This window comes from Dermochelys coriacea, chromosome 1 (assembly GCF_009764565.3).
Source record: "Dermochelys coriacea isolate rDerCor1 chromosome 1, rDerCor1.pri.v4, whole genome shotgun sequence".
Lineage (NCBI taxonomy): Eukaryota > Metazoa > Chordata > Testudines > Dermochelyidae > Dermochelys > Dermochelys coriacea.
The window spans coordinates 272,372,189-272,516,367 of NC_050068.2; the positions used below are offsets into that span (position 1 = coordinate 272,372,189).

The 144,179-nt window shown below is 40.3% G+C and overlaps 3 protein-coding genes across 4 annotated transcripts in view; all 3 read left to right on the forward strand.

The window, feature by feature from the left end:
* The first annotated feature begins 26,532 nt into the window (after positions 1 to 26,532).
* On the forward strand, positions 26,533 to 78,380 carry DCN (decorin). Its single transcript, XM_038411819.2, has 8 exons — positions 26,533 to 26,929; positions 30,488 to 30,728; positions 56,190 to 56,302; positions 66,482 to 66,695; positions 66,931 to 67,044; positions 68,316 to 68,409; positions 73,662 to 73,800; positions 76,808 to 78,380. Exons 2-8 carry the CDS (start codon positions 30,524 to 30,526, stop codon positions 77,000 to 77,002), a joined length of 1,074 nt encoding a protein of 357 aa, XP_038267747.1. The 5' UTR covers positions 26,533 to 26,929; positions 30,488 to 30,523; the 3' UTR covers positions 77,003 to 78,380.
* A 23,843-nt stretch (positions 78,381 to 102,223) lies between these two features.
* On the forward strand, positions 102,224 to 113,588 carry LUM (lumican). Its single transcript, XM_038388136.2, has 3 exons — positions 102,224 to 102,528; positions 105,369 to 106,281; positions 112,509 to 113,588. Exons 2-3 carry the CDS (start codon positions 105,387 to 105,389, stop codon positions 112,661 to 112,663), a joined length of 1,050 nt encoding a protein of 349 aa, XP_038244064.1. The 5' UTR covers positions 102,224 to 102,528; positions 105,369 to 105,386; the 3' UTR covers positions 112,664 to 113,588.
* Positions 113,589 to 135,773: 22,185 nt separating this feature from the next.
* Positions 135,774 to 144,179, forward strand: part of KERA (keratocan) — a 9,306-nt gene continuing 900 nt past the window's right edge. The window contains exons 1-3 of one of the 2 annotated variants that reach the window (XM_038379894.2): positions 135,774 to 135,840; positions 137,411 to 138,303; positions 143,722 to 144,179. The exon at positions 143,722 to 144,179 is cut by the window's right edge and continues 900 nt beyond it. In XM_038379894.2, coding sequence (XP_038235822.1) covers positions 137,418 to 138,303; positions 143,722 to 143,885 — 1,050 coding nt within the window. In that variant the 5' untranslated portion in view covers positions 135,774 to 135,840; positions 137,411 to 137,417 and the 3' untranslated portion in view covers positions 143,886 to 144,179. Of the gene's footprint in view, positions 135,841 to 135,873; positions 136,049 to 137,410; positions 138,304 to 143,721 lie in introns of those variants that run through there. The other variant, XM_038379885.2, reaches the window with a different exon arrangement.

Consider the following 144,179-nt stretch of genomic DNA (forward strand, 5'->3'; position numbering starts at 1 on the left):
TAAACAAAGCAGAAGTGTATGCTATTTTTCTGTGAGATTTTTTTTCCAAGTGTATGTGTGATTGTGAAAGTTCAGACAGGCAGCCAAAAAGAACCCAAATTCCCTCTCTTTTAAATCACAGTCTAGGTGAACACAGAGAACTGCAGTCATTGCTGCCTGAATTGTCATCCCCTTGTTGACTCTAAAATGCCTTCAACAATACCCACAAGGAAGTACATTGACTGTCAGTGAGTGGTTTAGAAAGGCAAGATGGGTGAGGTAATATATTTTATTAGACCAAGACAGAAGTTGGTCCAATAAAAGATATTATCTCACCTACCTTTTCTTTTTAATATCCTGGGATCAACATAGCTCAACACTGCAGAGGATGTGTGGTTTACTAACTCAGTTTCCACGGCAATGCAATCTTGGGCCTCTTTTGAGCAGCAAATGCAAACTGCCAGATTCTGGGGAGCAGCTCTATTATTTTGTCTTCCTTTCTACCAAGGAAGAAATTGAGCTTGTGACCACTATACTCATTTGGAACATACTTGAACCTAAGTTTGTTTTCCATTAAATTAACCAGTCCTAACTTCCCACAGTTAGTTGTATACCATAAGGACAGAATGTTAACCTTAAGCAGTGGTTCCCAAACTGGGGTTCGTGAACCCCTGGGGGTTGCAGAATGTTACAGGGGGTTCGCCAGAAAAATTTCACTAATGGCAGCCAGAGGACTCCGGGCATTGGAGGCAGCAGGTGGGACCCGGTTGCAGGGCAGACAGCCCGAGCCCCAGGGAGATCAGAGGAGGGCAGTTGGGACTGGAAGCCTGAGCCCTGCCCCCATGAGCGGGGGACTCAGCAGCCCAAGCTGCAGGGAGAGCAGGGCCAAGCAGTTGGGCCTGGCAGCCCGAGCCCTTCCCTGGTCAGCAGGGGAGCTGTCTGCCCAAACCCCAGCACTCGGCACGGGGCTGGCAGCCCAAGCCCCAGGGAGAGCAGGTCTAGGCAGTTGGGGCTGGTAGCCCGAGCCCTGCCCCTATCAGTGAGGGAGCCGGCAGCCCGTACCCCAGCGCTCCGCAGTCAGTGGAACCTGCAGCCCGAGCTCAGTAGAGCTCAATTGACTGGGGCGGTCAACAGGGTCCAGAAGCAGAAGCCCCACAGAGTGCAGAGTGCGGAGGAACTTTAAACTTAAATCCCTGGAAATATTCATTTTTAGGAGGGGGTTCATGAGATTTCACAATTAAGTGAAAGGAGTTAGCAGGCTGTTAAAGTTTGGGAAACACTGCCTGAAAGGGGTACTATTAGCTTAAGGTGTAATCACTTTCAAAAAATTAATTGAAAGTCGTTTCAATCGCAACCATTTTTTTATGGTTTTGTAATCACATTTTCTTATTTTTTAAAATTGTTTCTCTCTCCTCCATTTGTTATGAGGAAAGACTTTGACATCAACACATCAAAGGGAAATGGGCTCACTATACAAGGGAAATAGTGAAACTGACTATACACAAAATGATGTCAAATGCACAGAATAAATACATTGAAAATCATAGAAAAATATTTTGTCTACAATATAATCATAGTAATCTTGGGTGTGACGTGTACCACTAGAATATAAAATATTTACAGGGAGAGGAGTGATATTTAAATTGACACTGTGCATTTGAATATTAAGCAAAGAACTTTAAGGCACCAACAAATTAGCAAAAGTGGTTAGCATGTGCTGTGCAACAATTACCCACAAAGGCTTCAATCCCTTTAGTTACAAAGTGTGGGCAGAACCCTGCATCTGTGTGGACCTAAAGTCAATCAGTGAGGTTAACACATGTGTAGCAATAATTCCCCATCTGTAAAATGGTAGATAATATTACTTCCCTACCTCACAAGGTTGTTGTGAGGATGAATACATTAAAAGATTGTGAAGTGCTCAGATAATGCAGGAATGAGGGCCAAATAAGTACTTACTATAGATAGACACAAATATTAGTATTGGGCCTACATTTTTTCTTAATTACCACTTTACATTGAAGATTTGAGAGTGCAAAAAGGACTTTTCTGGACAGAGCTCTTTAGTATGGGTTTATGCATCAAAGAAAACTTAATACAAAGATGAAAGGACAAGTTCTAACAAGAGCTAAATAATCCTTTTTAGACTCTGCCTGAGTAAAACATTTATTTCATTTAGACTTCTTTTAAGGTTAAAGTTTTTTTTTCCCTGTCCCACTGTGTAGAATTATAAATCCTTGAATGCAGTCACATTTATACAAAGGAAACACACATAATTGTAGCTTTGTGATAAATATTTAAACAGTTGTCATAATGTTACTTGTCAAAATTCCTTACTCAAATATTTTGTTAACAGTTCCTTATTTTTAAGCTTTACCTTTAGATTTCCAGCTGTCTGCGTTCTATAAATATTTTAAACAAAAGCACACAAAAATTCTAATATATTTTATACCTGTCCACTAAACCCAAACACTTTCCTTCTATGGCCATTTACAAATGGTGTCCATATGAGTTCACTGGTCTTCACACCAAAACATTGCCAAAGGCAGCTTTTAGAGGCAACATTAAACAGAATAATGTTATAACGGTCTTTAGTCCAGACGTCTTGTTATCCTTTATGATTTAACTACAGTTTTATATAGAGCATAATATTTTCTATGAAATCCATTTGAATGTATAATAGTCTTACCCTTTGGTTTTTTCACTTTATCCAGTCTTAAATATATTGGGGTTGTCTATAAAATATGTAAAGACACAAACTGATAAAAACTAGCATATCATAAATTAACTATAAAACAGTCTAAATTTGTTTGTTAAGAGTAATGACTGTCTGGAAGTTGGGAATTAAGGCTCCTGTACTGAAGATACTTACCATGCACTTTACTACTCATGCAAGTAGTACCACTGACTTCAAGGAACTCAGGATCATGACTCAAAGAATCGTTGTTTTCAGATTGAAAATTCTAGTAATTTAAAACTTTGTTCTTTAATTTAGTTCTAATCTGGCCTATTCTTTTCAAATTTAGATGTCTAACATTTAGCAACTGGCGCAAAATTTTCAAAAGTATCTAAGTGATTCAGTAGTCTAAGTTGTATTTTCAAAAGTGATGTAGGGTCAGATTTTCAAAGACATCTAAAGATGCACACAGCACTTAGTGGGATTTTAAAAAGTGTCTACAGCAGTTTAGGCACCTAACTACCTTCAAAAATCTGACCCTACATCACTTTTGAAATTGTATATTTTATATATCTACCATTCTCCCATCTCCATTCTGCTACTTTGCCTGTTTGTTTAAACTCTTCCAAGATTTCACAAAAGAAACCAGTAGCATTATACAAGGCAATAAACCTAAACTAGTCCAGATGTTATCGTCAGTTCATTAAGAAAAGACTGAATGAACTGTAATAGCGATTAAAGAGATTTTTATGGCTTGTGTCAGATATAAGAGAGAGAAATCCAGGGAAGGCCTAACAGGTGTTAGAAATCGAATGCATGGAAGTACAAGATAAATGAGCATTGAGAGTTTGTTGCATTCCTATTAGATCTGAGCCCAGATCCAAACTGTAAATTTAAGCATGTCTAAACTTGTAAGAGTTCCAGATCCAAATCTTTATCAGAATTTTACAGGTAGCCCCTCTTTCAGTAACAGGCCAAATCAAAACCCTGATTATGACCTTTGCTACTCAGGGTAACATCTGAGTCTTACGAAGAAAGAGACATGTCTTAAACTAACCAATGCTCAGTTCCTAATGTTTTCAATACAAGAGTTGTAGAAATCCATTGGCAGGGCATTTCCTTTGTTAAGCAGTCTCTGCTTCTGATAAATAGCTAAATACCAGACAGGCCGATTACAATGATGAATTGCAAAATGAAGTCAATATGGACATCCATGGGAAGAATTAGGTTAAAGTGGGATAGAACTGGAGGCTTTCACAATGAACTTCTTATCTCTGGCCCTCATAAATAATTCAATGCACCTAATGCATCCCTGGTAATGGAATTACATCAGGGATGTATTTGGCTATGTGTAGGCAACAGGAAAAATGCAAGTCTACATTGTAATTCCTTTTGTGTGCTGGCCTTTTACATTCATTAGTACTGATAGTTGTAGAACAGGATTCTTGTTTTGTGCTGTATTGGATTTGGCTTGCCTGATATCGAGGATGATCACAATTACTTTTGTAATGACTCTGAATCAGTGCCAGTGCTAGTCCATTGGGGAATATTTTTGCCCACCCTTACAACACATACTAAAAAAGCAAATAGGTGGCCCCCTTGAGCTGCTCGGGGCCCTAAGCAATTGTTTAGTCTGTTTATGCCTAGTGCCGGTACTGATTCTGATAAGCAACGGATGAAGAGCTATTCCCATCGACTCCTGTTCCACTGGCCTATAACTTTCTAGGGTGGAAGAGCAGACTCAGTCCCCTGGCAGGAAGCAGGAACTCTTTGAAAAGGGACAGACCCAGGAATGGGCCTCTTTTTCTCTCTAGGAAGACAGCAGTGAAGCAGGATATGCTGTAGTTGAGCCATGTGGCAAGCAGGAAGCCGAGTAGGGAAGATGGAACTGAAGAGCCACAGGATGGGCCACCTCATCCATGGTAAGCTGGGAGCAGAGAGGGGAAGTTGGCATTGATGTGAGGCATGCAGAGCAGGAAGCCGACCAAGGGAGCAGAAGCTGAAAAGTCATGTGCAGAGCAGGATGTGACTAGCATACACTGCAGCAGGGTTCAGGCCTGTGCAGAACCTGTGGCAAGTAGCAGAGACTGAGCAGGGGCCCTACAGCCAGTGGGCTCCTAGAGAGGGACTGGAAGGGAACTCTCAGGGTATGTCTACACTGCATCTGAGACCTAGTGTACCAGACTGGGTTCACAGACTTGTTTTAGTGAGGTTTGCACTGGCTCTCTAAAAAGAAGTCATGCAGACGTCGTGACTCAGGCTGAACTTGGGCTCTCAAGTCTGGAGGAGGGGGAGGAGAATTGTGAGCCTGAGCCATAGCATCTACACAGCTATTTTTACCTCACTAGTGCACGCACCACTAGCCCACATCTGTGGGCCCAGGTTGGGAGGCTCACTCCCAGATGTAGTATAGGCATATCATCAGGGACACAGAGCCAGCGGCTAGCCCAGTCTTTAGAGGGGCATGAGACTGAAGACGGCTATTGCAAAGAAAGTGATCTACACACTGGGGATTAGCTTGGGAAGTGCTCTGACTGGACATTGGACTCAAGAGGAGGGATTACTCTCCTTGCAGAGATTATACACAGCCAGGGACTGTTGGGGCGGGGGGGCCTTCCAGCCTACCTGTCACTACAACTGAAGCAGACTGCAAGCAGGAACCATTCAAGAAGCGCTGCCCTAACAGCTTTGGAATAACACAGAGATCAGGAAACCTCCAAGTTACCTACTTGTCTTTAATAGAGGGCTGGATTGGAGAGGGTACCCCAGGCACTAATCAGTAGGGTGCTAATTTTGGTTGGACATATTGCTGGAGGTTTCATCATATGACAATCTTTAATTAAAGATTAATCTAATTCCTGGAGACTCCAGGACAATCCTGGAAGGTTGGCAACCTACTAATCAGTGGAGGAACTGCTGTGTTTTATCATGAATTGTAACTGCTTAAGCTACTGTACCTGGGATACTTATAACCTTCCCTTTCTTGGTAGGCCTAGTGACAATGCCCTCCCTCTTTGGCCATGTGTCTGAGTACTTATTGGACACACAAGCACTAGAGCCTCTGTGGCCTAGCAGTTGTGGCACCTTTAGCACTTGCCTGCTAATTGTGATCTGCCTGGCATGCTGCTGAGTCCTTTAAAAGTTTTGATGTATCATAGCACTGAGAAACTGTAATAATTACACCTTAAAGAAAATATATAGATTACTTCAATTCAGTATTATGGTGCACTTCTGTTTGGAAAATAGCAGCTGTGGAAGGTCAAAGTTGCCTAAAGAAGGATTCTGACCTCTTGTGTGAGGGGAACGGAAAAACTGTCCATTAAGCAGTGTATCTACCCCAGGGGAAATCATCAGTACAAGTAACAGGAAAACACCCTACTTAGAGTAAAACCAGGACTTCATGATTATTAAAACTATAGGATACTTTGTCTTTAATTTAGATTCATGATCCGAGAGCCATAGATTATAAATAAATGATTAAGTTTTGCACTGTTAGGGAATAACACCAAAGGGATCGGTACACCATGGTTCTGCAGATGAAATAATAAATTATATTTTAGTTTTATTCCCATTATAAGTGTTGCCAGTAGGAGTTTGCTCATTCTTCACCCTGGGAGTCCCAGGAGGTGCTCTTTTCAGCTTTCCTGAGACAAAATGCTTCCCAGAGCTTCCTGTGTAGCATTGCAATTCCACCCCTGACTACTGGCTGTCCTAAATGGCACAACTGAACTATAGTTAAAGACTTCAGGATCTGGCCCTGAGACATTATTTAGTAATAAGGAAAATTAAGAACTGAAGCCACAGATAGGTCACAGTGTCTGACAAAAAGTATTTCATGGTTCTAGCCATTTTCTTTGTGGAACAAAATGGTTGTTTTTTATTTAAAGACGGTCTTTCCTGGCTAATATTTTTTGGTGTATTTAATCTTCAGCTCTATCCACAAGGTGTATCAAGAATTATGAACATACATGATGACCAGTATGTTGAATAATATTTACGATGTCATAACCAACATGTTGACTAATATTTATGATCCTCTTATAGGGTGTAATTTAATTCAGATAAAAGGAAGCAGTAATTTTTCCCCTAAGATTTTAGAGATTGCTTGTCTTCATGATTCATATCCACAGTCCCTAACAGCTGTAAAAAAAAGTAGAAAATAAAAGGTTCTTTTGAGAATACAACCCACACCTGTCCATGCTTATGTATGTGAGAAAGCAGCATATGAGTGAGGGGGACATTTTACATATACACTCTAAGTAAAAAATATTTAAATTGGAAAGAGTTCCAAGTTACCTCTATGACTGGATGAATACTAGGAAAAAATTATATGCAAGCAAGAATTATAAATCACATTAGTTTTGATTTTGTTCAACCCCCTTGTAACGTTTGTGCATGTGTAGGCTTTTTCCATGTGAATTTTTGGGAAACATATATATTTGCACTGTTATATGTCTCCTCAGTTGGAAGCAATTCAAATAATGAATACATAAATAAACCTCAGTATTTCTTTGGGGACAATTCATGAACAGAAATACAGACTAAACTGACAGATAAATTATTTGCTACTAAGAAGTCACCCAGCCCTATGTATTCCTATTCTTTTCCTGGCAATATTTCCATCAATACCATTTTCCTTTCTTGAGCACAGCCTAAGAGGCCAGTAGAATAATCTTTCAAAAAGATCATTTGGATGGAACATAAAACTAAAGTCTCTTGATCACTTGTGGTCATTAAAACTCCTATGGCATGTTATTTATTATTTGTAGTACTATAGTGCCTAGGGGCCCCAACTGACATAGAGCCCTTATTTTGCTAACTCTGCATAAATATATCATAACAGACAGTCCCAGTTTCAAAGATGTTATGATCCATAACACCATCGATTTCAGCTAATGGAAAATGTTGGCACAAGAACAAAAATAATGGCCATGAATAAACTTAGGCTGGAAATTGGAAGAAGGTTGCTAACCATCAGGAGAGTGAGATTCTGGAACAGCCTCCCAATAAGAGTAGTGGGGGCAAACAAAACTAGTTTTAAGATTGAGCTAGATAGGTTATGAGAAGGTGACATGATAGGGTTGCCTGTGATAGAGAGGCCTGGACTCAATGACCCAAGAGGTCTCTTCCAGTTTTATGTCCTATCTTCCTATGTCCCTGCTGATTCTAGTTTTTTGATTGCCTAAAAGTGTCCTTGAATATATAAACATATTCTAATGATTTTAACAAGAATACCAAATATATAGTGAAAAAGGAATGTTGCCAAGGAATTAGTGGGTGTGCTGTTTGGCTAATGCACTGATATTTTCATACTTGCTATCTTGGGCTCAAAGCAAGAATAAACATGCCCAGTTTTTATGCACTTATCTTATAATAATTTAATCAAGACCATAGGCATTTCCCGAGTTTGCTTATGAGAATGTCATGTGGGACTGTATCAAAAACCTTACTAAAATCAAGATATATCATCTCTATAACTCCCCCCCCCCCCCATCTATCAGGCCAGTAACCATATCAAAGAAGGAAATTGGGTTGGTTTGGAATGATTTGTTCTTGACAAATGTCTGTTGCCTATTACTTATAATCCTATTGCCTTCTTGGTACTTTCAAATTGATTTGTTCCAGTATCTTTCCCAGTATCAAAGTTAGACTGACTGGTCTATAATTCCCTGGCTCCTCTTTGTTCCCCCTTTTAAAGATAAGTACTATATTTGCCCTTCTCCAGTCCTCTGGACCTTACCTGTCCTCCATGAGTTCTTGAAAATAAATCACTAACAGTTCAGAAATTGCTTCAGCTAGTTCCTTAAGTACCGTAGGATGAATTTCATCAGGCTCAGCTAATTTGAATACATCTACCTTATCTAAATTTCTTTAACCTGCTTTTTCTCTATTTTGGCTTGTGTTCCTTCCCCCTTGTTAATATTAATTGTGTTAAACAACTCGTCATGATTAACTTTTTTAGTGAAGATGGAAACAAAATAGACACTAAAAACCCTTGCTTTCTTGATGTCATCTGCTATTGACTCTCTTCCGTGCTAAGAGTAGGACATACACTTTTCTTCTTTTTCTTGCTCCTAATGTGTTTATAGAATCTCTTATTTCTTTTTATGGTGTAACTCAGGTGTAACTCATTTTGTGCCTTAGCCTTTCTGACTTCGTTCCTACATGTTGGTGCTATTCTTTTATACTCATTATTCACAATTTGTCCACGTTTCCACTTTTTGCAAGATTCCTTTTAGGTTTTCAGATAGTTAAAGAGATCGTGATGAAGCCATATTGGTCTATTACTGTTCTTTCTATCTTTCCTTTGTGTTGGGATAGTTTGTTATTGTATCTTTAATGCTTGAGAAACTGCCCGCTTTCCTGAACTCCTTTTCCCCTTAGATTTTCTTCACATTGGACCTTACTTATATTTTGCCTGAGTTAGTCAAAGTATACTTATTTGAAGTCCTGTGTCTTTATTCTGCTGCTCTTAGGCCTTCCTTTCCTTAGGGTATGTCTACACTATGAAATTAGGTTGAATTTATAGAAGTTGGTTTTGTAGAAAGCATTTTTATACAGTCGATTGTGTGTGTCCCCACACAAATGCTCTAAGTGCATGTAGTCAGCGGAGTGTGTCCACAGTACCGAGGCAACCGTTAACTTATGGAGCATTGCACTGTGGGTAGCTATCCAACAGTTCCCGCAGTCTCCGCCGCCCATTTGAATTCTAGGTAGAAATCCCAATGCCTGATGGGACTAAAACATTGTCACGGGTGGTTTTGGGTACATATCGTCAGGCCCCTCTTCCCTCCCTCCTTCCATGAAAGCAAGGGCAGACAATCATTTTGCGCTTTTTTTCTTGAGTTACCTGTGCAGACACCATACCACGGCAAGCATGGAGCCCACTCAGCTAACCGTCACCATATGTCTCCTGGGTGCTGGCAGATGCGGCATTGCTACACAGCAGCAGTTTATTGCCTTTTGGCAGCAGACAGTGCAGTATGACTGGAACGCCGATTCTGGGCTCGGGAAACAAGCACAGATTGGTGGGACCGCATAGTGTTGTGGGTCTGGGACGATTCCCTGTGGTTGCAAAACTTTTGCATGTGTAAAGGCACTTTCATGGAACTCTGTGACTTGCTTTCCCCTGCCCTGAGGCAGAAGAATACCAAGATGAGAGCAGCCCTCACAGTTGAGAAGTGAGTGGCAATAGTCCGGTAGAAGTTTACAATGCCAAACAGCTACGGTCAGTCAGGAATCAATTTGGAGTGGGCAACTCTACTGTGGGGGCTGCTGTGATGCAAGTAGCCAACGCAGTCAAAGATCTGCTGATATCAAGGGTAGTGACCTTGGGAAATGTGCAGGTCATAGTGGATGGCTTTGCTGCAATGGGATTTCCTAACTGTGGTGGGGCCAGAGACAGAACCCGTATCCCTATCTTGGCACTGGAGCACCAAGCCGGCCAGTACATAAACCGCAAGGGGTACTTTTCAATAGTGCTGCAAGCACTGGTGGATCACAAGGGACATTTCACCAACATCAATGTGGGATGGCCGGGAAAGGTACATGACGCTTGCATCTTCAGGAACTCTGGTCTGTTTCAAAAGCTGCAGGAAGGGACTTTATTCCCAGACCAGAAAATAACTGTTGGGGATGTTGAAATGTCTATAGTTATCCTTGGGGACCCAGCCTACCCCTTAATGCCATGGCTCATGAAGCCATACACAGGCAGCCTGGACAGTAGTCAGGAGCTGTTCAACTACAGGCTGAGCAAGTGCAGAATGGTGGTAGAATGTGCATTTGGACGTTTAAAAGCGCGCTGGCACAGTTTACTGACTCGGTTAGACCACAGCAAAACTAATATTCCCACTATTATTACTGATTGCTGTGCACTCCACAATATCTGTGAGAGTAAGGGGAAAGACATTTATGGAGGGGTGGGAGGTTGAGGCAAATCGCCTGGCTGCTGGTTACGCACAGCCAGACACCAGGGTGGTTAGAAGAACACAGGAGAGTGCGATGCGCATCAGAGAAGCTTTGAAAACCAGTTTTATGACTGGCCAGGCTACGGTGTGAAAGTTCTGTTTGTTTCTCCTTGATGAAACCCCCCGCCCCTTGGTTCACTCTACTTCCCTGTAAGCTAACCACCCTCCCCTCCTCCCTTCAATCACCTCTTGCAGAGGCAATAAAGTCATTGTTGCTTCACATTCATGCATTATTTTTAATTCATCACACAAATAGGGGGATAACTATCAAGGTAGCCCAGGAGGGGTGGTGGAGGAGGGAAGGACAAGGCCACACAGCACTTTAAAAGTTTAAAACTTATTGAATGCCAGCCTTCTGTTGCTTGGGCAATCCTCTGGGGTGGAGTGGCTGGGTGGTCGGAGGCCCCCCCACTACATTCTTGGGCGTCTGGGTGAGGAGGCTATGGAACTTGGGGAGGAGGGCGGTTGGTTACACCAGGGCTGTAGCAGTGGTCTGTGCTCCTGCTGCCTTTCCTGCAGCTCAACCATATGGAATATATGCTGGAACATATTAGTTTGATCCTTCAGCAGCCTCAGCATTGAATCCTGCCTCCTCTCATCACGCTGCCACCACCTTTCAGCTTCAGCCCTCTCTTCAGCCCTCCACCTCTCCTCCCGGTCATTTTGTGCTTTCCTGCACTGTGACATTGTCTGCCTCCATGCATTCATCTATGCTCTGTCAGTGTGGGAGGACAGCATGAGCTCAGAGAAGATTTCATTGCGAGTGCGTTTTTTTTGCCTTCTAATCTTTGCTAGCCTCTGGGAAGGAAAAGATCCTGTGATCCTTGAAACACATGCAGCTGGTGGAGAAAAAAAAAGGGACATTGATATTTAAAAAGACACATTTTATAGAACAATGGGTACACTCTTTCATGGTAAACCTTGCTGTTAACATTACATACACAGCACATGTTCTTTTGTTCTAAGGTCGCATTTTGCATCCCCCCAGCATGTGGCTAGCCCCTCCTCCGTCCCCGTGGCTAACAGCGGGGAATATTTCTGTTCAGTCACAGGCAAACAGCCCAGCAGGAATGGGCACCTCTAACTGTCTCCTTAAGAAAAGCACCCTATTTCAACCAGGTGACCATGAATGATATCACTCTCCTGAGGATAACACAGAGAGATAAAGAACGGATGTTGTTTGAATGCCAGTAAACATACACTGCAATGCTTTGTTCTACAATGATTCCCAAGTACGTGCTACTAACCTGGAGTGGTAAAGTGTCCTACCATGGTGGATGGAATAAGGCTGCCCTCCCCAGAAACCTTTTGCAAAGAATTTGGGAGTACATCCAGGAGAGCTGCGAATGCCAGGGCAAATTAATCATTATACATGCTTGCTTTTAAACCATATATAGTATTTTAAAATGTACACTGATCAGAGGTCCCTTCTCCACCTGGCGGGTCCGGGAGGCAGCCTTGGATAGTTTTGGGGGGTATTGGCTCCAGGTCCAGGGTGAGAAACAGTTCCTGGCTGTCGGGAAAACCAGTTTCTCCGCTTGCTTGCTGTGAGCTATCTACAACCTCATCATTATCATCATCATCTTCCTCATCCCTAAAACCTGCTTCTGTGTTGCCTCCATCTCCATTGAAGGAGTCAAACAACATGGCTTGGGTAGTGGTGGCTGAGCCCCTAAAATGACATGCAGCTCAGCATAGAAGAGGCATGTTTTGGGCTCTGACCCAGAGCAGCCATTCGCCTCTCTGGTTTTCTGGTAGGCTTTCCTCAGCTCCTTAAGTTTCACGTGGCACTGTTTCGGGTCCCTGTTAGAGAAGGCCTCTGTCCTTCTTGCCCTGGGAGATTTTCACAAAGGTTTTGGCATTTCGAAAACTGGAATGTAGTTCTGATAGCATGGGTTCCTCTCCCCATACAGCGATCAGATCCTGTACCTCCCGTTCGGTCCATGCTGGAGCTCTTTTACGATTTTGGAACTCCATCGTAGTCACCTCTGCTGATGAGCTCTGCATGGTCTCCTGCAGCTTGCCACACTGGCCAAACAGGAAATTGAAATTCAAAAGTTCACAGGCCTTTTCCTGTCTACCTGGCCAAAGCATCTGAGTTGAGAGTGCTGTCCAGAGGGTCACAATGGAGCACTCTGGGATAGCTCCCAGAAGCCAATACTGTCCAATTGTGTCCACAGTACCCCAAATTTGACCCAGCAAGGCCAATTTCAGTGCCAATCCCCTTGTCAGGGGTGGAGTAAGGAAATTGATTTTAAGAGCCTTTTAAGTCGAAAAAAAGGGCTTCGTCGTGTGGGTTAAATCGATTTAACACTGCTAAATTCGACCTCAACTCCTAGTGTAGACTAGCGCTTAGCATCATTAAATCTATCATTTTATGATTACTTTCACCCAAATGGTGATTCCTCCCACTTAGTCTAAAATGACTGCCCCCCTGGTTACTTCCTCCACTTTCTGAAAAAGAAAGTTGTCCCCAATACATTCCAGGAATTTACTGAACATTTTTTGTTGTGCTGCATTATTCTTCCAACAGATGTCTGGGTAGTTAAAGTTCCTCATTACTACCAGGTCTTGTGTTTTCGATATTTCTCTTATTTGTTCTAGAAATGCCTCATCCACCTTGATTTGGTAGTCTGTAATAGACCCCTATCATACCATCGTCCCTGCTTTTTCCACCTTTTGTCTATACCCAGAGATTTTCATCTGATCTGTCTCTCACCTTTTTCTTGATCTCAGAACAAGTACATTTATTCTTGACATATAATGCAACACCTCCTCCCTTTTCCCCCCTTGCCTGTTTTTCTTGAACAAGCTATACCCCAATATTGCAGTCTTGAGATTTATCCTACCAAGTCTCTGTGATGCCAGTTAGTTTATGTATTAATACTTCCAGTTCTTGCTGTTTATTCCCTATAGTCCTTGCATTTGTGTATAGACATCTAAGATGTTGAGCAGATTCCCCCCACTGTTATCCCTCTTCTTGCTCCTATGATATTACTGTAGCTTTCATTCATCACCAAGCTCACCAGCTATCACCATGTCATGATCTAGCAATGGCATCCTACTGTGAGAAAATGAGAGACAATTGTTTCAGTTAATGGACATGCCATTCAGTTTACATGCCACAAAGTGTTACCAAACGCATCACATCAAATATCATGTCAGATTCAGGGTTGAGTTTGCAACACTTTGTGTCTATAACTTGAACCACAACTTCTCTGAGATCACCCACCTATAAAACGCACATGTGCATTAGCCTATGTTAGCACTAGCTAGTATGTTTCGTTTATCCTGAGTGCATAAAGAGATTATTATACTGAATGTCTGTCAGCCAGTGTTCACTGGGACAACAGCGTATCTATTGTAAATAGCTGACTAGTTAATAGCCCAGATGTGACTAATGTAGACGAGGGTCTCCTGCATATGGCATTCTTATGGAAAAGTTCTATAGAATGTAATAAGAATACAAACTTGCTTGTTTCATAGAAATTACTCTAAAAACCTTGAGAAGATGAAACAATGAATGATACAAAGAAAGCCAATGAGTAACCCAACCAAGAAAGTGTCCAGTGACAACAAAAGACACCACAAATAAAATATTGTTTTGTTCAGAATCTAACTAATGGTAAGAACTTACTATCATGGAATATTAGTGAAGTTAAAAGGTCATTTTTTAATTTGATTGAATAACAGCAGCCACTACACTAGCTAGAACAAAAAACATATAAAAGGTATCAATTCTTGTGCTTCGGGACATAAAGTGATGGCTCCCAATGGTAGAAGAATGAATAATGAGTTGCATTATGGATTGGGTTCAATTTGCCATGGAGTATCTGGCACTGACCATTTTGAAGATAGGTAACCAGACTGAAGGACCAATGGTAGGTTTGATTATAGTAATTCCCAGAATCTAACTTTAGGGAAGATTTTTATGGTCCAGTGACTAATTACAAATCATTTTGGAATACACCAGCGATCTAATTTTCTTGCATAGTAACTCAGATCCCACAGCAATTGAACATGGTACAAAACCCTAAGACAGACAGACTGAATTTTTAATTCTCCGATTCTACCTTGAAAGTAAAGCTAAATCTCAAGAATATTGTTAAGCCTTGCTATTCTTTTCCGGTCTGTCACTTCCAGTTACTCTTCTTTTCACTCTTCCATTCCTGAAGCAGCCTAAATTCCCATAGGAGTCAGTACAATTTTTAATTCAGAGAATGATGCTACGTAAAGTGGAGAACTGCCAAATTGAATAGGTTTTTCATTTTGGAAAATGCTATATGAAATGTGAAAATCTTTATGTTCAAAGCATTTCATTTAGAAGTTTTTGCATATGTTTGCTTGGAATACAGTTTTAATAAAAGCCTTTGAAACTATAAATATATTGAGTCAGATCTTCAATGGGTGTAAAAATCAGCATAGTTTCATTGAAGCAAATACAATTATGCTGAGTCTCATTGATGTAAATCTGACCTATTGGATCTACTGGTTCATCTTTATCTGCTATTTTAATAACTTTTTCAAGGAAATATAAAGTTAGATACAATTACCTCTGGAAGAAATAGGCCAAGATTTTCAAAAGTGATCAATGATTGTGGGTGTCCCAATTTTTGGATTCTCATCTTCAGATACCTTAAACAGGTCTCAACTATTTTCACAGGATGGGTGGTCAACAATTTCAGAAATTCAGATTCCTTCAAGACATCTCAAGTTGGGCACACAAAAACTGAGGCACCCGAAATCACTAACCACTTTTGAAAAATCTCAGTTTAATGTATTCCAATTAATCAAATCTAATTTACATACAGGTTTATATGTGATCACTTATGCGAAAAAAACCCTACCACTTGCAATCTCAAAAGGTTTTTGTTTAGACTGGCAGGAAAAAATGGTAGTGGCTGCTTAAAGAGTCCCTCCTCCCTTGGGGATTGGGAGGGCGTGGTGGCCAGGAAGGCATCACCTGAGTAGGTGAGAGGACTGGTGGGGCTGAGGTAAGCCCTTGGCCCTGTACAAACAGAGGAAGGCATGTAATTCCTGTTCTTCCAACTTGTTTTTCCTCTCATACCCAGATTAGCAGCTTCCACCTTCCCTCTCATGGGCTCAACATAGAGCCAGGTGGTTTGGTTTGCTGTGGACATTTTTCTAGTCGTCTTATTTAGGAATGGGAAGGAATTTTTCCCTCCCCCTCCCCCACCACCATTCACTGCCAGATTGGTCAGAGGGAGGTGGGGGAGTTTTGCTTTCCTTCATTGCAGCCCAAGGATCTGCTGGGATAGGTCAGGAGGTAAGGTTCAAGTTGTCTCAATTTAGCAGGTGCCCAGTGCACATACTTGTTCCATAGGAATCTGGTGCCCTGATAAACCAAAACTGGGAAGAGGACTTGAGGGAAGGCATTCCTAGTGGTGGGGAATCAGATTGGGGCTCCTAAAGTGTGGTATGGTGAGAAGGCAGCCCCCTTTCCTCAGCCCTGTGATGTTTCATTCCATATGTTTTATGGAAATATGCTTATGAGCATGAATACGATGTAACTGGAATATCCTTTATGTAAAAGATCACTTGTAAGGTATCATAACAAAGGTTATAACCTATTGAATATATTCCTCCTATTTGTATGCATGTATCGTTCTTGTATCTGAAGCTAAAAATTTGAAGTATAGCTCTGAGGTCCTATTGTACTTATGCAAAGTGTGGGCCATTGATGGTGGGTTAGAATCTTGATGGCTCCCATTGACTAGGTAAATTGGCTGTAAATTGTTATTTACCTGAAAACCTTCCTGTGTACTGTGTGGGCCAATCCGGGAAGAATGGAGACTGGGAGCTTTACAGTGACATGTGACCATGTCACATGATACTGGAATCCATCTTCATCCTTGTACTTTTCCATTGATGAGGCCGGGGTGTGTGTGTGTGGGGGAGCGGAGACAAGCACAGACAAAAGATTCTGCCTTGTGCCAAAGCTATAAAAAGGGGGTGGCGCAGGACAAAGGGGCTGCCAGTCATGAGATCTAACAGAGACTGTACCAGGGGAAAGAACTGGGCCCAGACTAGGAAGAGTCTAGTCTGTGAAAGAAGCTTATTAGAACACCTTTGAGGGTGAGATATTACCTGTAATAAATTTCTTAATGTATTAGGCTTAGACTTGCTTGTTTTGTTTTATTTTGCTTTGTGACTTACTTTGTTCTGGCTGTTATTACTTGAAACCACTTAAATCCTACTTTTTATACTTAATAAAATCTCTTTTGTTTCTTAATAAACACAGAGTAAGTGATTAATACCTGGGGGAGCAAACATCTGTACATCTCTCTCTATCAGTGATACAGAGGGTGAACAATTTATGAATTTACCCTGTATAAGCTTTATACAGAGTAAAATGGATTTATCTGGGGTTTGGATCCCATTGGGAGCTGGGTGTCTGGGTGCTGGAGACAGGTAACCTGCTGAGCTATTTTTAGTTAAAGTCTTGTGACAAAGCTCTGTCCTTGCCTCCGTAGTTCCCACGTTTCCTGGTGGATTTTGCTAGCCTCAGAGGCTCACTGTGACCCTCCATGTTACCCTTCTTTCTCCGGAGACAAGGGTCACAGGCTACTGAGCCATTTTCATCATAAGTCAGTGAGGGAAGGGAGGAGAAGTCATCCTTCCTTGCACAATCTCTGTTGTCTCCCAGTCTCAGTGATTAAACAGAGGGAAAAAGTGTGTGTGGGGGGGAGCCTGGGCCCACCCTCTACTCCGGGCTCCAGCCCAGGGACCCTAATAGTATCAGCTATGGTAGCTGACCTTTTAGAAACATGACATGTTCAATTCCCTGGGCTACTTCCCCCACAGCAGCCCTCACTTCCTCAAGCTCCACTTCATCCTTACCTCAGGGCCTCCTTCCTTGTGCCTGATATGCTGTGTACTACTCAACCTCTCTAACAGCACAACTTCTTCCCACAGCTCCTGACATGCACTCCCACCTGACCGGCTGGGAGGCTTTTAACTAGTTTCAGCCAGCCCCTGATTGGCTTCAGGTGTCCCAATCAACATAGCCTTCTCCCTGCCGTCTGGAAAGTTCTTAATTGGCCTCAGGTGTCTTAATTGACCTGGAGCAGCTTCCATTTCACTTATCCTGGTACCAAGGATTTGTTTAGCCTGGAGCTAATATATCTATCTCCCACTACTTTTCTATAGCCATCTGGCCTTGCCCCATCACAATCTGCAGTTTTGGGGGTGTGGCCCAGACCCTGGGTCTGTATTGTCGCAGACTAGCATGTCTGGCTCAACAAGGCCGAGTTCTGGAGTCCCAAGCTGACAGGGAAAATGGGCTCAGAGGTAATTTCAGCACATCAGGTGACAGTCCCAAGGGGGTCTCTGTGACTGAACCCATCATAAGCCCTTTAACTCCGAATACCAGGGGAGGGCACTAGGTTGCCAGCAATGATCTGGGGACCAACAGTGGAGGGCTGGGGGATGGGGTGATGGTAGCCCTGCACCAGGTGGCAATGATTAGGATGGACTGATGACTTGCACTGTATGAGTTACTGCTGGACCATTTTCAGCTGAGGTAAGTTAATAAAAGTTGTGACCTAATTAAACCACATCCCTTGCATCCTGTCTCTCTTTCCATTTGCCCAGAATGATGAGTGCAGACTGTCTCAGAACTAGTGTAACAACATTTCTAGCTTTGTCTGTGAGATGGACACCTTTTATCTGAAGAGGTCTGTTACATGTTTGGAAGAAAAAACACTATTCTGTGACTGGCTTCAGAGGGGTAGCCGTGTTAGTCTGTACCAGAAAAAACAACAAGAAGTCCTTGTGCTAATGAGGCCAATTCAATCATATCTAAGGTGCCACAAGGACTCCACGTTGTTTATTCTGTGACTGTTCTTCATTTAAAAAAGAAAAGAAAAGAAAAAAGAAAACCACTGACAATTGCATCTTGAGACTTGGACACAGGGCCACGGCCATTTGTCATCGTGTTAAATGTTCTCTGTTCCTGCTGTCTATCTCTCCTCCATGTTGTTTGAATCATCTCCAATGGGAGATGTTTCTCCCAAGTTCTGCTTTCAGTGGGGCAATTGCACCGGTGTTCATGTCCTGCAGAGTGGTTGTAGCAAGTATTATAACAATTTAAAATGAGAAAAAAGTCTGGGGGAAAAGAGATTGAAGAGGGTCACAGATGTGTACAGCTGCTTTAAAAAAAATTGATGGAGGAGGGAGGGAGAAGGGTTTAAAATATGTAGGACTTGGGAGTTCTGTAGAAATGTTCACAATCACAGACTAGTTTAACGTTTTCTAGGTTGTGGCTTGTATTTTTGTTTATATTGCAGCCTGGAAGTTAGATGCTATTTAATTCGGAGTTTTTCTGTAACGTCTGCATTGAGTGTACCGACAGGATAGATGCTGCTTTGTTTGCAGACAGTCCACTGTGCAGACATTACACTTACTCTGGATCCTAGAGATGTTAAATTGTCCTTTTACCAAGAAATGGAAACCTGTGACCTACTAAACACTGCATTACAGCAGGTAACATAGGGTCTGACTCTCAGTTATATTAAGGATCCTTTTCACACTCTAGCAATGTAAAGGTGCCTTAAAGAGGGTGTAAATTATATTTATCTGCCAGAGCCCCTGTAAAGGTTTGAGTGTATAAGGAAAAAAACCCCAACTCTCTTCTACAGGTATGCAATAAAACACAAGTAGCAGGCCTGTGTCAGCTGACTTGGGTTCACAGGGCTCATGCTGTGAGGCTATAAAATGGTAGTGTTGACATCCAGGCTCAGGTTAGAGCCTCGGCTCTGGAATCATCCTGCCTCACAGGGAGCCAGACCTTGGGTTCCAGCCTGAGCCTAGATGTCTACACTATAATTTTATAGCCTAGCAGCCCAAGCCCTATGAACCTGAGTCAGCTGATACCTGCCAGCCGCAGGTGTTTTATTGCAGTGTAGACCTATCCTAGGAGGCCTTAATCCAGAAAAACAGTTGTGCCCATGCTTAGTTTTAAATAAGTTTGTAATCCCATCAAAGTCATCAGGATTGCTTATATACATAAATTTAGATTCATGTTCCAGAGCATTCTGGGTTCAGGACCCATATGTTGTATACTTTATGGGCCTGATCCAAAGCCCATTGAATCAACGGTAGAGTCCCACTGATCTCAATGGGCTTTGAATCAGGCTTCATATTCATGAACTGATTGTTGTCATGGAGAGTGCTGATTAGAGAGCTTTCTTTGACTAGTTCTAAACTCCTTACTCAGAGCAAGTAGCTTCTTTATATTGTTTCTTTTTTAAATAGAAACTCTTAATGTATGTGTTTCATATTAAGAGGAGAACACAACTGGTAGTGCTATCAAGTACAAAATGTATGAAATGTTTCCATCAAGTTTGTTGGAGACAGTGAGATGTTTTTATATTTGTTAAAAAATACTCTTTAAAACATAGAGGAAGGTTCAGTTAGTCTGGGATGATTTTTTAGGGATTATTTTGTGAAATTATCTCCGAGCATATTTAATAAAAAAATGAAATGACAATATAAACTTAGGTTTGTAATTAATGGTCGGGGGACTGTTAAAAATGAAAATTTACATTCTTGGATTTCAGGTCTAAATCTATTTTTAAAAAAATATTTGCAAATATTTTTCAAAGGAGAAATAGGATCATATTACTGCTTTGTAAAAAAAGGTTTGTACAATATTTGTTGGAATTTGAGGCTAGATTGAATAGCTGTCTTGAAATTGTTTGGCCTACTTTGAAAAAAGTGTGAATTTTCTATCCCCTTTTCTCCATAAGAAATGATCCTGCTTGGTTAAATATTGCTGTACAGACAGAGATCTGCCATCTTATATTTTAAAAATCAGGACTAGGGTTTTGTACATGAGGAGAGACAAGCAGTGCAGTGGGTGCTCATCGAGACAACTGGAAATGCTGTAGAACCCTAAAGATCCCTGTGGTTGTAAACTTTGAGTGATGCCAGCTGGCAATTGCAATGAAGAAACCAGCTTACTATAAAATGCAACTTAGTTTAATATGACCTTTCAAGCTATCTAGATGGTTTTCTTTTTTTAGATTACATTTTGTGAGCATTAAGCTTTTGGAAGGTACAGAACTGACAGCCCTTGAGACTGAAGCTTTTTACTTACTCAGAAAGCTGATACAACATGTGCAGCAGCACAGCAAGTTGCTGACCCACTAGTGTGCCTCTGTCTAGACCGGCAGGCCTAACCTCTAAAGGTAAGGTAAAGTCTCTGTACTTATTTAGTTCTTGGTCTCTCTGTTCAGAGTGTCAGTTTTTCCCAAATCAGAGGTTTGTTTGTTTGGTTTTTTTACAATGCAGACACAGAACCACTGGAAACTGGGCTGAGACTACTCAGCTCATTTTCATGTAGGGCACACAACAGCTATCTGATATCAAAAACTGTTGATCCCCATTTTCCACCACCCTGCACAAATTAGAAGCAAAACGTTGTATGTCTATTCCATTCCCAATGCCCTGAGGCTTCCAGTCCCCCAACTTTTGGAAGTCAGTATGAGTTTACTGATACACAGCCTATGATGCAATTGGCAGGGTTCCTGTGGAGCCCCCAGGCAGAACATAACTTTCCATGGTGGTGATCCTCACCTTACGTGCAATTACTCCTCACGTTTGAGAGATGCAAGTTACAAAATCCTAGGCTCAGAAGCCCTTGGTTTTCATTTGAGCCTCAATGTACAATTTTGTTTCAACAAAAATTGCACTTGTGTCATCAGTGTCCGATTCAGAATTTTTTTAAATGAGTTCTGGTACCATAAAGAAGTCAAATAACCAGAATGAAAGCAGTAAGTTCAGTGATGGTATTGCTTACACCACCAAAGATCCTGCCATTCACAGGACTCAGTATAGTCCTGGATCCACTCCTGCAAATCATTAATTTCCCCACTAGGCTACAACATGCAGAGGTTATCATCCTAATATCTACCCACACAAGAACCCTACTGTAGGGGCACACTAGCTAGTCTGTTGGATTCAAAGGGACAGGGACTTAACTCAAGCATAATTAACTTCTGATGAATCAAGAAGTTTGCTATGACTAAAACTGAGGTCAGGGACTTAACCTATTGGTACAGCAGTTCACAGTTTTCGTAATCTGGTATGAGATTCTTAAACAGTGCATGGCTGCACAGGATGTGTGGCTCATTTTTGGACACTGGTTCATAACCCCTGACTCATAGAGGACACACAAGGCACGTTGCTTCAACAATTGTATGAAATAATGTAACAGTCCTACAGAAGGTATCTACAGAGCAGAGTTGGGATGACCAGGGATGTCTGGTTCAGTATCTTAATGTCACCAAAATTAAAAATAAAAGTTTTACTTTTAATCTGAACCTCCCTCAACCAGCAAGACCGGTTTGCCTCCAAAACCAGACCCTGAAATAAATAGCCAAAATCTCATGAAAACAGCTATTGTCCTGAGATTCTGCTCCTTTTGTCTGACCCTGACCTCTCATTCTCTCTCTAATTCAGGCTCCCCAGACCTCCCTCCCCACCTTTTCTTCTGGCTCCCATTCAAAACTGCTGTTTCCTGATAAGGTGTTTTCAGGTTTCCAGTCAGTCTGCCTGCTTCTCCCCACCCCACAGTGTCTTTTTGGGACAGAATCTACTATCCCTGCTAATAGGGGTTTTCTGAGGTATTGACATTCACAAGTGAGTCAGCTCGGAGAAACAGCATTCCCTCTGTCAGTAGCCCAGCTCATGGGAAACAGGGTACTACTTGAGCCCATATACAAGCAGCTGTTTGCTTTCACATATGGATTCCTAGCTAACTGGAGAGTAAAGTGCTCTTTTGCTTGTCTCACACATACTTCTGCACCCTCTCTCTCTCTCTCTCCTGACTCCATAGCTCGTAATAAGGAGAATCCTTGCAATTTGTGGATCGCTTGCTAGTCAAGATTAGTTATCCCTATCCACCTATGTTTTTGGAGAAGTGGATAGGTAAGAGTGCTCTTAAAATGTGCAGTTGGAAGTTAAGTTATATTCTGGTAGAAGTATAAGGAGTGCATACTTTAGGTTCTCTCTTATGGGGTCAATGCTAAAATCAGGGAATTAGCAATCACAATGAGTGATGAGACTGTGATAGCTCCTCCTCAACCAGTGATGGCTGGAAAAATAATCTGGCTCAGGAAAGAATAATAAGGCCATATTGGAGAGGGACTTAAGTGCCAAATACACTAGGGCCAGATCATGCCCTCCCATGGGAAAGGGCTCTGTCTTCGGTCAGGAGCAACTCCATAAGAGGCTCCTTCATGAGAAGGCCAGAGAAAGGATGATTTTCCTACCCCTCTGGTCCATCCAGTCTCCTCATGCTCCATCCACACAGACCCAAGACTCAGGGAGCACATGCTGCAGGTTATGGGGACATGCCTGGGGTTACAGGGAAATACCACGGAAAAGGCAGAGTCCCTGTTCCTCAGAGGAGGAGAAAATCTTGGTCATAGTTTGAAAGGAGCAAGGCATTAGTTTCATTCAGTTTTATTCAAAGTGCTCTCCATGGCTGCAGACAATACATAACCGTAGGCAAATGACCAAAATGGGAGACCTCAGCCATATGTGACCAGTAGAGCTGTCACAACCTTCAGAAATATAGCCCTGAGATGACAGAACAGATGAAGGAACTCTTTACAACCAGAATATCCAACAATTGCAATTCTGTATCTTCAACTAACTTGTCATGCCATGCCTGGACAAATATAGAACCACATTTATTCCATAGGTACTTCATTGGCCATAGCTAAGAGCTGCTTATTACACTGTTTGTAAGAAAACTTTATAGAAAGTTGCAGAATAGATAAGAGGAAGGGGCACATAGCTAAACTGGGAGGCAGAGGGGAGGGAGAAATCTATTCAGAGGTTCGACCATGGGGCATCCTTTTGGAACTAACTGATAATGGGAGAGGATATGAAATAAGCACCAAAAGACAATGCCCTGTTGTTCCTGCAACAGATACATAAAAATATTCCCTGTCCATTGCCTATTCATTCTGAACCCTTTTGTTTATTGTACTCATAACCATTTCTTTGTCTTTTTAGATGATGTAAAATGATTTTGTTATAAGAAAATAACACTAAGGAATATTTGTCTAGAACCTTTTGGAAGTCAGTAGTTAATATCTGAAAGTCTAGCCTCAGAGCAGAGCAAACTTAGCCATCTAGGTCTTTGGACCACTGACTCTTGTAAAAACCACTTATTCAAATCATGACCAAAAAATACTAAGCATTGATTAACAGATTGGGAGGGGGAGCTCACAAATTCTGGTGGCTGTAGGTCATTATGTGTATTGATATAAGGCAGTGACTTGACATTGCATCAACTTGTGTGATAAGATATGACACGGGGAAGAGAACAGTGATACAGAAAAACAAATATCAGAAAGAAGTCCATGTCCCCAAGTAGGCCCACAGCCAGCCAAGGAAAAGTGTGTGGTTGCACATCAGGGTATGTCTACACAGCACACTAGTGAAGTGTGTGCAGGGCACATGTATCTACATATTGCTGTGAAAATCAGGCTGCGTCCACACTGTGATGTGTAGCTACACATGAGTGAAAGGTTCTGGTTGGAGGAAGGTAGCAAGAAAAGGCTCCGACAGCAGGGAGCTCCTGGACACTTTCCTTACTGCCTCCCCCTGCCAGAGCCTTTCCTCACTGCTACAGCCTTTCCCTATGGTGGCGAAAGGCTCTGTCAGCAGGGAGGGACCAGCCCACTATCCAGGAAAAAATATCACATTGCTTGGGGATGGAGAGCCATGTAGGTTCATACCCTAATGGTTCACATGTGTCTTTCTCTACTTGCTTATGCCATGTCTCACCATCTACACTGCAATTGATATCCCTGCTGGGGGAGATGTATGTAATCTATACAAAGCCGTAAGGAGTGTGCCGAGCAGATGTATTCTCAGTGTGGAATTGTATAAAGGAGTGACTGTTGTCCTCCCCACTCAGGCACCCCACTATGGAGTTCTAGGAGGGGAGAGGAAACTGGCATAGAGTCCAGAGAAAATCGAATAGCTGACGAGGAGAGAGGATGCCAGTATCAGGATTTCCATTTACCCCTGGAAGGAAGGAAAAACTGGAAGTGGTAAGCTCCACCATTTTTTCCTTTGTGCTTTCTGGAGGGAACCAGCTGGGTCAGATCTTCCTGCAGAAGAAAGGAGGCAGATAGGGTACTCCCACCTTGGACAGTTGTTTCTCTAACTGTGGCAGTATTACTCCACCTAAAGGAGGCTTGGAACCCTATAAACTCTCCCGCCAGGTAACAACTGGTCCTGCTACTCCCACTCTAATCTCCATTTCTCCAGCCAGTGAGGAGGACACAGCATGTTGCAGGGATCTCAGTTCCCCCAAAGCCTGGAGAGGAAAGGAAGGATGGGACACTGTGCTCCTTCACATCCCCCATCTTCCGATAACAAGGAGAAAAAGCTATAACTAATTTAGTACCTTTCACCCTTCTAATAGTTATCAGAGCAATTGTATTAGGTTTTAGTGGGGGAGGGTGTAAGTTCACCCTAAGGCAAAATTTCAAGATAACAAGTTCAGTTGCCCCACTGTTGACCTGCTGTCCATCAAAATCCTGCTTTGAAATGGTTGTAACTAGCTGATGCAGGTGGACAGAGATTTGACTAGTTAAAATTACTAAGATGCATCCAAGATTTCGGCAAACCTAATAGTGACACCTCTGAACAGGATAAGGCTGCGTTATAAACGTAAAAAGCTGAGAGCAAAACTAATCTTGCATATCAAAATATTACAACTAAATCATTACCAGTTATTGTGCCCTGTAGTTAATATAAGGAAAGAATTTGACTCCCTAAAGGTCCTTCACTGACTCAGATTTAGAAGGGGATAAATGATCCATACTTTACCAGTGAAATATTTAAAAGTAGAATATTTTAACATACAAATATCTGATTACTGCTACTGACTGCAGCAAAAATCTATAAAGGTGAATTGTTCCCCTGTGTCTTTTTCTACCAAGAGAATGCAATTAGAAGATTTTTTTTAACATCTTCTTTTTCAATCAGGCCAAGAGACCGATTTTCAAGTGTTTATTGTGATTCTACAAATTCAAACTTCTTTTCAACATCTTTTCACATTTCACAGACTTTGATTTTAGATTTGCACCTGGTCACAGCCTAAGGGCAAACAGAGAGGGTACAAGTCAAAACACAGACATAAACCTGCAGTATTTAGACAGGAAAACCAACAGTATAGTAAATTTACACATGTTCATGTTGCTTTTAGGTTACTAAATAAATATCAGTTATTGTATTTGGGCTCCCTTTAGTATACTGGAGTTTTAAAAACAGTACAGAACTGGATTTCAGCAATTGCTGTTATTTACATCAAATAAAGCTGCAGATTACTAAATCAATTTATAAATCTAAATAGTGAGCTGGACACATCATTAGTCACATTTGTGTTCTATTAAAGCCCCACTGTAATACCAAAAATGAGGTTAAAGTAATTTCCTTTCTGGTGAAAATGTACTTTTAAATCTGTTTATATGAAACATTTCTGACCACAAATGTTAAAATCGTTCCACTAATTAAAACAATAAGCAACAGGCTTTTCATATACATTCAGGAATACACTGCAATATTTTTAAAATGTATGGAATTATATTCTTTAGCTAAACTACTTGGTTCATGCAATGGCTGTACCATTTGTAGAGACAGGTTAGTATTTGTATAAAGAGTTTAATTTAAGGCTATTCATAGGGGGGGGGTTTCTGCTGCTAATCTACATTTTGACTAACTCCAAGATTAATTTTATATCATTTCCTTGAGTTATACAGACTATAAACAAGAAAAATAGCCAAACTATTTTTTTCCAGTAAAGTCAATGATTCAGATAAGCAAGGATAAAACAGAAGAAAAAACTCTGGTAAATATATGTTTTAGGGAAGTTAAGAAAATAAGTAAGATGAATTACAATCGAGCTTCTGTGTTGTACTGTACAAGCAGTTTGGGATCCTAAACAGATGAAAAAGAAATAAAGCAAATGAAAAAAAAAAGGGGGCTGATAAAGATTTTGGCTACAATACAGGAGACATATCATTACCATATGATCTAATGTGGGTGTCAGCCTGGATTGTGTTCATTGAGGGAAACCTTATTTTTTAACTGTGCTGTGGAATAGAAGCAGGAGGGTTTTCCACCAAGTGACAGTCACTGAGCAGTAACCTACCCCCTCCTCCTTTCCACACCTGCAAGTCCTTTGCCGGGGCTGAATATTTAGTTTAATTACATCTCAGCTTTGAGAGCTCCTCTTGCAAATCCCTGGATTAAAAAGGTATGGTTTTCAATCATTGTCCTGAACTATGCTTCAGACTAATAAAACTTCAGTCAAGGCTAGAGCAAAAATAGTTGCATTTTACTGGGAGAAGCAAGAAAAAGCCTACTAAATGTTTAGTAATGTTAATGTTGTATCCTGAACTTGTGTTGTTTGAGAACATGAGAAGCAGAATTCTTTCTCAAGGACTGAGTACATTTCCTATTGTTCATTTGATTTTTGCTGTCTTTTGTTTGATGTGTAGAAGTAATGCTATATTGCTTTTTTCTTACTGTGAAATTTGGCAGCAGTATATTCTGTGTTTGTAGTCACATATTTAGAGTATATGATACAGTGTGTGGGAGAAAAATGTCTGAGTAGTTTCAATTCTGGTTGCAAAAGACAGTGAAATTTTGCAGTCTTTCTTTCCATGTATTTTAAACTTTAGTAGGAATATTTTCAGCTTCAAAATAATGTGATGTACAGTTATACAGACTTGATGAATGTCTTTATAAAATTAGAAAGTGGTATGTTAACATATATAAACAATGGACTACACCTCTTAGAGAAGGTGGTTCTGAAAGAAAGAGTTGAAAACAAAATTTCTAAAGAGCTGGAACTCCTGTCAGTGGACGTTCGGGCTCTCTTTAAAATCCCAGCTATTGTGTTTTCACACCTATGGTTTAGTATACAGAATAGGTAAGACACGTGGTCCAGGGATATTTTTTTAATTGTACATTTCATTCAAGTAAAACTTTGTGATATTATAAGAAACTCTTCTGACAGAAAGTGGTCATTTTTTCATTAGTTTTAATGTAGGGTAACAAGAAGACCACCAATACAGTGGTTTCTGGTGACGTGAAATGATGCAGCTTTTGTGGAAAAGTCTTCCTCATTGTGTACATATAATTAATGCAAATGTAAACAGTTTTGTGCTCTAAGCCCAAATACCACATCACAAACCATTACGAATTCAATTCAATCTGTCTTTCCCTCTTCCTTTCTAAATGAGGTGTGAACATTAATAGGACAATTTTATATGATTTTTAAATGGTTGTTGTTTTGTGAGGAATAATATATTCCAATCTTCTGATTATTTTTCATTAATATGATTTTCCCCCATTGAGTCCTTAATGAAATATATATAATCTAAGCCCCATAACATCCATTATGGCCCTAACCCTGCAGTTCTCACTCACGCAAGACTCCCGTTGAACTCATTGGGGTCTTGGCTGTGTAGTGACTACAGGATAAGGCCCTATGACAGTATTTATTTGATATATGTCATCAGTATATATTAGTGTGCATGAGTAAAATATGAAAAGTGCCCCTGCATTGTTTGTCAGACAATTTATTTCCAGTAGAGGATCCTGACTCTGCTTTCTTTGAAACTAATGGACATTTTACCTCTGGGATCAATGGGAACAGAATCAAAATATTAATGGGTCAAAAACAGTTTACTTTATACCCAGGAGAACCTCTTTAAAGCAGCCATAGCATGACTGGTATTTCTCTTGTGTATCAGATTCACATGGCATCTCAAAGTAATGTAAATTCAGAAAATTTGTTTTTGCTCTGCTAATATTTCTGTTGTTTACAATACAACATGCTAAGATAAATGGTAATAAATTAGGACTTTTACCAAGGCACAGAATATTTTTGGAAACTGTATTATCGTTTTACTACCCTCCACTCCAAAATTATAAGAGTGCTGAATTAGATGAAGTAGTACTAAGAAAATAGTCATGGATTAATGGCACTTTGTTATATTTTTCTTACTTTCTCTCATACTTATAACTGTGTAGTCTCACCACACTCAGTACCCCTTGTTACTGGAATACCCGCTATGGGGATAAATTGGATTACTATTGATGGCACACTACAGACTCTACAGGAAAAGAAAATGCTTCTAATTAAAAGCCATATTGCAATACACATAATCACACTGAATAATACCTTTCTCCAGGTGAAGTCCCACTGAAGACAAAGGGATTATTTACAGAGTAAAATATCCTTACTCATATTTGATAGTATCACAATCTGATCCTACAATGGCTAAATTAGAGAGGCTTTAGTTATAGTTTTAAAATATTTTAAAGTATGCCATATTTTGTATGGCAGACTTGTCATCTGCTTAAGAAAAAGGGTAAATGTTTTGTGATGTTGCATTCTGGGAGTTACTTTATGCAAATTATGTAACAGGCATAGAGCTAGATACATTCTAATCCATCTAGCCTTAGTCTGCCACCAGCTCCCTAATAAAAATTTGAAGATCTAATATTCTGAAAACAGGCCTCAATATACAGTGCCTGTATTAATTCATTTCAGAAATGAATTTTTGTATTGCAGAGTTACTGATTTAAACAATTACATGAACATTTATTTTTGTATATAGTTATAACTGTACCTGGGACTACATTTACTAATGTAAGAAAAGGTTCCTAATGTATCAACAACAATTCCCCTCTTCCTTCATGAAAAGGCCACCATTATAAACAGTTGAGTTCTTTAGTCCCATGAGGGATTTTTCAAGATAACTTTTTCTGTATATTGCATGTGGTAAAAAGAGAAAATATTCATGGTTAACTAATTTGTAATCACCTACCACAAAAATATGAAAATTACTCTGAATATTGGGAGTATGAATATTTCCCTCAACACTGAACAATGCTTGCCAGATACTCTAAACTTGCAGAAACTAACTTAGGGCCCAATCCTAAAACACATACGTATGTAGCTTTCCTCTTTGAGTCCAATGGGACTACTCACATGAGCAAAGTTGCTCCTGTGGAAGAAAAATGTTTTCAGGATCAGGCCCCTAAGTCTCATTAGAAAATGTGCTGGCAAAAAATAAGTATGAGCTCAAATGCTTATGAGGTGCAAAGCAAAAGATTTTTTTTAACACGACATAGTTATAAAATAACATACTCTATGCCAAATAAATGGAAAGGAGGCCAAGAAGAAACCAACATGAAATGAAGCTTCATAATGTTCTTTAAACTGGGAAATAAGTATAATTTAATCAGCTAAAAGTTTTTTGCCCAATTTCCCAATCAGCCTCGGTGGGCTATAATTTAACACACACACACACACACACACACACACACACACACACACACACACACACACACACCAGGCTGGCTCTTAAAAAACAAAATTACAAGACATGAAATATGCATTATGATGGATTTGAGAATCTCAGGTTCATCCCTAAAGGAACAAACTCATAGCTAACAACTGGTAGTGAAAGCACACACTCAAACTGCTACGGTGGCTAAGTACTGACAAATGGAAAACGTGGCTTATTGTGTTGACTGTTTTGTTTAATAATGTTGACAACGCTTCTTGTTCCTAATAAATGCAAACAGATGTGTTTACAATTACCCTAAACCTCCTCTGTAAAAAATGTTTTTGACAAGTATTTAACATTCTCATACCCATGTAATATAAGTGGCCTATTTGTAATGAACAGGAACACATTTATGTAATTGGTATATATGCTATGTATCTCCTTAGGAAAGGAGCTTTGCAGGAATGATAGAATGCTACCATTCTTTAAACCTTTGATTTGACTCCTAGGTTCACTGGTTCTGTTCTGAGTAGATGAAGTAAACCATGAAGGTGGCTGTCTTCTTCCTCCTGCTTCTGCCAATATGCTGGGCCAAACCATTCCACCAAAAAGGCTTGTTTGAGTTTATGCTAGAAGACGAAGGATCTGCTGATCTTCCTCCAACAGACAGTCCTGACATATACCTACCTGGAGCAGTATGTCCATTCCGCTGTCAGTGCCATCTTCGGGTTGTTCAGTGTTCAGATTTAGGTAAGCTGTGAAGTAGCTTCACAGAGAATCTGTCTATGCTTGTTTTATAGCTGTTTGCAGGTACTTTAGATGGATGGCACAACTAGTGAGTCCTGCCATACTATAATTTGGTTGTTGTTGAAGACTCGCTTTATACAAAAAACCTTGCTAAGGTTGTTGTTAACTAGAATGAACTGTATGAAGGGGTCTCTAAAGTCTAGGAAGCTGGGGATTTGTGGTGATGACCAGTGAAAGGTTTGTGCTGTATGTATATTTTCTTGCAAAACCACAACCTCTGCAAGCAAACACACTTTTCTAGGCTCTATAATTTATCTATCTCAAATGAATCCAATGGGATTAGATGGTAGGGATGGGAAAATCTTAAAAGGCTCTAAATTCTATAGGCCACTTTTTGTTATCCTTATTCACACAGAGAACCCATCCTATTTATGTTTATATGTAATAGGTGTAGGTATATTGTAATACTTTTGTTTGCTGGCTTTATTGTATAGATGGCTGGGTGGTGTTGGTGGCTTGTGACATACAGGAGGTCAGGCAAGATGATCTGGTTGTACCTTCTGGCCTTATACTCAATGATTCTATGATGATTCAATGATTTCAATGGAACTGTGTGTGTAGTAAAGGCTTTACTCACTATGGATGAAACCGGATTCTTAATTAGACTGGAGCTAGTTACTTGGACAAAAAAGTTCAAACATTTCAAAACATCAAAAAACTTTTAGAGCCATTTATAAAACATTTGGCTACAAAATTATTCAGGTCCAGATCATGATACCTTACTTACAATAAGTAGCACCTTTAATGGCACTATTTATGGATCAACTTTAATGGGACTACACATAACGTATTATTCAACATGAGTAGCGGTATCACAATTTGGCCCTGAAAGGAAATCAAAAGTTGTTTTCTCCAAGGCAGTTGGTTAGTTTATTGAGCTGATAATGATTTGATCAAACTCAATGAAGTAATAGGAAACACTCAAAACAACCAACAGCTCAGCCATTCCAATGTATTGGTATGTTTTTATTGCTTTTCTATACTGCAGCTTTCTTCTTTATAATTATCAATCATTTGTAGTATGGAAGTATACAAAGGCCCCACTCAGGATTGGGGCCCTCATTGTGTTGGGCATTGCACAAAGGTCAAAGAAAAGAGTCCCTTCCCTGGAGAACTTTTTTAATCATTGAGCATGTTATAAAATTATGAAACAGTGACAGTCTGGCAAAGAAACAGGAAAGAGAAAAATTCTCCAACCTAAGTTGCAGATGTGAGCACAGACTAACAACCATCAACATGTGCACCTCTCAGAGTACCGGTTCCAGCAGAAGAGCCCTAGCACCAAGATAACAGGTATCAAAAGTACTTCCTAAACTGGATGTTTCACATGCCATGAAGACCTAAGGTTTCTCTACTGTTGTAAGACTGGTTAATATGAAGCTTGAATTTAGGGAATTTTGGGAACTGTGATCTCCCTCAACTTCTTCCTGCTCCATCTTATAAGGAGCCCAGGGATCTGCAGGAGGTTGGAGTCATTCACTCATAGGACCATGTCTGCACTTGTTCTGATGTCCTCCTGTCCCCTCAGCTTACTCCCTGGTGACATGGTTTCAACAGAGCTGTGCTACCAGGACTCCCCTGAAACACAGCTGCTCCTGGTCCTGTTTTTCTCCCACCCACCCCTAGAAGGTTCCATGGTACGGAAGGGTCTCAGTGGGAAAGGTAATATAGTCCCAGGACACATTACTTTTCCCAGATAATCTCAGCAGGACTGATGGCAGAAGATGTGCATCCCCATCCCAGCTTGCAGCCCACATAGTGTAGATCCTGGGAAGGGTGAGATTGTGCTCTTGAGGTGGTTGACCCAACAACACACAACATCTTAGCTGAGAGGGAGGAGATATGCTCACAGAAGGATTCCTCTATGTGAAGAACATGGAGACAAAATCTGGCCCATTTTAGAGTTTAGTCCACATCCAGGGCTGGACCAGTGTCCAGGAAGTGCTGGTACAGCTGATGGGGAACTGCAAAGGAGCTATATGCAGTTCTCCAATCCTACTACTAGATTTCCTCCATCTCTGTCCCAAGTGTCTTTTACAGCAGTCTCGCAGCCTCATCTTATAACAGCCCTTTAGGGTAGGGGAATCACTGAGCTTCGTGTGCACTGGCCATATCCTCTCCAGCTCCCTGTGCTGCAGGGAAAGGGTAAGGGTGCCATAGTATCTGAGAAGCCCATTGCATGCTAACTGAGGAGTCCCCCATACTGGGAATCTGCCCTCAGCTGCTCATTTATCTGGCCACTAATCTGTTCTCAGTCAACCAAGCCAATCAGCGGCTGCCAGATGAATTGGGTTCATGCAATATTGAATGGAACTGAGGTCAGAGAAATAACGCATTGAAAAATCCACACTGAAACAATAAAACCTAACAATAAAAAATCCACCTCCACCCAAATCACTGTCAAAGAGTGATATTTCTTACATAACTCTAGGCTTTTTCCTTAGTCAAAGAAATTACCCTCACATATTATCACATTTAATCATCTTCTCCAAAGGGAGTTTGTACAGAAAGGCCACAAGCAGTAATAGGATCTTTGGAAGAATATATTTAAGAATTAACCAGTTCCATCCTTGCCCACACGAAAAGTGAATGTCTGGATCACATATACAACTTAATATTTGTCATGAAAGGAGAGCCATTAGAGAGCTCCAGGCTTGATTCATCCAGAGCTGGTGCAGACCAGTGCACTAGCAGCCCTGCTGAGGAAAGTCTGCCCAGTATGGGAGTCACAGAGGCACAAAGCACTCCCAATCCTTGCTCCACCAGGAGATCCAAAATTTGCTGTGGGGAGAGCAGCAGTAGGTGCTTGGGGATGAACTGGTTGAGCTGATTTGCTGGATAGCCTCCATTGGAAGGCTCAGGTGGAACCTTGGGCAGAATTTAACTCCCCCCCCACCCACCTCCAACAGAATTTCTGAAGGTTGGCAAGATAAATACTCCTGCCTGAGGATGAATCTGCACCTGCTGGGACAAGGCTTACAATTTGCAAACCTCTGCCACAACAGGGGTTAAACAATCCCACCATCCGGATTAGAATATTGTTTTACACCTAAGAAGCAAGGAGCATTTATAGGGGAACTGTCAGAACTTGATCTATACCATGTGGGATCCAGAGACAAACTCCGTCCTTTTTCCCAGTACACTTTGTGTCTACAGCTGGGCACATTTAAAACAAAAAATCCTAATTAAATAAATAAATACAACAAAAACAGGCATGGTGTTCCAACAACAATCATGTCAGCTGCACATTTATTTATTTATTTATTTTAAAAACCCAGTCATGCCCTTGTAAGAAGATCCCCAGGAATTGCTTTGCTCTGCCTCTGAGCCAAAAGATGAACTGAGCTGTAAGCAGGTAGCTAACTTTCCAAACTCAAAAATGGAGACGAGGAATGCACATCCATTTGTGATAAACGGCACATCAAGAGTGCTGCACAATTAACGATTACCCAAATGCAACATGCCCCTGGCTTTGAGCAGACAAGGCCATTTTGGTATCTCATTATATAGGCTCTGTGCGCTCCAGAACCTGTCCTCTTGTCAAAAAGCAACCATAGCATTACATGATATAATAATCTTTTTCTCAATGTGTTGCATTCTATAAGACCTACTCAACTTTTCCCCAGAGATTGGAGTCACCTTTGCAATTAGCATTTAATCAGTGAGAGAGGAATACAGTAGGGCCCGCTCTTTAGGTATCAGTGTGTGTTTATGTATATAGGTATAGAGAAGACATGCCTTTATCGATCTCTCCCTCCAGCTGGCCACTGACTAATGCAAGATCTAGCAAGGGGGCCATTTAGAATCTCACTCTCCAGAAGCTGCTGCAAGAGGAGTTCCTCCTAGGGCTCTCTAGTAGGCAAGGTGGCGCACCTGCTTATATTGCCCCCTCGGCAGGTACAGAATGGTCCACTAGCCTTTTAATAGGGGGACAGGGCCATGGTCCTGCATAATCTCTGCCTGTGTCTTGTACCCAGGTGATACATGGAAGGAGCAGTCCTTGCATCCTGAGAAGTACAGAAGATGCACTTGTGCCCATCTGCCACACAGGACAAAGAGTTGCTCCATGAGTCCTCTCTCACACACACCAATGGAGAAAATCTGGCCCTGAAATGAATAAGATGTACAAGGAATGAATGCACAGTCAGTGATTAAAGCACAGGAAAGCCTGAAAATCAGATCTCAGTTCTACTTCCAGCTCAGATTGTAGTGTTTCCTTGTATGCATCATTTAACCTTCCTGTGCCTCAGTTTCTCCATTTGTGAAGTGGAGATAATACCTTCCTCAAAAAGATGTTGTAAGGCTTAATTCCTCAGTGTGTGAAAGACTCTCTGAGATCACTGGATGAAAAGCTCACAGAAAGGACTTTTACTCGTATTTTTTTATTTTTTTTTTTAAAATATTGATACAGTTTCTCTCATAGAAATATATTCTCTTTGACCTTCCAGTCTGTACATAGTACCCTGATACAAATTAATTTGTCTTATTGTTTCAAGTCTTCCAGCAACACCTAAAAGTCCTTTCTATACTCATGGCTCAATGCGGGAATATTTACTCTGCTACAAAGGCTTCCAGCTGCATTGGCATGGATCTTGATTCAGACTTCTGTTTTCACTATACAATCTGTCATGAGGAATGATATCACCTTCCTTGGTGTTGAGCCGGAATCCGCTGTAATGGGAGAAATATTCAAATACTCTTTAGGTGGCTCAAATCAAACAACTGCCACATTTACAGAATATTTCTAACTTGAAAAAGTTGTTTTCAAAGTCCAGATTTAGTGTGATTAGTTTAGGAGAAAATAATTAGGGTCATTTTCTGCCATGTATATTTAGCTTGAAAATCTCTACCTCTGTGCTTGAATTTTGACCTTCATTTCAGTAAAGGACTATTTCAAGACAAATACATAACCTGAATTTTCACTGGGCTTTTAAATGGCATGCACACAAAATGTATATGTATACATATTCAGATAATGAGATTTTTTAAAGAAAAATATGGCTATTTTATTTATCTTCTAGCTTCTGAACCTTTAGGATATGCTTCCTTCCTGTTTTCAAGATTTTCTATTACTCCTATTTTAAAGAGTATTTAAATTTTAAAGATTACTCCTATTTTAAAATAAAGGCTGAAATTCTCATGCAATCCCCTGATTCCAGAAGCCAGGGTTTTAAGAAAAATAACAAATATGGAGAGATTCACAATAAGATCATGAGAGTTGGCAGCACTCCAGGATATGATTTAATTGCTATCTAAATAGCTATTTGGAACAGACCACCAGTGGTAGTGGTGGATTCATCATCTCCTGAGGTCTTCCTATCGAGACTGGATGCCCTTTTGGCAGATATAACTTTTGTTTGACCAAAACATTGGGGCTCAATAATGGGTAAATGGATGAAACTTAATGGCCCGTAACATATTGGAGTTCAGACTATATGAGCTAATAGTCCAATTTCCTTCCTCCTTGCCCCCAGCCTTAAACTCTATGAATACGGTCTTGCAGAGATCTGTTGAACAATTGCATCAATACTAGAGATATGTCTGTGGGAGCTCAGTTTACCGTAAAACTGAAGAGAGATTCAGTGGATGATGAGAATTCACTGGAAAATGTGATCATGTCATGATATTTGTACAGCATGACTGCGGCATCACTAACTGACCAGCACATATCTTGCAGTGAATATACCATGGATTATATTATTTGCAGTGATAGATCATAGAGATCTACAATGGGTAACAGTTTTTATACATATCTTGGAGTTGAATAAACAGAACATAGAACTCAGAACATTCTAAAAGTTTCTGAAGTCTAGAATCCATGAAATTCTAAAACTTCCTTGAAAATTGTCCAAAAAAATGGCTAGTGCTAGGCAAAAGTAAACTACGCCCACATTGCAATAAACATTAGCATCAGCAATGTCAATGTAGCTACAAAGCAGGTTTCGTAGCTCATATATACTTGATTTGCTACTGTTCCGATTCTCCTGTTGATAAGCTTCTGCTTGAGAATTAATCTCTCTTTAAAAGTTAATTTTGTGTTAATTTTCTTGTTCAGACATGAGAGTTGCCATTTCTATGCATTTCCTGTGTCATACATGCAATTCTTGAGGTTTTTGTTTCAAGTTGGAAAATAGTGAACTTTTTCAAATATTAAGTAGAAGTGTGTGAAATCCCCACCCTAGTGAAGTCAATGGCAAAAAATCCCATTGACTTCAATGGGAGTCAGATTTGACTTTTCCCAATTTAGCTGGCAGTTTTCTGGATCACACTATATTAAGAATGTTTATAAAAATGTATATCATGTTAAGAAATGTTTAATAGATATTTTAATTAAAAGTTAATCAATTGTTATAGAATCCAACAGAAGTTTCTTATAGACATGATTTAGCCATCAAAAAAATCTTCTGTTAATAGTCTCATAGCCATCTATAATGCACACTGCTCACATGTGTAATATCTTACTGCATCTATTAATAATTTATTAACCCTTTATAAACTATATGTTCTCAATATGAAGCATGACTATGTCTAGACTGTGCTGCGTAATATCCTCTAAAGACTCCAAACCAATACTTTGAAATAGTCAAAGAAAAGCTACACTCAGAGAATCCATCTCAGTTTGTACACTGAACCCAGTGCAAGCCAGGATGGGATTTTGAAAGTTTAGAGTCTTATTCTGGAGCCACTGAAGTCAATGGTAAAGCACCCATTAATTTCAATGATGCAAGATGAAGTCTTTAGTGATTACTGGGTACTCACACAGCACCTAGGTCAGCAAGGTACTTAAACTGCGTAAGGTTGAGCACCAGATGAATACTGCCTTTTAAGGGAAACTCCCCACTCGCAGTATGTTCAAAAGGTGATTGAACAAAGATGTTCTAACCCAGATATTTAGATGACAATTTGCTGGCTCACTGTATCCATTTAGATGTTTCCCAGAAAATATCTTCAGGAGAGCTTGCTACTCCCACTGCCATTCAGCAGCAGCAGAACTAGAAAAAGACTACTCTAGACTAGGGGTCTCAAACTGTGGGTCGGGACTCCAAAGTGGGTTGCAACCCCATTTTAATGGGGTCACAAGAGCTGATGTTACACTTGCTGGGGTCTGGGACTGAAGTCCGAGCCCCACTGCCTGGGTCTGAAGCCGAAGCCGAAGCCGAAGCCTGAGCTGGCAGTGGTGCTCAGGTTACAGGGCTTGTGCCTTGGGTTGAAGCCCTTGGGCTTTGGTTTTACCCCCTGCCCCCAGGGCGGTGGGGTTCAAGCTTTGGTTGTGGACCCCCAACCCAGGATGGCCAGGCTTGGGCAGGCTTGTGCTTCGGTCCCCCCTGCTGGGGTTGGGTAGCAATGTTTGTTGTCAGAAGGGGTTGGTGTGCAATAAAGTTTGAGAACCGCTGATCTAGACCCACTGTTGCTCTATATGTCAGCTACTTTATTCAGAGGGTCGATATGCTCATGCCCACCAAGTATTCACAGGGAAGGGACTCAAAAGAGGGTAAGCAGGTAGTAAAGAATAGCTGTCTGTGTTTTATTACATCTGGTTTTGCCTTTTTCTGTAATGAAGTTCTCCAATAGTACAACGTTTGATTAGGCAATTTTACCAATAAATACTTTTCTGCACACTCCATTTTTTTTAATTTAGGGTTTTCTGTGCCTGGCCTTAAAAACAGTGTTAAGAAATGACAAAATTGCAGCTCTCTCCAATTGCATCATATTTAAAGGTTTGTCCATTCAGCGCACTGTATGTAAGAGAAAATGAGACCAGATTAGATGGAGTTGTTCTGACTTGATTGTCTAGACAGAGGGGAGAGAAATTAAAACACTGAACCCAGAGTACAAGGAAATCATTGTCTCATTCCAAGACAAATCATGGGGACTACATCACATAGGCCCAATCCTGAGTCTTTTAGCGCCTGAAGCAGAATCCAATATGCGTGCACTGAATGGAGAAGGCACCTGGGAGAAAACTGTGTAACTGACTATTTACTGTTAGATTGGATCAGTTTGGGTTGCTTTGATTTGCTAAAGAACTCTAATGAGTGGGTGCTGTCAGTTTCATTCCAATAAGAAGCAGAGCCCCATGGCCTATAAGTAAAATGGGAAATTTACCAAAAGACAGGGAGTGTGAAAACTGAAAGCTCTTAACAGAAAGAGAATCATTGGCATATACATGCTATATAGCTACAGGCTGCTTCCATATAATCTCTAAATATATGTGTGTGTATATTTAGCACTTACCACCGGCCAATCCGAAAGCCAACCTTTGCAACTCCCTAAATTGTGGGAGTCAAGAATACCCTCATTTTTCACATTAAATGTGCTTCACTGTTGTCATGGTGAAGACAGCCGAGAACATATACATTAAACACTGGGACGGAAAGCTTAGCACAGTAATTTTTCCTAAAAGTTAAAATTTATTCAACCCTACCCAACAGAAAGGAAGAAAGAACAAATGGTCTGGAGATGTATGGAACAGGACAGAGATAAGAAGGGAGAGGGGATAAAGAAATGGAAAACAGGAATAACCAAGAAAAAGAAACAACTTTCTGGTTACTGAGTTTATTTGATTTATGCTCCTTAGATTTCCCAGAACCCCTGTAGCTAGAATCTCAAGAGGATCATACCAAGGATGATCCTCCAGCAGCAGAGACCACCACATCTTGGGGAAATGACCCATCAATGGCTATTTTGAACATGTTTTCTCTGATATATTATATATAGCAGAGAAAACAGCTAATCTGGAGATCTATCATTAAATAGCTTAAAAAAAATAGCCCAACAACATACACAAACCCCTCCAGCAGAAAAAGGGGAGGCTCCCAGTGGCCACTTACAATACTCACTTTATATGGAAAACTGTCTTTTGACATTTAGGAAAGTGTTGGTAAATGTGCCCATATTCCAGCACAGCGATTTGCTTCTATTTTTCTTGCATTATAATGGGCTGGTGATACTCCAGGGATCCTTCTCATTTTATGAACAATGGCCATGTTAAGTTTGGAGCCCCTAAAGAACCCTACCAATGACATGCCCCAACACCGCCCCCCCATAAAAGTGGTCCTGTGCAGAGGAGCATGATCACAGCAGACAAAAGTCAGTTTGGTAGAAAGCAGAGGAGAACTTAAACGTTGTTATTCATGCCTGCCCCAAAATAATAATGCTGACTCTGGCAGAGCCTGTAGTAAAAGTTGCAAAACACTTTACAATATCTGTTTCCAGATGCTTAAAATGAGAGCTAAGCAAAGACTGGGAAATATTGTCCCAGCTATTCATTCCAATTTGAATTTCAGTTTGGCAGTGCTCACATCCCAAACACTGGAGCGCTCAAGCTTTACTAATGTAAATACTTGTGAGAAGGGTACTTTTACCTTTAACAAATGAATATTCTCAAAAAATAACATCAACGGCATAAACAGTTGTCAAACTCAAAATGCACTGTCCTAGTTAGTTACAGGAGTCCTGTGATATCTGTTTCCTGAGTGGATGATTTATATCACTAGCTACCACCAGGCAAAATGAAGTATTGTCAGCTTTGGCACTTTTAACATGAGTCTTGTGATATTTGACTTTTCACTTAAAGCCCCAGCTCCTGGAAACAAATGATTTAATGAAATCCGAGATTCTCATGTAAAGTAAATTTCTAGCTCTCTTGGCTCTGGAGAAAAATTGAAAAATGTGACCCAAGTGAAACTCTACAGGATCAAAAGACAAAGAAAAATACCTCAAACTTTTTTTTTTTTTTGCAGTCTTATGATCTTTAATTTTAAGCAAATGTCATGGTCCTTACACGTCTTTTGAATACTGCAGCTGGCAATACTGGAAGTGTGACTACTGTAATTACAATTAAATATACATTCTGAAATGCATACCATGTTGGTTAGTTAACTCTCAGAGAAAAAGGTCAGGATGTGTCATGCCCTCACACAGGTGCATGAAGGTGGGAAGGAGCACTCAAGGCGAGACCCCCTCATTCAGAGCCTGTGCAAATGCCTGTATCAATTTTTATCACTGCAGTACCTAAGAACTTTGTATTTGACTGTGGCACATGTGCAGTTTCACCTTCCCCGTTCTCTGTGTTGAGAAGTAGCAACGTAAAAGTAAATGCAGTATGAAAAAAAAAAAGGGAATGCTATTTACAGCTGCTTTTGCAGAAGGTGATGTTTAGTTTGTCGCACGTTTTCCCATAGGGTGGCTCAGAGCTTCTATTCTTATTTTAAAAAATAAATCAGGAAACAATGGCTTTATTTTTGCCCAAACCAAATTGGATCTTCATGGACCAAAAGTCTCATAAGCTGAAAAGTGAACACACTTGAAAAAGCTTTGCTGGTGACCTTTACAAAGAAGATTGCTGGTAACACTCAGATATATTCTCAAGGGTACGTCAGCTTTTTGGGTGTAAAACAAAATAAAGCCAATGGATAGTCTTTTTAACAATCACACTGTCCATTAGACTCTTAAGTCACTTCAGCACCTCTGCAGATGTTACCCAATAGCACTAGTGACTTAGTAGCAGACAAGTGACATTTTACTTTTACAGGTTTCAGAGTAGCAGCCGTGTTAGTCTGTATTCGCAAAAAGAAAAGGAGTACTTGTGGCACCTTAGAGACTAACAAATTTATTAGAGCATAAGCTTTCGTGAGCTACAGCTCACTTCATCGGATGCATTTGGTGGAAAAAGCAGAGGAGAGATTTATATACACACACACACACAGAGAACATGAAACAATGGGTTTATCATACACACTGTAAGGAGAGTGATCACTTAAGATAAGCCATCACCAGCAGCGGGGGGGGGGGAGGGGGGAAGGAGGAAAACCTTTCATGGTGACAAGCAAGGTAGGCTAATTCCAGCAGTTAATAAGAATATCAGAGGAACAGTGGGGGGTGGGGTGGGAGGGAGAAATACCATGGGGAAATAGTTTTACTTTGTGTAATGACTCATCCATTCCCAGTCTCTATTCAAGCCTAAGTTAATTGTATCCAGTTTGCAAATTAATTCCAATTCAGCAGTCTCTCATTGGAGTCTGTTTTTGAAGCTTTTTTGTTGAAGTATAGCCACTCTTAGGTCTGTGATCGAGTGACCAGAGAGATTGAAGTGTTCTCCAACTGGTTTTTGAATGTTATAATTCTTGACGTCTGATTTGTGTCCATTCATTCTTTTACGTAGAGACTGTCCAGTTTGGCCAATGTACATGGCAGAGGGGCATTGCTGGCACATGATGGCATATATCACATTGGTAGATGCGCAGGTGAACGAGCCTCTGATAGTGTGGCTGATGTGATTAGGCCCTATGATGGTATCCCCTGAATAGATATGTGGACAGAGTTGGCAACGGGCTTTGTTGCAAGGATAGGTTTCTGGGTTAGTGGTTCTGTTGTGTGGTGTGTGGTTGCTGGTGAGTATTTGCTTCAGATTGGGGGGCTGTCTGTAAGCAAGGACTGGTCTGTCTCCCAAGATCTGTGAGAGTGATGGGTCGTCCTTCAGGATAGGTTGTAGATCCTTGATGATGCGTTGGAGAGGTTTTAGTTGGGGGCTGAAGGTGATGGCTAGTGGCGTTCTGTTGTTTTCTTTGTTGGGCCTGTCCTGTAGTAGGTGACTTCTGGGTACTCTTCTGGCTCTGTCAATCTGTTTCTTCACTTCAGCAGGTGGGTATTGTAGTTGTAGGAATGCATGATAGAGATCTAGATGATGAAGATGTCATTAATGTAGCGCAAGTAGAGTAGGGGCATTAGGGGACGAGAGCTGAGGAAGCGTTGTTCTAAGTCAGCCATAAAAATGTTGGCATACTGTGGGGCCATGCGGGTACCCATCGCAGTGCCGCTGATTTGGAGGTATACATTGTCACCAAATGTGAAATAGTTATGGGTCAGGACAAAGTCACAAAGTTCAGCCACCAGGTTAGCCGTGACAGTATCGGGGATACTGTTCCTGACGGCTTGTAGTCCATCTTTGTGTGGAATGTTGGTGTAGAGGGCTTTTACATCCATAGTGGCTAGGATGGTGTTTTTAGGAAGATCACCAATGGACTGTAGTTTCCTCAGGAAGTCAGTGGTGTCTCGAAGATAGCTGGGAGTGCTGGTAATGAAGGGCCTGAGGAGGGAGTCGACATAGCCAGACAATCCTGCTGTCAGGGTGCCAATGCCTGAGATGATGGGGTGTCCAGGATTTCCAGGTTTATGGATCTTGGGTGGCAGATAGAATACCCCAGGTCGGGGCTCCAGGGGTGTGTCTGTGCGGATTTGTTCTTGTGCTTTTTCACGGAGTTTCTTGGGCAAATGCTGTAGTTTCTTTTGTTAACTCTCAGTGGGATCAGAGGGTAATGGCTTGTAGAAAGTGGTGTTGGAGAGCTGCCTAGTAGCCTCCTGTTCATACTCCGACCTATTCATGATGACAACGAGGCTACTAGGCAGCTCTCCAACACCACTTTCTACAAGCCATTACCCTCTGATCCCACTGAGAGTTACCAAAAGAAACTACAGCATTTGCCCAAGAAACTCCGTGAAAAAGCACAAGAACAAATCCGCACAGACACACCCCTGGAGCCCCGACCTGGGGTATTCTATCTGCTACCCAAGATCCATAAACCTGGAAATCCTGGGCGCCCCATCATCTCAGGCATTGGCACCCTGACAGCAGGATTGTCTGGCTATGTAGACTCCCTCCTCAGGCCCTTCGTTACCAGCAGTCCCAGCTATCTTCGAGACACCACTGACTTCCTGAGGAAACTACAGTCCATTGGTGATCTTCCTAAAAACACCATCCTAGCCACTATGGATGTAGAAGCCCTCTACACCAACATTCCACACAAAGATGGACTACAAGCCGTCAGGAACAGTATCCCCGATACTGTCACGGCTAACCTGGTGGCTGAACTTTGTGACTTTGTCCTGACCCATAACTATTTCACATTTGGTGACAATGTATACCTCCAAATCAGCGGCACTGCGATGGGTACCCGCATGGCCCCACAGTATGCCAACATTTTTATGGCTGACTTAGAACAACGCTTCCTCAGCTCTCGTCCCCTAATGCCCCTACTCTATTTGCGCTACATTGATGACATCTTCATCATCTGGACCCATGGAAAAGAAGCTCTTGAGGAATTCCACCATGATTTCAACAATTTCCATCCCACCATCAACCTCAGCCTGGACCAGTCCACACAAGAGATCCACTTCCTGGACACTACGGTGCTAATAAGCGATGGTCACATAAACACCACCCTATATCGGAAACCTACTGACCGCTATTCCTACCTACATGCCTCTAGCTTTCATCCAGATCATACCACTCGATCCATTGTCTACAGCCAAGCACTACTATACAACCGCATTTGCTCCAACCCCTCAGACAGAGACAAACACCTACAAGATCTCTATCATGCATTCCTACAACTACAATACCCACCTGCTGAAGTGAAGAAACAGATTGACAGAGCCAGAAGAGTACCCAGAAGTCACCTACTACAGGACAGGCCCAACAAAGAAAATAACAGAACGCCACTAGCCATCACCTTCAGCCCCCAACTAAAACCTCTCCAACGCATCATCAAGGATCTACAACCTATCCTGAAGGACGACCCATCACTCTCACAGATCTTGGGAGACAGACCAGTCCTTGCTTACAGGCAGCCCCCCAATCTGAAGCAAATACTCACCAGCAACCACACACTACACAACAGAACCACTAACTCAGGAACCTATCCTTGCAACAAAGCCCGTTGCCAACTCTGTCCACATATCTATTCAGGGGATACCATCATAGGGCCTAATCACATCAGCCACACTATCAGAGGCTCGTTCACCTGCGCATCTACCAATGTGATATATGCCATCATGTGCCAGCAATGCCCCTCTGCCATGTACATTGGCCAAACTGGACAGTCTCTACGTAAAAGAATGAATGGACACAAATCAGACGTCAAGAATTATAACATTCAAAAACCAATTGGAGAACACTTCAATCTCTCTGGTCACTCGATCACAGACCTAAGAGTGGCTATACTTCAACAAAAAAGCTTCAAAAACAGACTCCAATGAGAGACTGCTGAATTGGAATTAATTTGCAAACTGGATACAATTAACTTAGGCTTGAATAGAGACTGGGAATGGATGAGTCATTACACAAAGTAAAACTGTTTCCCCATGGTATTTCTCCCTCCCACCCCACCCCCCACTGTTCCTCTGATATTCTTATTAACTGCTGGAATTAGCCTACCTTGCTTTTCACCATGAAAGGTTTTCCTCCTTTCCCCCCCTGCTGCTGGTGATGGCTTATCTTAAGTGATCACTCTCCTTACAGTGTGTATGATAAACCCATTGTTTCATGTTCTCTGTGTGTGTGTGTATATAAATCTCTCCTCTGCTTTTTCTACCAAATGCATCCGATGAAGTGAGCTGTAGCTCACGAAAGCTTATGCTCTAATACATTTGTTAGTCTCTAAGGTGCCACAAGTACTCCTTTTCTTTTTACTTTTACAGAGGACAAGTATGGGAGGGGAGTTCTGGATATTCCTCAGAATAATTTCTTATTTCATGGATCACAGGAAGCAGTTAGTAAATTATTGCCATTTGCAAATGTCATGCAGTACAGAACATATTTTCAGTACATTTTGAAATGCATCGTTTGTGAATTCAAAAATCATGAAGCAGACTTCCAACCCCAAAAAAGCAATCCCCAAGTCCAACTATTTTCCCCAAGCTAGACATTCCATTCCCCTTGCTCCATTCCCCATCTCAAACTCTCAGTCCTCCAGACTCCACTTACTGCATCATTAAGGGGAAAGGAAGTGTTGGTTAGCTCAGTGGTGCAGTCTTCCACATTCTCTCCCTGTTGTTTTTTTTTTTTTTGCCAGAGCACTTCCTGGCTGTGCATGTTCTCAAAGCACAGAGCTGCGTACACAGGAAATGCAAGCAGCTGCTGCAGAGACCTACTCAATCAGGAGAGCAGCCTCTGATGACTACAGCTGGGAATTACAAGTGGCTCAGCTCAAATTCCTCAGCTGTCTACAAGAGCAACATTTTAAAAGAGCCTTAAATTATGACTTTTGTGATAGTATTGTGAGTGTTGGTAACACTGACATCTGAATCACAACATTCATCTCTGTATTTGGATTTTGGCCTCTGCTAGAGTTCATGGTAGAGAGTTTATTCAGGGATTTAATTCAGGCCCATCTCTGTTTGCTATAGTGCATTTTATATTATTAAATATATACAGTGTAAAATACATCGTGCACCACATTGCTCAGTTACAGTTGTAATAGAACTTTATGATCTGTACTGCCTAGAGTTGCCCATTTTGGTTGGACGTATTCTTGGAGATTTCATCACATGACAATCTTTAATTGAAAATTAATCTTTAATTCCTGGAGATGCCAGGACAATCCTGGAGGGTTAGCACCCTTAGCATTGCCTATATATTATTTTGAATATATGGTCTCAACATTGCAACAACAGAGTTTGCATTAAGACATTAATATACCAGAGAAGGCTCTGAACCCAACCTTCAGATACCAGTAACCCTGAACTTTGGCGTGTTGGAAATCCAGACCTGGATCTGGCTCTAATTGTAGCAAATAATGATGGTCCTTATCTTTATAATGAGCATAACCAACATCTTGGCTCAAAACACCCTGAACATTCAAAAGCCACATGCTAACTTCGTTGCTTGAACCCGTTTCTAGCATATCAGTACATAACACATACGATGTATATGATCTTTTATATACAATATATTTTTTGAAACATGCCATATGTCACATCAATGACTTTTCCTTTCTTCTGTGACTGCTACCTTGACCCACCCCTGAAAAGATGAGATTGAAGACCCTTTATAGAGAGAAGGGAAGGATGATCTTGTGGTCAAGGTGCTGGCCTGAACCTTAGAAGACCTGGGTTCAGTCTCTGGCTTTACCACAAAGATGCTATGTGCCCTTGGGCAAGTCACTTAATGTCTGCGTCTTGGTTTTCTGAGCTGAAAAATAGAGTTAATATTTTTCAAAGCTCACAGGTGTTGTGAGGATAAATTCAGGAACATTTGTGGAGTCCTCAGACTCCATGATGATAAGAAGTGTATATGTAAATAGGGGCCCACACAGACAAGTTGCTTGATCTATACCATCGCCCACAGACAAGAGCTCTGATTCTCTGTCCAGTTGTTAAGCCCTCCCCCCAGAAAATGATCCATATAGATTACTGAAGTGTCCATGGGGACTCACACACCTTTTATTGCCCAGCACCTCACAAAGCCTAAGGTGATCCCTGATGAGTTGTAGGAGAAGAATGCTAGTGATCTCCTAGTCCAGGAAAACATGCCTCAATACATTTGATGACATTTACCATCACCAGAAATCTGTGATATCTTTAGAAAACAGCTGTATATTATTTCCTCTGTTTACATGTGTGTGTAAATGTAATGGTAGGAGAACATGGGTGAAATGTAGTATGCAACGTTTGAGACCAGTTCAAGAAAGAAAATAAGTAGTGGTAGATAATCCTACCTATGAAATCTTCCTAACGGTCACAAATTGGTGACATGAAAATAGAGCAGCTGGGGTAGAATGTTAGAACTTGCATTGCGGGAAAGTGGCTGAGTGATTGCAGTGAAATAGGACTTTGATTTGACAGAGTTGTACTATATGCAGTACAACTGGGTACTATTTATTAGCAGTGCTCAGTGAGAAGGAGATAGGTTTCATAGCATACCACATATGACAGGCTGCATTGTGAAGAATGTACATATGTGCTGTGAGTGAGGCAAGGGGGGCTATGAAGTACTTATCTCATGAAAGGTTTTACCCTGCCAGTTTGACCCCATTTAAGTCAATGAGAGTTAAGGGCACTCTCCCCTCCTCCCCCCCACAAGGAATTGCTCAGCCCCTTGTGGCATCAAGCCCTCAAACCACATTGTGTATGGTGCACACAGAATGCACAAGGGCTCTACAGGATTTAGTCTCATTCACTGTGAATATTTTAAGGTAGGTTGTGATACCCCCACCTCCTATGGATCTCGTAAATTACATATGATAGGGGCAGACTAATGGTGTCTACCAAGTACTATATCGTTCTACAGCACTGAGTCCATTCTCATTGCTGAACAATTTAAAAGGGAAACAAAGTGAAGGTGGCACTCGTTACATGTGCATTACAATTTGGTCTTTAATTACACAATCATATACTCTCCCTCGACATTCTTGTACCTGACCACCAGCCAGTGTCCTGGAGCAGCAGTAATTAAGTAAGTGAAGCAAGGAACTGACCCTGTCCTTTGCTGCTGGGATTGCCTTTGGCTATGGTATTTGCCTTTTACCTCTTTATTACAATTTCCTGTGGTTCAATCATGAGATAGAGATTTCTCCCTGTTTACGGATCTGATCCAAGGCCCACTGAAGACAACAGAAAGACTCCCATTGATTTGAACAGTTCTCCTTCAAACTCCTTAGATCCTCTTCAGCAAGGCCATCCAAAGATACTCTCAGTCTTCAGCAATTTCAATCCTGGAGTCAGTAGTTGGCTGCTTCCTCAGGGTCCAGCAAGACAGGGAGTCTGGTTGTAGGACACAACTCAGTCCTGCATTATTAAACCATTGAGCCCATCATGCTGCCTCCAACTTCCACTATTTATAGCCTTTTCCCCACTGCGCTCCAGCTGATCATGGCCATGAATGTGTGGATCTTGGTATCAGAGTAGCAGCCGTGTTAGTCTGTATTCGCAAAAAGAAAAGGAGTACTTGTGGCACCTTAGAGACTAACAAATTTATTAGAGCATAAGCTTTCGTGAGCTACAGCATCCGATGAAGTGAGCTGTAGCTCACGAAAGCTTATGCTCTAATAAATTTGTTAGTGTCTAAGGTGCCGCAAGTACTCCTTTTCTTTTTGGATCTTGGTAGTTTGCTTGCCCTTAATAAAAACCCTCTGTACAGCCCCAGAGACAACTACTCAGCATGCCTAGTAACTACCACCCCTCTAGGTGTTCTGGGAACTTCTAAATGCTCTATGCTGCTCTCTGCACATGCACACAGACAGAGGATTCAACAAAAATCCCTGCTTCTTTCCCACTGCTTCTCTCCACCCCTTTAGGCTTTTTAAAGAAATAATTTGCTGCAATAGAAGCATGTAGGTAACATACACTATACATTGTGTATACTAAGTTTAGTGTTTTAAGGGTCGAAATTATATATATGTCTATACAGAATATGTATGAAACAGACTTTTGATGTTACTGTAAATTTCTCTGTTTAAAAGAAAAGCATAGGAAACATTTACAAATTCATTTTTATATTGCTAGTGCCAAAATTACGAACAGATGTTTGATGATTGTACCAAGGTTTGCATCACACTGTCACTTATGATTCATTTTAATTAATCCAAAACGATTTCCCATTTTTCATTCATAAATGAAGCTTGAAGATGTAGGTCACAGATATTTGAAACTTGAAGTGTTCAGTCTAAAAATACACCTTTGAGGTCTAGTCTCTAGCGAGTAACCCCTTCAGTGGTAATACAAGCATACATACTGAACATGTTCCCTGGACATCAGATAATATTACAATTGTATTGTTTCTAGTGTGCCATACCTCCCTACCTTAACTGCTTAAATCACACACACTATTTTATTTAAAAATAAATAGAGGTCCTTTATTAGCAACTATAAGGTACCAATATTAATAGGAATACAAATGATTTAACCATTTTAATATTTGTGTAAAAACCCGATAAGCTCTTTGTTTTAGAGTAAACCCCTCTTATGACAAAATTGTTTCAACTGAAAAGTGCTATTTTAGCACATGTTCATAGTCATCAATGTTATCACAACCATGCCTCTGGCTGAAGGCAAATTTGTATATGAACCAAGTAACATGGCTAATGCACTGAGGCCCTGATCTTGCACCACAGAAATCAATAGGAGTTTTGCCATTGACTTTAATGGGAGTAGGATCCAGCTCTAAGATAGGAGTAACGTTTTTTAGCAGCGAAATGTGGAGAAGCTTATGCCATATTTGATAGTTCCATGCCCTGAACACAGATGAAAGAGTATATGATGCCAATTTGATTCTTGCCAGTGTGACAGGGAGTGCTCACTTCCTCAGTGCCTCTTGTTGGCTGGGTGTGATGCTGGAATCTTTTTTCACTTGCTGATGGTGCCCTCTGTAGGTTGCTGACCTCACTAGGCACATCTTCAGTGGTTCAGCCCTCTGGCTAAGTCACACAGTCAAATGGATGAGCCCCTTATAGGTTATTGAAGTCCAGAACAAAAGTCTTTCAAACCCCAGCTCCAGCTGGACTCAGCCCCTCCTTCCTGAAGGTGACTTCTCTCTTCAACGCTTCCTAGACGCCTTTAAATCTAGTTCTCTGATCAGACTTCAAAAGGAGCCACTTAGGCTACTTCACTACTGCCAGTGGGGGAACCCAGGCCCATCCACTACTCCATGTCCCAACCCAGGGACCCTATATACAGCAGCCATATACCACCGCTTCCAGTTCACTGCTGCTATTCCCTGGGCCTTTTCCTCATAGCCCCTTTCCTTTCACCCATTAACTTAAGGTTACAGCTCTTAGGTTCTCTCATTCTTAGGGCCAGTAAATCAGCCCATCAAGCACCTCCGGTTCGGTCCGGTCCGGTCCAGTCCGGTCCGGTCTAGTCCGGTCCAGTCCAGTCCAGTCCAAGCCAAGCCAAGCCAAGCCAAGCCAAGCCAAGCCAAGCCAAGCCCCCTTCCTCATCCCTCTGTTCCCAGTCAGAGACTGACATGCAGAGCACCTACAGCTCCTTTTATCTGAGTCTACTGGGCTCTGATTGGCTGCGTCTATGCAGTCTCTCTAGGCAGGCCTGGAGGACCCAACTTCATTGCTCTTTTCTTGGAGTGGGGTGTGGTAGGGCCCTCAAAGGGCCAGTACACCCTGTCACAGCCAGTCATCTTGTTCTCAGGAGGTAGCACTCATAACTCATCTCAAGCAGGATGGTTCCGTTGTACAAAAGCTTTTGGATGTTAATGTAATTAAGAATCCATTGATTAAATGTATAGAATGCTTAGTTTTGATAAATATCAGAGCCAAAATATTTAAACTTGGTTGCCTAATATTAGACAACTTTCATATGGATTTAAAAGCCTAAAGTTAAAAAGCCAAAATCTGAAAACTTTGTATCAGATGTTTTGTTTCAGGTTGGCAATGATCAAACAAAGTCTTGATATATAATACAGGGTCTTTAAAAATAGTATGCTTAAAAGAAGCCCAGGCTTAACAAAAATAGGTGCCCAAAATTAGGCCCCTAAATCCATATTTAGACACCTAAATAACTAGCCTTATTTCCAAAGTTGCTGAGCACCCAATAGCTGCCATGGAGGTTACTGGAACTTGCTAGGTGCTCAACAGTTTTGAGAATCAGGCCACTGATGTCCCTACATATGGGTTTGGGAGCCCATCTTCAGGCATCTATTTCTGAAAATCTTGGCTAAAGTTTGTAATTAGTCCTGTGTGGAACATTCTTGGCAGTACAAGGAGGATATACAGCTATGTGAGCCCCTCTATGATCTGGTGCATGCTGGATTTGTGAAAATAACTGACATTTTGGTTCATAGGGGCTAAAAGTGAAACATCCCTACCCTGTATGTTTGTTAAGAAGTAGAAGTTAGACAAAGGCACCTTTACCTGGAACATCCACAGGATCAGGGATTCCTAGTTCTTGTTGGCTATGGTGGTCACCATTAACAGTCCATATTTATCCACAATTACCACAGCATTGCATAGGTTTCAGAGTAGCAGCCGTGTTAGTCTGTATTCGCAATTGTATTCGTATTCGTAATGCATCCAATGAAGTGAGCTGTAGCTCACGAAAGCTTATGCTCTAATAAATGTGTTAGTCTCTAAGCATTGCATAATGACAGCTTATTTTCCTAAGCTAAGAATAGGGAAAACTTCTTGTTTTAAGTTGAAGGAAATAACTGTGCTACCTCAGATACCACCATTTGTGGTAACTATTGTCTTTGTAACGGTGGCCAGTCTATATGAATATCCATAGCTCATGTTCCATGCACTTTGGGACTGAGATTTGTGAACACATCAAACCCACAACTGTACTGATGTGGAAACTCTGCACAGCCTTAATTCAAGAGTTAAAAGAGGAACATAGAACACATGAGATCTTCAATTATCTGAAACTCAAAAAAGAGTCCTAAAAAAAGTGACAGGTTTCAGAGTAGCAGCCATGTTAGTCTGTATCCGCAAAAAGAAAAGGAGTACTTGTGGCACCTTAGAGACTAACAAATTTATTTGAGCATAAGCTTTCATGAGCTACAGTTCACTTCATTGGATACATGCAGTGGAAAAAGTGGAAACTAGTCAAATTACAAAGGATGACTATAAACAAAGAACACAAGTACGTAGGGACAAAATTAGAAAGGCCAAGGCACAAATGAGATTAAACTAGCTAGAGACATCAAGGGTAACAAGAAAACATTCTATATATATATTAGAAGCAAGAGGAAGACCAAGGACAGGGTAGGCCCATTAGGCAATTGGGGGGCCAAAGGGGAGGGAATAATACCAGAAAATGTGGAAAAGGCAGAAGTGTTAAATGACTTTTTTGTTTTGGTTTTCACCAAACAGGTTAGTAATGATTGGACATCTAACATAGTGAATGCCAGTGAAAATGAGGTAGGATCAGAAGTTAAAATAGGGGAAGAAAAAGTTAAAAATTATTTAGACAAGTTAGATGTCTTCAAGATGCCAGGACCTGATGAAATACATCCTAGAATACTCAAGGAGCTGACTGAGGAGATAACTGAGCCATTAACTTATTAGCCATTAGCTTATGTTTGAAAAGTCATGGAAGATGGGAGAGATTTCAGAGGACTGGAAAAGGTCAAATATAGTTCCCGTCAACAAAAAAAGAAATAAGGACAACTCAGGAATTACAAACCAGTTAGCTTAACTTCAGTACCCACAAGGATAATAGAGCAAATAACTAAGCAATCAATTTGTGAACACCTAGAATATAATAAGGTGATAAGCAACAGCATGGATTTGTCAAGAACAAATTGTGTCAAACCAACCTAACAGCTTTTTTTGATGGGGTAACAAGCCTTGTGGATAGGGGGAAGCTGTAGATATGGTATATCTTGACTTTAGTAAGGCATCTGATACTGTTTTGCATGACCTCCTCATAAGCAAACTAGGGAAATACAACCTAGATGGAGCTACTATAAGGTGGGTGCATAACTGGTTGGAAAACTGTTCCCAGAGAGTAATTATAAGTGGTTCACAATCAAGCTGGAAGGGCATATTGAGTGGGATCCCACAGGGATCAGTTCTTGTTCTGGTTCTGTTCACTATCTTCATCAATGATTTGGATAATGGCATAGAGAGTACACTTATAATGATTGCAGATGATACAAAGCTTGGAGGGGTTGCAAGTGCTTTGGAGGACAGGATCAAAATTCAAAATGATCTGGAGAAACTGGAGAAAAGGTCTGAAGAAAATAGGATGAAATTCAATAAGGAAAAATGTAAAGTATTCCACTTAGGAAGAAACAATCAGTTGCACACATAAAAAATTGAAAATTACTATGTAGGAAGGAGTACTGCAGAAAGGGATCTGGGGGTCAGACTGGATCACAAGCAAAATATGAATCAACAGTGTGACACTGTTGCAAGAATAGCAAACAATCAGGAGTGTTGTAAGCAAGACATGAGAAGTAATTCTTCCGCTTTACTCCATGCTGATAAGTCCTCAGCTGGAGTACTGTGTCCAGTTCTGGGTGCCACATTTCAGAAAAGATGTGGACAAATTGGAGAAAGTCCAGAGAAGAGCAACAAACATGATTAAAGTTCTAAAACATGATCTGTGAGGGAAGATTTTAAAAAATGGGTTTGTTTAGTCTAGAGAAGAGAAGACTGAGAAGCGATATGATAACAGTTTTCAAGTAGATAAGATTGTTGCAAGGCAGAGGGAGAAAAATTATTTGCCTTAACCTCTGAGAAAGAAGATATGTACTAAATTACAGCAAGGATGGTTGAGGTTGGACATTAGGAAAAACTTTGTAACTGTCAGGGTGGTTAAGCATTCGAATATATTGCCTACGGAGGTTGTGGAATCTCTATCACTGGAGATTTTTAAGAGCAGGTTAGACAAACCCCTGTCAGGGATGGTCTAGATATGAGTGCAGGTCCCTTCCAGTGCTACGATTCCATGAGGCTGTATATTATAGGATTTAGGTGTGTGGGCACTCTAGTCTATTCTATCCACATACGCCTTGCCTCATCATCTCCACTGCTATTTATGCCTGTGCTAGCTGGGCGTGCAGTGTGTGTACTCTACACATCAACGCAAGTGTAGATTTATCCTATATCGGAATAAAGTCTCCACAATGGTTACATAAATTATTTATCTCTCCTTGGTTTCAGGCATGGCCACTCATTATCCAAAGTTTGGCAGGTAGTGCTGGAAATGTATGCAGTTAGCAAACAGAAACATTTTTAAATAACAGGTTTCAGAGTAGCAGCCGTGTTAGTCTGTATTCGCAAAAAGAAAAGGAGTACTTGTGGCACCTTAGAGACTAACAAATTTATTTGAGCATAAGCTTTCATGAGCTACAGCTCACTTCATTGGATGCATTTGGTGGAAATAAATTTGTTAGCCTCTAAGGTGCCACAAGTACTCCTTTTCTTTTTAAATAACAGTGATTGTTATAAAGCTCAATTAAATATATTACCAAAGGAATGCCTCTTTTGATAATTTGCCATAATTCACCAAAGTAAACTTTCTCTCTCTCTCTGTGTGTCTACGGAGGGAGGAGGGGGTTATTTTGGTGAATTGCGGCATACTATTAAAAGAGGCATTCCTCTATATATAAAAAACAAAGACTTTTCACCCCAAAACTAGATTTCAGGATAGAAACACATGCTCCAAACCTGCAAACATTTATGCATATGACTAACTTTAAGTGTGTGCTTACGTGTTTACAGCATCAGGGTTTGATATTGCAGAGTATTTTTTATTTTATTTTAAAAGAAAAAAACATGAAAAGAAAAATTGTTCTTCATCAGTTTGCAAACAACATAATAACCAGAATGTATCACCATATCGGAGACATACCAACAGAGTGACCTTTCAGAGACAACTCAGGACTGGGTCAGACTAAAAACATCCATCTAAGAAGTTCAAATCCTTTCTGAGGAGATTTCAAGTATATTTTACATTAGTTTACACTATTACCGATAGAATGTCTGTCCTAAACAAGTCCAGAGAGTTCTACTTCTGTTAGTTGTGCATACAAAGACATTATTAGTATCTATAAATTATCTCTGCCCTCTCTCATACAATATTTTGCATTTTATTAAAACCAGGCTCATTAGTTAGGAAAGAAAATAGGTAACTTTATATCTGTTGTGAGGTTTTCATCAGACTAAGTCATAGCACAAAAGGAAAATTGGGCAAAGCTTGTAATATTTAACACTAAGTAATTTTATTTCCATTACTTCATCGGAGCTACATATCAGCTATTCAGAAAATGGTCCCAAAGAGAGTCTTTAATTTAAATTGTCTGATGTTCTTTTGGCATTCCTGCATTCTGACATTTCGGCATACTGAAACCCAGAGATCTGTTCTCCATAAAACTTGGATCTAGCTTCAGCTTAAAGAAAAATGTCTTTTTTTGTTTTTTTTTAAGGTGGAGTTGAGATATTGTCAACTTTACTGTAAGTTTGTTCAAGTTTGTTCAATCATTCTCAGCTTCAATATTTTGTGTGTATATAGGAGTGATAGAGGTGAAAAATGAAAACTACTAGCAGCTTCTGAAGTTAAGTTCTGATTTTGTCGCCCATTAAAATCAAGGGGAGTTTTGGCCTTTCACTTGAGTGGGGGCAGGATTGGGCCCATCTAATATTTTTTGGAGAGTTCATTTACTTGCAGTAACTGTAATTAAGCATAGTAACTGTAATTAAGCATACCTCTAAAATCGAGCATAATCTAAGAGGTAGGAATGGTTTCTGTTCATAGAAGCCATGTATACAGTGAAAATAGCAGACAGAAATCTAGGGCCTGATCCAGCTAATCTGATTCTTCGAGCAATTCGCTAAAGCCAGGGCAATTAACTGGATTAAAAAGGGTTTGCAAAATTGAGTCCCTTACACTGTATAGAATTATAGGTTTGAAAAATTCTCAGAAAATGGTGGAGTGGAAATATGAATAAATGTCTTCTGACATGACATGACAAAATGAAAAGCATAGCCCTTTTTGACTGGATGGGGACAGAAAAACTCTAGGAAAAATCTGTTTAAAGCCTCTTGGAAAATTAATCCTTGAGAGGGCTGGTTTACTGAAAAATTAAATGTTGCCAAGAAAAATCTTGGCCTTCTTCAAAGCTGGTTAATGCTTTTGGAGCTGATTGCTTCTCCTCTTCTCCCTCCGCAGGCCTGGAGAAAGTGCCAAGGGATCTTCCCTCAGACACAACTCTGCTCGATTTACAGAACAACAAAATCACTGAAATAAAGGAAGGGGATTTCAAGAACTTAAAGGATCTCCATGTAAGTGAATAATGAATTGACAGTTGTTGAAAATGGGAGGAGGGGATGATGCATTTTAGAGCTGTAATTTAGAGAAAGAAACTTGAGACATATTAATGCTATATCTTCTATACTTCACACTTATACTGTGCAATCAAGCAGCAATACCCCCTTTGCTTCCCATTTAATAAGTTTGGAAATGCTGCTGCTAAGATCATATTCTTTGCCTGATCATGTCGCTGCCCCTCTTTGAATAACTGGACTGGCTCCCCGTTCTTCACCACATCAAGTCTGAGTTTCTTGTCATCAGCTTCAAGGCTCTTCATAACTCTTTCTCCACCTGTTTAGCCAACATAGTTTCATTTCAAGTTGTTCTTCATCCCTTCTACTTTGCTAACAATGCCAGCATTGATGCCCTATTTGTCCACACCACCATCTCTGGGACTGCTTATGTTCCTCACAGAACACGTGTCTATGTGCTTTGTTGGATCAGGGCCTTACTGAAGTGCTCTACAAGACCCACTCCCTCTTGTCATTCAAGTTCTTTCTTACTACTTCTTTCTTATACTTCTGCCATGACGCCTACATAAAATAAATCAATGAAGATATCCATTTAATAAAGAGAAAAAATCACAAGATAAAATCTTGGCTCCATTGACATCAATAGGATCAGGATTTCACCCACCATCTTTGTTGATGGCCCATGTTTTCTTGTAAAACCATCTTTATTTTCTTGTTTCCCCCTTATTCCCACATGTCTAATTTAATTTGTAAACTCTTCAAGGAAAGGTTATGTCTTCCCTTTAATTCTGAGAGCCCCCAGGAACACATTTGGGCATCAATAGAAAAAATACACAAAACTAATACTAACAATTACTTTAAATTGAGTTAGCTATTAATATAAAAGGTGGAGAACTTTGTTATCCTTCCTGAAAAAAACAAACTAGTTATACAATGTGCCTGCTTGAGCAGTCAGCATCATTACGCCCAATAAACATTGCTCCTCACCTTTGTTGGGCCATTTAGATTCTTTAGCTATAGATTTTCACCTGCTGCAATAGCATATTTCTAACGATCTTATTAAAAAGAGTCTTATTAAAAAACACACTTGTCTACCTGTTGAAGTGTATCTCAGAGATTATAGTGATGACATACCTCTGTACAGCTTGTGGATCATCAATAATTTATATAGCTCGATATTTCTCTAACTGTGATGCCTGGGATATACTGGTATTTGACTGGCTCTTGCCTCACACTTTATAGTGTGGTGTTCAAATGATGTTAGCACACTGCATTTACTGTATAGTAAGGACCCATATATACCACAGTCACAAGCTACATTGTTCCAAGGCCGAAGCAAAGCCACAGTCCCATGAAAACTACTGCATGAGCAAACCAGTTCTATTTAGTTTGCAAGCTGTTTGGGGCAGGGCTGTCTCCTATTCTGATTGTACAGTGCCTAGCACAATCGGGCACTGTGCTTTATTGGCTGCTCCAGAGTTTACAACTCTTGCAATTTTATCACAAGTCTAGGAATATTTGTTGCTTTTCTTAAAGCCTCAGCTTCTGGAGAGATGGAATTAGGTGAGGATCTCATCATTCATTCAAAAAAAGGTTGTGAAGAAAAGTTTGAAAATGTGACCTGAGCGTGACCTGAAGACTTAAAACACAGAAGTCAGATAAATAGAACTCCAATATTATTAATTTTAAAAAAACCCTCATGATTTTGAAGCCATATCTCGTGATTTTTTTGGTGCCTGAATCATGAGTTTTGTATGCTTGGAGTTGGCAATATTGCATCTAGGCACCACCAAAATGAAAGAATCTAATAAATTGCTTAGGAAATTAAAGAACTTTCATCAACTTAAAAAACCGCTTTTACTTGTAAGTCCCCTAAGAAGGTGTTAGAGATTTAACATCAGATAAGGATACCATCATCAGCTGGCAAAAACAGTCCTGAATAATATTATATTATCATTTATTATGGCTGATTATAATTTGAAGAACTTTTTACAATCCACTCCTAATTTTAGTGAATAACAAAGAGAGTCTCTGAGGTGGAAATTTCTACATTGTTGTCACATCATATGTGTGCAGTTTGCTAGTCTACATTTTGAAAAAAAAAGGTATTACAAAAAGTGAAAAGTATTCCTAACATCTTAACCACTGCCTTCTTGCTCTGGAGCTGCAAACTCTTAAGATAAAAATCCTGCATCTATCCCATTCAGATAGTAATTTTTGCTTGATGCGCTGACCTAAGATAAGTTTAAAAATGAGAATAATGCTCTTTTTGTACCACACCTAGCATGATGGTAATGCCAATAAATAATTAAATAGTAATAATAAACTCATGTTTCCATAACATTGCTAGTAGATAGGATAACTGAGTCATTTTCTTTGTTCTATTTCTGTGCTTTGTCAGAACAAATTATTGAAGAACTGATTATGATTTACATTTAAGACCCTTTACACCACTTTGCATGGTCCCAAGTATCAGAGGGGTAGCCGTGTTAGTCTGTATCCACAAAACCAATGAGGCGTCTGGCAGCACCTGAAAAACTAACAGATTTATTTGGGCATAAGCTTCTGTGGGTAAAAAAACTCCACTCCTCATTGTTGTTACACCACTGTGACAGTGTCCAGAAACCCTAAAGTGAGCACAAATGTAATTTACACTATCACCCATAAAACAGGAAGTTTAAAATAAAAAACTTTATGGGATTGGTTTCAGAGTAGCAGCTGTGTTAGTCTGTATTCGCAAAAAGAAGAGTACTTGTGGCACGTTAGAAACTAACAAATTTATTTGAGCATAAGCTTTTGAGAGCTACAGCTCACTTCATTGGATGCATTCGATGGAAAATACAGTGGGGAGATTTATATACACACACAGAGAACATGACGAGTTTTTTCATGAAGTTGATAGATTTCCACTCTATACGGCTAAATTCAGTGCCTTGCATAATGACAGATTTCCGAGTAGCAGCCGTGTTAGTCTGCTACTTCGCAAAAAGAAAAGGAGTACTTGTGGCACCTTAGAGACTAACAAATTTATTTGAGCATAAGCTTTCATGAGCTACAGCTCACTTCATCGGATGCATTCGGTGGAAATTATGCATCTGATGAAGTGCATCTGCACTATTGATGGTCTGTGCTTAGGTATCCCAATGTCCATGCCAAGCCACTGCTCAAACTAGGCATTATGGGAAAGTAATGGTATGCGCCAACTTTTTCTCTCACTTGTGTGTGTATGTTTAAGATTTATCTTTCTTTCAGACCAACAACAGAAAGTGACAGTCTCACACAGATCTCACATAACCATCAATACCTCAACCTTGTTCAAGCATTGCACTAATCTGTTACCTTTCTTTTTCCTTCCAAGTGGCTCCATGCTAGGCTAGAGTAGACCAGGGTCAGACATTTTCAGCACCTTGTCATGAAACCTGAAGTGTACCCATCTCCCTTCTAGCATTTTTGGTTTTGCACAAAACAGCAGAGTGCATTTGTGATTGTTTTTGAGCTAGATGGATATAATCCCCCATTGTGAGGTTGATTCTTTTTCAGGCTATTTGGCCCATGTGGTGTGTGTTTGGACACCATCTCCCTCCCCATTAGCGCTGCCTGCAGATGTTTTCCCTTGGCTTTTCTCCTTCATTTCATGTTTTTACTGACCCCTAAACTCTCGCTAAGTTATTTTTTTTTAACTTTTGTTACAAGTAAACCATAGGAGGCACATTCAGAGAAAAGTCAACGTTACCGCTCCAAGGCTAATTACTTCTTTTTCTCTGGTTTCAGAGTAGCAGCCGTGTTAGTCTGTATTCGCAAAAAGAAAAGGAGTACTTGTGGCACCTTAGAGACTAACAAATTTATTAGAGCATAAGCTTTCGTGAGCTACAGCTCACTTCATCGGATGCATTTGGTGGAAAAAACAGAGGAGAGATTTATATACACACACAGAGAACAGGAAACAATGGGTTTATCATACACACTGTAAGGAGAGTGATCACTTAAGATAAGCCATCACCAGCAGCAGGGGGGGGAAAGGAGGAAAACCTTTCATGGTGACAAGCAAGGTAGGCTAATTCCAGCAGTTAACAAGATATCAGAGGAACAGTGGGGCGTGGGGTGGGGGGGAGAAATACCATGGGGAAATAGTTTTACTTTGTGTAATGACTCATCCATTCCCAGTCTCTATTCAAGCCTAAGTTAATTGTATCCAGTTTGCAAATTAATTCCAATTCAGCAGTCTCTCGTTGGAGTCTGTTTTTGAAGCTTTTTTGTTGAAGGATAGCCACTCTTAGGTCTGTGATCGAGTGACCAGAGAGATTGAAGTGTTCTCCAACTGGTTTTTGAATGTTATAATTCTTGACGTCTGATTTGTGTTCATTCATAAGCAGCATCGCTTACCCCATAACCTCAGCCATGCAGAACACAGTGCCATCAACAGCCTCAGAAACAACTCTGACATCATAATCAAAAAGGCTGACAAAGGAGGTGCTGTTGTCATCATGAATAGGTCGGAGTATGAACAAGAGGCTACTAGGCAGCTCTCCAAAATCACTTTCTACAAGCCATTATCCTCTGATCCCACTGAGAGTTACCAAAAGAAACTACAGCATTTGCTCAAGAAACTCCCTGAAAAAGCACAAGAACAAATCCGCACAGACACACCCCTGGAGCCCCGACCTGGGGTATTCTATCTGCTACCCAAGATCCATAAACCTGGAAATCCTGGACGCCCCATCATCTCAGGCATTGGCACCCTGACAGCAGGATTGTCTGGCTATGTAGACTCCCTCCTCAGGCCCTTCATTACCAGCACTCCCAGCTATCTTCGAGACACCACTGACTTCCTGAGGAAACTACAGTCCATTGGTGATCTTCCTAAAAACACCATCCTAGCCACTATGGATGTAGAAGCCCTCTACACCAACATTCCACACAAAGATGGACTACAAGCCGTCAGGAACAGTATCCCCGATACTGTCACGGCTAACCTGGTGGCTGAACTTTGTGACTTTGTCCTGACCCATAACTATTTCACATTTGGTGACAATGTATACCTCCAAATCAGCGGCACTGCGATGGGTACCCGCATGGCCCCACAGTATGCCAACATTTTTATGGCTGACTTAGAACAACGCTTCCTCAGCTCTCGTCCCCTAATGCCCCTACTCTACTTGCGCTACATTGATGACATCTTCATCATCTGGACCATGGAAAAGAAGCTCTTGAGGAATTCCACCATGATTTCAACAATTTCCATCCCACCATCAACCTCAGCCTGGACCAGTCCACACAAGAGATCCACTTCCTGGACACTACGGTGCTAATAAGCGATGGTCACATAAACACCACCCTATATCGGAAACCTACTGACCGCTATTCCTACCTACATGCCTCTAGCTTTCATCCAGATCATACCACTCGATCCATTGTCTACAGCCAAGCTCTACGATATAACCGCATTTGCTCCAACCCCTCAGACAGAGACAAACACCTACAAGATCTCTATCATGCATTCCTACAACTACAATACCCACCTGCTGAAGTGAAGAAACAGATTGACAGAGCCAGAAGAGTACCCAGAAGTCACCTACTACAGGACAGGCCCAACAAAGAAAATAACAGAACGCCACTAGCCATCACCTTCAGCCCCCAACTAAAACCCCTCCAACGCATCATCAAGGATCTACTACCTATCCTGAAGGACGACTCATCACTCTCACAGATCTTGGGAGACAGGCCAGTCCTTGCTTACAGACAGCCCCCCAACCTGAAGCAAATACTCACCAGCAACCACACACCACACAACAGAACCACTAACCCAGGAACCTATCCTTGCAACAAAGCCCGTTGCCAACTCTGTCCACATATCTATTCAGGGGATACCATCATAGGGCCTAATCACATCAGCCACACTATCAGAGGCTCGTTCACCTGCGCATCTACCAATGTGATATATGCCATCATGTGCCAGCAATGCCCCTCTGCCATGTATATTGGCCAAACTGGACAGTCTCTACGTAAAAGAATGAATGGACACAAATCAGACGTCAAGAATTATAACATTCAAAAACCAGTTGGAGAACACTTCAATCTCTCTGGTCACTCGATCACAGACCTAAGAGTGGCTATCCTCAACAAAAAAGCTTCAAAAACAGACTCCAACGAGAGACTGCTGAATTGGAATTAATTTGCAAACTGGATACAATTAACTTAGGCTTGAATAGAGACTGGGAATGGATGAGTCATTACACAAAGTAAAACTATTTCCCCATGGTATTTCTCCCCCCCCCACCCCACCCCCCACTGTTCCTCTGATATTCTTGTTAACTGCTGGAATTAGCCTACCTTGCTTGTCACCATGAAAGGTTTTCCTCCTTTCTCCCCCCCCCCCCCGCTGCTGGTGATGGCTTATCTTAAGTGATCACTCTCCTTACAGTGTGTATGATAAACCCATTGTTTCCTGTTCTCTGTGTGTGTATATAAATCTCTCCTCTGTTTTTTCCACCAAATGCATCCGATGAAGTGAGCTGTAGCTCTCGAAAGCTTATGCTCTAATAAATTTGTTAGTCTCTAAGGTGCCACAAGTACTCCTTTTCTTTTTTCTTTTTCTCTGAATCCCATGTATAATAGAGTTATTGTGACATGGAAAAAAACACATGGTTATGGCATTGCCAGGTGCCATACAGATATCTTAATATCAGAAATTGTTGTTGCTCTGACGCATGCCAAAGCTTCTGTTGCAGATTCTGTGCTATACTGCGTAGTGAAAAATAACGTACGTTAAATGCCTAAGGCGGGGGTCTTCAATTGGGGTGCTGACCCGGCTGTCAGGGGGTGGTGACCACCCTACTTTTCCATTCCTTTATCATTAAATGGGGGGCACTAGCTAGTCTTTAAATCATGATTTGACGACTTCAGTAACTCAGCCAGGGGTTATGGGTCTATTACAGGAGAATGTGAGTGAGGTTCTGTGGCCTGCAATGTGAAGGAGGCCAGTCTACCTGATCTTGATGGTCCCTTCTGGCTTAACGTCTATGAGATAGGAGGCAGAGTCATGGTAGAGGAAAGGTCAAGAACCACTGGCTTATGGAATATACCTTCCACAACACCTATCTTCTTTCCTACAACATACATTTTGTAAAAAGTGTCGTTTTATAACTAGCCTGATTTGTAAACTGAGAAGATTTTCTTAAAGTTTGCAGAAATTTCCCAAATAGAACATTGTCATATTCAGCACATCATTTTTGTAAGCAGAACATAGTTCGGCCGAAGCAATTTTGGCTAGAGCCATTACTAAGAGTTCTGCTCCTTGGGACTCTACAGATTCTGCTAATATCAACTAGATAGATAAGAGAGAGAATTACTGAACATTTTTGTAAAACCCGTGCCTGTCTAATTCTGGCCAAAACTACCTCCAGTACATTAACAGGGAATTTTAAAGAAGCTGATAAGGTTATAATTTAATTAAATGGCAGCAAACTTAAAACAGATTAAAAGAAGTATTTGACTGAATGTTTTAGTTAATACATGTTACTCACTAATGTAAGGTAGGACTTCTGATAAACCTTTCTAAAAGCACCTAGAGGTACATCTACACTGCGCCCATCTTGCAGTGACAGGTAGTGTACATCCACCCATAATCCCCTTTGCATGTCTTTAAACAGCAATGTTGACTGTGAGGCACAGCTTCAATTAGTACAGTAAAGACATGCCTGACGGGTGTGGGTAATATATTCGAGTACATACCCTACGTGGCTCTCTACTCGCCCAAGCTCTGCCTCCTTGTCTACACTATTTTTAGCAGTGTAGTCTCCTGGTGCCTCCCCACTGCTGGAGCTTTTCCCCTCCTCAGGAAAAGATTCCTCCAATAGGGAAAGGCTCTGCCAGAGGGGAGGCAGCTGGGAAGGATTCCAACAGCTCCCCACAGCTGGCGCATTTCCCCGCCGCAGGGAAATGCTCTGGCAGTAGGATGTCAGCTAGGAAAAGATTCATCAGTGCGGAGCTGCTGAAGCCATTCCCCACTGCCTCCCCTCTGCTGGAGTCTTTCACTGCCATGTACTACACACCACAGCTTGTGCTCAGCCTGCTCTTCACTACAGCATGTAGCTACACGTACCAGTGATGTGTAGCATAAACGTAGCCTTAGTGTGCCTTAGGGGACTAACTTCCACTGAATGTCAATGGAACTTAGGTGCTTATACAAATATCACCATTGGTAAAAATCAACAAAAAGTGTACATTACTCGCAATAACCCTTGTAGTTACTCTGGTTATATTAAAAATGATAAAGGACATTAAATCCTCATGATTCAGGGCATAACATTCACCACTAGCTGATGTCAAGAACAAGGTTGTTCCCCTTGTGCAAATATTGTGTGGTTAGCTGCATTATGCTAGGGATGGGATTTACAGCTTACTCCAAAAATTGTGGCATTGGTTATTTTCAGAGAAAGGTCATTGCATTAGACAGAACATTGGCCTGTTCTACTTGCAGTTCTTATGACTTATTGGTGTCAAGAGAATAAGTGAGAATTATGACTATATCTTCTATATGACCATTAAAATTATTTTGGGAAAGGATTATTTTCAGTGAACTAGCCTGTTGAACTATGAGTGACCTCCTCCCAACAATCTGGTTGCTGCTGGCTAGTTTACAAAATTAAAGCAGATATATACAGGTTTGTGTGTACGCTGTGGACTCAATATAAAATATACTACTCATTTTACTTAGGGTGAATTGAAAGGGGAATACATTAGGGAAAAATATACAGTGCACACATACATATACACACTGTTCAAAACTATCATTCCACTTTTCTCCTTTCACCTTTCAATTTTCACTCAGAAGAGGTTGCTGCCACAGACACTTATATCCGCTTGGGCACTTATTTATTGCCTAACTGATTGATGAAAGACTCAAACGTTCAGCTTTTCCCCATTAGATATACTGGTAGCTGACAGAAGTTTAACTATGGGAGGATTAAGAATTGATAAGAAATATATTGGAATGGGACCAAAATATGTGGGCTATCAAAACATGTGGAGTGAAGGCATCTGTTTTTTTTTACATTCCTACAAGTAATATGGTGCAGTAAGTGAACAAGAATGCCCTGGAACTGTGCTCTGCTAATAAATATAAAAATGATACTTTACATGTACATAGCACTTTGTATCCAGTATTCTCAAGGCATTGTACAGCCATTAATTCGCTTAGCTTCATAACACTCTGTGAGGAGCATAAATAAATGGGTGGAAAGATAAAAGGAACCTCATGTGGATTCACTATAATATATAACACCCCTTCTCTTTGATTTATTACAGTCCTCACATTAATGATTGGCATAGGAACTTCTTGTCTATTTATTACATTATTGTTTGTTAAATATCAACAGTGTGATCAGTGCTGTAAGGGTTACAAATTAAGACATGATCCCTGAACTATCAGATTTAAAAACCAAAATGCTGATCCTTGCAATTGTTACTAAAGTGAGCTGTCCTTACTCATGTGAGTAATTCCATTGACTTTAAGAGCCACACTATGTGATTTGTGATTTGAGTCAGACAAAAATCCAACAAGTACAGACTGGAAGATCCAGAGGATAGTTATAATGTCAGACATTATTAGTATGCTAGATTGTGCCCTTTCCTTATGTAGTCAACACTGATTTTCTTCCTTGGAGAGACTGGGTAGAATGTGGGGAGAATTGGCTGGCTGCATGGTGGTAGGGGCAAAATACTGCAACCCAAAATAGGTGTTACAAATTACTCCCCGCTCCTATTCCCATCACATCCAGGCAACCCTAAGTGACACGATTTGGCCTATTGTTATTATTACTATGGAGACTGAGGTGGTGATGCAGTTATGTTTATGTGAGTTGCCTCTTCTCCACTGGTGTCAAATTAAACGATTATATTTTGTCCTTGGAGGTAGACATGATTCTTATGGACTCCAATGGGAGCTGCACATGCACTAGAGAGCAGGATTTGGCCATAAGTAGTTTTGTAGGCATTTTTGTAGTTATTTATCTTTTGATAATATTCATTCTTCTGATTTTTTGAAATTCTGTTTTGCATTTCAACACAGCCAACACACCGAATCAGTGGTTTTTTGAATTCTTCAGTTTTAATGCAACTTCACCCTAAATTTATGCCCACAATGGAGGTAACAAAATCTCCTTCTTTATTATTTCACAGGCATTGATCCTTGTGAACAACAAGATAAGCAAGATCAGCCCTGCAGCCTTTGCTCCACTGAAGAAACTGGAGAGACTTTACCTCTCCAAGAATAACCTGAAGGAACTTCCAGAAAACATGCCTAAAAGCCTTCAGGAGCTACGTGCCCATGAGAATGAGATCACCAAGCTGAGGAAAGTTGTCTTTAATGGACTGAATAGTATGATTGTCGTAGGTATGCATCATAAGAGATTTTTGCTAAAGTAACTTGATGCAGTATATGTTTTATAGATATTACTCTTAACCCACTGTATCGGAAATATCTTTTATATGGGTAAGCCAAGAAGTGTCTTGATAGTCTACAGCAATTGGCCAAATTATCCATGATTCACTGAAGGAAAAAATGCTCTTTTGTTTAATACTTATAAATGTAAACTATCATACATTTCACAAACATGTTTTGTTTGCAGAACTGGGCACCAACCCGCTCAAGAGCTCAGGGGTTGAAAATGGAGCCTTTCAAGGGATGAAGAAGCTCTCCTATATTCGTATTTCAGATACCAACATTACTAGTATCCCTAGAGGTAAGAACAGCTATGAGATTTTAGCAGATTCAGGCATGTAAAATACACTGATCAGTAAGACCTCAAGGCCACCGTCAAATTCCACCAGAAGACAATCAGAACCTTTTGAGTTAAATCCGTGCACTTCCAAATCTTGACTGGGCTAGTACAAGGGTTGTGCAATTTGATATTCCATTAATAGAGCTCAGCATGAGATTCAGTTACAAACCAGTTTATTTGGCATTTCTTCCAGCTGAGAGAAAGTGGGAAAAATGTTTATGGGCCTGATTCTGATTGAAATTACACTGGTGTAAATCAGGAGTAACCCCGTTGAATTCAATGGTGTTAGATTACTGTAAAATCAATGTAAATGAGATGAGAACCAGGCCCTGTGAGTGTGAGTGAGTGTGATCTTCCTGGTCAAAGAAGCATTCATTTGCAAAATGGAAACATTTGCAATTTTTTGAATAAATCATTGTATATTATAATAATAGATCTCTAGTGTAGCCTGTGCAAAAAGGATTCAAAAATATACAAAATGGCTTCAAACTGCAGGAAATGATGGTAGCTATAGTAATATTTTGTCCAGTAAACTGTTGTGAAAATGCACACAATTTCAGAAAGTTAATACCAGAAGTTTTTTATTTAGTATTATTCTCCCACTCTTTTTCTGTTATGGCTGTTCTTTTGTACATACTGCTTAAGATAGTCAAAATATTGGGCCCTGGGTGTTTTTCTATAATAAATGCGATTTGCACACTAAGATTCATATTTAAATATGCTCTACACAAAAGTAAAAAACCCAACAGTATTTTTCATTTTTAAATTAATTCTTTTGTCACTATTGCTAACTATCAAAGACATCTGGGTCCAAATTTAATACCTGCACACGTAAATGTGTGAAAGTTGAAATTCACCTCTCTGTAGAGTCCCATTTAAGCTGTTTTGAAGATTTATGTGGGATTTAGTTGGTGAATATTAGCCCTCAGCACAGGGTTACATTTCACTCAAAATGAACTGATATTTGAAAATCCACGCTTTTCAAGTTCTCCTCATTGTGAAAGTTCTTCTTTAATATTTAAAACAAATACTTTTCAAAGTGCAAGTTGCAAGATTCATGACTCTTCTCTGATGGGTCCATGCTCCACAATTAATTGGCCTGATCTCAGTTATGCTAAGGTCCTTTTATACCACTCTAGCAATATAAAAGACACATAATAGAACTGAGAATCAGGCCCATTTTTTATGTTTGAATTATACTGAAAACTTTTTTGGGACATCTTCTATTTCAGGCCTTCCTCCATCCCTTACAGAGCTTCATCTTGACGGCAACAAGATCACCAAAATTGATTCTGAAAGTCTAACTGGACTCATCAACTTGGCTAAGTAATAACATTTTCACATAACTTACAAGTATTATGTAATAAAACAGTAGCTGCAATACACACAATAGGAAGAAATCATTCTGTAGTTAAGAAGGGTGATAATCTTTTAGCTTGAGATGTGCCAAACCATTTAGCAGGAAAAGTTAGAGCTTGTCTACATGGTGTGGCAATGCCCATGAAGGGAGTGAGATTTCTAAAGCACACTAATGTGTTGTGTGTTAATTGGCCCATATGGACCCTGCCAGTGCTCACTCAAAAGTTCCCTAGTACACTTTAACATAGTGCTGTTTGAAAGGGTACTAAGTTAGAGCACAATAGGGAACCATTAGTACATACCAGCGGGGTCTACATGCGCCAATTCATGTGGAACATGTTAGTGAACTTTAGAAATCACACCGCCATAGTGTATATTACCCACCGTGTAGACAAGGCTTAGTGAGAACACTGGGACTTTGCCACTGAGCAACTCAAACAACTTTTTTGAAATCTAAGGAATTTACCAGGCAAAAACACTGCTACCTGGAATTAATTTTGAACAGACCTAGCAATAACCTGTTTTGGAAAATGCTCTCAAATTTTGAGGATTAAAAATAAGGAAAATTTGGAAATTTAGAAAATCCAATGATTGTGATATGTTGTGCAAAAATGTCCATTAGGGACTATTGCAATGATTCAGCCAAGCACTTAGACCTGGACATCAAGGCTTTGCTGAATTGAGATCTAAAGTAGGATGAGAGAAATAGATAGGAACATAGGAATTATCGTACTGGATCAAACCCATTGTCTATCTAGGCCAGTATCCTGTCTCTGATGGTGGCCAGCAGCAGATGCTTCAGAGGAAGGTGTAAGAAGAACCTGACAGTAGGTAGATGTGGAAAAATACATGCCAGGACAATGACTCAGTGAACTGATTGAAAATATCATATGCAATATTTTGAATAAACATTGTGCATATGGTTCTCACAGCATTGTGTACTCATATACATTGGTACAGACTGTGTGCAAAGTAGGTGTAAAATGCTACACTTACTTATGGTTTGGTAACACTTTACCCAACTCTTCACTCACTTTACACTGGTGTAAATGACTATACAAAGCCATGGGAGTCAGGCCCTGTGACTCTCATACTGATGCTGACTAGGGGGTTGTGACGTAAGTATTTGCATTGTACTGTTCTAGGTCAACAGCACAATGCAAAAGAATCATACTCTGTGCAGGAAGGTGGGTTTTTTCATCTTAATAATGGCATTTTGGGGTTCCTCTAGATGCAGGAAAATATATATGCAGGGTTATGTCTAGTACTTCAGTCGAGGATGTTAATAAACCAGTAGAATTATTCCATGGATTACCTCTCATTAACCATCCCATCAGAGAGTAATATGGGCCCAGTAATGTGTTATTATCAAACTGGGGCTTTTGAAGTTATGAGATTATGATATTTTATAATGCTTTATGAAGACAAATATTTAATTTATCAAGGCCTTTTTTGTCACTGAGATAACTTTAATGTCTATCATTCATCTGACTGACAGAATGCAGGCAGAGAAGAGAGACAGTTGGAAAACATATTAGAAGCTAATAGGAGCTGAATTTGCCTCTCTATTTACATTTGTTTGGCCTGGAATTAAATGCACTGAAGTAAATATAACTGGTTAAAATGAAGTTTCTTGGATATTTTAAATATGGATAGTCCCTTTATTCTTTCTTGGAATCGGTCTCTTGGAAAAGCTTTTGGGGGCTTGTAAAATCCAAACAGAACATTTCAGTAATGAAAATGTTCAGTTCTCTGCTATATGTCTCATTTTGTCACCATGTGTTATCACAGATACACCTTCACCCAGAAAGCCATGCACAATGTTCTGATGCCTTACTTGGAAGGCTCCTGAATTTTTTGTAAGCATATGAGAAAATACAATAACTTATGAATTAAGGACCAGGAAGCAATATTTTAAATGCAACCATTTAGTCAAAAGTTAGTGGCTTGTGTAACAACCTTCATAGAAATGAGGAAAAAGAACCCTTCCAAAACAAAAATCCTGATATTTTACTTTGAAGTGTGGGTCCTGGCATTCCCCTTTCTTCCCCACCACCGTTGAGCTTCCAAATATTTCCAGCCAAATCCAACTACACATTCCAAATTCCTCATTCTGAAGAACTACCGTTTTACCTCCTTTTCACACGTTCGCTTCCGATGGGTGTGATTATGGCTTTGGACAATGAAAGAAGTGGAGAAGAGGCCAACACCACTTCTTTAATCAGACAGCAAGAACTCTTGTAGAGGGCAGATGTCTTTAAAAAAACACTCAATTTTTTTCTGGGGCTCTAGATTAAATCTACTGGCTTGGGAAGAAGGTGGTGCCAAATTCATACTATACAACAGCACACTGCAGGATTATCAAACCATGAAGCTCAATCAACCTGGTTTTAAATTTAGATTAATCGTGAATTAGATTAGTGGGGATGGGGCAGAGAGAGGAAGGCTGAAGAAAGAGGAGGGAAAGGTAGGGCGACTGGGAGAGAAAAGGGGGAGAATCCCCACAGGTGTGTTGAATAAAATACAAGGGTCAAAAAACAACCAGAAAAAAAAAGAGCTATTTTCATTTAAGTGCCTAAATAAAAATGTAGGTACTTTATTGTAGCCACCCAGTTAGGCTAGAATTTGACTTAACTTCTGCTGGAATATGTCATGATTAAACAGTTTAATAGCTTCCTTAAGCTGCAGTTAACATTTCAGACACAGGCCAGTTTAGTGTATGTCTGTGTTAGGACATTTTGGTATGGCAACTGTTCAGCACAGTTGACAGCATTGATGACTCTTCCTAGTTCTACTGTTTACGCTGTGGTGAATCCTTGGCTACTAGCAGAACAGCAATATTTTTTTAAAGTTTACTTTTAAGTCTCCTAAATCACAATTCACACAAAGCTACAGCAAAAAAATCTTCTAACTTGACAAATGATTCTGTGGATTGTATATAGTATGGAGTTCCACAGGAGAGTGCATGCATTAGGTACATGACTGTACTAAGGGCTATCTCCCATTAAAAGTCAATGAGAAGTCTCTCATTGCATACAATGGAAGTTGTATCTGGGCCTAAATGCTAATATTCAGACTTGTGGTATTTGTGTAGTCCATATGACAGCAACATGGGAAAGGGCCAGCAGAGGGGTTAGAGACTAAAGAAGCTGAACACATCCATTTGAATTACAATATAAATGTTCATTTCTATTTTTATATATTTTTTCTTTCTTAGTCTTCACAAGTTATTCAGTGATGAGACTAATACAGCTAAAACATCTGTAAAACATTTACAAATATAAAAAGCTATTATATTAAGAACCATTTCCCAGCTTCCTCTCCTTCTATCCCTACAGAAAAAAAGAAAGAAGATGAAAACCATACTGTGTTCTAACACTCTAAAACTATTGTATGCCACTTTTTCATCTTTGTCAGTATACAAAAATAAAAGCCAATTCTGCTGTTCCCATGGAATGCTATTTATCTTAGACACGTCTGCTTAGATACTTGTATTTGTATCCAAATTATGTTTTAGATATGTGTTCATTTAGATTTTGTACAAGGTTTTGCCAAAATGACCATATTTTTGACACGTCCCCAAACATCCTGTGTGATACACATTGCCAAAGTTTTCTAAATAATTCCAATACGTTATTTGCTCTTCAGGCCAAGCTAATTACATGAAATGAAATCCTGGAGTCGTTACTTAGTTTTTATGCACTGTAGTCATTGGGAACTTTGTTTAAGTAAGAACTTAAGTGAAAAGTTCTTAGGATTTGACATATACCAAGTTTCTAGTAAAGGTAAGGGATCTTTTGAACTACATTAAGGTTGATTCATATAGGAGTAATGTTACTGTCATATCAGTTATTTAGGGCTTAATCCAAAGCCCACTGATCTCAGTGGGAGGCTTCAATGGACCTTGGATCAGGCCTTTAATAGTTTTGTCGCGTTATAGTAGTTTTGTTTGTAGTTTAAATATAGTGAGTTGTACTAGATGTTAGCATTACTCTTTCTTTCCATGTTTATTTTATTAAAGACACTCTGCACAAGGGGTTCTAATCTTGACTGGCATCAGTTCTGGGAACTTCTTTATGGCTGTAAAGTCTAATCAGATGCGTTCAGTTGTATGGTTACATATTAGGTCAAGAATCTGACTTCTGTACCTGGTATAAACTATACAGCATTACCATAGCATATTGTTGTGAAACTGCCAGTTTCTAGTAGTCTTCATCTATAATAAGTTGTACTGTTGTTAGAGGTTCTGATTACATCTATAAAATACTTGGGCTGTTGCTCAGAATTGTATAGTTAAGAAGTCCCACAATGAATATATTTTCCTGAAAATTAAAAAGCAATGCTTTAGGTTAAAGGATAAAGCAGACTCCTTCCCACTAGGTATATTACAACAGATTATTTTTCAGGATAGCATTCCTGCTGAAGAACAGACTATTTTAACTTGGATTACCAGATCCTTTAGAGAAGGAAACTCATTAATTTTAGTGATTTCAGACCTGAAGGGCAACAATATGCAAATATACATAGGATCAGATTTTCCAGGCTGGACAAAATTGTGCTAGTAAATCCAGAATGTGCATACTATTAAAAGAAAGGATGGTTATATGGTTACAGCCCTTGGCTGCAACTCAGGACCTGTGGGTTCATTTCCTAGCTCTGACACAATTCCTGTGTTTTGCTGGGCAGGTCATTAAATCTTTCTGTGCCTTAGTTCCCCATCTGTAAAATGGATATAAATATATCCATATCTCCCAGGGATGCTGTCAGGATAAACTGATACATGTTTGTGAGATGCTCAGATACACTGTAATGGGGTCACATAAATAGAAAGAGAAATTTATAGTCTAGAGCCTCAATATTCCACCGGTCATGCAAGAAGCTCATAAGATGAATTTTAGGAAGTAAGTTTTGATAGCCTGGTGACTACTGTAAATGTGAATATATACAAAAATACATACTGTAGTAATAATAAGCAAGTAACTCAGAAATACAAGGTGAAGTGGAAACAAATTGAATTATGCAATGATAATTCTGGTAGCTCAAGTAATGGAATTTCCTGCTCATCCAAATGTATTGTGGCTTTGTGATTCTGTATCCCATCCTGCCCCATTGTGTGATAAATGTGAAAAACCACATACTTTGTGAAGAACTGCAATAGCAATCACCTGTCAGAATTTGTTGTTTTGCTAATGTTTACCCAGTGTAATTTCCTCTTGCAGATTGGGTCTCAGTTTCAACAGTATCAGTGCTGTTGATAATGGCTCTCTTGCTAGTATACCTCATCTGAAAGAACTTCACTTGGATAACAATGAACTTGTCAAAGTGCCTGGTGGGCTGGCTGAACATAAATACATCCAGGTAAAGTATATCTTATGGACTCAGATGTGCAATAATTGAAAGGGACTGAAAAACAGGTCTTTGAACTATTGATCTTTGAACAATACACAATACTGGCCATCCTATCTTTTTCATTTGTGCCCCCAAACTGTGACTTGAGGCAAGCCTCATATCTACTGTTTGGCAATAATTGATTACACCAGGGGTTCTCAAATTTCATTGTGCCATGACCCCCTTCTTACAACAAAAATTACCACACAACCACAGAAGGGGGCACTGAAGCCTGAATCCCCCGGAGCCCCGCCACCTGGGTGTGGGGGCCAAAGTCCAAGCCTCACTGCCCCAGACCCGGAGGCCAAAACCAAATGCCAAGGGCTTCAGCCCCAGGCAGGGGGCCTGTAACCTGAGACCAACTGCCCAGGGCTGAAGCCCCCGGACTTCGGCCCCAGGCAGTGGGATTCAGGCTTCAGCCCCAGACTGCAGCAAGTTTAAGACAGTCCTGGTGACCCCATTAAAATGGGGTCACGGCCCACTTTGGGGTCCTGACCCACAGTTTCAGAACCACTGGATTACACCATTGAATATATGCTGACATGTAAAAGAAAGTATAACATATTAGAGGGTTGACATTTCAATTCTAATTTTGAGTATATGGACATGGAGGTACCTAGTCCCCTTACTGCGGAGGTCCATAGACTCATAAATGTGTGTGCAATGGAGATAATAAATTTGATAAATTTATCATGCACATTTTGCTGCTCTTTGCACACTGTCTCCCCAAGACTTCTTTTCAGATTCAAAACCTTTCAGCAGCTTTAGACAGTCATTTTTTTATAACTGTCCCAGAAATGTTTGCCTTGGTCTCTCACAAAATTACACCTTCCTGAGGCCAAGAACAGTTCATATGCAGTTCCACACCAGTAACAGATATAAGCTCAGACATCTTCTAAGCCTGAAGGTCTAGAAATATGAAGTGAAATCCTGGCCCTATTGAAGTCAATGACAAAACGCCTATTGATGTCAGTGGGGCCAGGATTTCACCCACAAACGTCAAATAACTGGAAAGGAAAGATTCCCTAAATGGGAACCAGCACTTGCATGTAGCTCTGGAAAATCCTGGAGATAGCAAACTTTAAAATTGTGACATTCCTAGACATAGGTCATTCTCAGAGGGTTTTATAGCTCCCTCTGAGCCCTGTACAGTCGGACTCAGTATAACAAAGGCATTACACTTGAAGAAAAAAAATAGTCCCTTTTTTAAATATAACCCTTCAAGATGTTTCTAAAATAGTTTTTTCATTTAAAATATGACCATTTACTAAATACATGATCATGAGACAGAGTATAGAGGTTTTATCAGCACTTATTTGGGACCTATATAATAGTTGCTTTATCACTCAGAAAATAACTCAATTCTTAAAATAATGCTAATAAAAATACAGATACAAACTATTTTGTCCCTCCATATCCTGTATTTTGTCCTTCCTGTCCCTCCATATCCAAGTGAATTATCATTTTTAACCCCAGCTATGTGTATCTTGTACAAGAGAAAAATATCATCAAGCTTGACTAAAGCATATAACATCTGTCATAAATAATGGAATTATACGTTGCAAATATTGGTGGAAAAATAATGCCCGTGCTGTAGTCAGTCTTAAAATCTTTATAATTGCTCTTGGCAAGGAGTTAAAATTATCACAATATTGATGATATTCCCTATATTGAAGCAAAAGACCAAATAGAAAACAGTCTATGTTCACTTTGAAAAAAAAAACATACACACTCTCTCTCCCTGTCTTGTCTATCCACTTTGTAACAAATATATTGGCCAAAGGAATTATGATTGAAAAATGTTTACAATCAATAATGATTATATCACTGTGCTAGTTTTGCTTTAGTATTTGGGTTGTAGTCTCTTATTCAGCTAGATACTTAAGCACAAGCCTAATTTTAAGCATATGAGCAGTCACAAATACTTGCCTGAAGTGTGGCATGTGCTTAAGTACCTTTCTAATTGGGCCCTTAGATTAGAAGTGACACAGCTTTATTTGACCAATCTTCAAAAGTTATTAGCAGGGATCCTACAAAACTGTTTGCCATGGAAAAACGTGGAAAAAGCACAGACTTTGCATTTTTACAGAGAAACTTTAGTTTTTATATTTGTGAAAAAATAAAAACATATACAGTAGAACCCCATTTATTTGACCCTCCATTATGCAGCTCTCCATATTAACTGAAGAGGGGCTGTCAACTGTGGGCAGCGGGGATCAGGCTGTCAGGCCTGTGCGGCAGGGCTGAAGCTCTCCAGATTATCCAAATTTTTGATTACCTGATCTGGCCCCAGTCCCAATTAGTTCAGATAAACGGGGTTCCACTTTATCAATAAAGCATTGCGTTCAATATATATTGTACCTAGGGAAACTAAAGTTCAGCATTTCATTTTAAGTGTGGAAAAATTTGTCTTTTTATGTTTTTTTAATCAGATAATTTTGTTTTGTTTTTTAAACACAGAAAACTAGGATTCCTGGTTATTAGCCATGGCAAAGTTCAGTTAAATTTGTAGGGCTTGTCTACACTCCCTACTGGATCGATGGGCAGCGATCGATCCAGCGGGGGTCTATTTATCGCATCTAGTCTAGACACAATAAATCGACCGCCGAGCGCTCTCCCATTGACTCTGGTACTCCAGAGCGAGAGGCGCAGGTGGAGTCGACAGGGGAGCATCAGCTATCAACTTACCACAGTGAAGACACCGTGGTAAGTAGATCTAAGAATGTTGACATCAGCCATGTTATTCACATAGCTGAAGTTGAGTAACTTAAATCGATCTCCCCCAGTGTAGACCAGGCCTTAGTAGCTCAAGAAAATTAGCATAAAGTATCAAATGAAAATGTATTTAGAGGAACAGGTGGATTACTGTGCCGTCATGTACTGTACAATGTTTACTGATGTTCTGAAATATCCAGATTAGTTATGTACTTTGCCATATTAGTTTGATTTCTCACTAAAACAATTGTATATATTTCAGGTAGTCTACCTTCATAACAATAAAATTGCTTCTGTTGGCCCCAGCGACTTTTGCCCTCCTGGATACAACACCAAAAAGGCTTCTTATTCAGGTGTGAGTCTTTTCAGCAACCCTGTACAATACTGGGAAATCCAGCCATCTACTTTCCGATGTGTCTATGAACGTTCGGCAATACAGCTTGGAAATTACAAATAGAGCCATAGAGATGGAGCTCGGTTGTATTTCAGCTACAAATACCTGTTGTCATAAGCCTGTTTAAAAATTGTTAACAATTAAAGCCAAATACTGGAAACTTCACTGAGTGGATATCACCCATTGATGTAAAATTACTGATTCTTTATAAGTGTATGAGACAAAACACAACATCAAAAGAATTGCCAGCTGTACTCTATTTAGACTTATTTCAGCCTTCGTTTTGCCAGAATGCTTTCTCTGGTATCTTTCAGTTAGCTGAACGCTACAGGTTTTCACATTCCATTGTATATGAGATTCGGGGTAAATATTTGTCAAATCTTTTGATATTAAAAACAAATGATAATGATTGAGGGTTGTTGGGTTTTTTTGTTTTTTTTTTTGGTTTTTATAGCCACTCATGGAAATTGGTAGAGTAAAAAGGAGATGAGACTCTATTTTTTTTTCTTGGGCACAGTTAGCCCCTTTAAACTTAAATCAAGCCCTGGAGGTTTAAAAATATCTGCTATAACATGTTTAAAGCCTATTTCTGAATGTATCTATTTAGCAAAGGCAATATAAATTGTTGCTAATGTCATTATTTTGGTAAAAAAAATAAAACAAACTCATATTGTATACATATTTCCTTTTCTAAGTGTTTACAAATCTACCTGAGCAATTCTAGTCAAGGTTAGCAAATAAGAGTTTTGTTGGCCTAAAAAAATAAATAATTGCAGTACAAGACATTTGTCATATATTCCTGTTCTTCACTACTTTTGGATCATGATGACTACCATTATCTGGGGCGAATCCAGCACACCTTAATCACATGAGCAGTGTCATTGTCCTCACTGGGCCTACTTGTGAGAGTGAGGTAATTATGATTTAGCCTTCTATATTAATCCACTTATAGATATAAAATCTAAAAACTTCAACATTCTTCACTGATTCTGTATTGTACACTAGTCGACTCTCTTCACTGTTTTCAGTTTTTAACTATTTTTTTAAAAAAGTCAAGTAGAGATATGCAGCCTGCCTATCTGAAGAAATGGAGGTATTTGTGGGTCTTGGAATATCAGCTGACTCATACTTCTGGGAACAAGATTAAATCACTGGCCAGAGCTGGGACATCATTCTTGGAAACCTCTTCTTCTTCTAAGAGTGGTTTAAAAGCAATCCATGTATTTGGGTTCTACAGTTGGTCTGAGAGGGTAATAGGCATGGCAAAGGAAGGCTGCACATTTCTACTTCCATTGTCTACAAAGTTCTTTTTATACTCATTCCAGTTGTCATGGTAAAAGAACCTTCCGAGGCCACTTAATTCTCCAAGTCAATCTTTTCAATTTGTAAAACTTGTATGGCTTTTATATTAAAGAATGCTGTAATACAGGCAAACTCCCAATTCCTCGTCTTTATTATGTAGGTTATGTAATCGAAACAGACAAATTGTCAGAATTATAATCCTGGATGGGTCCACAAAACTAAAAACCTTCTATACTCAATGACAGCTAAAATGAGCACACATTGTCTCTTATTCCCCAAAGAAATTAGAAAACAAAACAAAAAAACCCACTTTCCAACACAGCAGTCTTCTACAAATTTATTTTCATGAGAAAGAAAATGTTCTTTTTGTAGCTGTCACTACTGTAACTAGCAGAAATGATAAAGACCCATAATATTCATAAGAGATGTGGACAGAATTTACTAGCATACTCATTTCATGTCTTTTCCATGCATTCAGTCAAATAATCTCCTTATTTAATTCTGGATATCTGGGAGTTTTAGATCAGAATCTTTACACGGCCTGTCATGTGGCAGGATGTCAGTCACCAAAGTAATTTTTTTCTATAGGAGCTTTTGGGATATTTGACATAATTCACTGGGGAGAAGCAGTGTAGAAAACTACAAAAATAGCATTTCAGCAAAGACTACAAGTATCTTCAACAGCCATAAAGAGTCCACACAACCAATATGTACATTGTTTAAATAAATGGCCACAACTTTTATTAATGTATTACTTAAACATTTAGATCCAAATATAACCAAAACGTTCCATTTCTCCCTACCTGGCAGTAGAACTAGTCCAATGCAGTACCTTTCTTTCATGCTGTGGTCATATGTCTCATTTGGCTGAGATCCTGTTATGTGGTAGATATGTGGTAGATTCAGTCCATACTTTCCCTCTGTGTACAAGGAACTGGGTCCTTACAAGTTGAATGTATGATCAATGTTAAAGCAAATGCTATCCCCAAAGACTACATCCCTCGTACGATCCAATCACTGCTAATATAATGTGGTCTCACTGCCTCTCAGACCTGTTCTTTAAGTTGGAATAAATGAAGGCTATGATAATACACCCTCACTCTATTGGTTCATGCTAAATTAAAGCTGGTCCAAAATGAGACAACACTTGAACACTTAACTGGTGTATCATCAAATATATGCAAAAAGAACAGGAGTACTTGTGGCACCTTAGAGATTAACAAATTTATTAGAGCATAAGCTTTCGTGGGCTACGGCCCACTTCATCGGATGCATAGAATGGAACATATAGTAACATATATATATACAGATAAGTTGGAAGTTACCATACAAACTATGAGAGGCTAATTAATTAAGATGAGCTATTATCAGCAGGAGAAAAAAAAAACTTTTGTTGTGATAATCAAGATGGCCCATTTAGACAGTTGACAAGAAGGTATGGGGACACTTAACTTAAGGAAATAGATTCAATATGTGTAATGACCCAGCCACTCCCAGTCTCTATTCAAACCCAAGTTAATGGTATCTAGTTTGCATATTAATTCAAGCTCAGCAGTTTCTCACTGGAGTCTGTTTCTGAAGCTTTTCTGTTGCAAAATTGCCACCCTTAAATCTTTTACTGAGTGGCCAGAGAAGTTGAAGTGTTCTCCTACTGGTTTTTGAATGTTATGATTCCTCATGTCAGACTTGTGTCCATTTATTCTTTTGTGTAGAGACTGTCCAGTTTGGCCAATGTACATGGCAGAGGGGCATTGCTGGCACATGATGGCATATATCACATTGGTAGATGTGCAGGTGAACGAGCCCCTGATGGTGTGGCTAATGTGATTAGGTCCTATGATGGTGTCACTTGAATAAATATGTGGACAGAATTGGCATTGGGCTTTGTTGCAAGGATAGGTTCCTGGGTTAGTGTTTTTGTTGTGTGGTGTTTTTTCTCCTGCTGATAATAGCTCATCTTAACTAATTAGCATCTCACAGTTTGTATGGTAACTTCCAACTTATCTGTAGATAGATAGATAGATAGATAGATAGAGACAAAGTTCCTCCTCTACCTTGATGGGTCTTGTGCTTATTGGCAGATTTGCTCGCCTTGGAGCTTCATGGCAGCCCTGAGCTTGGCCGTTTTTCTGAACCCACAGTCCAGGTTGACTCCTCCTGTGTTTGACCAGGAGTTGGGAGGTTTGGGGGGAACCTGGGCCCGCCTTCTACTCCGGGTTCCAGCCCAGGGCCCTGTGGAATGCAGCTGTCTAGAGTGCCTCCTGGAACAGCTGTGCGACAGCTACAACTCCCTAGGCTACTTCCCCATGGCCTCCTCCCAACACCTTCTTTATTCTCACCATAGGACCTTCCTCCTTGTGTCTGATAATGCCTATACTCCTCAGTCCTCCAACAGTCTGCATTCTCACTCTCAGCTCCTAATGCCTCTTGCTCCCAGCTCCTCACACGCGCACCACAAACTGAAGTGAGCTACTTTTTAAACCCAGGTGCCCTGATTAACCTGCCTTAATTGATTCTAAGAGCTTCTTGATTGGCTGCAGGTGTTCTAATCAGCCTGTCTGTCTTCATTATCTCCAGAAGATTCCTGATCGTTCTGTAACCTTCCCTGTTACCTTACCCAGGGAAAAGGGACCTACTTAACCTGGGGCTAATATATCTGCCTTCTATTACTCTCCTGTAGCCATCTGACCCAACCCTGTCACATATCCCACCCCTCTGCTCAACACTACGGGGTTGGGCAACTTGGGACATCAAGCAGTGTACTCGTGACAAGCCATCTGCATTGCCATGGTGGCTTCCAGCCCGGTGTTGTATGGTGAATTGGAAAGGTTGTAGGGACAGGAACCATCTGGTCACCTTTGCATTCTTCTCTTTATTTCGCTGCATCCACTGGAGGGGTGCATGGTTGGTCACAAGGGTAAATCGTTGTTCCAGAAGGTAATAACATAGTGTTTCCATGGCCCATTTCACAGCGAGGCACTATCTTTCAACCACAGCATACTTCTGCTCTCTCGGGAGGAGTTTCCTGCTGAGGTAGAGGATTGGGTGTTCTTCATCTCCGACCATCTGCGATAGGACAGCTCCCAATCCTATTTCAGATGCATCTGTCTGTAAAATGAATTCTTTGTTGAAGTCTGGGGCTATAAGCACGGGGTTACTGCAGAGGGCTGTCCATAGATCCATGAATGCTTTCTCTGTGGCATCTGTCCACTTCACCATGTTTGGACCCCGGGCTTTTATCAGGTCTGTCAGGGGACTCGCTCTGGTAGCAAAATGGGGAATAAATTATCAGTAGTGCCCCACCACACCCAGGAATGCCCGGACTTGCTTTTTCCAATTTGGCCAGGGCCAATTTTGGATAGCATCTAGATTGTTTAGTTGGGGCTTGACCATGCCCCTTCCTACAATGTAGCCAAGATATTTCGCTCGGCTAGCCCTATAGCACACTTGGCTGGGTTGGCTGTGAGGCCAGCACATCTTAGCGTGTCCAGAACCTCTTCCACCTTTTCTAAGTGGGTTTCCCAGTCGGGGGTGTGAATAATCACATCATCCAGGTATGCCGCTGCAAAACTGGTATGGGGCTGTGGGAGCTTGTCCTTCCAGACACTGGAAGGTGGCAGGTGCCCCATGCAGTCCAAAAGGAAGAACAGTATATTGAAACAGACCCTCTGGTGTACAGAATGCTGTCTTTTCTTTCGCATCTTTGGCAAGGGGAATCTGCCAGTATCCCTTTGTTAAATCAAGGGTGGTCAAAAATCGGGCATTGCCCAGGCGGTCAACTAACTCATCGATACGGGGTATGGGATATGCATTGAATTTGGATATCTCATTCAGCTGGTGAAAGTCATTACAAAACCTAGTGGTGCCATCAGGTTTGAGCACCAACACAGTCAGGCTTGACCACTGACTGTGGGACTCTTCAATGACTCCCAGCTCCAATATTCTTTTTACCTCTGCCTTGATCTCCTTCCTTTTTGCCGCTGGGACCCGATAAGGCCTTAAAGTTACCTTTGCCCCAGGGTCTGTGATAATGTGGTGATAGGCTTTGGTGGTCCGACCTGGTTTGATTGAAAACACATCCTGGTATTGGTTGATCATCTCAGTTACCTCCTTCTTCTGGTTTGGTGTCAGATCAGTGGATATCCTGATCTGCTCCTGCATGTTATTTCCCTGGATCGGGGTCTCTTGGGCCACTACACACACCTCTCGTTGGTGCCAAGGCTTTAACGGTTAATGTGCTAAATTTGTTTTTGTTTCTGGCGTCCTGGCTGCCGCACCTTGTAGGTTACTTCCCCCACGGGTTCAACCACCTCATAAGGCCCCTGCCATTGGGCCAAAAGCTTGCTTTCTGCCGTGGGTACCAACACCATCAACCGATCCCCTGGTTGGAACTGTCGGATTTTTGCCTGGCGATTGTAATGGGTTTGCTGGGCCTCCTGCGCCTTTTCCAAATGTTCCCGTACAATAGGGGTGACCCGGGCTATCCGTTCTCGCATCTGCAACACATGGTCAATTATATTTCTCCCCTCATTGGGTTCCTCTTCCCAGATTTCTTTTGCGATATCTAGTATGCCACGGGAGTGATGTCCATATAATAATTCAAAGGGAGAAAACCCAGTTGAGGCCTGAGGTATCTCCCAGATTGCAAACATAAGGTAGGGTAATAGGGTGTCCCAATCCTTCCCATCTCGACTTACCACTTTCCTTATCATTGCCTTGAGGGTTCGGTTAAACCTTCCTACCAGCCCATCGGTCTGCGGATGATAGACTGAAATTCTCAGGGTATGTATAAGGAGCAGCGTACAGAGGTCCTTCATTAGCTTTGACATAAATGGGGTACCTTGGTCTGTTAATATCTACTTTGGTAGCCCCAACTCAGGCAAAGATCCCCACCAACTCTTTAGCTATCATTTTAGAGGCCGTGTTCCGCAGGGGGATGGCTTCTGGGTAGCGAGTAGCATAATCCAGAATGACAAGTATATATTGGTAGCACCGGGCTGTCTTCTCCAGGGGTCCCACTAGGTCCATGGCTATTCGCTCGAAGGGGACCTCTATGATGGGAAGGGGTACTAAAGGTGCCCTCAAGTGGGGTCGGGGACTGTGCAGCTGACAATCCAGGCAGGATGCACAGTACCTCCACACTCCTTCATGTACTCCGGGCCAGAAGAATCATTTCAGGACCCATGCCAGGGTCTTCTCCACCCCCAAATGCCCCCCAAAAAGATAACTATGGGCCAGACTTAACACAGCATTCTGGTGTTTTTGAGGTACTAGGATCTGCTGTACCTTCTGCCCCTGTACTGGTGCACCCCGGTAGAAGAGATTCTTCTTCATTATGAAGTATGGTCCTGGTCCCTGGGTTTTCCCTTCCACAGGGACCCCATCTATTTCGATCACCTCTTTCCTAATGTTGTCGTACCTTGGGTCTTCAGCCTGGTCCTGTCCAAAACTTCCTGTCTCGTGGCTAATCTGCCTGAGATCTAGGAGGCCAGTCTCTGCTGCCTCTACTGGTTCAGAGGCGTTAGGGTGTGGGTCAGACTCGGGTGCTTCTCCCTCCTGGGTGGCCTCCTTTTCAGCTGCTTGGGTCCGCCTACCTACGAGAGCAACCCTCTAGCTTTGGGCCAGTATTCGGGTTCCCAAGGCCTTAGCTGCCCTTCTTTCCCTTTTCATCTTTCTAACCTGTCTGGGAGTGGAGAACAAATTTGGGGATATTTCAGAGAAGATTGGGGGTTGACAGTCTACTGTGGATGCCTCACTAACTTCAGGGCTTCCCTCTTTCTCCAATTCCCCTACCGGGAGTAAGTCTCCAAACCTTGGGAAGTCCCTCCCTATGAGCACCAAATATGGGAGTTTAGGGACTACCCCTGCTGCTACCTCAGTAGTGTTCCCCTGAATCTTGATTTTTACTGGGATGGTGGGGTAATAACCAACTGTCCCATGGACGCATGTTATCCCCATATGCTTAGCCCACAGCAGCTGACTACGCTTCACGAGCTTCCCCGAGACAAGCGTGATAGCACTCCCTGAATCAACCAGTGCCGTGGTCTCTACCTCATTTAGCTTCACTGGTCTGATGTACATATGTGGGGTTAGTGAGACAAGGTGGATTAGGGATTATGGGTCTGCCCAGTTCCCCAGGTTACACTGCATAGGCTTCTCAGCATTGGGACACTGTGCAGCTATGTGTCCCCACTCTCCGCAGGCGTAACATCTGTATGGAGCCCTAGGCATTCTCCAGTCTCTTGGTTTGGGCAGTCTAACATCACAATCCTCTTTCCCCTCAGTGCTCCGATTCTTTGTGGCTTCTGGTGGGCCTTCAGCCCCTCTCTTTTTCCACCTGGGCTCTCCTGGTGGCCCAGTCACCCGAGCTCTAGGGCTTGGTGCTGCTAGTTTAACCCGGGGTACTTCTTCCTTAACTGGTTGGGTCAGCTCCCTCGCCGTCCTTTGCCTTTCTACCAGTGTGACAACCTCGTTGTAGGTGGGGGGTTCATTCTGGCTTACCCAGGCACGAAGGTCTGGCGGTAGTCCTCTCATGTACCGGTCGATGACCAGAACCTCTAGTATTTCCTCTGGACTCTGGGACTCAGTTCGTAACCACTTTTGTGTGAGATGAATGAGGTCATATAATTGGGACCATGAGGTTTTGTTTTCCTGGTACCTCCACTCATGATATCGCTGGGCCTGCACTGCAGTCATTACCCCAGATCTGACCAGGATCTTTGCTTTCAGCTGGGGGTAGTCTGCTGCAGCCTCTTCAGGCAAATCATAGTAGGCCTTTTGGGCCTCCCCATATAGGAATGGAGCGAGGATGCCAGACCACTGTTCTCAGGGCCAAGCCTCCCGCAGGGCTGTCCTCTCAAAGGCCAGGAGGTATGCCTCTACATCATCCTCCCGCGTCATTTTCTGCAGCCAGTTGCTGGCCCGCATGATCTGCGTCCCATCATGGCCATGGTTCAGCTCTGTAAGGGCATTTACCCGGTTTACCAGTTCCTGCAATATAGCCCGGTCTTGAGCAGCCTAGTCCATCAGCAGGCGATTAGTCTCTTGCTGCAGCCGCACTGCCTCCTGTTGGGCAGCTTCCTGGACACGAATAGCCTCCTGCTGGGCAGCCGTGGCTTGTATCAGTGCCTGCACTACCTCCTCCATTGTGGTGAAAAAAAAATAGACCCTCTCCCCTTTTTTTTTTCCCCCAAACACCCTCCTTCTTCCGCCACGCTGTGTTCACCAAATCCCACTTCTAAAACCAGTTGTGACAAAGTTCCTCCTCTACCTTGGTGGGTCTTGTGCTTATTGGTGGATTTGCTTGCCTTGGAGCTTCACGGCAGCCCTCAGCTTGGCCGTTTTTCTGAACCCACAGTTCAGGTCAACTCCTCCTGTCTCTGACCAGGAGTTGGGAGGTTTGGGGGGAACCCAGGCCTGCCCTCTACTCCGGGTTCCAGCCTAGGGCCCTGTGGAATGCAGCTGTCTAGAGTGCCTCCTGGAACAGCTGTGTGACAGCTACAACTCCCTGGGTTACTTCCCCATGGCCTCCTCCCAACACCTCCTTTATTCTCACCATAGGACCTTCCTCCTCATGTCTGATAATGCCTATACTCCTCAGTCCTCCAACAGTCTGCGTTCTCACTCTCAGCTCCTAGTGCCTCTTGCTCCCAGCTCCTCACATGCGCACCACAAACTGAAGTGAGGTACTTTTTAAACCGAGGTGCCCTGATTAGCCTGCCTTAATTGATTCTAACAGCTTCTTGATTGGCTGCAGGTGTTCTAATCAGCCTGTCTGTCTTCATTGTCTCCAAAAGGTTACTGATTGTTCTGTAACCTTCCCTGTTACCTAACCCAGGGAAAAGGGACCTATTTAACCTGGGGCTAATATATCTGCCTTCTATGACTCTTCTGTAGCCATCTGGCCCGACCCTGTCACAATATCTATCTATCTATCTATCTACCTATCTTTTATTATATGTTCCATTCTATGCATCCGATGAAGCGGGTGGTTGCCCATGAAAGCTTATGCTCTAATAAATTTGTTAGTCTCTAAGGTGCCACAAGTACTCCTGTTCTTTTTGTGGATACAGACTAATATGGCTGCTACTCTGAAACCTATCAAATATATGAACATTCCCAAACCATTGTACTTCACTGGCCAATGGCCCTACTGAGCCTACAACAAGCTGAAAATAACCCCATGTGGTTGTCAGCCTGCAATGAGGAAAAATTCTTTCCTGACCCCAAACCATTGGGAAGCCCAGCACTATTAAAGCACTGTTTTTCCATACAAATCAAAACCAGGTTGCCTCACATTAGAGGAAATGAAAAGAAAAAAACATAAAGCTATCAGGCAGAAGTAAGGGAGAGAAATGGGCAAGAGCAGAATGCCTTCTGGCAAAGCAGGACAATATAATCTCCTCTAACCCCTCCTCACCCCCAGCATGAGTTGTGAAAAGGTAAGGTAACCCATAGATAACCTTTGGGATTCAAGCCCACCAGTAAAGCAAGAAAATCCATGTCTCCATGGTGCAACCACAAGGCACATCTGCCTTTTCTGGCGACTGTATTCCATGGAGAGGTGGGTTATAAGGAAACACTATGATCCTCTCCTCAGGCAGACCTGCAAAAGCACATGATGTTATAGTGGAGTGCATTCTTAGAGAATCAACAATGAAACTATATGCTTACAATTGCTTTAATTTGCCATTTCAAGCTAGGTGAAACAGCAATACTAAGGGGAAAAAGTTTAGAGCCAGATCTTCAGCTGTTGGAAATCAATGTAGCTCTGTTGAAGTCAAAAGAACTACACCAATTTACACCAGCTGCTTATTTCATTCAAAAGTTTAATTAAATAAAATCTGGCCACAGAAATCTATACTAACCTCATTGTCCTTGCTAGTCTCTCTCTCTCTCTCTCTCTCTCTCTCTCTCTCTCTCTCTCTCTCTCATAGATTAAAGGAATAGCTATATTGAAAAGCTCTCTAGAATCTTGCAGTAAAAAAGTTGTAATAATATGAGTTAGAGATACAGCAGGCCTTTTGTATTATCAGACTCTAACAATGGTCATGAATCAGCAAAGCCCATAGGCACACACCTGAATGTGAGCACATGCTGAAGTGTTCTGCAGAATCAAGGCCAATGTTTCCTGCTAACTTTTCGAAGTGAGCTGTAGCTCACGAAAGCTTACTCTCAAATAAATTTGTTAGTCTCTAAGGTGCCACAAGCACTCCTTTTCTTTTTGCGAATACAGACTAACACAGCTGCTACTCTGAAACCTGCTAACTTTTGCAATCATGGTGCAAATATATATTAATTCATCTCCATTCATAAATTCCTGTATAACAGTTAATAAAAAATCTGTGTAAGAGATTGCTATATTCTCCCTTTGATTCATACTGAATCGGCAGTGAAAGCCTGAAAATAAGAAAATTGCTATCTGTTACTAATGTTCTTGCATCTTCCCAAATACTTATTTCAGTCTCTGTTGACAATACTGTAAATCTATTCCATTGCTTCTGTAATCTCCTTCCAGTAATTTTTAACTATACCTCATAGGTCTAGGATTTTCAGAAAATAGACACACATTCTTTCTTAGCAACAGCAAATATGAGCTGTAGCTCATGAAAGCTTATGCTCAAATAAATTTGTTAGTCTCTAAGGTGCCACAAGTACTCCTTTTCTTTTTGCGAATACAGACTAACACGGCTGCTACTCTGAAACCAGCAAATATCCACAGAGTGTTGCACTATGAATGTCAACCATAGTAAGTGGAGAGTAACTGAAAAGAAAAATAACCAGTTAAAGATACACAGTGTGTAGATTGTAAAGCCAGAAATGGCCATTATGATCAGTTGCAGAGCTGATTATTTTCTCTCAGAGTGCACCAGGTCATCTGCAGATGATGTAAACTTCCAGGCTGATATATAAACAATATCGACAGTTCTAGTCTCGGAGCCTCAGGAAAGGATCAACTCCAAATCCCTGAAGTCAAATCAAGATACTATACAGACCATGCTGTTCCAATTTCCAGCTTCTGAAGACTTTCTTTACTTCCCCTTTGATTCTTAGTCTGTGTCCAGAATCTTCCAATCTCAGAGTCTGGCAGCTGATCCTAGTCCCAAGACCTGCATGTTCTGACCTGCCAGTGAACCTTCTTTCTCATAATCTTTCTCTGTTTATGCTTTGTTTCTTTGCACAGATAATTTTAACTAGTTCAGACATGTTATTAGACACAAATTAACAGAGCAATAAAGAGCTAACTTTCTATTTTCGATTAATGTTAACTCTATCACTGTAATATCATTAAAGCAACCATGAAAGATTCCCAAAGGGTTCACGGTTGCACAACTATTCTGAGGTGCCATCTACCGACAGCGAGTGTTGCACAGTCTTTTCCTTACTCTACTTCACCTCCTGTTAAACCAGAAAAAAATTAAAGAAAAAAGGGCTGAGTAAAAGAAAAAAAGGCAGCAGTGACACAAATTAACATAAAAAGAACAGGAGGACTTGTGGCACCTTAAAGACTAATAAATTTATTAGAGCCTAAGCTTTCGTGGGCTACAGCTCACTTCATCAGATGCATAGAATGGAACATATGGTAAGAAGATATATATATACATACAGAGAACAGAGAAAAGGTGAAGTAAGAGGCTAATTAATGAATTAAGATTAATTATTATAGCTCATCTTAATTAATTAGCCTCTTACTCCACCTTTTCATGTTCTCTGTATGAATATATATATCTTCTTACTATATGTTCCATTCTGCGCATCTGATGAAGTGAGCTGTAGCTCATGAAAGCTTACTCTCAAATAAATTTGTTAGTCTCTAAAGTGCCACAAGTACTACTGTTCTTTTTGAGAATACAGACTAACACTGCTGCTACTCTGAAACAAATTAACATACTTATTCTGCTCACTGTGTGTTGACGTAATCAGAAAGCACAGCTAGGAAAAACTCAACGCCTTCTCAACACCTATGTTCAGATATTAAAAATCTGACCCTTGATCTCTATGTTCTTTTTTTGTCACCCAGGATTTTTCTCATTGTTAACATGATTTGCACATAGAAATTTGCACTGCAATCTCTGCTCTGACAGCAGGGATGAATTACACTCTCCGTCATTTCATTAAACATTAGCAGCCATATTTACCCAATGGTCCATGAGAAATGATTTCAGTCTTTCCTTCCCATTTTAAAGGATGAACAAGTGCATTAGCTGGCTCTAACTTGCTCACTCCTAGGTATCCAATAACGAGCAAAGAGAAAATAAAGCAGTCACATCACTGAAAAGCCAGCACAGCATTTGAGTGGGGGAAGTGTGGCATTAGGAAAGTGAACATTAAGTGCACCCTCTTTATGAACAAACATTTTTACACAGAAGGGGAAGTGAAATTAGTTGAGAAGCATGAGCCATAAAGACATCTAATTGTGAATGGAAGACATCCTCATCATCCCACAGGGTCAACTGGAACAGAGGAAGAGGACTGTGTGCTACCCCACTGGCTCTGGAGAATGCCAACCGCAGTTTTAGAAGCTGATTTAAAAAGGAACACAAATAGTTTGCTTCATCCGTACAGTATGTTCATTTTAAAAGCCATGGGACAGATTTTGTCCTCCTTCCCTCTCCCCTCTCCGGTGTACTGCTTGAGTACTTTATAAGGCCGTTAATACACTGCAAGAGGGAGCAATCTTGGGGTAAGTGCAGTGTAGGACTGCTTAATGTAGCTCTACACTGGTTCCCCTTATAAGGCCCACTTTTCTGTGTCTGAGAGGTTTCAAAGGGTGGTTCTGGAGGACTTTTGTGTGAGGTTATTCAAAGCTGCCTTGTCATTTCTCTTGTTCAACATGTTTATAAGGCCACTGGGGGACATACTGAGATGATAGGAATGTGGTGCTAGTAATATGTGGATGCCCCTCAGCTTTATGTCTCAGAATTCAGCAAACCCAGATGCCGCACTATTAGCTATTTCTTGTGGCCTAGCCGAGACTAGGACTTGGATGAATGAACCTGAGCTGTCTTAAGTTTATTCAACAGAAGATAGAAGTGACACAAGTGAGCTGGAAGAGGGATTTGGAGGGTATAGCAAAGGCAATTCCTGCCCCCTGTTTATTGAAAGAGTATTGTCACTCTTTAAAAATAATTTTACTAATATATAATACAACAATAGAAATTATACAGTATCATGAATATTAAAAATATAGTATTACAATAACAAAACCAAGGACTCTATACAGACAAGAAAAAGGGACATTGTGACTCTGAAATCCATATTTAGAGCTGCACAAAGCAAAACAAAATACCATTGCAGGTGATCAGATTAAATATTTTAACAAAACTACGAAAAAACCCCTTACTTAGGTCTCAAACCTGCAAACACTTCAGCATGTGCCTAGTCTCACTGATTTCAATTAGACTATTCAGTGTGTGCAAAGTTACTACTGTGCATTTACAGTTGCAGAAACAAACCCACCCATTGTTTTCCTTGTTGAAAACTAAATGCAACTTTTGAAGGGAAAAAAAAACCCTGTATCTTTACTCGGTCATGACTGAAAGCCTGTTGAAATCAATGGGAGTTCTTTCATTGACTTATTGCCTTTGGATCAGGCCAGGGCCAAGGTAGGAGAAGACAGCAGAGACAAAATGTTACCATTTTTGTCATAAAATGGGTGAGATCTTATTTGGATAAGAAAATTGGTCTATGACACTTTTTTTTGTCATTAGAGGTTCGTGGAAATGGCAGAAAGTGTAAATTTTTCTCCTTTTGTACTAATTTGCATGTTTTCAAAGAGTGTGCTTTCACATGTGACAATAAACCAAACTAAATACTAATGCTTTTGTTCAGCTCTTCCTGCATTATTGATTTCCCATTATTAAAATGTCCATCTTATCTTTATATTTCATATTTAGCCGAAATAGATGCTCATTTTCAAATCAAATAAATATATTTTTAAGAGAATTAAAGAAGAAAATTTAGGATTTTGCTACTATTTTGACAAAATTCAACTTTGGACAAGTTGGATTATTGCTTCCATATGGAAAGTTTTAGTGAAACCAATTAGACAAGTGTCTTTCCATGCTCCGTCCTTTAGAAAAGGTTCAAATTCCAGCAAATCCATATAAGCACTGAAAATAGGGACCATATGTGTCTGCTACTAAATGCTAGCATGTATTCTGAAGGCACTTTTAACAGGAAAACAATCAGGAGAACCAATTAAGCTTATTATATAGTGTTCTGTTGATGATCCCTTTTATCTTCTTTTAATTTTAGAGTAAAGCTTTCTTTCAGAGGAACCAAAAGATTAGCCTGGATAAGCTGAATTCCAGAGCATAAAGGAAAAAGATGGGGTTCAAAAATAAGTCAAGTATGAGTCTACATCAAAAGGAAAAAGGGAATCATGTTGAATATTGTTTATGTGTGTAGGGAACTTCAGAGAACTGTCTTGTTTCGGAAGGCTCACTTCTGAAAATATTTAATCACTCAGTCTGTCAGTGCACATCTTTCTAATGTGTAGGGAGAAGTCAGTATGTTGTAATGAGATCTCAAAACATAGAAGTGCCTTTGATATTTCTGCTATCAGAAAGAGTTTCACAGATTCCAAATCTCAAGGCAATTTAACATCATATCATAGCCTCAAAATTAAGCAAAAGTGTCAACCCATTGAGTGTCCTTTCCCTCCAATCCCTCACTGTTCATACTTAAAAAGAAAAGGAGAACTTGTGGCACCTTAGAGACTAACAAATTTATTAGAGCATAAGCTTTCGTGAGCTACAGCTCACTTCATCGGATGCATCCGATGAAGTGAGCTGTAGCTCACGAAAGCTTATGCTCTAATAAATTTGTTAGTCTCTAAGGTGCCACAAGTTCTCCTTTTCTTTTTGCGAATACAGACTAACACGGCTGCTACTCTGAAACCTGTTCATACTTAGAACTTTTAAAATCATGCCAACCATTTTTAATGACTCACATCATTCATATTCGGATGTAAAGTGTATCCTGTACAGTACGCTAAAGGTCATGTGAATTCTCCTTCAGTGGATGTATATACCAGGGAATAAGTTGTAAGGGATTAAATGGGAAGGGCCCTCATTACTTTCTACACACTGACTTCATCTTTTTCAGTAAAAGGAATGTATTACTGGTAAAGACAATATTTTCCACCTGAATTCGCACTGTAGAACTCTGAAGCACAACACTGAGAGGGTAATTTTGTTCAACTTTTAAATTGACTTGTTTTGTTGACACCAAGGACAAATACAATTGCACAACAGGTTTAGATTATTTTATGTCAGCCAATACTTTTGTGGTAAAAATCAAAACATTCAGAGACTGGATTTATAGTTTAGGTGAGATGCAAATATTTTGGAAGCTTTTCTGAAAGTATTCAAACAAGAAAATTGGTATTTTTGTGTTCAGTCACTATCTAAGGATTTAATATGGCATGTCATAAAGTGCCTGAGCACATGATAGCTGGATAAATTGCAAATTATAATATCTCATTTACAATATTCCCAACTGCAAGCATTCAAAAATCACCTCAGGTCCTCCAAAATGAAAAGATTGACTTAAAAATTATGAAGGTTTTGTTTTTTTAATATATTTTGGGTCTTTTTATATTCCTTCTGAGCCTTTAGGCTTCACTTTCCCTACTTTTTTTCTGCAAACATGAGGAATAGAAACTTACTTTAAAAATACAATAAATAAAAGCTGAGATTCTCACATAATCACAGGAATTCCGAAGCTGGTACTTTAAAAAAACACACACCAGATATCATGAGACTCTTGATAAAATTGAGAGAGTTGGCTACACTGGCATTAGTTACATTTTTTTCACAGTTCAATTTTTACAGCCATAAACTAGCATCCTCTTTAATGAGGAAGACATATTACCCACTATTTACAATCTGCTTGTTTAAGGCTCAAGCACTCATCCCAGTAGGCCACTGACTCTGAGACCCTGGCCCTCTATGTTTGATTATGGGCAAATAGGGAGTAAACAGCCCCCAAACTTTCAGACGGGGGGACAACATTATCTTCCTCCTTGCCCCCACGCTGAGCCTAGGCAGCGGAGAGCCAAGGAGGAAAGGGACGGCCAGTTGCAGCTCCAGCAATGCTGCTGTGTGTGCAGTGAGCAGCGGGAGACTCCCCCCTTCTGTGAAGCGGCCGGAAAGATGCGACAAGATAAGACCTTCACTCACTACCTGAAAGGCAGTGGCAGCACCAGACCCAGCCAGCAGGGGGAATCAGAGGGAAAACCCAAGTTTTCTCCTGCTGGTAGCACTCAAAAGTAATGTGTGTGTGATGGGGGGAGGGGAGGAATGAATCTCTTCACCACAGGCCTGGGGCCTGTGGGAGGAGGCAGAGAACACCTGCCCACTCCTCCACCCAATGGAGGGAAAGAAGATATTGCTAAGTGGGGCCAGAGAACCCAGGCACAACGTGTGGTTAGGGTGGGACACAGAGTGCTCTATAAACATGCACAGACTCACACGAGCATGGAGTAAAATTTTCGAAAGCACACACACTTTGCTGGGTAAATATAGGACATGGTGCAAAGCAGGGGCTTTCAGGAGGTGAGGATTGCACTCATCTCTGAAGCCAGCCCTGTTTGTCTCCCCTCCACCAAACTTGGGGTCAAAATGACTCCACTGCCGTGATGTACCCCACCACTACACACACATACACACACACACTGCCTGGCAACATAGCTCCACTGGTGCAGCATAGTCGTACACTCCCCTGGGGCTACCGAGGACCCACCCCAGGATGCTCTTGCGCAGAGGTGGCTCCTTGCAAAAGAGCATAGTTTCTGGTACTATCAACTTTCCTCTGATGTTTGTGCTGTGTTCATGAGAGGGGGCTTCACAAGTGCACACCCCATTCTCACCCTGCCACTCCTTCCCCCTATGCATGACTTCAATCTCGTGGAGAGACTTCTGCCAGTCCCAGGAAGGGGGAGAAACAAAGCTGCAGAGGAGAGGAAGAGCATCTTCTTCTGCACAGGAAACGAACAGCCAGACCCGGAGGAACCCCTTCACCGAGAGACCAAGGGAATTCCAATCTGACCACTGAAGGCAGAAAACAGTGCTATCAGCTATGCTCAGGAATAATAGATCGCCACCATGCCAAAAACTCCTTAGTAAATGCAAAGTGTTAACTGTTATCTCCCAATAAAAACATAAAACAAAATCAGGTTGACAAGCAAAGCAATCTCAAGAATACAAAGACTAGCTGCAGAGTGAGAAAGAACCAATGTGCTCTTGTAAGATATGCATAAGGGATTTTATTACACCAGCACTGGCTAACCAATGTTAGTTGGGTCATCCTGTTAACATTATCAATTAGGCAGTTAAATGATAGTGTTTCGCATTCGTGCTACTTTAGTTTTATCAGCGTTTCTTTGAAAAAACATCATTTTCATTTGAAAATTAGCCCTATGTTAAAATCTGGAATATGACATCTCAGTTCACAGATATTAGATATTGGCTCAACAAATAAATCCAATTCCTTGGTTATTGCTCTAAAAATATAGTCCAGAGCTGGAGGAAAGTCTATTTTATTCATTTGTTTATTTATATCCCATAACTTAAAAACAACAAAAACAGCGTGACTCAAGTTTTACATTGTACTAGTTTATATAACCATGTATTGCTAATTACCCTCATCCTCCCTCCCTGTTTCTCACCACCAATTCTAGTATCTTAGCTTAGATCCTAAGCTTTTTGTGGCAGGGATGGTGTCCTTCTGTATCTTTGAACCACATCTGGCACAAAGGGGCCACATCCTGAGCATGACTTTTTGGAGCTACTGTAATAAATATAATTAATAAGATCAGTGTCTCAATCATTTAAGCAGAAATCCATTGCTCTTGTATTCATTATTCTTTTACTACTTTCTAAAATAAGTAAAATGTGCTTAGTTCTGTTCAGAGATAAAAAATAAAACAGGACAATGTGACAGAGAATGCAGAACAAGCATGAAAATATACTACTGTATGTAGGAGCTCAGTAAATGGAAATGGGTGCAAGAAAAAGACAAATGAAAGTTGTATCACTAGTGTTGTCGAGCTCTGAGTGTTTTGTGTGGGAACAGTGGGTTTCTGACTCATGCCAATTCAGCATAGGGAGTAAGAACAGGTACAATTCAAGTTGATTTCTTTCTTAAACAATTTGTTTAAATGTAAAGTTCCAATAAATAAGGTAGATTAGAGGGCACGTCTACAAAGAAGTTAAATACCCCAGGTTGGCCTGGGTCCGCTGACTCAGGCATGCGGGGCTCGAGCTGCAGGGTTAAAAAATGCTGTATAGATGGTTGGGCTTGGACTAAAGCCTGGGCTCTGGGACCTTCCCACTTTGCAACCACTGTAAAGTCTTGAAAGAAATGCTGTATTATGAGGGTTGGGTGGCAGTTTTCTTTTTCAGGGAGAAAGTTTAGTGCCTGCCTTAATCTCTATAAAAAAATAATCTCTTGAAGTAGAGTTGCTCCCTGACAGCTAAGGACTGATGTTTTGGTTGAGATTCTTGAAAAAAGGTTTTACCTGCATACTATTTGACCACCTCTGTTCAAAGCCTGGTGGATATAGAGCAAAATATAAGTTACACCAAGAAAGTACCCAAACACAGCATCAGTGATTTCTCCTCCAATGGAAAACCAACCTGCAAGCCTCCAAAATCTGCAGCCAGTTGGTAGAGGGGTGAAAATAATATAATACTGCAACTAGAAGGATTTTTCTTGTGAAAACGCTGCTGGTTGCTGTACTGTATAAGGAGCATTTCATGAACCTGTGACAATGTCATCACAGTACAGTCTTTATTTTAGGATTTTCTATGGTCTCCATTACCACAGAATCTAAGAATTATATAGGTAAATTAGATCTACATGATGAGCTCAAAGGTTGGGTTTTCTCAAAGGTCTCTTCTACCTTTTGTAATCCCCACCCAGGTTTTAGGAAGACCTGCTAGATTCCGATGAAGTGAGCTGTAGCTCACGAAAGCTTATGCTCTAATAAATTTGTTAGTCTCTAAGGTGCCACAAGTACTCCTTTTCTTTTTGCGAATACAGACTAACACGGCTGCTACTCTGAAACCTGTAGATTTTATATATATATACTGTGTTTGTGTAACCATCTGGACCTGATCCAATGTACACTGAAGTCATGGGAGTCTTCTCAATGACTTCAATAACATTGGAATGAGGTCCTTGTTTGGAAAGCCACAAGACACATGGTCTTTTTTGGGGAATCTTTGTGGGACTAAAGGAGGAATGATGCGTACCCATCTGCTTCCACCCCTGACCTACCACACCCATCCCAGCTCACCCAATTCTTCCCACCTCGTGTGGATAGCTGTCCTTCAGAGAGGGTGCTGTGAGGCGCATAGGCCGGTGGAGGACAATGCCACAGAAGTGGTTGATTCCCTTTTTCCATGTGGGCAGAGAGATCTGTGTGCAGCTTGTCCCTCCTTGTACAGATGTGAAGGGTGAGTGCAATCTGGGTCTGAGTGTGTTCTCTGGTATACCAGTGCATCTATGGAGTTATTCCTGTAAATCTTGTTATGCAGATCTCAAAGACCTTCAATTGTCCTCTATTCTTCTTGAAGACAAACTCCTATTGAAGACTATGAAATTTTGCTTGAGTAAGTACAGTGTAAAAACAGAGTTAAGATTTTAGGATTTGATCCAAGGAGAGCAGAAAATTGGCCTCTACATTTTAATCTGATCTTTACAAAATCTATTTATAGTTTGTTTTTTATAAAAAGAGAACAAATGTAACATATTTTACTGAGTAGTAATTTTATTTATATTTGTTTTTTTCATATTTTGTCTGGTGCTGTTTCTATGCTATTTCCTTTCAGACACGGAGCTAGACACTCAGCTGACATATTCTGGCATAGCTCCATTGAAGTAACTGGAGCTAAGACAATCTAAACAAAGTGAGGATATGATCCCATATATTTATTGTTGCAGCTGATGATATCAGGAAACAGTTTAGAAGCTTGCCTCTCCTATTGTGCCCACAAACTGTGAGAGCTCTTGTGCCTACCATTATTTGTGGGTTCAATTAATGTCTCCTGGACAATGAAGCACTTGATTGTACTCACACCTCAGGTATTTATCTGTCTACATTAACTGTACCTACAAATAATTACAGACAAAACCTCCTAATCCCTGGTTAAGGCTGCACTGAAAAGTTGATCTTCAATGTGATGCTTCTTGATTTCTTGAAAATAATTTCTCTCTTAAGTTCAGCAGAACTGCAACTGGTGACATTAACCAAGACTAAAACAATTTTCATACTTCTGTTCTGTCCTTAATCACTCTATCAGTTAGCTTAATCACTTCCTTTTTATACCAGTGTATGAGATGCAAAACCAAAAAGAGACCCTTACTTCCAGTAAAGAGATCTCTTGCTGCAGAGGTAAAATATATTAGAAGGAGCTTTCTCCCTATTCAATCACTGTTACAAATACTCCTCTTAGAGAAACAGCACAGAATATCACTGCTGGGTTCTATTTCTGGCTCTGCCAACCTGCTGTGTAACTTTGGGTAAGTCACTTCACCTCTGTGCCTCTTGTGTCCCTGTAACAGAGCAGCATCCACCTCTCAGGAATGCCCCCTTCTGGTCAGGTGTGTTTTCTGTCTTTTCTCGATTTCCTCCACTCATTGTGCCCCTTGTCAACCACTGGGTTTATCAGGCGGGTCTCTGGTGACTCAGCGCTCTGGCCAAGTCACACTGTCCATATGCGAAACAAACAAACCCCTTCCCAGGTACACAATCCAAAATATCCCCAATGTCCTACAGCCCTTCCTGGGTTCAGTCATTTAACAGTCCAACAAGGCCTATCACAATACCCTGGCTTGGTCCGGCAAGTTTGCAAGGTTCCTACTCTGGAACTGATCAGCACCCTGAGGGCTTCTTGCCTCTACTTGAGTCATCAGTGACCCCAGCCTTCCTGCTAAGCCACCCCTCTTGGACTCAGTTTGCTGACCACAACTCCCTGCTGAGTCAGTGCCAGTGCGGCCCTCTCCCTTAGAGTGCAACAATTTTAATTCCCTTCCTTAGGGCATAACCACTTCTCCCAGTGGCTGGTTGGAGAGACCCGTCCCACCCGCTGCTCTGTGTCCCAACCCACAGACCCTTTAAATATAGCAGCACATGCTGCGTTCCTTTACTAATTGCTGCTTTACATTTCCCTGGACCACTTCTCCATAGCCTGTCTTAGTTGAGTCCCCGCAGTCAATCAGAAGCTATTCTCTTGCTCCCCTGGTCTCTGCCAGCAGACTGAACTCACTCCTGCAGCTTCTTTTATATGAGCCTGCTGGGCCTTGATTAGCTGCTCCCTGCAGCCCCTTTCCTGATTGCATAGGATGCAGCCACTGTAGCAGCTTGAAGGATCCTCTCCACTGCCCTTTTCTGGGGCACGGTATGGCAGGGCCGTGAGACCTCCAGCCGGGGACCTCAGGGCGTAGCCCACCCCTTCACAGTCCACATTCACTCTTTGATTCTTTAGCCTGTAATCTCTTTCAGGCAGGAACTTTCTCTTTTTCTGTGCTTATGACACACTTAGCAGAATGAGCCCTGATTTCAATGGAGGCCTCAAGGTGTTGGTGTAATATACATGGATAGCAAAGATCCCACTGATAGATCATTAGACAAAATGGACAGTAAATTATCTCGGGGAAGTTGAAGACTTTCATGTGGGGCCAGTGGTGAGAAGAAGAGCTGGACTCTATGAAATGGATTGTGGTTGTGCACAAGGTTCTACTACTAAAGAATAAGTGAAAGATTTATATTAAATTCTGCATTCAAGGGCAGTTTCCCTTTACACTTGCTTACTGTTGTCTTTACTCCAATCCCCCCCCCACTTCCTAACTACCATAGCTTGTTGTCTGTATCCATCATTTTATCTGTCTAATTTCTATTATAAGACCTTTAGGGAAGGATTCTGTTGTCCTATGTCTGTAAACAATGTTGCACACCAAAAGTAATATAGAAATGAATAATTTTGTCAGCTTATGTGATATAAACTGAAGTTTATTGGTTCACAATCCCATAATTCTACATCTAGCCATGGATCTTAGTTCCTGTATGAAAATTATTTTCAATTTTTTTCCTTTTGCATAGTTCCAGAGTAATATTATACTTGTATATACTGTACACACATATTTATAAAGCCCTTTGTTAAGAACTAATTATAAATTCCCTAATAAAGGATACCTTTTGAGCCTGCTGCTCAACAAAACAAAAAGAAAAGGAGTACTTGTGGCACCTTAGAGACTAACAAATTTATTAGAGCATAAGCTTTCATGAGTGTACTTATATAAGATTATCACAACACAACACAGGTTGCAGGCTGAGATAAGGGCTATTGAAGTGTGAATTTTCCCACTATAAAACACAAACATCTGTGAGAAATCATTTGTGTTGATCCAATAGGAAAAATCAGAATGACAAACAGCCCTGAAATTTTCCAGTTTTCAGGTAAGAGGGTATTCTATTTGCTGCATCTTAGGAGCATGCCAATGGGTGACTCCATATTAGTATCAGTTCTGGTCAATATCTATATAATAAATACAGATTGTTCAATACCCATGACCAAAGAACTTGGAGCATCTTAGAAAAAAGTAACAAAGAACATTAGTTATGGCAAATTAAGGAATGTACCTATATAAATTTGAACATGGGCACAGTTACACACAGCATCCCGCACCATTATATAACAAAAGACATATTTAGGCATACAAAATAAATAGGAAAAAAAGGAATCTTGAACTTTACCATTAAATTGCCTTATATGTAAAGGCCCTGCTTTCTCAGACTTTCAAAACTGTACATAGAGATGGTCAGAAGTTTCAAGCCTACTACCATCACGGACCATAGAGACACAGAAGTCCTTCAGGTAAATAGGTTGTATATCGTTTAAGGCTTTCAGTACTAAGAATCAGACCTCAAATTGCTCTTGAATTGCTCAGTTATAAAGTATGCCTGTTGCAGAGTCAGTATGTACAGACTCAGACAATGGGGAGATCCTACTTTGTCTCCCTTCCGCTGGAAGAAGTAAATGTTACCAACTTCTAAATACTGTCAAGTATGAAGCAACACAAAGCAGTGATTCATTTTTCTTACCCTCAGAAACAAAGAGTCAGACTCCAATAAAAAACATCTTGTGATCTGTTAATAGGGTGTACCACCAGTACTACCATTTTTGTAAATCTCCAAAATGCTATTTCCTTTTTAGGAGAAAGAAAAAAAAGAATTGGATTACCACAAACCCTGTAATGCTCATAATATGCACCCCAATATTTTCCATTTGAATATAAGTGCAGTGTAAATATTGGACAAGCAAAATGACATGATGAAAGCTTTTAGTTGAAAAATAATGAGTGCCTGCAACACCAAGGATCTGGAGCTGAGTTGTTTTTAGTGGAACTGATTCGATATGAGTCAGCATTAACTAATATTTTTAAAATGTTGCAGGGCTTCAGAAAAAAACACTCAATTATTATTGGAGGCTTGAGTTAATGCCATATTTTTCTTCATTCACCATATATCGGCAGCTAAGAAAACCTCATGCCTTTTCAGTCACTTACAGCATGCACTGCAAAAGCCACTGACATTAAGTTGCCTATGCCTGTGACACAGCCAGTGCATTTTAATGGAGATTTCAATTCTCTCTGCTTCGGCAAAAGTAGCACAGCAATCAAATCAAGCAACATTAATGTTACATGGACTTCAATTAAAGTTGCATCTGCATAGCAAAACACAGAAAATCGGCCCCCATATTTAATTCAAGATGAGTGAAAAATGCATAGTCAATCCACATATTTTATGTAGTAATGCAAAAATTTCCATTGCCCTTGTATGTAGAGCTCCACACTTCCCAGACCCTGTTTTGCGACCTGATACGGGTAGCTTCCCTACTCCCCTGTATGGGCATGTAGACCAGTTTTGGACTTAACACCAAGTACAACACATGAATGGCAGATTAAAATTCTGAACAAAATCATTTATCCTTTACAAGTGATACATTTATTCTTCTGGAATAAAATTCGAGTATATTTATTGCTTCATCTCTGTTCAGCATGAAACCTTCTATCACAGAATCTTTCAAGATGCCTTGTCTATACTATCCATAGACACATTTGGTTTTTTTCCCTCCCTCATACAACTCTTTGAAAAAGGTTTGCATCCCATAAACACATCAAGACACTCACAATTTAGGTGTCTGTGAGTTTTCTTATGGAAATATTAAGACCCAGAATGAACAGTTATGGTTCTGCCAATGATTTTCTTTATTATATTATGTTTTGGGATTGTCCAACTAAAACTAACATTCTCATCCAAGCTTTAGGATGCATTCTTGAATGATATCCATGAAATAAGAAACAGAACGCATAGCTGAGTGGTTCCAGATTCTGAAGAGTAGAAGAGTGTTTTGAAAACTAAAAAGAAACAAATGTCTAAAGTGAGTTTACAACTGCTGAAAAGTCTTTGTGGGACATTTTTATTATGAAACATACATGTATTAGATCAATTGGATCACCAAAGGAAACTCCTAAACCTAGTAAATTACTGTCTGTATAAGGGGGGAAAAACACTGGAGTCAATATTCACTTAAAATGTGTTGGAGAAAGATTTATAGTGTAGCACTCTAGCAAAACTCCTAATGTATTTTCATCTTTGATTCTTCTCCTCGGTTAAAATGTTTATTACATTATTATGGAAATAATGTGATAGAAAGAAAACAAGACATAAATGAGTGAATGACTTGTCTTAAGATATATAAAACTACATTGAGGTTTGAATGTTATTTGTTAGATCATGCCTAGTGCTATAAAATAAACTGGGAAACAGGAAAGGTCTGTGTGTAATTTGTATTTTATTTAAAGCATTTTTTCTTCTAGAATAATAAAATTCCTTGTGTAAGGCTGTGGTTCGTAGTCTGAACTTTCTCAGGTTTGTGAAACACTTATCTTTTCCCTATTCCATAAGGACTGCAGATGGGTTGTCCTTGTACAGTATACAGTATCCACCTGCACTTCATTAGAGAGCAGCATTTGTACATGCCACACCACAAGATCATCATGATGACATAGCAGCTTCAGAGAACAGCGTGACTAGGGTTTTTTTGGTTTGGGGTTTTTTTTCGGGGTTGTTTTTTGTTTTGTTTTTTTTAGCTCTTGTATCACAGAGGATCTGGCAACCAGTTACCTCCTGACACTGTTTACAGCATATATTGGTTGATTCAGTCCTTTATTGCATCTGCTCTGGGAATTAAAGAAAGCAGCTTCAAGGCAGTAAGGTAAGTGCTGTTGCATGTTTTAACTATAATGCTCAGCTATTTAAATGTAGCTCTAATGGGGACAAGAAAAATGTCAGAACAAGTTTGCCAATTTGTGAATTTAACACAAATCAGCAGTTTTGGTGTATTTAATTTCAGAGTTTGCTTACAATAACCTTGTGTTGCATGCATTAGTGGTGAACTTTTTGTACAATATTTGGGAAGGAAAACTTCACACACAGTAAAAGGAAAATTTAAAAATAACATTCATTTCAATTAGCCCTCCAGCGGTCTGTTAGTAACAACGCCTTATCAGTCCTCTTAATGTGTTAAATTATTATTATACTATTTAAACAGGAGGATGCAGAATAGAAACATTTAAATCATTAGTTTGGCTGTTGATGAAAGGTAAAATGCTAGATAGTTTGAAATTTTAATTAAGTTGTCATTTAAATTGTTGAATACCCAATTAAATATTTTAATTTCCTTTTATACACCATCGCTAGGAGAGTGACACTGATATTGCTGAATCATGATATTTTTAATATTGAAGATATTTAATTGTTTTCATGAAAATTAAACAATATAATTAATGTAGTCAATTTTCAAAATATTTTAAAGAGTTTTTGTAACTGTCTCTATTCTACTCTGATGAGGTTTTTTTGAAGTTTTTGGAGATGCAATTTATCATTGCCTGCATTTGCTGTGCAGCTTCCCTGCTGTGGGCTCAGGTATTTTACAGTGAAACTTGTAAAATAAAAAACAATAATTTGTTCAGAAAATGTTTCCAGCACAAGACTAGCATATTTGAACACACTCTGACCTAATAATTCACAATCATATGATCCAGGGTAACATTCTGAGTATATATAATGATCACATTTTTGACAGATACTTTTTTAGATCCACTTATTAAGAATCTGGCAACAAGCAAGATAATTGTTCTACATAATATTTACTTTATTGTGGAAGCCATATGTGTGTGTGTATATACACATGCACGTGCACGCATACACACATGCTCACTATATAATATTTTATACAGATATACACACACATTCATATGAATCATATGCCACCCATTTTTAACATTTAGTTGATGACATTAATCCATATAAATTTAGTTTAAATCTTGACATTATTTCTAGTGTTTTGCATTATATTGAATATTGCATGTTCTTTTTAGCAAATGTTCTATATATGAAATTAAGGAGAAAAAACAACTAAGAACAATTAAAAGTACAAATTAAAACCAGAAAAGCAATGAAATATACAGTTAAAGCAGATTATTCATTCTCCTATATTAATAGGCCTTTACTTTTGCCAAAAACAATGCAAACATGTCAGAAAATATTACTGTAAGGCCAAAGAGTGCCAGTCCAAATTGTTGGCAATAGCTCTGACTTTCCATGCGTGTAGGAAAATAGTAAGACCTCCCATCTTGAATGGGTTTACACAGGGGGGATCAGCCAAATTTTCAGCTGATGTAAATCAGTGAAGTTCCACTGACTTCAGTGAAACTGTGCCTGTTTACACTGGCTGGGGACCTGTGCTATATTTTGCATTTGATTAGTATGTTCTCAGACAATAGTGGCTAACAGACAAATAAAAACATACTTGTAATTCACATTTGAAAATCTCCCCAAATGGCATGTCTACCCTACTGTATCTAATTAGGTAATATTGATTGTATAAGTGCCTAATTAAAGATATTTAATAAATCTCCTCCATCAAAAGCTTAGCATACTAAGGCAGAGCAGAGAAACTTAAATTTGTTGATCGGAGACACCAAAACACCACCTTAAAAACTCTCACATTCTATTGGAGGGTAGATTAACAGGAGCTGCTTGGAGATATCTTAATTCAAGGATTATTTGCCCACAAGAATATAACATTGCTTTTAGGGAGCCAACAAAATCAAGGAAACAAACTTAAGGCATACGTGCTGTTAATTAAATTGAAAGCACCACAGGAGTTCTCAATTGTTTGTGTAGCTCTGAGCACATTGTCACCAGATAAATAATAAAAATAACAATAACAACTCATTTTATTCTGCTGGAGTTTTCCATGGATCTTAGATCCATGTCTGATGCTACTATACATACCAAGTTGCATATGGATATTTTCTGAAATTACTTGGAAACAAGAGGACAATTTAAGGTTTAATTTGAATTTGAATGGTTTTTTATTGCTTTTCATCACATTCTGAACTGTAGTTAAAACACACTGGCCAGGTCTTCAGGTGGTGTTACTGAGCCTAGTTTTGCTCACTTCAGTGGTGCTATACTAATTTACACCAGATATGGGTCTGATCCACTGTGTGAATTGGTAGTGGGATTGTATGTGTAGATACATGCTTATCTAAATATTTTAAAACACTAGCCAGTTAAAAGAGACCACTCTTAGTAAGCAGTTTCCTGTCTCAAGACCCCATCCCAAGTGCACTGGGAACAATTTTGCTTCACCTGGATTAGAAGACCACCTGTGTTAAGCAAGTAGATTACTGGCCCCTTGAATGGTTGCTTAAAACAAGTTTTACTGTGTACAATATTCATTTTTATCTAAGTGTGAAAAATGGGAATCTGCAAGGTCATTTACATTAGTACATGACCAATTTATTCAGTGTATAGATAGATAGATTTTCAGTGCCAGCTGTTCTCTAGGCCTTCCAAATATGGTGTGGATTTGTATATAAATTTCCTATTCACAAACCTAATTGGCACTTTTATAAAATTAACTTTAATTCACTCAATCTTTCTTTTCAGTTTTTGTGCATAATTTTATATTGTAAAATCAAAAGTAATATGAAGGAAAACAAATACAAAATTATAACTGTTTCCCCCCCCTCCCCAACCATATAGGGACAAGACATTTCAAAGATGCATCTAAGCTCTCTACCTTTCTTACTGGTATTGATCAGTGGCATTTTCTGCCAATACAACTATGATGTGGGATATTTTCCAGACCCAGATTATTCTTATGTTCATTCAATGATGGGGCCATCTACAGCGGTCTGTGCCCCAGAATGTAATTGTCCTGAAACCTATCCATCTGCAATGTATTGTGATGACCTCAAATTGAAAAGCATCCCATTTGTACCTTCTGGAATAAAATACCTTTATCTCCGAAACAATATGATTGAGGGCATTGAAGAAAATGCATTTGATAATGTAACAGACCTGGAGTGGCTGATCTTAGATCACAACCATTTGGAAAATTCAAAAATTAAGGGAAAAGTCTTCTCCAAACTAAAGAGTTTAAAGAAATTGCATATCAATTTTAACAATTTGACTGAAGCTGTTGGACCACTTGCCAATACCATGGATGACCTGCAACTTAGTCACAACAAGATCACAAAAGTCAGCGCCAATGCACTGGAAGGGCTGGTGAACCTGACTGTCCTTCACTTACAGAATAACCAGCTGAAAACAGACTCTGTTTCTGGGGCTATGAAAGGCCTGAAGTCACTTTTATATCTTGACTTGAGCTTCAATCAACTTACAAAGCTACCAAAAGGACTGCCACATGCTTTACTCATGCTGTATTTTAACAACAACCAGATCACCAACATTCCTGATGAGTACTTCCAAGGTTTTAAGGACCTGCAATATTTACATCTGTCTCACAATCGGTTGACAGATAGTGGAATACCAGGCAATGTTTTCAACATCTCCTCCCTCGTTGAGTTGGATCTCTCCTTTAACATGCTGAAGAGCATCCCAACAGTCAGTGAGAACCTAGAAAACTTCTACCTCCAAGTCAACCAAATTAACAGTGAGTAACGTTTGCATATTTTAATGTAATGAATAATACAATTAATGCCGCTCCCTGCCTAGGCCACAGGAGGTCCATTGATAGTGACACTTCTATCAAAGCTGGGCATGTTCTCTCCCCATGTTTACCAGCTTTTACTGGTCTAGGTAAAAGAGAGAAAGCCATAACAATAACAAAAAGGTTTCTCCTCTTTGATTATTTCCCCCCCTTCAATCTCCTCCATCTTATTTTATATATAGAGAGAGCCTACAGCAGTCGCTCTGAGCAGTTTATATCTATATAAAATAAGATGGAGGAAATTATAGATATATTCTTTATCAGTTTATATAGATATATTCTTTATCAGTTTTGTATTTTTCCATTTTGAAACCCAAATTATTTTGGGGGGGATCTGGGGAGGGGTAGGTTAACCTTGTTTTGAACTGAGCTGAAATTACATAGAAATACATAGAAATTAATGTATCATGCCAACAGTCATTTTAAGCACTGAAAGAAGGGGTCAGATGGGGAAGGGGGGAAGGTGGTGATACTCTCCTGTGGACAACTTACAAAATAGATTCCGTCCATTTGAGTCACCAAAATGGATACCACTCATATTGGATTGTGCTCCCTGGGCTTCAGTGTGTTCCTAGAGCTTGGATCCCCTCACTGGGGTTCAGTATGTCCTCAGACTCTGCTTAGTTTCTTGGGCTTGGCTCTTTCTTAATTGGGGGGTGGGTGGGGGAAAAATGACTAATGGAACTCATCCAAATACCATCCTCTTGTGACACCAAAATGAAATCTCACTCACAGTAAATTCTGGAGATCTGTGATTTTCTCTCTCCTTTTTATGTGAAATAGTTAACAAATGTTGGCATTTAAATTGTCATTGAGTATCTGAGTTAACACCTCATTGAGTTTACACTGCTCAGAGCGATTGCTGTAGGCTCTCTTCAGTTTCATGTAGACATCTCTGTGTATAATTTTCATAATCAGATCTCCATTGTGCATTGACTATGAATTACTAATTAAAACATTAAGGCCAACATTTTCAGAGATTTGCATTTGTAGTTGAAAATCCAATCCCTAAATCCAAGCAGGATCAGCTTTCAGATGTGTTAAGCACCTGTAGTTCTCAATCCATGAAGCCTGACCTAGAGCTGAAAGTGTTCAGTTCTTCAGAAAGTTGGGCCTACAGTGTTTAAGCATCCAAGTCAAAGGGGCCTGATTTTCAGGAATACTGAGCACTCACAGCTCCCACTGAAGACAATGAGAGTTGTGTATTCACCTTGATAACTTGGGCCTTTCAGAGCCAGCTTCCCTTCCACCCTGCAGCCCATGATACAGGTAGATAGTGTAAGAGAGCCTTGCACTGGCTACTGATGATCCTAAGTATTAGATAGAAAAAACAATATTTGAAAACTGATGGACTACATTTCAAACTACACTTATGTTTTTAAAAAATGTCACTTATATTGAGACCCAACATAAAACTATTTATGTTAAGGCACTCTTTCTTGTGTCCTCCATTTTCTGAGTCATATTTAGCAATAAGACAATGTTTGTATTCAATGTTGCTTTGTCTCAGAGTTTATCTGTTCCATGCAATTGGCCCTAGCCCTTTTGTGAAACCGTAATACTGGATGTGACAGAGTAAAAATAATATTAATGATATGTAACAACTAAACAATGCTTTTTACCTTCTAAACGCTGAATAATAATTTCCACTAAATGATTGTGATTTGATACCAAGATTAGACATGGCAAGAGAGCTGCTAGAGAGAGAGTGTGTGTGTGAGAGAGAATCATTTTGAATGCAAATTCTTGCTACGTTACCAGAAAGAAAACAAAACATTTCTCAACATTAGTGTCTTCAGGCCTTTCTTAGGTCACTTTGCACTGGCAACCACATAAAATTGTCTGAAAGCATATCAGAATTTCCCTGGTATGAGGGAATCCTAAACTGGTATCAAAATAGAGTAGCCTGTTAAGAGCTGATGTGGACATATATAGACACACAGCAATTCTGCAACATAGACAGCTTTACACTAGCTAATCTTGTCCCCACCCCACCGCATGGAACATGCTGTGGCCATCTGTAGGCCAGGAGTGAGGCATTCTGAGATGACGATTGAGTGCAATGAATTCCACTGATCCCAGAACAATGGAAAAAACCCTACGTGGCCATTTTAGCTGGTGTAAATTAATAGCTAGGGCTCCCACCTAACATAGGATCATTGGAGGCTTATAGGCACTTTTGTCCCCTCCGGTTCTTAAACTCAGTGCAATTGAGGATTAAGCCTCCTTAGTATAAATATCCTATATTTAGCAAGGTTGCTCCAGTGTGGATTTTCCTGTTTAACCTGGTCACAGTTTGTACCCAGTCTTTGCTATGCCATCAGGTTTTTGAGTTAGTCACTGGAGCTGCAGTTTGGGTAGAAAAAACCTGGGAGCATTTCACATTTCTTTGTGTTAAAGCTGTGGACCAGGAGCCTGATGGAAGTCAACAGGAGCCTTTCCTTTGACCTCAGTGAGGACTGGTTTGGGCCCCAATTTTCAAAGTGACTTCAGTCTTATCCCAATACTGCGTACACCATTTTGTATGCAGTCATTCACACATGCAAATAATACAGTGTGAATGTACATATGATACAGTTTACAAGCACACTTGGGGTTTGAATATGCAATCAGATAGTTAAATATCTATGCACTAATACATGCAAATCTTATATTACAACCAAGTGGCAGTTTTTGTGTTCACAAATTATAACATTGAAAATTCTATGTTCAAATTTAAATGCCCCATTTTTTAAAATTTGACCCTTAAAATCATTGACTGCCATTAATTTTGCTTCCCTAAACAAGAAAAAATGAAAAGGTTAGCCTTTAAATTCTAGTATGTGTTTAGCTGTTAAGTTTACAAACTACAGCCAAATTGTCTGCAGTTTAGGAGACCTAATCATTAGAATATATTGTAGAAATTTTAGACTAAGTGAAGGAATAAGAACTCTTGGGCAGTTTTGTGTAATCTACTAATAGGTGCAAATTCAGTAACCAGGCAAGGTTCTGGACAGATGCAGGGAGGAATCCTCTCCCACAAGCCATGAAATGACCTTGGATTGCTCCCTGTCTGGAATAGATTGAGGGTCCTTTCCTGGTCCCTGACTCCTTTTGGGTAGGAAGTGGGGCAGACTCCCTGCATAACATAACATATCCAATCCCTTCCGTGCACAGTAAACGGCACTGATTCTACTGCCAAAGATTCCTTCTTAGCTATGGAGGAAGTGGCTGGATTTGCCCCATGGTTTCGATTACCCTGACATGTATTTAACTGCAGTCACAACGGTATGAAAGATCAATGTGATACCTACTGTTTCCATAGTTTATTTAGTGTCAAATTTAGTAACAATCTACATAGACCCAATCCTACAAGCATCACTCATGCAAATGATTGTTACTTATGCAAATAGGCCTATTGACATCAGTCAGTAGCTCATATCTGGAAGAATATCAGAATCAGCCTGTAGAATCATAGAAGTGTAGGACTGGTAGGGACCTCAATAGGGCAGTCCAGTCCCCTGCACTCAAGGCAGGACTAAGTAATAACTGGACCAATCCTGACAGGTGTCTAACTTGTTCTTAAAAACCTCCAATGACAGAGATTCTATAGTATCCCTAGGAAATCTAGTACTTAACTATCCTGACGGTTAAGAAGTTTTATTTTTCCTAATGTCCAGCCTAAACCTTCCTTGCTGCAATTTAAGCCCATTGCTGCTTGTCCTATCCTCAGAGGTTAAGGACAACAATTTTTGACCATCCTCCTTGTAAGAATCTCTTATGTATTTGAAAAATGTTATGTTACCACCTCAGACTTTTTCTCTCCAGACTAAACAAACCCATTTTTTTCCAATCTCTCCTCACAGGTCATGTTTTTTAGACCTTTAATAATTTTTGCTGCTCTCCTCTGGATCTTCTATAATTTTTCCAGATCTTTTCTGAAATGTGGTGCTCAGAACTGGACACAATACTCCAGTTGAGGCCTCATCAACATTTGATCCTATTTACTTCAGATTATTTCTCCAGTTTCTCCATTTTAATCCTACTCTCCAAAGCAATTGCAACCCCTCCAGCTTGGTATCATCCACAAACTTTATAAGTATACTCTCAATGCCATTATCTATATCATTGATGAAGATATTGAACAGAACCAGATCCAGAACCGATCCCTGCTGGACCCATTTAATATGCCCTTCAAGCTTAATCATGAATCATTGATAACTACTCTCCAACCAGTTATACACCCACTTTATACTAGCTCTATCTAGGTTATATTTTCTAGTTTGTTTATGAGAAAGTCATGTGAGACAGTATCAAAAGCCCTACTAAAGTCAAGATCTGCCACATCTACCACTTATCCCCATATCCACAAGGCTTGTTACCCAGTCAAAGAAAGATGAATGGTTGGTTTAATATTATTTGCTCTTGACAAATTCATGTTGACTGTTACTTATCTTCTAGGTGTTGACAAATTGATTGTTTGATTATTTGCTCCATTATCTTTTCAAGTACTGAAGTTAAGCTGACTGATCTGTAATTCCCTGGGTTGTCCTTATTTCCCTTTTTATAGATGGGCACTATATTTGCCCTCTTCCAGGCCTCTGCAATCTGTTCCATCTGCCATGAGTATTCAAAGATAATCGCTAATGTCTCAGATATCTCCTCAGTCAGCTCCTTGTATATTCTAGGATGCATTTCATCAGGCCCTGGTGACTTGAAGACATCTAACTTGTCTAAGTAATTTTTAACTTGTTCTTTCCATATTTTAGCCTAAGATGCTACCTCATTTTCACTGGCATTCACTATGTTAGACGTCCAATTGCTACTAACCTTTTCAGTAAAAACTGGAAGGAAAAAAAAGGCAATTAGCACTTCCACCATTTCCATATTTTCTGTTATTGTTTTTACCTTCTCATTGAATAATGGGCCCACCCTGTCCTTGGTCTTCCTCTTGCTTCTAATGTATTTGTAGAATGCTTTCTTCTTACCTTTTATGTCTCATTTTGTGGTTGGCCTTTCTAATTATGTCCCTACATACTTGAGTTGTTTTCTGATATTCATCCTTCATAATTTGACCTACTTTCCACTTTTTTTCACTATAGTTTATATATTACTTTACACTCCAATATGGGGCACCTTTAGCCACATAAGAATATCCATTATCACTCCCCCTTCAAAGAGAAGGCTGTACAATATATAACAATAGGGAAATTGCCAGTGGCAGATTAAGGCAGAATGAAATAGAACTGCTGGGGTAGGTCCCACTTTCTTTAGTAAACTCTAATTTCCTAAAAAAAACAAACCAACCTTTTTATTCTGTGAATCCTACAATTTTATGTCTCCATTCCTTAGAAATGACCTAAGCTTCCATGTTTTGAAGAGACTCCTAAATCATGTACGTGCAGTACTCAGATGTTAGTTCATACAGGCTATATTTTGCCAATGACAATGGAAGATTTTAATGAGCATCCAAATGGGGATATCACCTACCATATTTTTCAGATCTCTTTCTGTCTTCTTTAATATTGCTTCAGGAAAAAGTTGTTTCTTTTTTATCTACAGGGTGCAGCAATTTTCCTAGGTGACTTAAGGGAGGGCAGCATTAGTCAGCCTGAAATAAGGGTTAGAGTGGAATTTTCAAAAGAAATGAATTTCACTTTGAGATATAATAAACAAAAAATAAGATACTTAAAAGATAATCCCTAACACAAAGGCCCATTGGCCTGCATCAATCTGGCAGCATACCCCTAGTCTGTTTTCACCAGCACATTTCTGTCTCTCTTCATATGTATGCCATGTAGCATTTGCTCTACACCTCTCTCACAATTTATTCAGTACAACCATGCCTTCCTCCCAACACACCTGCCAACTGGGTGCTGAGCTCTTTTGAAAATCTGGCCAAATGGGAGCTGGACTCTTTTTAAAATCTGGTACCAATTGTAGGTGCTGAATACTTGAGAAATCTATCTCTGAGCTCCTTTGAAAATCCAGCAACTAAGTGCAAGCTCCTCATCTAATGTAAATCCATGGAGCTCCACTAAAGTCATGGGAGCTATCACTTTACTCCAGCTAAATATATAGCCCATTATGTACAAGGCCACAGATACTTCCTGGCATTAGTCATAGTTTCAGATTATCGTGTCAAGTAAACTATTATTATGATTAATTATCATCATTATTTTGTGTTTCAGAGTTCCCACTGAGCAGCTTTTGTAAGGTTGTTGGATCACTAGCCTATTCCAAGATCAATCATTTGCGTTTGGATGGAAATAATCTCACTCAAGCTGACCTCCCATCGGAAATGTACAACTGTCTTCGTGTAGCTACTGATATCTCACTGCAGTGAGGTGCCTCTGATTTCCTTATAAGGGCCATAACTATACTGCAGATTTACACCAACATAACTCTTTAAAATTAGGATGTCTTAACCAAAGTCAATTTGCATATTATCTATTCTGTTTGTTAATATTTAGCATGAACCTGGTGATCCTAACAAAACATGTTTGTGCATAGTTTTACAAGTAATTTCAGTTGTTTGTTTTAGGAAACAAAAAGGGACCCTATTCAGCCCCCTTCCCCTCCCCACCACCAAGTCTGGCTTCCAAGTTGGAGGAATATGATCATGATGTAGAAATCTGTGTGCATTCACACACAAGCCCACAAACATTGGTGTATGCATTTTTGCTCAGGTTCTCATGGAAGTCAGGTGTGTTTTTGGTAGAGTGCTGAATGGTAATTTAGGGCTGAACTGTGTATGTACAATATTCACCCTGGTCAACATTAATATTCTAAATTATTCACGCCTTTGATATATTTTTAGAAATTGCAAAAGAATAGCATAACACAATTTAGCAATATAAATATGATCAAATTTGTATGAAAATACATTTTCAGAGCCCATTTCAATATTAATGAGACATGAAAGATTATGAAGAAACAAGAACATTTTTCAGGATTTTAAAAATTGTTTGTTGTTGTTTTTATCATACTTACCTATATACTTTCATGGAGAGGTTGTTGTCTGCTACCAGTAGAATTGTTATTTCACAGTAAATCATATATACAAGTATTTTTATTCAATTACTTGCATGCTACGTTTAACCAGACTGTAGAAAATAAAATATAGCAAATAGCTCTGTTGTGTCCATATCATTGTCAAATATGCTGCAGTCTTTTATAAACTTGAAAAGGAAGTTCAGGTTAAAATGAAAAATTCTAAGGTATTATATTTTGCTGAATTTATTGTAAGGTTAAATAAACTGTTTTCTGTACTTTGTAGTTTCAAAATGTTTTCAAACATATCATCTAATTATATCCACTAGCACTTGTGTTTACCATTTTGTCCAGGCCTTGTGCACTGAGAACTGCAAGGTGAAGCATCTCTGCTATAATGAACTGTTAAGTAATAATTTGAAATTTATTTATGAATTTTGTGAACATGAAAATGAAATGTATCAGATGTCCCAGGCAGTAAGTGTAAGGCAGTGTTTATCCCTTTTGATGCAAAGAAACTAGTGCATGCTACATGGGAATGGGAAGTCAAAGAACTGTGTGTCTTGGAACACACACTAAAATAGACTTGGCATTAAATAAAAGCCATTATGATAGCTTGCTTGTAAACAAGTACTGTCCCATGGATACTATCTGCCTTTTGACTCCTTGATTATAAAAACCTTAAATAAGAACTATCCTAATTTTTATGGTAGAATCATTCACTCCACGACCACCACCACCCAAAGAGATATCCCTTGAGTACTGCCAAACCTAAACTTCAAAACCATGCAACAGGTACTCAAAATCAAGAATTATGAAATAATGTTTTTTTTCTATTTGCCTTCTTTTTTAGAGCCTTTGATGTTTGTGATGTCAAGCTTTTCTCCACAACACTGAGGGCTAGAAACTTACTTAAAAAAAATTAAAGTTGTATTTCTCATGTAATCACAGGACTCCAGCAGCTGGGACTTTACAAAAACACCAAATATTGCAGGACACACAATAAAATTTTGAGAGTTGACAACATAGCCCCTTTGTGTAGGATTTGAATTGGTGTATATTATTGTTTTGATGCCTCCTGTGTTGGCTGATAACTTAAACTATTTCTGCTATACTTTTGTGATGACCACCATCTTGATTGACACAGGGATCTCCATGGCTAAAAGCATGAAGCTTTACAGCTTAAGTTAAATGACAATTTCCTGAAGGTCACAGATGTAAGACTCATAACCTCTGTGGACTGGGTACTGAGAAGGACCTGTAACATACACTGAACAGTGGGTTATCCTGGCTCTTTCTCCCATTATTATTTTCCATATTTCATTAGTTATCTACCACTGTGACTGTCTGGCATCAAACAATATCACCCCTCCGTCAAACAAAAACAATATAGCACTGATGAATCCCCACAACCACTGGGGAATAGCCTCCTTTCCTCCTTTGAAATGAGAAATGGACAACCACCATCATAGCAGAGAAGGTGGCTGTGGACAGCAGGTACTCACCATACTGTTTACTCCCAACGCTTCATAGAGCACAGTCCTGCAGATCTCCAGCACAAAGTTTCCCATGGGGCCCCAAGGGGTGAGGTTGATGATGCAGAACCAGTAATCACCTCTCACTCAGAAGATCTGCCACAATCAGGGTTCCTGCACTAGTGAAAGAAAAAGGAACTATCAGCCTCCTTGTTTTCACATCTGGTCCTGATTTTCATATAGTGAGGAGCCAAGGTCCATGTGCATTTTTGTGCCTCCTTTTGCATATGCAAATAGATCTAAATACCCATTTTGCACATGTAACTGCCCAATTTGCACGCATGATGCAAAAGCAGACAAATAGAAATTTGTTCTGACCCTGGACTTCATTTTACAAAAACTAGGCCTTCCATATAAGTCAATAATTTCCAGATATTGAGCTAAAATGTCTGTGTTTGGGAACATTTAATAGCTGATGAAAACCTTAGAAAACTTGTCACTTGAGCTTGGCCTATCCACTCTGGCTGGATGATGGGTTTGTTGACCTTGAGGATGCAAGACAGACCTTCATGCTATTTCTGAATGCTGACCCACGGTACATACCTCCCTGTCCCCACCTTACCTGCTGTGATGTGTGTATATATGTGACTGAATAAAATATATAATAGATGTATGTGTGGCTGTTTGTATGTTGCTTACTATTTCTGTCCCTGTCTTCTCTTCACCAGTCAAAATTGCCAACGATGTTTGCTATCACATTTTAAGGTGGAATTTCATGTGTGTGAATTTGTACAATCAAGACATTTTGATTTGATGTGGATTTTGAGAGCTGATATGCCAAAAATGTGGGCACTCAATTTCATGAAGAGCAACATTAGAAGGGTTCAGGAAATACACAAAATTAACTGGTGAAAAGTTGCATATGGAATTTCAGGAACTGATTTTCATCAGTTTTATACAGGCTTTCACAGCGGGAAATGTGATTGACCATCAAACTATAGTTTAAAAGAAATGTATTTCTTAATATAAAATATATTTTCATATAGAACTAGATTTACCTTATAGACACTACCCAGTAAGAGGATATGTGGAGCCATGACAAACCCAAGGGCACATTGGGAGCAGAAAGCTTTCATGCTCTCCACCAATTTTATCTTCCCCTATGCAGCTGGCAGCCACAGCACAAAGATAGTCCCTAAATCAATGATCTTACAATCAAATATAAGATGAGAGACAAGAGGTGGATACCTGAAACAGGCAGGAGACCACAAGGTAATGGCAGGTTTGGTAATGTGCAGAGCTTCAGTGATGCACAATGAAGGGGAATATAATTCATTAAAAATTAAACTGTTTCAATTGAAATGTGGTTGTTTAAGGAATACTTCTATTGATATTAGTTGTTAAAACCTGTTTTTACAGAAGCTCAATTTTGGATGTAAATTGGCATGTGTCTATTAGGTTGTGATTTTTGGAGGAAGGGAGGAAGGAGGGGTTCAATTCCCACTGATTTTCAAATGCCAGCATTTACCGCTAAACTTCTTCTAAAAAGAAATATGACTATATGTGGAATCTACCTCTAGCGTGCACAGGTTCTGTTTAAGTTCTCAGTGGAAAGCTTACAGTTCCTAAATAAATTGCTTCCTCCCCATCATAATAAAGTGTTTATAAGGCAAAAGATGTACTGGGCAGTCCATATCTGAATAAAACTCAATTTCTCTCTGGAACTTGTTACATAAAGGCTTGATATTAAGGCCAAGCCACATCATCAGAATTGGCAGTTCTCCTTTCTGTCCTGGTTTTGTTGGAGGTAGGACTGAATAGAACATAAGGCCAGGCTGTCACATAGGCTCTCTCTCTATCCAATAGATTTTCCTATTTAAGGAGCCATAAGTGTAGCAAACTGGCCTGTGATACTTACTGTAAAAGATCAGCAGTTATCACACAACTGGTACACAGTAGCTTTCTCTAGCTTTCCAGATACTTGTCGATTAGGAAGAATTACCCACAGTTGTTTTAAAGATAAAGAATGTTATCAGCATCCACTGCCATTCTTCCCAGTAGTAGCAGTCAAGACTGAAATAACATTTCCATTACCAACTTGTATATTCAGTGCATTGTAATAGCTCCATAGACAAATGTTGGCAAGCCTGGCCTCAGTCCAGAAATTCATTTTCTATATATATAGACCTATATAAATATTTTCAGTCATTGAAAATGGATCACATTTAAAGATACACATATTTTTGATCAATTTGCACTTTTTTGATGCTCCCTTTAAGAGGGCAGCATTAAGAGAATGGAATCATTTCAATGAGGCAAAGCTCCAAATGAACAGCTTGTTTCTACTTCTGTTTAATAAAACCGATTCCCTTTGGCGTTAAGGACAGATACTCTTGTTATTTATATTATATAGGAATAAAGACACAGTACAGGCCAGATTTATCCAGTCCATGCACAGCAGGTGCAAAGTAAGGAAAAAGGTTTAGTGGGACAATAGGAGTACCCAGAGCTAGCACCAACTACAAGGATTAGCCATTCAAAGGGAGCGGAGAGCAGGAGGGGCCATGGCACTAACCAGAGGAACTGGTCAGATGATGATGGGAGATCATGTCTATACTCTCTAAGGGTGGTTCAATGGCAGTGTTCCCTGGAAGTTCCACGAGACATTGTAGATCTCAGATAGTTATCATCATGCCACATATTCTTCCATCAGATATGCACAAAGATCCACACAGATATTTTGATCATTATGGACCAAATCCAAAGACCACCAGAGTCAACACAGGATCTTTCAGCTGACCTCAGTGAACCATGGATTAAGCCATTTTACAAAGATATCAACATTTTCCTTTCACTTCATCATCTCAGTGGGTTTGGAATTGTGCAGGGAGCTGCCGGTTAATTTCTGCTGACTCACTTTAACCAGCAGGTTCTTTGGACTCCACTCTGAATATTAGAGAAGTAAGAATAGTCTTCTGGTGGAGGGAGCAGATGTCTGGAAAGAAGAATTAGGCTGGGGAAAAGAATTGTATCATCAGTCAAACCTATGAAGAAGGCTTAGGTTAGGGCACATATAGTGTTATTTTGGAATTACCTTTCTTGTTAGGGTACCTTTTTGATTCTACAGTGAGAATGTAACTTTTGTTCGTAGTTTTGTGGGATGTTGACCAATTTATAGTCATCTGTTGCAGGTTTCCCATTGGAAAACCATATCCACAGGATATTTATGTCAACACAATACTTTTTGTGGGAAATATATGTCTTAGATATCTCAGTGTTGTCTGTTTACCCTTTACCTCAAAGAGAATGGAAGAAGGAGATGAATCTATCTACTCTGCCTGATTTTTTGGAAACTATATTGCAAAATGTCATAGAGCCCCTCAAATCCAAAGCAGTCTAACATTTCATCTACACTTTTCAGGTCTGGTGCTTACCTGCTAAGTTTACCCAAAGAGAAAGGAATAGTTTACTGCTCAATGTAACCCAAATCCTTTGGGAAAGGAGTGTTTAGAATGTATTCAGCACAGATTTATACCTGAGTATAAAACGCTTAAGCAAAGACACTCCAGCTGGCAACAATTGTTGTTGCGATGATGGAAAATTGAAGAGGTTGATAATATAGCTATAAATATTTTGCCATGTATCCTTCAAGGGTTTATCTACAGCTCTGTCATTAATCTTTGTCGCCACTTAGCATAGTTCTATATGCAGTACAGAAAGCTTGTAGGAGTCCAATACTGAACAAAACTGCTCATTTAAGCAAATTTGTTGTGGGGCCTTTGGTACTAGAGAAAATGGTCTGGTTGAAAAAGTACAGAGCACATTTAACTAGAAGACAAAAATTGATGCTGGTTTAATCACACCATCTGTTATTGAAAGTGTAACAAACTTTTGAGTCTTACAGGAAACCGCTATTTTTTAAAGACAGTTGGCCATTTAACTTGCTACACAGCAGCACTGAAGTAGCCGTGTCAGCATATAGCACACAGAAAAAATCCTTTAGCACATTTAGTTATAACACTGATTAGAGCAGTGTAAACTTTTCAGAGAAAACCTGAAACTATATTAAATTCCATGTTAAATCACATTAAACCCATTCTGAGTTTCGATTTTGGGGTATCCAATTTAGGATACCTTAAAGGGATTTGATATTCAGAAAGTGCTCTCTGACCTCTTTTTTTCTTCTGGTGTAGGTTCTATCACTTCCTCAAGGAAACAAGAGAACAACTAATTTTCCCCCATCCACATTTCCTCTCCAGCCATGCTTAGAGAGATACAAAGTTAAAACATCACATTTGTTTTTCAATGAAAAAGTAATGAATTTTTGATGTGTAATCTCAGAGGTGTTACTGAGATGAAACCTACTCAACCTCCATTTGAACTCTCCTCTTCGTGAATCTCAGCAGATCAGATTAATCCTCCCTCACCCTGCCACCACCACCCCAAAAAAATCCTAGTAGCATCACAAGGAATTTACTCTTTATTTTCCTTTATTTTTCTGAATGCATCGGATGAAGTGAGCTGTAGCTCATGAAACCTTATTCTCAAATAAATTTGTTAGTCTCTAAGGTGCTACAAGTACTCCTTTTCTTTTTATTTTCCTTGATATCCTGAAAAGTGTTGCTTTTTCATTCCCATGAACTAAAGCTGCTTTATTGTAAGATAAAAATGAAAGAAACCTGTCAAAGTATTTTTATAAAAAAGCAAGGAAAAGTCCCAGGATGTTATTTTTTCTTTATAAGCAAAGCTTTGTCACATACAATAGTTTTATAGCTTCAATCTCTGTATTAAGCTTTATAGCATCACTGGATCAAGCTGAGAGAAATGCAGCAGCAAGTATACAGACAGCAGGCAAGATGTGAACTGGTGTAAAACAATGTATCTCAGTTGAAATAAATGGAGTGACACTGATTAAATACAAGCTGAGGATCTGGCCCTTTATAAATAATTAAGAATATTTTACATTTACTTTTTAAATGTCTGATATGGCATAGGGTGTTATTCATAACAGCTTTATTGATTATTTATTTATTTAATGTGTGGGACCAAATCCTCAGGTCCTTACATAATTTTCATTTAAGCAAATTCCTGAAGTGAACAAAAGTTGGCTTCAGGACTGAATAAAATCTGAATAAGGATCTCAAATATGGTCCATGGTTTGTAACCTCAGTACAGTACATGTAGTTTTAGCGAGATAATCAAAACATTTGATTTTCACTCTGTGGGCAATTCTGAGATTTTGAAATTTGATATCGTCCTGAAGCAGGATGAAAAGTGCTGCAATATAAACAATTCAACTGCACACAAAGTAACACGTCAAACCTTGCAGTTCAGCTATCCTCCCTCGTCCAAAACACCCCCATCAAAGCTGTCTCTCTCATGTAAAGATAAAATCCAAACACCAAACACACATTCTATATTAGGATGCTGAGAAATGAGTTGCAAAACCCCCTCAGTCTTAAGTGCACAAATGTTGGTTGCCTTGTAGGTCATATGGCCTGTTGTCTTGCAGAAGGGGCTCCAGTAATGGGGTAAGAGAGAGGCTCCCCCAAAGGATGTAAGATGTTGGAGGTTTCAAGGGAACCACTGAGTCTCTGGCCAAGATTTTCAAAAACAGGCATCTAAAGTTAGCAAAAGCCATATTTAGACAGCTCCATGAGTGGCCTGATGTTCAAAAAGTATGCTGTGTAGTTCCCTCTGACCTCCCAAATTTCATTGTACTCTCTCCCTCCGTTGGGGAAAAATCCCTAGATTTTCTTTCATTCAAAAGACTCGGGTGATTTTTTGCCAACTACCATTAGCCATTTTTTAGAAGAGGGGAGCTCTTTTTGTTACAGCAATTGGAGACAAAACCAATAATCAACTCAGAAGGCTTTGGGGAGAGTTCTTTTTCCTAGAGTCACTATTGTAAGTGGTTTGATGGGAAAGGTGGGGAGAGCTCACAAACAAAGGACCTCTACTGATTAATATTATGTAACATGTTCATTACGCCTTTCATTCCAAAGAGTTTTAGAAGCTATAGGTCAAAGGGTCATCTACGTGGGTTATTCTCACTCATGGGACAGGAAACTCCATCAGTCTGGACATTATTCTTTATGGGAATGTGGGTTTTCCTCTCCACCTTTCCAGAAAGGGAAGGGAATTAGATACCAAGAGCATGAAGCTCTCCTGAGAGCCAGAAGCCAGGGGCATTAGCACCACGTCTCTGTCTCCACATTGACTCCTTGGCCCTTAGCAGAATTCTCCTTTATTTGCTCCATTGCACCCACAGAATCATGTTATCATGCCATAAGAGTGTGCCCTGTGGAGTGGGCATCCCCATTTCCTATATTTGTCCTCTATGGACAGCAGCCAGTCAGTACACATCACACTGCAGGGCAGTGGGGAAAGATGGCTACTGATGATTGTATGATCAATTTGATGAATTCTTTAATACCCATGCATGCTAGATAGGATCTTGCTTTTTAAGCTTTCAGAAGGCCCATATGCAGTAAACTGTAGACAACTTTAGCCCAGAAGGATGAAGGGGTGAGTCTGTGCTGGCAGGATTTAGAAGCTTGTGGTTTGAGGGAGTCTAAATACTTCAAGTATGATGCTGCAAGCATGAAATGATCTCTTCCAGCACACTTAGCCAAAGGGGTTGTTGTTACTGAGTAGCACATGCATTTTCTTCTCTCACTGAAATTGAGTACACGACCTCTCAGAAATCCATCTCCTTGCTACATTGGAGAACAAGACTGTAACGGAAACTTCCCCAGGGCTGCCTGGTTGTTCCCACGAATGATCTCCAGTAGATTCTGAGTTTGCTATAGATTTTTATTTTCAGGTTTTGTTTGAGAGAAAGGATAGAAAAGATTTCAGAATACAGATACTATACCACAAAAACATTGTGTTAGGCAAAAGTACATGCTAATTCAGTTATTCCCTATGGTACATTTTCCAGGCTTGGGTAATGTTTTCAAAAGAGCTCAAAGGTCAAATTTGTAAAGGTATTTAAATGCCTAAGGTGAAAAGAGGCACTTAATGGGATTGTCAAAAAAGCCCCTCTGCATGTTTAGGCACCTAAATACCTTTACAAATCTGGCCTTAAGTACCATTTTCAAAAACATGACCTAACTCCTTAGGCCCAGATTTTTAAAGGTACAGTAAAAGCTTTTTTATCCAGCATGTTGGAGGAATGGGGGGTGCCGGTAAGTGAAAATATTCTGGTTAACTAAGAGGGAGGGAGTTTGGGTGTGGGTGGGGGTTTGGGCCAGGGGCGTAGGAGGGGGTGTGGGGTGCTGGATCCAGGGGGCGCTCACCTCGGGCGGCTCCCCACAAGAGGCGATCTGTCCCTGCTGCTCATAGGCGGAGGCACGGGTAGGCAGCTCTGCACGCTGCCCCCGCCCTGCCCTGAGCATTGGCTCTGCAGCTCTCATTGGCTGGGAATGGCACCTGCAGTGTCACTCCTCAATCAGTTAGCCATTTCAGTGCTGAGCACAGCAATGCCTACATACCTTTTAAAAATCTGGGTTTAAGCAGCTAGCTTCACAAAGGGGACCTAGGCATTTGCAATTCATTTCTCAGCATCCTAACATAGAATGTGTGTTTGATGTTTGGATTTTGTCTTTACATGAGAGAGACAGCTTTGGTGGGGGTGTTTTGGATGAGGGAGGATAGCTGGACTGCAGGGTTTGACATGTTACTTTGTGTGCAGTTGAACTGTTTATCCAGCCCTTTCTTATCTACAGATTTCCACTTTCAGGTTCTTACCCATAATTAGTTTAAATAAAACCATTTAGGGTGATCTGCCCAGATTCTGAGTGTTTACTGTGTGTCCTCTACTGGCTCTTTAGATTGCTATCATTGCACCCATTAAGATTAGTTCATTACTCTGACTTTCCCTGTGAAGTTTTCTGGAGCAATTAATGTCTGCAGTCTGTGAGTGCAGAACGTTTCCTGAGTGAAGTCATTGAACATCCTTCAATCTGGACATATCCTCCTGGATAGTCCCCGGACCCCGAAAGGCTCTCTTGACCCCAATCTCTTAAAGCCTAAGGACCTCTGCCCAGAAGACAACTCCCTTGCCCAGAAGGATATATTATATGGAGAAGTGATACTGATATGCTCCAACAACAGCACCATTCAGTCTTTTTTACTTGAAAAGAAGGTGACTGCAAAGTTAAGACTCAAATGTGAGGAAAACCATGGACTCTAAGATTCACAATATAAATACAAAAACTCTTTTTGGGGGGGAACCATGGCAGGGGGACAATTAAAATAACAATGGATTACAACATTATATTCAGTCAAATACACATCAAGCCGAGTCAGACAAGCCATGTTCTTTTGTAAGACAAGGATTCTGAAAATGGAATTTTCAAATATACAGGTAGATAGTTACACAAGGCAGAAGAACAACTCTGATGTTTCCTTGAATTTGAAGGAGTGCAAGGGTAAGCAAAGATAGAAATGGAGGCAGCATTATACTTATCAGTCTACACATGTCCAGTCTTGGCTACCCCAAAATAACAGTAGCATTTTTCTATTATATTGAATATTGCATGCAGAAACTCTTCTTTACTGAAGATAATGCTTTAGTTGGAAAGCTAATAAGACTACAGATAGAATTTTGGGAAGTTTTATATCTTATAAGCAATGTCTGTATTGAGTTCTCATCAAGATAAGGAAGACCAAATGCAAACTTTTGAAATCATGCCTCCTTCATGAATTTTCCATTATAACATCCTGCACATCTGTCACCCATCTAGCTCTACTGGCTGCTTTCCAGATTTGATAGCAATGTTTACTGGACTTCATATTCATATTATTGGGACCATTTTGTGGGATGATGTAATAAAGCCCCATGAGCTCATAAATATTTTTAACGCCAACAAAATAAATTTAAGGACCAGCATTTTCAAATCAAGATGCCTAAAGTTAGGATCCTAAATCCTAAAAGTAGCAGCAGTGCCCATTAACTTTAATAGGAATTTGTGTTTATTCAGCACATCTGAAAATGAAGCCAGTTTTATTTAGGTACCTAAATATGGATTTTAAAAGTACCTCAGACTGGGATTTTGAAAAGCACCTAAGTGATCTAGGAGCACCACTGACTTTCAATAGGACTTCTGCTCTTAAGTCACATAGGAGCCAATCTTTTGAAAACTGTGGCTAAGTTTTTTAATCCTATATTATGTAGTATGATTTTGCTAAATATTAGTTTCCCGCAAAAGGATTTTTATTATCAGTCCTATGTAAACTGTAACACAAGCAGTAGAGAAGAAGATAGAGGAAGAACTGGATGTACATGATCTATGTCTTGTCTTTTTCTTTTTTTTAACGTCCACATGGACCCTAAGGCATTCATTTATATTTGTGATGAAATTATGTATCACACTATCCACTTGCATGTACCAATACCCAATGTGTATGTGCAGTCATGGGAAATGAAGGTACTAATTTCTCTCTATTGGTCTTCACATCCAGGCTATGTCTAAATCTTGCCAATTCCTTCTGCATAACATCTCTAAGATTAGATCTTTATTATCCATCCACACTAAAATTTACTCAATTTACTTTCATTTACTCAAGATAGTTAAGTCCAAAGAAGACTGCAAAGAGCTACAAAGGGATTTCACAAAACTGGGTGATTGGGCAACAAAATGGCTAATGAAATTCAATGTTGATAAATGCAAAGTAACACATGTTGGAAAAAATAATTCTAACTATACACACAAAATGTTGGGGTATAAATTAGCTGCTATCACTCAAGAAAGAGATCTTGGACTCATGGGGAATAGTTCTCTGAAAACATCCACTCAATGTGCAGTGGCAATCAAAAAAGCTAACAGAATGTTAGGAACCATTAGGAAAGGGGTAGATAATAAGAAAGAACGTATCATAATGCTGTTATATAAATCCATGGTACTCCCACACCTTGAATAGTGTGTGCAATTCTGGTCACCCCATCTCAAAAGAGATATATTAGAATTGGAAAAGATACAGAGAAGGGCAACAAAAATTATTAAGGGTATGGAACTGTTTCTGTATGAGGAGTGATTAAAAAGACTGGGACTGTTCTGCTTGAAAAAGAGATGACTAAGGGGGCATATGATAAAGGTCTATACAATTGTGAACCATGTGTAGAAAGTAAATAAGGAAGTGTTATTTACTCCTTCACATAACACAAGAACCGGGGTCACACAATGAAATTAACAGGCAGCTGGTTTAAAACAAACAAAAGAAAGTACTTCTTCACATAATGCACCGTCAACCTAGGGAACTCATTGTCAGGGGATGTTGTTAAGGCCAAAAGTATTACTAGGTTCAAAAAAGAATTAGATACGTTCATGGAGCATAGGTCCATCAATGGCTATTAGCCAAGATACTCAGGTATCCAAACCCATGTTCTGGGTGTCTCTAGCCTCTGATTGCCAGAAGCTAGGAGTGGACAACATGGGATGGATCACTCAATGATTGCATGTTCTGTTCATTCCCTCTGAGGCACCTGGCATGGAGCCTATTGGAAGACAGGATTCTGGGCTAGATGGATCATTGATCTGACCCAGTATGACCATTCTTATCTATTATGTTCTTATCCAGGCTTTTATTATCCAGTGACTCAATTACTGCAACATTCTCCTCTCTGGCCTTGACAAATGCAATCTTGACCTGCTTATATGCATTCAGCATACTGCCCCAAAGATCAATTTCCTAGCCTATCATTTTATCCACGTCACCACTCTCTTTGCATCCCTCCACTAGCTTCCCCTTTTCTATCACATAAAACATAAGCAGTTACTATTTATAGTCATTCCACATCATAACCATCATCTATCATTCACTTTCAAACAATAGATGCTCATCTCCAATGGGCCCATGATGCCAGCCTCCATTACCCACTAGTTAAATGTGAAGACAAGCACCCATGCTGCCCCTCATGCTTGAGGAGTTCTCCTCATAATTATCTGCAAAACTGCCTGCTCATCCATCTTCCAAGCCTTCCTCAAAGTGTTCCAGGCCATGAGGTCTACAAAAGAACCTGACAACTGTTAGGCTGCTGGTGTGCAGAGACCACTCTTCATCACACTGACCATTAGGGTCTCATAGAACCACAGAAATGTAGGGTGGAAGAGACCTTAAGAAGTCATGTAGTTGATCACCTGTGCTACAGCAGGACCAAGTATACATAGATCATCCCTGATAGGCGTTTGTCTAACCTGTTCTTAAAACCTCCAGTAATGGAGGTTCTTCAACCTCCACTGGTAACATTTTCCAGTACTTAACTATGCTTATAGTTGAAACGTTTTTCCTCATATCTAACCTAAATCTCTCTTCCTGCAGATTAAGTTGATTTCTTCTTATCCTACCTTCAGTGGACATATAGAACAAATGATCACCATCCTTTTCAGAACTGTCCTTAGCTTATCAGGTATCCCATTAAACCTTTTTTCCCCTCAAGTCTAAACATGTCCAGTGGTTTTTAACCTTTCCTCATAGGTAATGTTTTCTAAGCCACTTATTTTTGTTGCTGTCCTCTTGAATCTCTCCAAATTGCCCACATTGTCTTAAAGTGTAACACTCAAAACTGGGCCCAATACTTCAGCTGAGTCTCAGCATTGCTAAGTGGAGTGGAACTATTTCCTCCTGGATCTTCCATATGACACTCCTGTTAATACTCCTCAAATGATATTTTCTTTTTTACAGCTGCATCACATTGTTGGCTCTTGTTCAATTTGCGATTCACTATAACTCCACATCCATTTCAGCAGTATGGGTTATTCCCCATTTTGTATTGGTTTATTTGATTTTTCCTTTCTAAGTATAGGACTTTGCACTTGTCTTTATTGAATTTCATCTGGGTGATTTCAGTCCAATTTCTTGCTTCGTCATGATTGTTTTGAATTCTAATCGTGTCCTCCAAACTACTTGCAACTCCTCCCAGCTTAGTGTTAAAAACAAATTTTATAAGCATATTCTCATTCCATTAGCCTGTTGTTAATGAGAATATTGACTTTTACCAAACCCAGGATAGACCCCCATGGGAACCCACTAGCTATGTCCTCCCAGTTTGAAAGACGGCCATTGTTAACTACTTTTTGAGTATGATATTACAACCATTTGTGCATGCACCTCATAATAAATTCATCTAGACCATCTTTCCCTAGTTTGCTTATGAACAATGTCATGTGGGAGTGACTCAAAAGCCTGCTAAAAATCAAGATATATCACACCTACTGCTTTCTCCATCCACTAAGCCAGTCACCCTGTCACAGAATGAAATTAGATTGGTTTGTTATGATTTGTTCTTGACCAATCCATGTTGGCTATTACTTATTATCCTCCAGAGGCTTACAAATTGATTATTTAATATTTTGTTCCAGTATCAACACCACTCCCTGGTGGACGTCTGGCGTGACCACCACCCGAATGACATTTCCACGTTCGCTTTTGTCCGGGTGGAGGCCCATCGGTCATGCCACTCCTGGTTGGACCGCATTTATTTATCACGCTTCCATCTTTCACGAGCCCATTCCTCCAGCATCCGGCTGACCCCATTTTCTGACCATCATTTAGTCACTGTGACGGCCTCCCTCTGCGCGGAGAGGCCGGGGCTCGCCTATTGGCATTTCAGCTTGTTGGAGGATGTGGGCTTCGTGGTGTCCTTTCGGAAGCTCTGGCTGGCCTGGCGAGGGCAGCGGCGTGCCTTTCCCTTGGCGCGGTGGTGGTGGGACCTGGGGAAGGTGCGTGTGCAGCTCTTCTGCCGTGACTACACCCGGGGTGCCAGCCGACGGAGGGATGCGGCGATAGAGCAGTTGGAACGGGAGGTCTTAGAGCTGGAGAGGCATCTGGCCACCAGCCCCCAGGATCCGTCCCTCTCCGGACCATGCCAGGAGAAGCGGGAGGAGCTCTGGGCCCTCGAAGACCATCGGGCCCGGAGTACCTTTGTTCGATCCCACATTCGCCTCCTTCAGGAGATGGATTGTGGCTCCCGCTTCTTCTACGCCATGGAGAAAAGGAGGGGGGACAAGAAACACATCACCTGCCTTCTCGCAAAAGACGGCACCCGCCTCACGGATCTGGTGGAGATGTGCGGGAGAGTGAGAGCCTTCTACGCAAGCCTTTCCTCCCCGGATCCGACCAATCCTAACGCTTGCAGCATGCTCTGGGAGGAGCTCCGTATGGTCAGAGAGGGCGACTGAGACCGTCTAGAGCTGCCTCTCACTCTGGCCGAGTTCTCAGAAGCCCTCCATCGCATGCCCACCAATAAATCTCCGGGCATGGATGGGCTGACCGTGGAGTTCTACCGCATGTTCCGGGATGCCCTCGGCCCAGATCTAATCACTGTCTGGGCTGAGTCTTTGTGGAGCGGGGTCCTCTCTCTTTCATGCAGGTGAGCCGTGCTTGCCTTATTGCCGAAGAAGGGGGACCTCCGCGATTCACGAAATTGGCGTCCCGTCTCGCTCCTCAGCACAGACTACAAAGTCATGGCAAAAGCAATCTCGCTGTGGCTAGGGTCCGTGTTGGCGGACGTGGTCCACCCAGACCAGACCTACACCGTCCCAGGCCGCAGCATCTTTGACAACTTATATCTGGTCCGGGACCTTTTGGAACTCAGGTGTAGGTATGGTCTGTCGTTCACCCTCCTGTCCTTGGATCAGGAGAAGGCGCTCGACAGGGTGGATCACGGATATCCCCTGAGCACTCTGCAAGCATTTGGCTTTGGACCCCAGTTTGTGGGTTTTCTCTGGGCACTGTATGCCTCCGCAGAGTGTCTGGTGAGACTCAACTGGACCCTGACCGAACCAGTCAGCTTCGGGCAAGGAATATGGCAGGGTGCCCCATCTCGGGCCAGCTGTACGCTCTGGCAATTGAGCCCTTCCTCTGTCTCCTCTGAAGAGGTTGACAGGGTTGGTGCTATGGGACCCGGAGCTGCGGCTGTTTCTTTCGGCGTACGCTGATGACATGCTCCTCGTGGTCCAGGACCTGGGCGACTTGGCATGGGTGGAGGCTTGCCAGGCCATCTATTCGGCAGCCTCCTCCGCCCGGGTCAACTGGGTCAAAGGCTCTGGCTTGGTGGTCGGGGACGGCTGGCAGGCGAGCTCCCTCCCACCGGCGCTTCAGGCCATCTGGTAGAGCCCAGGTCCATGGCTTTATCTCGGCATTTACCTTTCTGCCCCGCATCCCTCTCTGCCAGAGAACTGGCAGAATTTAGAGGGCGGGGTGATAGAGCGGCTCCGGAAATGGACAGGACTGCTCTGGTGCCTCTTCCTTCAAGGGATAGCGCTGGTGCTTAATCAACTCGTCCTGTCCATGCTCTGGTACTGGCTCAACACCCTGGTCCCGGCCCCGGGACCTAGCCAATCTCCGGACATCGCTTCTGGAGTTCTTTTGATCAGGACTGCACTGGGTCCCTGCAGGGGTCCTCCATCTACCCCGGAGGAGGGAGGGCAGGGCCTGAAATGTCTGCACACTCAGATCCATGTCTTCCAGCTCCAGGCCCTGCAGATGCTCCTTTATGGTGCAGGTAGTCCAGCATGGAGCATAGTGGCGCACGCCTTCCTGCGCCGTTTCCGAGGGCTCCAAAATGACCAGCAGCTCCTTCATCTCCATCCGAGAGGTCTTCCACGAGACCTCTCTGGGCTGCCGGTCTTCTACCAGGACCTCCTCCAGACCTGGAAACTGTTTTCAACCACCAGGTCCATGTCAGCCACCAAGGGGGCAGATCTCCTCACGGAGCCCCTGCTACACAACCCCCAGCTCCGCATGCAGGTGGCGGAGTCCCCCTTGGTGTGCCAGAGGTTGATCCTGGCAGAAGTCACAAGAGTTGGAGACCTCCTGGACTACGACCGGGGACACTGGCTGGATCCCCTGAGGCTCGCTCTGCGCATGGGGCTCTCCAGACTTTGTACTCCCCGGTGCGTACTTCAGGAGGTGAAGGCCGCTTTGCCGCCTGCTGCTCAGGTTTACCTCGACCAGGTCCTGCACGAGGGCATGCCCCACTCACACTACCCCAGGCCCACTGGACTTTTTAATTGGGCCCCTGCCCTGTGGACCCAACCGACCCCTTTACCTCTTCACTGTGAGCCGGCTGCACAAGCTGCAGCCAGTCTGCTTCCAAACCGCGCCAAGGAAACATCTATACATGCTCGTGCTCCACACCCTTCACGCCCTCGTGTCCTGCCCCGACACAAAATGGCGGGACCTCCTACCACCACCAGCCTATATTCCACCTTGATCCTGAGGCCCGCCGGGGATATCAATTGGCGGATCCTTCACGGAGCCATGAGCACGGGCATGTTCTTGGTGCGGTTCACCTCTATCCCAGACACCTGCCCCTTTTACTTTGTGAGGGAAACCCTGGCACACATATATCTGGAGTGTGCCAGGCTGCAGGCCCTATTCTGGCTCCTCACCAATATTTTATTACGTTTTTTGGTTGCACTTTTCCCCTCACCTTCTTATTTATGCACTCCCTATCCACAAAAAGAAAAGGAGTACTTGTGGCACCTTAGAGACTAACAAATTTATTAGAGCATAAGCTTTCGTGAGCTACAGCTCGAAGTGAGCTGTAGCTCACGAAAGCTTATGCTCTAATAAATTTGTTAGTCTCTAAGGTGCCACAAGTACTCCTTTTCTTTTTGCGAATACAGACTAACACGGCTGCTACTCTGAAACCTATCCACAAAGTCACACAAAGTCATGGGATCTCCTGGTCATCCTCCTCCTGGCCCTAGCTAAAATGGCCATCTATAAAACCAGAGTGAGGAGGTTGGCCGATGGGGTCTCCTGTGACTGTGGGGCCTATTTCCGATCCTTGGTCCGTTCACGTATCCGGGCAGAGTTCTTCTGGGCGGCATTCACTGACTTCCTTGACGCCTTTGAGGAGCAGTGGGCACTGTCCAGGGTTCTCTGTTCAGTGTCCCCATCCGGTTCCCTTCGTTTGACCCTTTGACCACACTCCTGTCCCTGTTATTTCATTAGTTGTCCCCCGTATTTATTTGGTCTCCAAGTCCTGTGGATCCCCCACTTAGGCTGGGGGGGGATCCTTTGGCCATGGACGGGCTTTGCCTGCCCACTTCCCGGATCCCAATAGGATCACTCTCCTGTAGCCATCTGGCCTGACCCTGTCACACTATGCATATGCTTAACTGTGTTGTGATCCATGAGGATAGCGAGCTAGCTCCTGGTTTTGCTAGTAATGAGCTTTGTAACATGTTTGATGCTGATCAGGCTCCTACTCAAGCAGAAATCTACAAGTAAGTCATTTTTCCCTCTGAGCAGCGGTTCTTAAAGCACTCCCAGTTCTTCAGATCTTCTAGCTGCTCAAATGCATGTGCATTTTGGGTCTTGAGCTTACCCACCTCTGAGCTCAAAGAGATGTTGCTCTTCTCTGTTGACATCACTTCTTAACTCATTTATTTGATTAGGCATGGATTATGATATACTGGATAATGAAATGCTAAAGCTAGGGCCTGGAGTAAAACCCTAACATGAGTATTTAACAGTCACTAACAATATTAATTGTTAAAATACTGTCAACAGCATCTTTTTTAAAATAAAGCCCTTGGGATGGGCTTATTGCTAATAAAAGCATTCATCAGATATTTATCTTCCCTTCACCGCCCCTTGAGCCCCCTTTGTTTTTTACTGCTTCCCATCTTTGTATCTTAATTTAAGTGCTTAGGAGCAGGAATAGTGGCCAAGATTTTCAGAAGTGACTGTGATTTTGAGTTCTTTGTTGTTTGCTTGCCCAATCTCAGACGTGTTAAAGGGTCCCAAGTTTCAGAAAGTGCTGAGCACCCACACTCTGAAAATCAGGCCCCTTTATACAGGGTCTCAAGTTGGCCAGTCAAAATTGAAGGCACCTCAAATCACTTGTCACTTTTGCAACCTTGGCCATTGTCCTTTATTGGTCTGTAATTATCTATGCCCATTTATTATCCTGTTTAAACAAGAAACAGTAACACATGAGGGGGGACAAGAAAAACATGTACATGATGGAGAATTTTAGAGTAAGGAAACTATTCAATATATTGTAGATTTGTATTTGTACAGCTTTCAGTATCTGCTTCATCTAATTTTCACAAGTAACCAATAATTTGTTAACAGCTTATTTGAAACACTAAAACCAAGTCCAGTGCAATAGATGATTGGAAAACTACCAAAGTTAGGATTTTTCTCACAAGGAGAAATTCTGGCAAGTTAGAAACTGTATGCTGAAAACTTGAGGTTTTCACAGCCACATCATAGCCCCTGCATCATCCCCTCATTGAGGCCAAGATATCAAACTAATGGAAAAGGCAAGGAGCAGGGCTGTAATGCCTGGGGATTTACTTCAAGTGATGGCTACTGAGCTGAGCCCCATCACAACACATTCCAGCTTTATCCCTGAACACATGGCCATGTTACATGCCGTGTTGGATCCTCCATTGTGAGTGCATATTACTACCCCTCCCATGGAGAGGTTAATTATACAGAGCAGGAGGTAATGATGATATAATTCAACACTGACCTTCTACCTATCTTAGATGCTTACATAGCCCCCATTACCATTATCTAAGCATGTTGTGATCATTAATATATACATCTTTACAGGACCTCTGCGAGGTAGAGCAGTATTGTTATCTCCATGTTACAGATGCAGAACAGAGGTACAGAGAGACTAAATGACTCAAAGTCACTCAGGAGATCTGTGATTGAGCAGAACATTGAACAAGAGTCTCCCAAATCTCAGGCTAGGGACTGAACTATCCTACCTTTCTAACCTTGAGGGCTTCATGAAAATTGGTCTCTTTTGTAGGGAACTTAGCCTGGCCACCACTCAAATCCTTGTAGTATCCCAAGCACATGGTGGTCACATGGCGGTTTCTGTAATACTGAGTGCCTACATCAACATGGAATATATTCATTACTCAGTCCATTCCTGATTCTGGAGGCTTTTCTGTCAATTTTTATGCTCCTGAGTTATTCAGTAGAGGGGAATGTCTGGCTACAAACCGCTAAGGGCCAGATTGTGCCCTCCTTCTTGCACTGATGGGCAATTATTCACACAACTAGTCATGCTGTCTGTTACAATTTGGCCCTGTGATGGGTGTAAACTCCTTGTTGTCCAGTGTGGAATTAAGGGATTATTTCGGGCCCACTCGGCCCTGCCCCACCACACCTACAGCAAATGCTCCATCTGGTGGAGGAATTAAAAGGCAGGGGGACAGCTCATTTGGGGGCAGACCTGGAAGACAGTAGACCTGCATCCCACTGCTCCAGCACAAAGCAGAGGGGAGGCTGAAGTCTCTGATATAACTGCCCCAAAGGGGAAGGGAGGACCCAGAAACACTCAAAGGAGGAAGTATTCCCCTCTCTCCCACATGTAGACTGTGGAGATTGGTAATCCCCTTTTATGTTAATTGACTGGACTCCCCCAGCACAAGAAAGCCTTGGACCATTCTGAGACAGGTAGGGGGGAGACAGGAAGTGGCCAAGGGAGAGCAGCCTTAGTTGCCAGACCACTGATAGCCCAAAGGGCCCTGAATTGGAGGCTGGTGGGGTGGGAGGGCCCAGGCTCCCCTACCATCAACCCCACCTGCAGGTCACAGAATGCAGCCTGACCACTAAGCCACGCTTCCCAACCAACCCCCAAGTGAGAACCAGTACAGGCCCTAATAGTCTCACTGTTGTTATAAAATTTTGCAACAATACATAATAGAAGCCTGAAAATGATTAGCAAGCTAAAGGTTACTTTCAGACAGACCCCATGGAAAGCATAATACAACAGTCAATCTTTCTTTTCTTCTACAATGTACCACATCTGGCAGGTTAGTGACTATCACAATAGATATTTGCCTTCAGGACTCTCTAGTTTATGTCTCCACAGTAAAGAGATTTTGATGTTCTCAGTTCAGTAGTGAACAGACCTCTAACAACACAATATCCTTCCATACATTATGCAAAAGCTTTCTACAAAGTCAAAACAGATTTACATTGCATTGGCTAGCTTTTACAATGACCATGAACATACCTTTCACAGCAAATAGCCCCCAAACATAAAAAAAACCTGGTAATAAAATACAATACATACAACTATATTTCCAACTCCTCAGTGACTTTCTCCCATTCATTGCAATTGTCAAACAACTCTTATATTTCTTCTCTTTCAGAGGAATCCATGGCAATATTATGGCTGTTCATGGAGGTCCGACTAAACATTGTAAGGCCGAGATATTTCAAGCGCCATTCATGGTGAGGGGAATAACATGGTGTATTCAGTTACTGTAACCTTATACATCCTCCTCCTTGCTAGATATTTAAAAAAATTTTAATGGTAGATCTAAATATACAACATGGTGTACATGAAAGAATACGTATAGGTATGAGACTCAGTTTAGGCTACATCTACATTGCGAGCTAGGGGAGTGATTCCCCTGCTCATGTACACGGTTCATGCACTAGCTCTCATTAAGCTAGTGTGAGTATAAACAACACTATAGCTGAAGAGTAGCACAGGCAGCAGTAGCAAAGGCGGGTCTGAGCTGTGCAGAGTACACACCCACCTGAAACAGGAATGAACTCAGCACAGCTCAGCTGTGTTTCCACTACCGCTACCTTTGCGGCCTCAGCAATACCGCTATTTACGCTGGCATTAGTTCAATGAGCTCAAGCACAAGTGTGTGTACACGAGCAGGGGAAATCATACCCCAGCTCGCAGAAGCCTTCAAAAAATTAATTTTCTGCGAATAACTGAAATACCTTGAAGAAATCTGAGCCCTGATTAAGCAAATCACTGAAGCTTGTGCTTAAAATGCCATGTATGCTTAAGTCCCAGTGAAAAAAATAGGATTTAAGCATTTACTTTAATGTTCAGCTGAATCAAGGCCTTGAGCATGTTCTTAACTTTAGGGATGCACGTAAGTCTCATTGAAGTTAAGCACATATTTAATATTTTGCTAAATCAGGTTGTCCTTCCTGTGTTTGCAAGATGAAGTGAAAAAATAAGGGTTAAAATTTAATTATGAACCTTTTTGTCTATTTTACTACTAGGTTTCTTTCTATTTATGAGAGACAAATATTTAATGTTATAAAAACATTATGTTTTATTGAACCAAATCAGATAAAAGAAAAACTATTGTGGTATTATATCAGTGAGACTTCTATAAAACAAAGCTTTATAAAGATGGCAGAATGTATTTTATGTTGGCAGTATTTCACATTAGCTTTTCTCTTAAAATATTTTTGTCATTACATTATCTTTGAACGTGGCTAATTTTCCTGAAATCAAATTGTTACTTTGAGTTTGCACTTAAAAAGGAAGACAATGTGAGAAGCATGTATCTGTGCTCTGGATAGTATAATGGATGGAAAACACTTGTTTAAAACAAATTAGAAACAAAACACTTTATTGGTCCAATAATTGTTAAAAAAATAGCTCACAGCAGGAGGCACAAAGTCAAGCAGACTACATCATGTCTGTAGAAGAGCATGTAAAATACCTTTGTTAAAGAAGATGTCAAATGCATCATCTAATTCTTATAGAATGAAAAATATATTTGATTAAAAAGTTCTTATCAAGTGGTTTTACTATCTGTTTCTCCTAAACAAGTATTCATATCTTTAAATGGCATTCATTCATCTGGGTTTCATCAGAATCAAATAAAAGACTTCCGTAGGACCAGATGGCACTGGTTTTAATTCTTTTTGCCCTAATTTAGGTATTATGAAAATGAAGTATGATGTAAGCAAACTTTATATATAAAGTATCACTTCACATAATGTTGTGAACAAAGATGCATTTTATATTACCCATTTCATCTAGATTAAACCTGCTCAGTTTTAAAAATCTGAGCACAGACTGAGTGAAAGTGTCCTTAGTACTGTTACTGCTTGATGTTAGAGTCAGGATTTCCTGTCTTTTTGTATCTAGGTGCTGAGGTGCCTTAGTTATTTTAGGGGTTAAAAGTTGTAGGCACTGATGCATATATATTAGGCTGTATTCATAAAACACAGCGTGTAGCCTGAGTCAAACTATTACTGTCTAACCACAGTGACCAATAGAAAGAGAAGAGCCAAGAAAGCTGAGGTAAGCTAGATTCTGAAGCATTGTCAAGTTAGAAAGAATAGATAAGGTGTAAATGGTAATGTATCAGGGGATGTTGGTGTGTATTTTAGGATTTATATGCTAAAAATGTCTGGAGGACAGGATCCAGCAAGTTGCTAGCAGCCAAAGCTTTGCACTGTAGTGTGATTTCTAACAGGCTTCAGATATCTGCAGTAACTTGACTAACAAGGTAAATTATTTTAATTACTTTTTAAAATATTTTAAGGCTATAGATATTTTCATAATAGGGGGATAACATTTCAATGTGTAAATCAACTATGACATTCCCTAGAAATCTTTTGTTTGTCCTCTTTGGAATTCTTCCAAATATCTAGCAATTTCTGAGGCTAGCAGATCTGTGGGAATATTGCACTTGCTGCTTCCAACAATAATAAATAATATAATAAATAATAATAATAATAATAATAATAAAGGAATAGCAATAAATGATCACCTTTTACACACAAATAATAGAACCCTTAAGTTTACTCTTGCATCAATGACAGATATATTCTTTCAATCTAAATTATATTTTTGCCAAAGTAACTTTTTGTATTTCACCACAAATTTGTGCAGCTGATCTTTTGTCCTTATATTCCAAAAATGCAATCCAATCATTGCCAAAAATCAGAAAATACAGCAGATCCTATGAGGCATTGTTACTATGCTACCCAAGCATTATCCGTAGGAACAAATTATCAGTGATTATGTTTCTTTCATTGTCTAATAGTGGAAAGAGTCAAACTCAGAATGGAATTGGATACAAAACAAGTGAATTTGTATATTGCATGGAACAGGATAAATCCTTATAATGGACTTATTCTTTAAGTAATTTACCAGGAGGTGAAGGGCAGAAAGGGGAGTTAAAGAAGAAAAACTGTAACTTGGGGTAGGGGAGAGGGAGGGGAATGGGTTATTCAAAAAGATTTCTTCAGGCTTTTTTGGAACATGCCAAACAGCTGTTAAAATACTTTGATCTTTCTTTTGTGTGTGATGAGAAAATCTGATCCAGATGTCTTTTATAATTTAGGAGTGAAAGAAGTAGGAACATATGACTACTTTCAAGGAAGCTTACAGTAGAATTGAATTAATAACACTATGACATTTGTAGTTGTCTTTACTGTGATGCTGTGTGTAACCTCTAGTTTATATGAAGTGGCTCTACATAGGAAACATGTGATGCTACAAATAACTATTTTCAGATCTATAGGAATCATTGTTTTAATATAAAAAGTAGTATTTCTAGATTCTTGGAATGATCACCCAATGTGAAATCTAACTTGAATCAGGAATATATTGTGCCAAGGTGAAAATCTGTACTATTTGACATCTTTAATATTACTGCCAATTTTTCCCTAGTATACATAGTGATCTCATAAAGGACAGAATTTGGCCCTTTATAAAGAAAAAAATAATATTGTTTCAGAAATAAGTTTAAAATAGCTAGTGTGGTGTTAAAGAGTACAATTATTTATATTTGTCTGAAATATACGATTTTGGTATAGGCTATTCTTTTCATAGAGATAGCTAATTGCTCTTCTTCCTTTGTAAGGCAAACAATGACTGTAAAAGTCTATCCCAGCCTTTTGGTATTATTCCTGACCAATACTGTGTGGACTCGGAATGTGAGACAAGTCTATGATGTGATGGATCCAGAGGATTGGTCTCTCTTCACCTTTGAGTGTCCACAAGAATGCTTCTGTCCTCCCAGCTTCCCCAATGCTTTATACTGTGATAACAAGGGACTTAAAGAAATACCTGCAATCCCAGCAAGAATCTGGTATCTCTATCTGCAGAACAACCTGATTGAAACAATTTCTGAGAAGCCTTTTGTGAATGCCACTCATCTGAAATGGATAAATTTAAACAAGAATAAAATCACCAGCAATGGAATTGAAAAAGGTATGCTTGGCAAACTGAAGCGTCTGCTTTACTTGTTTCTTGAAGATAACGAGTTGGAAGAGGTGCCTGCTCCATTACCAACAAGCTTAGAGCAACTGAGACTGGCTAGAAACAAAATCTCAAGGATCCCTGAAGGGGTCTTTAGCAACTTGGAAAACCTTACGATGCTAGATCTGCATCATAACAAGCTGTTGGATAGTGCTCTCCAGAGTGATACCTTCCAGGGGCTCAACAATCTCATGCAACTCAACATAGCAAAAAACTCCCTCAAGAAAATGCCACTAAGCATTCCAGCTAATACAATGCAGCTGTTTTTAGACAACAACTCTATTGAAGTGATCCCAGAGAACTACTTTAGTGCAATACCCAAAGTGACTTTCCTTAGACTGAACTATAATAAATTATCTGATGATGGCATTCCCCCAAATGTGTTTAATGTTTCATCTATTCTAGACCTACAGCTGTCCCACAACCAACTCACTAAAATTCCACCTTTCAGTGCTCATCTTGAGCATCTTCACCTTGATCACAACAGGATCAAAAGTAAGTGTATATTGTCAGTGTGGGATCACATCAAGGATTACAATCCTATTAAATATCTCTTCACAAAAAAAAAGCACTTCACTGTCTGGTTATGCACAAGAATGGCTATTTTCTTAAATTCAGGAGTCTTTGAACTGGTTAATTCCTTTAATTTCCTGAGAGGTTTAAAATATATATTTATATCATCAGTCTTGATAGCATTATAATCAACATGTAAAGAAAACAAGAAAAATATTTCTTTAAAGTAAAAAGACTCAAGAATATGCTATAAAGAACATTCTTGCAAGAATAATGAGTAAGATGATCCATTGGGCCAATTTCTAAGACTTAGACTCTAAGATATGTCGACAGAATATGTGCACACACATGATATTGCATGTACAAAATCTGCATTTGTACACACAGAGCATTTGACATGCAAATCATATAAATGAACACATTAAAATGTACCTGGGCACTCACTTTCCCAGGTAAGTAGGTAATTAGCCATTTTATACAATCAAATGCAGAAGTTTACATGCAAGGGTTAAGATTTTCAAAATAAATGAGCTGCTGAGCATCCAATAGCTCCCACTAAGATTAATGAAAGCTGCTGGGTGCTCCGCACTTCTGAAAATCTGCCCCCTTATTCAGATACCTGAATATTCAATCAGGAGTCTAGCTTCAGGCAACAATTGTTTAATAACTGTGGCCCTGATCACTGTTTATGTGAATAATGACATATTAGGAGCTGAATTTTGAAAATCTGATTAGGTCTTCTCCAACTTTTGGATTATATGAGCTAAATCCTGAGATCTTGACTCCGTCCTTTTTCATAAAAAACTTCCACTGACTTCACAAAAGTTTTGTCTGAGTCAAGATTTTAGGATTTTGCTCCCTTGATCTATTTAATGTTTTCATATTGTATAAATAATTAACACCATATTTCATTCCCAAGACAATTTAAGTTTATCATCATACTGGTTGCAACAATGTACTTCCAGCATCCATTCAGACATACTTCGGATCTGAGGAACAGTTATGCGATCAAGGTTTCCCAACCAAAAAGTCATGCAAAACTAAAATTACCTCACTTAATATCATGCAATTAACTTTTTTGCACCAGTAAACTATTTCTGCTATCAAAACCAAAAAGTGATCACTTACTAATAGCTCTTCACAAAAGAAGCTAAACTAATAAAAGCCAACACAAGTTGACTCATTCATACTTTGGTCTGACATATTATCCAATTCATTTTCTAACCTTCCGGTCACCACTGAAATCCTCTAACATAGAAAATGAATTAGTCCTTATTACTATGTGATTTCACACCTCACAAGTGTATTAAAATTAACAGCCTGATTTCTGGGAATGAGAGGATTTAGTAACCGGTGCACAGTTAACTTAAAATTAATCTGATTATTAACAATCCGATTAATTAAATACTATTTCACTGCCTGTATATACAAAGTCAAATGTATAAACTTTTATATGAGTGTGTTAGTTTTACATAGTTTGATGCCATTTAAGTGGACTATAAGAAAAGTGAAATTTAATTAGTGCTCATGTCATGTGTCATTACTGATCAGATTCACTGCTCACTGTCTGCAAAGGGATTTATCTTAATCTTTTCACTGCCAGACTTCAGGTGCACACTTTATCTGCTGTCACTTTAAATGGACACAATTGAAATAAGTAGAATGTGAGCAGTTATGTATCTGGTATAATAGGTAGCAGTGAAGTCTTTAAATAGCAGCCATGTTATCTTTTATTTAAAAGCAAAAAGATCAAAAGGTTAAATTTCAAGAGTGCCTAAGTGATTTAAGAGCTTAAGAACTACTTAAAAAAGAGACATACCCCGTGAGGGCCCAGATCAAAGGTATTTAGGTGCCTTACTCTCACTAGAGTTAATCATCTAAATAACTTTGAGGATCTGGGCTTCAGGAATCTAAATCCCAATAATTTGTAATGGGACAGGCTCCTAATTCAGTTATAAAATTTTTGTATTCAGTTTGAAATTTTTACACCTAACCTTCATGTTATTGAAGTTTGGAAGATTAATCAGTTAAATATATCCTAATCCAATGTTACTTCACCGTTAAGATTATAAACAGTAACATTAATTACAATAGAAGACCAGTATCAAATCAAAAGCAGTTAATACATGAGACAAACATATGAACATTTTACTACTGTTGCTCAAGATGCAAGTGACACAAACATTCTACTACATTAGACACTCGTTCACTATCTAACATCTCAGAAGACTTTTAGGATCAAAGGTCAAAAGACAAAAGAATGTAATTTTGTCTGGCAGAAGTGATGGGAATTGACATCAAATCAGGCTGCAGATCAGTTTTCCCACATACAGAAGATAAGTGATTAGTTTAGAGGTGCTGACAGAAAAATAATTTCTAAAGCTTGGATATAGTTTTGTATCAAGAGGTTCCAAAGTAAGTTAGCTTTTTTCATGTACATAATTATTCCTCTTCTTTACTCGAGAGATGATAATTGAATATCCTCACATGCTTGCCAGTACTGTAGTGTCTTAGGTAGATGGCTTACAATAAAAGTAATAGGATCTGTAGGTGCTCAGATTCCAATATCACTTTTTATGGAATTTGCTTACTTATTATTTATTTACTTTATTTTTACACCCAAATGCCCCAGACACTGTCTGAGCCCCATTTGCTAAGAACTGTATAAACATAGGATGACATAGGGTGAAATCTTGGCGTTAAATTGGAGAAGACAGTGTTGGAGTAAGAGAGGAGGAGGGTCGAGGGATAGAAACACAGAGGAGAATGACAGTGGCCAGGAAGAGTGGTTGGAGAGGTGAGGGAAAATCTCTCTCACAAAAAACAAAAACAAGATCCTCTGCAGCTGCTGGCCTATGAGTGTTCAGCAGGCCAGCAGTTTTATGCGTCAGTGGAGGCTATTTCCTATTCCAAGGGAATACTTCTCCCAGGGTACTGGTTCCATATTCCCAGTTTAGACATTACACAGTTTATCAAGACGACCATCCACATAGGCAGATGGCCATGTATGACAATCAGGAAAATTTCAATACGAGCACCAGGGACTGGCTTTTCCTTAAGAATTCTTCACCAAGGTCAGAATTTTAAAGGGGTCAAATAGACTGAAGACAATACTTTTCAAACTCATTGATGTTGCTTCTCCTGGACTGAAAACTCTATTCTAGAGCTCTGCCAGGAAAGAGGAAGAGGTATATCAGCATAAAGATTTCACTCTTTTATCCCACTCCAAAAACTCAGTGAGGATGGGAGTCCCTACAACAGCATGAGGGAAAGTGGGGAGACATTTCACCTTATTGGTATCCATGAGCAGGTGATATTGATTAGAGATGGGACTTGGAGATCCTAGTAGGGGAGGTATGAAAGATGCCCTCAAACCATGCAGCAATCAGTTCTTTTTACATGGTCTGTAGTCTGGCATTTTTTGTTCTTTTGTTGCCATGTCCTAGGATTTGAATAGTTAATATGATCTTTGAAGCCCAATGCAGAAAGATAAACTTTGAAGGCATGGTGGGGCATTTTTTGTTTCTTATTTTGCAACCATTCTGTCTTGTATCTAGACTTCCCTGTGTCACTGGCCTGAAAGGACAGATATTTTCTGCTAGACAGAGCTCATTGAACATCTCGCCTTTTAGTAAAGGCTTTCATAATGAAATATCACTCTAGGTCTTCCAGTTTCTTAGCCTGACACATAAATAAGCTTTATAGAAAGTCAACGGCTTTTTTATACAAATGAAGTAAATTGATTGCAAGACATACACAGAGCAATAATATATATTATCATATATAATTCTTATAGGTAAGGGTTGGCTTTCGATACCCCCTTTTCTGAATATAATTATAAATAAATAAATATAAATAGATTTTTCACTTCTGTAGCACTTTTCTTCCATGAATACTGAAAGCTTTACAGACATTAAACAAACTTCATAACATTCCTATGAGGTAGGCCAGTGGTGGGGTATATAGTAAAGGAATCAGATCTTGGCCAACTTAATGTATTTATCTAGGTCTCAGGAGAGATTCATATTCTTCAAGATAAAAACCTTCATTAAAAAAAATGGTTCTGGCCCTTTGTGTTGTGAAGATAAAATCTGAATATCAGCTGATGTTACAGGTGGCATTTTGGATACAGCTGTTCAGGAAAAAAAATTTTTCCCCTTTAAAAATACTGACAAAAACTAAAGTTGTTTTCATCAAAACTTATTTTCATAAAAAAATTCATTGACAATTTTGAGGCTTTCATCAAAAACCAGAAATGCCTCAAATCAAAAATATTTCAGTTTTTTTGTTGCCAAAAATCAAAAACATTAAAAAAAGATTTAAACAGAAAAATGTTGCCCTGGGCTGCTTAGAGAGTATATGTGTTTCCCTGCTACAAGAGGCTTCCTCAAGCTCTTTTTGAGGGGTGTACAGTAGCCAGCAACAGCCTCAGGTACTCAGGCTAGAAACTGACTGCCACAATTTGGCCCAATGAGTTTGGCGCCCTTGATATCTATCTATCTATCTATCTATCTATAAAATCACTTCAGCCATCATGAATCTGAAGCCATTTATAAGCTGAAACAGAGCACCTGCTGAAAATCACTACACAACAGAGTTCAAGACAAGATGTATAGAATACTTTACCCAGCTGAAATTGCAGATAGAATTTAAGAGGGAAGATTTAAAGAAGGTAACACCCCTAATTTTAATGAAAATAATGTGATTTGAGCCACAATTTCAAATCTTTGTCTGAAATAAAATGAGATACTGTATCTATTGCTTATATATAACTGCAGTTATTAGGTGTAAAATAGGAATGGTAGCACCCCAGTGCATCAGTGATGTGAAATTTGATGAAGTCATTGTTCAGCAGAATAGGAGAATTGGGGAGCTTATATAGTAACACTCTAGAAAGGATACTTGTAAAAGGAGTTCCTCTGATCAATATTCTTAGCCTTTGAATGTCAAATAGCATGATTGGACAATGCTTTTTTTAGTGCTGCTAATGTGCAGACACTCAAATTGGGATTTTCAGCAGCGCTCAGTATTGGCCTAACTCTGCGCTCATTGAAGTCCTATGCAAGCAGAGTTAGGCCAACACTGAGTATTTTTGAAAATTTCACTTTAGCAGTTAAATGTCTTACTCTTCCAGCTGTCCAAAATATATTATACATTCTGGTACCTCTCTAGAAGGTAAATTGATAGTAATCATGACAATTCATTTACAGAATGAATTTGATTATACTATCTTAGCACACTTACTCTTTTTGAACTGAAATTATGACTAATTCAGTACTTTACAGTATTGAAAAGAACAGCTAAACACTGTATAAATATTGTTAAAATGCACTTTAAAAAGTTAATCTCCTTGTACCTTTTTCATACAAATTAAATAAGATAGTTTATTTGTATTTATAGGTGTCAATGGCACTCTTATCTGTCCCATTGCCATTGAAGATCACAGTTCCTATGGTAATATGCCACGTCTCCGCTATCTCCGCCTGGATGGAAATGAAATTCAACCTCCTATCCCATTGGACATCATGATATGTTTCCGGCTTCTTCAAGCTGTTGTTATTTGAAAATATCTCACTATCACATTTGGATTTTCAGAGTTTAAGAAGCAAGTTTTGCTGGCATAAAACTTGTTCTAATTCATAAGTCAATCAATATTTTTTCTTTTTACTCTAAATTCCTACTTGCTTGTATCATTTTAAATTTGCAAATATTTCTCTTCCTTCAGAAAAGAGGTTCCCAAATCTATATGCAATGTGTTTTTTTAAAAATTCCTAATGCAAATATACTGCAAATTATGTATTTTTAATGTTCCTACAGTCCCAGTGCAAGTTCATCTACTCTTCGCCTATCTTGTTAAA

Excerpts from the sequence above, each read along its gene's own strand:
- LUM (XM_038388136.2), top strand. The coding sequence starts at position 105,387 with ATGCATCTAAGCTCTCTACCTTTCTTACTGGTATTGATCAGTGGCATT. Across the intron at positions 106,282-112,508 it reads CCAAGTCAACCAAATTAACA|AGTTCCCACTGAGCAGCTTT; the intron begins GTGAGTAACGTT and ends TTTGTGTTTCAG.
- DCN (XM_038411819.2), top strand. The coding sequence starts at position 30,524 with ATGAAGGTGGCTGTCTTCTTCCTCCTGCTTCTGCCAATATGCTGGGCC. Across the intron at positions 66,696-66,930 it reads GAATAGTATGATTGTCGTAG|AACTGGGCACCAACCCGCTC; the intron begins GTATGCATCATA and ends TTTTGTTTGCAG. Across the intron at positions 73,801-76,807 it reads CTGAACATAAATACATCCAG|GTAGTCTACCTTCATAACAA; the intron begins GTAAAGTATATC and ends TATATATTTCAG.